At 63.2% G+C, this 130112-nt stretch overlaps 14 protein-coding genes across 15 annotated transcripts; 11 read left to right on the top strand and 3 right to left on the bottom strand.

The window, feature by feature from the left end:
* The first annotated feature begins 6 nt into the window (after positions 1-6).
* Positions 7-10605, top strand: LOC118244673 (spectrin beta chain, erythrocytic). Its single transcript, XM_050711289.1, has 28 exons — positions 7-70; positions 165-256; positions 335-415; positions 495-610; positions 766-878; positions 946-1133; positions 1207-1324; positions 1703-1861; positions 1936-2238; positions 2549-2699; positions 3207-4074; positions 4170-4307; positions 4377-5136; positions 5332-5534; positions 5613-5703; positions 5773-5919; positions 5997-6260; positions 6347-6553; positions 6628-6717; positions 6807-7076; positions 7985-8115; positions 8348-8552; positions 8640-9259; positions 9348-9486; positions 9567-9651; positions 9751-9947; positions 10046-10143; positions 10282-10605. Exons 2-28 carry the CDS (start codon positions 186-188, stop codon positions 10376-10378), a joined length of 5910 nt encoding a protein of 1969 aa, XP_050567246.1. The 5' UTR covers positions 7-70; positions 165-185; the 3' UTR covers positions 10379-10605.
* Positions 10606-14083: 3478 nt separating this feature from the next.
* Positions 14084-21518, bottom strand: LOC118244679 (pleckstrin homology domain-containing family G member 3). Its single transcript, XM_050711291.1, has 18 exons — positions 21472-21518; positions 19655-19930; positions 19476-19576; positions 19320-19389; positions 19194-19240; positions 18951-19101; positions 18213-18347; positions 17947-18129; positions 17784-17876; positions 17626-17712; positions 17474-17507; positions 17287-17382; positions 17126-17200; positions 16986-17024; positions 16868-16875; positions 16599-16796; positions 15448-16441; positions 14084-15364 (listed from the first exon to the last, which is right to left on the bottom strand). Exons 2-18 carry the CDS (start codon positions 19919-19921, stop codon positions 14748-14750), a joined length of 3195 nt encoding a protein of 1064 aa, XP_050567248.1. The 5' UTR covers positions 19922-19930; positions 21472-21518; the 3' UTR covers positions 14084-14747.
* Positions 21519-21917: 399 nt separating this feature from the next.
* On the top strand, positions 21918-48672 carry NUP160 (nucleoporin 160). The gene is made up of 35 exons (XM_035539803.1): positions 21918-22176; positions 22511-22721; positions 24237-24459; positions 24674-24752; positions 25534-25648; positions 26351-26509; positions 27490-27567; positions 27782-27879; positions 28720-28804; positions 29273-29341; positions 30075-30158; positions 30565-30735; positions 30857-30956; positions 32599-32764; positions 33390-33505; positions 33609-33769; positions 34927-35060; positions 35365-35435; positions 36848-37007; positions 37522-37591; positions 40589-40687; positions 40958-41077; positions 41914-42009; positions 42111-42205; positions 42935-43031; positions 43109-43214; positions 43313-43473; positions 44168-44228; positions 45005-45115; positions 46064-46187; positions 46967-47068; positions 47376-47517; positions 47731-47856; positions 48010-48114; positions 48205-48672. The coding sequence occupies exons 1-35, from the start codon at positions 21974-21976 to the stop codon at positions 48289-48291; spliced, it is 4185 nt and encodes a 1394-aa protein (XP_035395696.1). The 5' UTR covers positions 21918-21973; the 3' UTR covers positions 48292-48672.
* Positions 48673-49866: 1194 nt separating this feature from the next.
* On the top strand, positions 49867-61248 carry FNBP4 (formin binding protein 4). Its single transcript, XM_050711293.1, has 16 exons — positions 49867-49996; positions 50174-50254; positions 51207-51343; positions 51481-51667; positions 51803-51953; positions 52033-52147; positions 52237-52578; positions 52933-53143; positions 55059-55177; positions 57496-57600; positions 57905-58038; positions 59002-59180; positions 59555-59895; positions 60064-60594; positions 60691-60848; positions 61062-61248. Exons 1-16 carry the CDS (start codon positions 49867-49869, stop codon positions 61150-61152), a joined length of 3012 nt encoding a protein of 1003 aa, XP_050567250.1. The 3' UTR covers positions 61153-61248.
* A 338-nt stretch (positions 61249-61586) lies between these two features.
* AGBL2 (AGBL carboxypeptidase 2) lies at positions 61587-65201 on the top strand. Its single transcript, XM_035539182.1, has 12 exons — positions 61587-61616; positions 61713-61870; positions 62186-62331; positions 62418-62525; positions 62604-62754; positions 62838-63605; positions 63672-63834; positions 63914-64040; positions 64168-64265; positions 64345-64442; positions 64516-64732; positions 64842-65201. The coding sequence occupies exons 1-12, from the start codon at positions 61587-61589 to the stop codon at positions 65199-65201; spliced, it is 2424 nt and encodes an 807-aa protein (XP_035395075.1).
* Positions 65202-65389: 188 nt separating this feature from the next.
* MTCH2 (mitochondrial carrier 2) lies at positions 65390-68730 on the top strand. Its single transcript, XM_035539850.2, has 13 exons — positions 65390-65566; positions 65710-65794; positions 65883-65989; positions 66071-66097; positions 66387-66440; positions 66528-66585; positions 66725-66776; positions 66859-66918; positions 67373-67466; positions 67561-67605; positions 67715-67782; positions 68122-68197; positions 68329-68730. The coding sequence occupies exons 1-13, from the start codon at positions 65480-65482 to the stop codon at positions 68413-68415; spliced, it is 900 nt and encodes a 299-aa protein (XP_035395743.1). The 5' UTR covers positions 65390-65479; the 3' UTR covers positions 68416-68730.
* An 840-nt stretch (positions 68731-69570) lies between these two features.
* Positions 69571-71363, top strand: NUDT8 (nudix hydrolase 8). The gene is made up of 4 exons (XM_035539871.2): positions 69571-69825; positions 69927-70059; positions 70702-70779; positions 70882-71363. The coding sequence occupies exons 1-4, from the start codon at positions 69596-69598 to the stop codon at positions 71125-71127; spliced, it is 687 nt and encodes a 228-aa protein (XP_035395764.2). The 5' UTR covers positions 69571-69595; the 3' UTR covers positions 71128-71363.
* Positions 71364-71614: 251 nt separating this feature from the next.
* NDUFV1 (NADH:ubiquinone oxidoreductase core subunit V1) lies at positions 71615-74366 on the bottom strand. Its single transcript, XM_035539831.2, has 10 exons — positions 74218-74366; positions 74017-74099; positions 73451-73621; positions 73198-73381; positions 72931-73120; positions 72533-72745; positions 72291-72457; positions 72141-72222; positions 71917-72062; positions 71615-71818 (listed from the first exon to the last, which is right to left on the bottom strand). The coding sequence occupies exons 1-10, from the start codon at positions 74269-74271 to the stop codon at positions 71735-71737; spliced, it is 1374 nt and encodes a 457-aa protein (XP_035395724.1). The 5' UTR covers positions 74272-74366; the 3' UTR covers positions 71615-71734.
* Positions 74367-75431: 1065 nt separating this feature from the next.
* CABP2 (calcium binding protein 2) lies at positions 75432-77353 on the top strand. Its single transcript, XM_035539857.2, has 7 exons — positions 75432-75473; positions 75584-75739; positions 75948-75978; positions 76136-76270; positions 76372-76481; positions 76576-76723; positions 77152-77353. The coding sequence occupies exons 1-7, from the start codon at positions 75432-75434 to the stop codon at positions 77175-77177; spliced, it is 648 nt and encodes a 215-aa protein (XP_035395750.1). The 3' UTR covers positions 77178-77353.
* A 492-nt stretch (positions 77354-77845) lies between these two features.
* On the top strand, positions 77846-78636 carry CDK2AP2 (cyclin dependent kinase 2 associated protein 2). Its single transcript, XM_050710866.1, is given in 5 exon segments — positions 77846-77878; positions 77880-77919; positions 78016-78119; positions 78215-78349; positions 78445-78636. Coding segments are annotated over 5 exon segments (504 nt in total).
* Positions 78637-79483: 847 nt separating this feature from the next.
* On the top strand, positions 79484-89344 carry PITPNM1 (phosphatidylinositol transfer protein membrane associated 1). The gene is given in 29 exon segments (XM_050711290.1): positions 79484-79561; positions 80142-80244; positions 80247-80298; positions 80300-80356; positions 80436-80485; positions 80488-80556; positions 82402-82623; positions 82725-82798; positions 82800-82870; positions 82872-83041; positions 83182-83277; positions 83425-83532; positions 83624-83685; positions 83770-84014; positions 84223-84349; positions 84351-84413; positions 84516-84623; positions 84711-84850; positions 85095-85273; positions 85679-85849; positions 85939-86088; positions 86242-86390; positions 86464-86574; positions 86839-86955; positions 87184-87332; positions 87462-87611; positions 87872-88055; positions 88298-88426; positions 88516-89344. Coding segments are annotated over 29 exon segments (3651 nt in total). The 3' UTR covers positions 88783-89344.
* Positions 89345-90124: 780 nt separating this feature from the next.
* Positions 90125-92502, bottom strand: AIP (aryl hydrocarbon receptor interacting protein). 2 transcript variants are annotated; one of them, XM_035539842.2, is made up of 7 exons: positions 92345-92499; positions 92009-92188; positions 91584-91772; positions 91249-91425; positions 91027-91168; positions 90677-90923; positions 90125-90601 (listed from the first exon to the last, which is right to left on the bottom strand). In XM_035539842.2, exons 1-6 carry the CDS (start codon positions 92441-92443, stop codon positions 90718-90720), a joined length of 993 nt encoding a protein of 330 aa, XP_035395735.1. In that variant the 5' UTR covers positions 92444-92499; the 3' UTR covers positions 90125-90601; positions 90677-90717. The 2 variants fall into 2 exon arrangements, with proteins under 2 accessions (XP_035395735.1, XP_035395734.1); XM_035539841.2 differs by having other exon boundaries at positions 90125-90923; positions 92345-92502.
* Positions 92503-93636: 1134 nt separating this feature from the next.
* On the top strand, positions 93637-97532 carry LOC118244294 (scavenger receptor cysteine-rich type 1 protein M130-like). Its single transcript, XM_050711295.1, has 12 exons — positions 93637-93688; positions 93813-94130; positions 94206-94520; positions 94598-94900; positions 95001-95321; positions 95399-95713; positions 95784-96092; positions 96194-96538; positions 96651-96797; positions 96876-96971; positions 97050-97136; positions 97282-97532. Exons 1-12 carry the CDS (start codon positions 93637-93639, stop codon positions 97443-97445), a joined length of 2772 nt encoding a protein of 923 aa, XP_050567252.1. The 3' UTR covers positions 97446-97532.
* An 8387-nt stretch (positions 97533-105919) lies between these two features.
* LOC118244293 (antigen WC1.1-like) lies at positions 105920-122000 on the top strand. Its single transcript, XM_050710865.1, is given in 26 exon segments — positions 105920-105971; positions 106096-106416; positions 106490-106804; positions 106882-107184; positions 107285-107449; positions 107452-107604; positions 107682-107996; positions 108067-108375; positions 108477-108821; positions 108934-109080; positions 109159-109254; positions 109333-109492; positions 109539-109724; positions 118190-118242; positions 118367-118687; positions 118761-119075; positions 119153-119455; positions 119556-119876; positions 119954-120268; positions 120339-120647; positions 120749-121093; positions 121206-121352; positions 121431-121495; positions 121497-121527; positions 121606-121692; positions 121837-122000. Coding segments are annotated over 26 exon segments (5643 nt in total).
* The last annotated feature ends 8112 nt before the right edge of the window (positions 122001-130112 follow it).

Genomic DNA, 130112 nt, shown 5'->3' with positions numbered 1-130112 from the left:
CCACGACATCGTGGATGGCAACCACCGCCTCATCCTCGGCCTCATCTGGACCATCATCCTCCGCTTCCAGGTGGGCTGGGCGGCACCCATGGGCTCGACACCCAAACGGGAGCTGTCCTCCACCGCCGTCCTCTGACAGCCCGGGCTGTCCTTCTGTCCCCCAGGTCCAGGATGTCATCAAGGAGATGAAGGAAGGCCCGGAGACGCGCTCCCCCCGGGACGCGCTGCTGCTCTGGTGCCAGATGAAGACAGCGGGGTAGGTGGTGGGACCCTCATCCCCCTCCCTGGGGTCCAGGGGTGCGCAGAGGCTGACGGTGAGGTGTCCCCATTGCAGCTACCCCCACGTGAACATCACCAACTTCACCTCCAGCTGGAAGGACGGGCTGGCCTTCAACGCCCTCATCCACAAGCACAGGTATGCGGCGCGGTGGCCAGCACTGGGGCAGCAGTGGCACGGCAGCGTCACCATGTCCCATGTCCTCCTCTGTCCCCAGGCCCGAGCTGTTTGAGTTCAAAACCCTGACCAAGTCCAACGCCCGGCACAACCTGGAGCATGCGTTCAGCGTGGCAGAGCGGCATCTGGGCATCACCCCCCTCCTCGACCCTGAAGGTGAGGCCGCTGCCAACCCCCTGCCTCAGTTTCCCCCCTGGGATGTGCCCATGGAAGGACAGAGGTGTCCTACTCTGGGTGGGACAAGGACATGGGTGGCACCCCAGGGTGCTGCAGCAGCTGGGTCGGGGCTGACGCCTCTCTCGTGCTTGCAGATGTGTTCACGGAGAACCCTGATGAGAAGTCCATCATCACCTACGTGGTGGCCTTCTACCACTACTTCTCCGAGATGAAGAAGCTGGAGGTGAAGGGCAGGCGGCTGGGCAAGGTGAGGACGATGTTGGGGCTGGGGGAGCTGCCGGGGTGCCCTGCGCTCACCGCCAGCCCCGCCGCAGGTCATCGAGCACGCCAAGGAGACGGAGCGGATGATCGAGGGCTACGGGGGGCTGGCCTCCGACCTGCTCACCTGGATCGAGCAGACCATCATCTCCCTCAACAGCCGCAGCTTCGCCAACTCGCTGGCCGGGGTGCAGCACCAGCTGCAAGCCTTCAGCACCTACCGCACGGTGGAGAAGCCCCCTAAGTAAGCGTCCCCCCGGCTCCCCGCCCGCAGCGAGCGCCCATGGGTGCCCCGGGCTGAGCTCTCTGCGGGTCAGGTTTCAGGAGAAGGGCAACCTGGAGGTGCTGCTCTTCACCATCCAGTCACGGATGCGAGCCAACAACCAGCGCGTCTACACCCCACATGAGGGGCGCCTGGTCTGCGACATCAACCGGGTATGGGGACCCTCCGGCTGTGCCCCATGGGGGGACATGTGGCTGCTCCCGGGATGCCTGAGGACTTGGGGGCAGCTTTTCCACCAGTACCCCAGGGGCTTTTCCCCTTAGGTTGTCCTGGGGCAGGTTGGGTCCGTCTTGGGGCAGGTTGGGTCCGTCTTGGGGCAGGTTGGGTCCGTCTTGGGGCAGGTTGGGTCCGTCTTGGGGCAGGTTGAGTCCATCTTGGGGCAGGTTGGGTCCATCCCATCCCAGGGCATGTTGGGGTTCTCCATCGATGCTCCCCCACCCTTGGAGCACATTGGGGTTCACCAGCAGAGCGAGATGGCACCGGTGGGATGTGGCACGTGTCCCACCCCATCCGGCGCTGCCTTTTGCCAGGCATGGGAGCAGCTGGAGAAAGCGGAGCACGAGCGGGAGCTGGCGCTGCGCAACGAGCTCATCCGGCAGGAGAAGCTGGAGCAGCTGGCACGGCGCTTCGACCTGAAGGCGGCCATGCGGGAGGCCTGGCTGAGTGAGAACCAGCGCCTGGTGGCACAGGTGGGCTGCGGGGCACCCACCGCGGGGACGGGGACACCCTGAAATTGCCTCACCACCAGCTTGGCTCCTGGCAGGATAACTTCGGCCAGGACCTGCCAGCGGTGGAGGCGGCCAAGAAGAAGCACGAGGCCATCGAGACGGACACGGCCGCCTACAAGGAGCGGGTGCAGGCCATCGAGGCGGTGGCGAAGGAGCTGGAGGCAGAGGGCTACCACGACATCAGGCGCATCAAGGGGCGCAAGGACAACATCCTGCGGCTCTGGGAGCAGCTCCAGGAGCTGCTGCGTGCCCGGCGTCAGCGCCTCGAGATGAACCTCACCCTGCAGCACCTCTTCCAGGAGATGCTGCACAGCATCGACTGGATGGACGAGGTCAAGGTGAGCTGCAGATGCGGGAGGTTTGGCATCACCGTGGGCTGATGCCACCATGGGTTGGGTGCTTTGGTCCCACCAGGCAGGGGGTCAGCGGGACTTCTTGGGGAGGCAGAAGATCGTTATGGGGTGTTTGGGAGCTGGAGAGGGATGATGTGGCCACCGTCACCACGTTATGCTGGGACGTGATGAATGCAATGCCCAGGAGATGCAATGCCCTGGTGCATGCATTGCTCAGGCGATGACAGAGCTGGCACCGGTGCTGGGTGCCCACCACCTGCTCGGAGCCTGCAGGTGACACCTGGGTCTTCCGCAGGCGCAGCTGGCATCGCCTGAATCCGGGAAGCACCTCCTGGAGGTGGAGGAGCTGCTGGAGACCCACCGGCTGCTGGAAGGTGACATGGCTCTGCAGGCGGAGAAAGTGCGGGCTGTCAGCGCTGCTGCCCTCCGCTTCGCCGACGCTGAGGGTAGGTGTGCTGCTCCAACGGGCCGGGGGTGCTCCAGGGGTTGGGTGCTCCAGGGGGGATGCACTGGGGTTGGATGCTCCAGGAGTCTCCAAGGGGTTGGGGTCTCCGAGGGGTTGGGGGCACTCCAGGGGTCAGGGTCTCCAAGGGTTCCCAAAGATAGGTCGCTCTAAGGGTAGGGTTGCTCCAAGGGTTGGGTGCTTCAGGGGTCTCCGAGGGGCTTGGGGCACTCCAGTGGTTGGGGACTCCAAGGGTCTCCAAGGATAGGGTTGCTACAAGGGTAGGGTCACTCCAAGGGCCCCCAAGGAGTTGGAGGCTCCAAGTGTCTGCAAAGGTAGAGCCACTCCAGGGTTGGGTACCCCAAGGATCTCCAAGGGTTGGGCTGCTCCAAGGGCTGTGCTGCTTCGAGGCTCTCCAAAAGAAGGATCGCTCCAAGGGTAGGGTCACTCCAGGAAGCCACAATGCATCCCAGGACCCCTCTGATGCCCACCCCCATGTCTCCCTGGCCAGGCTACCGCCCCTGCGACCCCAAAGTGATCCGGGACCGCGTGAGCCACCTGGAGCTGTGCCGGCGGGAGCTGCAGGCACTGGCGGCGAGGCGCAAAGCCCTGCTGGAGCGATCCCGGGCGCTCTGGCAGTGCCTGCGGGAGCTGGACGAGGCAGAGGACTGGATCAAGGAGCAGGAGCAGATCTGCTCGGCGCTGGATTACGGCAAGGACCTGGCGGGTGTGCTGCTGCTGCAGCGCCGCCACGCTGCCTTGGAGGCCGAGCTGGAGGCCCGGGGTGCCCGGCTGGAGCGGGCGCTGGTGGCGGCCGAGCGGCTGGCGGCTGCAGGGCGCGAGGCCAGGCAGCTGCGGGACCGGGCGGCCGCCGTCCGGGCGCTCTGGGGCCAGCTGCAGGAGCTGGTGGCTTTCCGCCGACGCGGGCTGCGGGACGCCGAGGGCTTCTTCCAGTTCCAGGCGGAGGCCGAGGAGCTGGCGGAGGCGCTGGCGGATGCCCGGCGGCGGGCAGCCAGCGAGGAGCTGGGCCACGATGAAGCCCGCACCCAGGCGCTGCTGCGGGAGCACCAGGAGCTGCTGGAGGAGCTGGTGGCCGCCCGGCAGCTCCTGGAGCGCTTGGGCCACCAAGCGGAGGGCTTCCCCCCAGAGCTGCAGGCTGGCCCCGAGGCGCAGAGCCGGCTGGCAGCACTGCGGGCGCTGCACGCCGAGGTGGTTGGGCTGGCCGAGCTGCGTGGCCGCCGGCTGCAGGATGCCCTGGACCTCTACACTGTTTTTGGGGAGAGCGAAGCCTGCCATCTCTGGATGGCCTCCAAGGAGCGGTGGCTGGAGAAGCTGGAGGTGCCCGATGCGCTGGAGGACCTGGACGTGGTGCAGCACAGGTAGGGAGGTGCCACCACCTGTTGCCGCGAGCTCTGGCCCGTTCTCAGCCTGTTGCCACGAGGTCTGGCCCGTTCTCAGCCTGGACACCCCGCAGGCTGGACGGGCTGGAGCAGGAGATGGCCGGCGTGGCTCCCCAAATCGACGCCGTCAACCGCGCAGCCGACGGTCTGCTGGAGAGCGGGCACCCACGCAGCCCCCAGGTGCGGCAGTGCCAGCAGCAGCTCAACGAGAGGTATGTCCCTGAGTGGCGGGGGGGCCGTGCCCCGACGTGCCCCCCGCCCTGACCCCCGTGGCTGTGCAGGTGGGGCCGTTTTCGGGAGCTGGTGTCCCGGCGGCGCGCGGCGGTGGGCTCGGCTCTCAGCCTGCTCAACTACCGGCTGGAGTGCGAGGAGACCCGCTCCTGGCTGCTGGGCAAGACGCAGGTGGTAGAGTCCACACGGGACCTCGGCCGCGACCTGGCCGGCGTCCTGGCCACCCAGCGCAAGCTGTACGGCATCGAGCGTGAGCTGGCGGCCGCCGAGAGCCGCCTGGCCACCCTGCGCCCCCAGGCTGGCCGCCTGGCCAAGGAGCGCCCCGAACTGGCCGAGGACGTGGCGGGGCGACTGGCGGCGGCTCAAGATGCCATGGACGGGCTGCAGGATGCCCTGCGGGACCGGGCGGCCACGCTGGGGGAAGCCGGGCAGCTGCAGAGCTTCCTGCAGGACCTGGATGACTTCCAAGCGTGGCTCTTCGGGGCGCAGAAAGCCGTGGCAGCCACTGACGAGGTGCCGGTGTCGGTGGCCGAGGCGGAGGAGCTGCTGCAGCGGCACGCAGCCGCCCGTCAGGACGCCGAGGGGCACGCGGCTGCCTTTGAGGCGCTGGTGGATGCAGGCGAGCGGGTGACGAGGGGCCAGGAGGACCCCGAGTACGAGCAGCTGCGGGAGCGGCTGCGGGGCGTGGAGGCGGGCTGGGGCGCACTGCGCAAGATGTGGGATGCCCGGCAGCGCTTCCTCGCCCAGTGCCTGGGCTTCCAGGAGTTCCTGCGTGACGCCAAGCAGGCGGAGATCCTCCTCACCAACCAGGTGGGTGCGCGGACGTGGCCACTGGTGGGGGAGAGGACCTGGGGCGTGGTGGTGCCATGTGGGGAAGGCTCCCACATTCTGTGAGAGACCCTGACAGGGTGGGTCCATCAAGCAAACCAGGCACAGCACCCATCCCCGTGGTAGGAGAGGGCTGGTAGCTTCCAAGAAAGGGTGCTGAGCCCCCGTGCCCCACAGGAGTACACGCTGGCCCACCTGGAGCTGCCCACCACGCTGGAGGGCTCGGTGGCCGCCCTGCGCCGCTTTGAGGACTTCCACGCCAGCATGGAGAGCAGTGCTGAGAAGGTCCCCAGCGTGGTGGCCAGCGGCACCAAGCTGGTGGCTGAGGGCAACATCTTCTCCGAGAAGATCACCGAGAAGTGCCAGGCCCTCCAGGAGCGGTGAGCTGGGTGAGGGGCTCCGTGGGCACCCCCGTGGGTGGGGTGGCAGGGGGGTGATGCTGACTGTCCCCCCACCAGGCACCAAGCGATCGTGGACAAGGCTCAGGAGGCAGCGGGCTTGCTGCAGGACAACCACGAGCTGCAGAGCTTCCTGCAGAGCTGCCGAGAGGTAGGCGAACGGCACAGCCAGCGGCACCGCGGGGTGCCCTGGGCCGAGCCGTGACGCCCTCGCCCGCAGCTCGCCGCCTGGGTGGAGGAGAAGATGCTGACGGCGCAGGACGCGTCCTACGGGGAAGCCCGTGGTCTCCACGGCAAGTGGCAGAAGCACCAGGCATTCATGGCCGAGCTGGCGGCCAACCGGGGCTGGATGGAGAAGATCGAAGAGGTGGGTCCTGGCGAGGGAGGACAGCTGTCCCCCAGTGTGGGGACACGGCTGCCGCTGACCGCGCCGACGTGCCACAGGAGGGGACGGAGCTGGCGAGCCGCAAGCCGCAGTACGGCGCCGTGGTGGGACGGCGCCTGGGCGAGCTGCGGGCGCTGTGGGACGGGCTGCACGCCGCCGCAGAGGAGAAGGGCCGGCAGCTCTTCGAGGCCAACCGCGCCGAGCTGTGCGCCCAGAGCTACGGCGACCTGGAGCGCTGGCTGGGGCAGGCAGAGGGCGAGCTGCGCGCCGCCGAGCGGGCCGAGGACCTCACCAGTGCCAACCTGCTGCTCAAGAGGCTGACGGTGGGCAGCGGGCGTGCAGTCGGGGGGGCGTCATAAAATGGTGTTGTGGGCGGTGTGGTTGGGTCCTCACGGCTCTCCCCCTCCAGCGGCTGGAGGAGCAAGTGGGAGCGCGGCAGAAGGAGCTGGCGGAACTGGCGGCCCCGCTTGCTGGGGCTGCGCCGGAGCCTGACGGGCAGGAGCAGAGGCTCCAGCAGCGCTTCCTCGAGCTGCTGGAGCCACTGGGGAGGAGGAGGAGGGAGCTGGAGACCTCCAAGGCCATGTACCAGCTGGCGCGTGACCTGGAGGACGAGACGGTGAGCACCACAGCGGCAGTGGGGGCTGCGGTGCCGGGGGGTGCGGGACACTCAGTGGGTGCTGTCGCCTGCAGCTGTGGGTGCAGGAGAGGATGCCACGGGCCAGGTCGATGGACCACGGCACTGACCTGCAGAGTGCGCAGCGCCTGGCCAAGAGGAACGAGGTGAGTCCGTGCCATGGCGGCACCCACCGCCCCACCTGGGGATGCCGGGTGCCGCCTCCCCTCATCCTGATCCCCTGGCCCCGTGGCAGACCCTGCAGAAGGAGCTGCAGGGCCATGCCCCCCGGCTGGCTGAGGTGCTGGCACGCTGTGAGGCGGTGGCCGAAGGACCGTGCCCGGAGCTGGCGGAGCGGGCACAGGAGCTGAGGGTGCTGTGGGAAGCTCTGCGGGAGGAGGTGGCCGCGCGGCAGCGGAGGTTGCAGGAGGCCAGCGAGGCCCAGCAGTACTACCTGGATGCCGGCGAGGCCGAGGCGTGGGTCAGCGAGCAGGAGCTCTTCATGGGGGATGAGGAGAAGCCGAAGGTGAGGGCGACACCGCGTTGTGTGCCCGTGTCTCTCATGGCCTCTGTGCTGTGCCGTGTCCTGCCGTGCCATCCTGTGCCATTACACGCCATTCCATGCCAAGCCTTGCTGTGCCATTACACACCATCTCACGGCATCCAATGCTGTGCCATTGCATGATATGTGTCACATCCCATGTTACTACATGCCATCCTGTGCCACGTTGTGCCATGCCGTTACATGCCATCCATCCCGTGCCATGTTGTGCCATCCTGCGCCATGCCATGCCATTGCACACTGTCCCATCCCATGCCATCCCGTGCCATGTTGTGCCATGCTCTGCCTGTGCACGCCATCTCATGGTATGTCACACTGTGCCATTGCATGCCATCCATCCAAAGCTGTTTCATGCAGGCTATTGCGTGCATCCATGCAGTGCCGTTACATGGCATACTGTGCCATGCCATTACACATTGTCCCGTGCCACACCATGCCATTACAGCTCATCCCATGCCATTACAAGTCCTCTCATGCCATCCAAAGTCATCCCATGCCATGCCATGCTCTGCCATACAGTCCATCCCATGTTGTGGCACCCAACGCTATGCCTTTGCGATGCCATCTCACGGTGTACCACGGCATCCTGTGCCATGCCATTCCACACCATCCTGTCCCCTACCATTATGTGCCATCCTGTGCCATTCCCCACCATCCTATCTCACACCTTTACACACTATCCCATGCCATTGCACACCCTCCTATGTCATGCCATGCCATTGCACACCACGCTATGCTGAGCTCACCGCTGCTCCCTGCTGCAACGGAGGGAGGCAGGACGCCCTTGCAGGGTGGGCAGTGGGGCTGGACCCCAATCCCTGTTCTGCGGCCGTGCCTCGCGCTGATGTTTGGTGGTGCCGTCCCTGCTGCAGGACGAGGAAAGTGGGTTGGTGATGCTGAAGAGACACGTGCGGCAGCAGCGCTCCATTGAGGACTACGGCCAAACCATCAAGGAGCTGGCGGGGAGGGCGCAGCAGCTGCTCTCCACCGGCCACCCCGAGGGGTAAGTGCCACCGTGCGTATCCCAACCCTGGGGCAGCCCCATGCCTGCAGTGCCCGGGTGGGTGGAACGGCGGTTTGGTGGCATTCGCTGCCCCGCATGGCATTGCCCGGCAGTGGTGGAGGGACATGCGGAGCGCATCTATGGGGGGTTCTCCCCAAAACCCCCCCAAGGCATGGCAAAACCGTCGGGTTTGGGTACGAACTGGGGTGTCTGTGTGCCCGGGGCCGCGCAGGGAGCAGATCATCCGGCTGCAGGGCCAGGTGGACAAGCACTACGCGGGGCTGAAGGAGGCGGCCGAGGAGCGCCGGCGGCGCCTGGAGAACATGTGCCACCTCTTCCAGCTGAAGCGCGAGGTGGAGGACCTGGAGCAGTGGATCGCAGAGCGCGACGTGGCCGCCTCCTCCCAGGAGATGGGGCAGGACCTGGACCATGTCACGGTGAGCCCGCTGGCACGGGCCTAACGGTGACGGTGATGTTGGGGTGTTTTTGGGTGGCGTGAACAGGTCTCTTCCTCCCCACCCCAGCTGCTGCGGGAGAAGTTTCGGGAGTTTGCGCGGGAAACGGGCAGCGTGGGGCAGGAGCGCGTGGACCGGGTCAACCTGGCCATCGAGGACCTCATCGACGCGGGGCACACCGAGGCCGCCACCATGGCCGAGTGGAAGGACGGGCTGAACGAGAGCTGGGCCGACCTCCTGGAGCTCATCGACACCCGCATGCAGCTGCTGGCCGCCTCCCACGACCTGCACAAGTACTTCTATGACGGCGCTGAGCTGCTGGCCCTCATCGCCGCCCGCCACCAGGAGCTGCCCCAGGACCTGGGCGACGACTCGGGCTCGGTGGAGGCTTTCCACCGCATGCACAGCGCCTTCGAGCGCGACCTCCAGCTGCTGGAGACGCAGGTGCAGCAGTTTCGGGAGGTGGCGGCGCGGCTGCAGACCGCCTACGCCGGCGAGAAGGCGGCCAGCATCCAGCAGCTGGAGCAGGAGGTGGCGCGGGCGCTGCGAGCGCTGCTGGAGGCGTGCAGCGGGCGCCGGGCGCGCCTGGTGGACACGGCCGACAAGTTCCGCTTCTTCAGCATGGCGCGCGACCTGCTCTCCTGGATGGAGAGCACCACGCGGCAGATCCAGACGCAGGAGAAGCCCAGGTAGGAGCGGAAGGGTCAGGGCGCCGTGCCTCTGCCCGCCGGCACGGCGCTCAGCCCCGTGTCTCCACTCCCCCGCCTCTGCCCCCAGGGACGTTTCCTCGGTGGAGCTGCTCATGACGTACCACCAGAGCATCCGCGCCGAGATGGACGCACGCAGTAAGAGCTTCGCCGCCTGCATTGAGCTGGGCAAGAAGCTGCTGCAGCGCAAGCACCAGGAGTCACCTGAGGTGGGGACAGCCCCTGGATGGAAGGGGAGGGTGGGCGGTGGGGATGGACCCCCCCCCCCGGTGACAGCTGCCCCTTGCAGATCAAGGCGAAGCTGATGGAGCTGCTGGACAAGAGGAAGGTCATGATGGAGCTGTGGCACCAGCGCTGGGACCGGCTGCGGCTGTGTAAGTGTGATGATGGCCGGGTTGGGGAGCGGGGGGGGTGTCTGGGGCTGGTGGGACCCCCCAGGCGGCTGCTGAGCGCTCTGCCCCCGCTGCCCGCAGTGCTGGAGGTGTGCCAGTTCTCCAGGGACGCCTCGGTGGCCGAGTCGTGGCTGGTGGCGCAGGAGCCCTACCTGGCCAGCAGCGACTACGGGCAGACGGTGGACGGGGTGGAGAAGCTGCTTAAGCGGCACGAAGCCTTCGAGAAGTCCACGGCCACCTGGGAGGAACGCATCGCCGCCCTGAGGAAGCTGACGACGGTGAGGAAAGCTCAGGTGGCACCGTGGGTGGTGGTGGGGGGACGCGGCTGGGTGTCCCCCCCCCCCCCCCCCAACACCTGCATCCCCTTCCCCGGCAGCTGGAGCTCCTGGGCGGGCGGACGCTGCGGGAGGAGGAGGTGACGCATGATGCCGCTCCCGAATATCGCCTGGATCTGGATGTTGAGCTGGAGGCAGGGTAAGGGGTGGGGGCACCGTGTCCCCAGGTGGCCGCCTGCAGGCAGAGTTTCCCCCCGGGCTGCCCCCGGCGGCGATTTTGGGGGCGCCCCGATGCCCACCTCCGTCCTTCAGGATGCTGAGCACCTCCCTCCCGCAGGTTGGAGGAAGAGGATGAGAAGAGGAAGGGGGTGACGCCGCAGGACACCTCTCCGCCTGCCACCGATGGGCTCCAACCGGTCAGTTCTGGCTTTTAGCTTTCTCCTTCCCCGGCACCAGGAATGTCCCCCCCGCATGGCCCCGCCGCGCCGACCGCTGCCCCTGGACGCGCCCGCGCCGACAGCTCCCGGCCCCGCTCCCTTCGCTCTCCCTCCCGTCCCGCATCGGGGACGGCCGCGACCCCGCACCTCCAGCCCTCGAGTTGTTCCTCGCGCTGAGTTGAATAAATGTTGAATGACCCCCGAAACTCCGGGCGGGCCCAAGGGCAGCGCCTTCCCCTGTGCCACGGCGCGTGTCCCCGTGGCGGCCGGCGGCTGGGAGCCCCGGGGTGAGGCTGGGGACAGCGGAGGCTGGCACCTGCGGGTGCGGGAGGCAGAGACGGAGCCGGCCACCCTGAATGAGGCAGGTCCCCAGCGCCGTTTGTCCCAGGAGGCACCTGCAAGTCACAGGGACGCCGCACGGCCACCGCCACCTGGCACCCGGCTGTCCCAGCGCTGGGAGCGGAGCTGGCTCTGTCCTGGCACGGAGGGGACAGCCAGCTCCTTGGGGACACGGGGACACAGCAGTGGTGCTGCTGGATGGACGGATGTGCCTGTATCAGCTCTCTGGCTCGTGTCCCCAGGGGCATCGCTGCCCCCATGGGGATGCCACCCTGCGAGGCATCGTCACCCCAAGGGGCATCACTGGTCTGCAAGGCGTTGTCACCCTGTGGGGTATCGTCACCCCAAGGGGCATCGCTGATCTGCAAGGCGAGGCACCGTCACCCTGTGGTGCACCATCACCCCCTGGGGGTGTCACCGTGCGAGGCATCGTCATTCTATGGGGCATCACCACCCGATGGGACATTGCCACCCTGTGGAGGTGTCATCCTGCAAGGCGTCGTCGCCCCTGGGGTATTGCTACCCTCCAAGGCATTGTCACCCTATGGGGCATCGTCACCCCCTGGGGGTCACCCTGCAAGACATCGTCACCCCACAGGGTATTGCCCCTCTCTGGCATCATCACCTCGTGCTCGCTGCCACCCTCTGTGCTCCTCCTGCCTGCCTGGGGACAGGATTTGCTTTCTGGTTGTTCTACCTGCTCGGGGACAGCACCCCCTTCTGTCTCTCCTGCCTGCTTGGGGACATCTTCTGGCTCCTTGGGGACAAGATCGCTTTTCTGGGGACAGGATCCCCAACTTTCTGCTGGGGGACAAGATCACTTCTGCTGCTCGGGGACATGGGCATCTTCCGGCTCCTTGGGGACAGGGTCCCCCTCTGCCTGCTTGGGGACAAGACTGCTTTCTGCCAGCTTGGGAACACAATCCTCCTCTGCCTGCCTCCTTGGGGACACGGTCACCTTCTGGCAGCGTGGGGACAGCCTCCTTCCTCCTGTCCACCTCGGTGGGGCACACCGCAGGAGCTCCACGTGGCCCCAGCTCGTTTCTGCTACCGCCACCATGGGGCTGGGACCGTCCCCACACGAGGGACGAGGGGGCTGTGGCATCACCGCGTTCTGCACCCAACCATGCCCCTGCCCAAAGCCTCACCCCGGGCATCCCATCTGCCGCACACCGCTGTCCCTGAGCCCTGTTTTGGGGGACATTCAGGGGTCCCCACACCATGCTGAGCCCCGGCTGCTGCTCCCAGCAGCTCCCAGTGGCCACCAGCTTCTCTGTGCAGCGCCGCTGTCACCAAGCACCGGGGAGCGACTGCTCCTGGCATTGGCGCTTGGGTTCTGTGTGTCCCCCACGGGGGGACACCACCGGTGCCACCATGCCCGGGGGCAGCACAGAGGGGAGGGGAGGGCACCCCGGGGACGTGGCTTGGCGAAGCGGGGAGGTGACAGCGGGTGACACCCATGGGGACGGGCTGTGACGTGGCTGTTGCTTCGCGGCAGCCGGCCCAGGGCGAGGAGGAGCCGGCAACAGTGCCACGGGAGGAGGTGGCCACGCTGCCCGCCCAGCCGGCCCGTGTCCAGCTTGAGGGCTACCTGGGACGCAAGCACGACCTGGAGGCAGCCACCAAGCGCGCGTCCAACAGGTAGGCACGGTGTGGCGGCCACCCCCGGCGGGCAGGGGGCACGGTGGCAGCCCGGCGGTGACGGGGCTGCCCGCAGGTCGTGGAGCACGCGGTACTGCGTGCTGCGGGGCGGCGAGCTCGCCTTCTTCAAGGACGCCAAGAGCCGGGCGCTGGGGGTGCCCTGCCAGGGCGAAGAGCCCCTGGGGCTGCGCGACGCACGCTGCCAGGTGGCCGCTGGCTACAAGAAGAAGAAGCACGTCTTCACGCTCAGGTACGGCGTGGGTGCAGCGCTGGTACAGCATGGGTACGGCGCAGCACGGTACGGGTACAGTGTGGGTACAGCGTGGGTACGGCGCAGCATGGCACGGGTACGGCATGGTATGGGTATGGGTATGGCACAGCTTGGGGCGGCGGGTGTCTCACCGCCCTGTGCTCTGACCCCAGGCTCAGCAATGGCAGCGAGTGGCTCTTCCACGGCAAGGATGAGGTGAGGGGTGCCCTGGGGGCCATAGGGTGGCCAGGGGGATGCAGGGTGGCCAGGGGACATGGGGGTGGCCAAAGGCACCCAAGGGGATGGAGGATGGCCAGTGGAGCTCAGGGAAGAAGGGGTGACCAGGGGCCACGGTGGTGGCCAGGGAAAGTGGTGGTGGCCAGAGGTCCCCAAGGGGAACGCTGGGGTGGCCAGAGGTGCCCAAGAGGACAGAAGATGGTTAGTGGTACCCAGAGTGATGTTGGGTGGCCAGAGGTGCCCAGCGGGGACACGGGCAGCCATGGGATGTTGGGATGGCCAGTGGTGCTCAGGGAGATGCAGGGTGGCCAGGGGGACATTGGGGCTGCCAGGGGTGGCCAGGAGCCACGGGGGTGGCCAGAGGTGCCGGACGGGACAAAGGATGACCAGCGGTGCTCAGAGGGATGCAGGGTGCCCAAGGGGACATGGGGTGGCCAGAGGTGCCCAGGGGGCCACCGTGGGTCTGGTGCTCCCGGGACGAGCTGTGGGGCACCCGGCAAGGGCCAGGGGGTGCCGACCGCCCCATGCCCCCCCCCCAGGAGGAGATGCAGACGTGGCTGCAGGGGCTGCACGCGGCCATCACCTCCTGCCAGACCCTGCCGGCCAAGGCGCGCAGCCTGCCCCCACCTCGCGCCCCCCCTGAGCCCGGCCCGCCCCGGCGGGACAAGGAGAAGCGCTTCAGCTTCTTCCCCAAGAAGAAATAAATCGGGGGGGGGGGGGGCAGCACTGCACCCACACCGCGGCACGCGCATATGTGTGTATATATATATATGTATATGTATATATATATATGTTTATATTTATATATATACATATGTTTCCATGCTTAAGGGCATGCACGCACCCCGGTGTCGGTGCACGGACGTCTATGCACACGCACACGCGTGTGCACGTGCCCCCCCCGTGGCACACACCTGCGTGCATGTTTGCACACGCGTGGCCCCGCATGCATGCACGTGCACCCACCCCACGCGGGTGCATCCCGGCTGCCCCCCCCACCCCCTTTTCTAAGCCATAAGCCCCCCACCAGCGTGTCCCCCCCCTCCCGGCCCTACGGGCACCAACCAAAGAGCGCGCCCCCCACCCCCCCACGCTTGTCCCCTTGCTGCGGGTGGGGGTCCCGGTGCTGTTGGGGCCCCCCCTGCACCCCCACGGCTGGACCGAGCGTCCCTGGGGGGGGAGCGCACGGGTGGGTGGGCGGAGAGGAAATTTGGGTTCGGTTTGGGTTTTTCTTTTTGTAATAAAGATGTCAAAGCAAGGCGGGCCCGGGGCTGTGCACTGGGGGGGCCCTTCTGGCAGGCAGGGTGGGGGCCAGGGGGAGTCCCATCTCCTGGTGGTCCACGGGGTCGCCCTTCTCCTGGGCGTGAAAGGTGGTTGTGGGGTCCTGCTTCTTCCGGGTGACCTGGAGGGTCCATGGGGTGCCCCTTCTTCTTGGGGTCCAGAGTTGCCCATCTCCTGGTGGCCTGGGGGTGCTCCATCTCCTGGGCCAGCTGGGCTCCATCGGGTGCACAACTCCTTGGGGACCATGGGGGGGCTCTTTCCTTCAGGTGAGCTGTGAGTCCACGGGGTGCCCCTTGTCCTGGGTGAGCTGGGGGGGTCCGTGAGGTGCCCCATCTCCTGGTGGTCCACGGGGTGCCCCATCTCCTGGTGGTCCATGGGGTGCCCCATCTTCTGGGGATCCATGGGGTGCCCCATCTCCTGGGGATCCATGGCGTGTCCCTTCTCCTGGTGGTCCATGCGGTGCCCCATCTCTCAGTAGCCCACAGGGTGCTCCATCTCTCAGTAGTCCACAGCAGTCCATCTCCTGGGGATCCATGGTGCGTCCCTTCTTCCAGTAGTCCATGGGGTGCCCCATCTCCTGGGGATCCACAGGGCGCCCCATCTCCCGGCTGCCCCCCCCTAGCTGGCGGCGTCGAGGGTCTGAAACTTCTGCCGCAGGTCCCTGACAAGGCCGTGCCTGGGGGGCTCGGGGGGCTCACCCTGCCCGGGGGGGCAGCGCCGCCGGTACTCCTCGGAAGCCTGGTAGGCTTTGCAGCGCTCCACCACCGCCTTCAGGCAGATCTTCTCGCGGGTGGTGGGCGAGCGGATCTGCACGTAGGCGGGGGGCTCGGTGGCAGCAGGGGGGGGCAGCCTCTCCAGCACCACCACCCGCTGCCCCCCGGGACCCAGGGGCGCCTGCGCCGTCACCCACAGCCCCCCGGGCTGCTGGTGGTGATGGTAGCCACCACCACCGCGCCGTGGGTCGGGGGTCCCCACGCCCGCCTCAGCGCTGCGGCTGCGGCCCCCGCCCCGCTCCTTGGCCGCCGGCCGCCCCCCACGTCCCGGCCCCTCGGGCGCCGAGCGGCTGCGGGTCACCGGCGGTGGCCGCGGGGCGCCGAAACGGGCACGCAGCTCCCGCACGTCCGGCCAGGAGAAGGGCTCGGTGCCGCCACTGCTGGGGCTGGGCGGGCTGCGGGGGGCACTGGCCACGGTGGGGGCGACAGCATCCCCTGGGGACACGGGCGGCTTCGGCAAACCTGGAGGGAAAGAAAGCGGGGTGAGAGCGGGGCGGTGGCGGGGGGATGGTGCCTGTGGTCCCCCCCACCCCACCGTGTCCCACCTGGGGTGCTGGTGTGGGTGGCACTGTCCCCCAGCGGCACGCCGGCGCGGCGGCGGCGGCTCTTGATGCGCAGGCTGTACTGGCGGGCCAGCTGGTACACCCTGGTGGCGGGGCGCCCGGGGGGGCTCCCAAGAGCCAGCACCCCCGGGGGGTCCCCGGTGCCAACGTCCCCCTCCTCCAGAATGAGCAGCGGCTCGGCAGGAGGCTCCAGCCCGTTCTCCTGGCACGCAGGGGATGCTCCATCCACCGCCGGCACAGGCTCCAGAGGCGTTTTGGGGCTCACCGGCTCCGGAGGCGTTTTGGGGCTCACTGGCTCTGGGGGTGTTTTAGGGCTCACCGGCTCCGGGGGTGTTTTGGGGCTTCCTGGCTCCGGGGGGGGCCAGCTGTTGATTCTGGAGACCGAGGTCCTCACCAACCCCTTGGGGATGTAGGAGAGGCTCTCGCGGCGCTTGATGCTGAAGCCGGCGTCCTGGTGCTCGGCGTTGTCGTAGTAGCTCCGGATCTTGCGCAGCAGCAGCAGGTCCTGGGTGGAGAGAAGCGAGCGGCGCCGGGGGCCGGGGGGGGGCTCCGGGGACGGCGGGGGGCTGCGTGGCGCCCCGCTTTCTGTGGGGGGGCCGTCGAGGCTGAGGGTGCTGCCGCTGCGCCCCTCCAGCGCCAGGCTGCCGCGGCGCGACAGGCTGCTGCCGAAGCGCTCGGCGATGACGCTGGCCTGGTCCAGCACCGAGGGGGGCAGGATGCTGCCCTCCCCATGGCCTTCCTCCTCCTCCTCCTCCTCGCTGCTCAACGCCCGCGGGTCCTCCCCGGTGCCCGCCTCCGGGTGCTGCTCGGGGTCACCCTCCCCATCAGGCAGCCCCGGTGGGGGGGTTCCCGGTGGGGAGGGGGGCGCCGGGGTCTCCAGCCCCTCGCCGAGCTCCCCGGTGCGCAGCGGGGACACCGGTGACGCCGGGGTGGCGGTGACCTCGCGGCGCCACTCGCAGCTCCCTGCCGGGGTCCCCTGGCGAGAGCAAAGTTTGGGGGGCCGTGCCCCCACCCTCTCAGCACAGCAGAACTTGAGTTGGTGTGCGGTGCCCTACGGCACTTATGGGGTGTCCCACAAGTGACGCGGGGTGCCACAGGTAGCAGGGGAGGGGGTGGGGGTCCAGTGCGGGTACCTGCTCCTCCTGGGGCTCCTCCGTCACGTCCCCATCCTTGTCCCCATCCCCATCCTGCTCCTCCTGGCTGTCCTTGCCCAAAGCCTCCTCTTCCTCCTCCTCCTCCTCCTCCTCCACGACGCCCCCAGCTGCAGCCCAGGCCCTGGGGGGCTGTGGGGGCTCCCCCGCCTCCAGGAGGGTCCCCTCGCTGCCTGCATGCTGGGGGGGGACACGAGGGCTCAGCGCCTCCATGGGGGGCAGCCCCACACCACCCCATGCCCTGGCCTTACCTTGAGCCCTGCCAGCCACGTGTGTTGGGGGGGAGAAGAGCAGAGGTGAGCGGGGGGGGGGGGGGGGCAGCACCCCAAAATTGCCCCCCCCACCCAATGCCAACCCCCAGCCGCTCACCGTGCTCACCCAGCTGCCGCAGGATCTGCTTGGTGGGCTCTGTGGGGAGACACATGGGGGTGTCACAGCAGGGTGGTGGCATCATCCCCGTGTCCCCCCCCGCCCAAAAAATATACCCCAAACCCGGTCCCCATCCGCACCCGACTGCCGGCGCCCCGCGTGCCCCCACAGCCGGTCCGGCAGCGTCTCGGCACGGTCGCGGCGCTGGAAAGGCTCTGCGGGGCGGCGTGGGGGGGGACACAGGCGTCAGTGCAGCACCGTCCCCGCAGGGGGGACACGGTGTCACGTGGGGGGGGCTCACCCGACTGTCGGCGGCCGTGGCGCGGCTGGTCCAGCGGCTGGCAGGAGCGGCTCCTGTGCAGGCGCTCGGGGCTGTAGCGGGGCAGGCGCGGGGGGTCTGCGGGCACAGGGGGGTGACAAGGGGGTGCAGGGACGAGGGAGGGGGGCGCAGGGATGCGGAACGGGGGTGCAGGGACGGGGGCACTCACGGAACAAGTCCATCTCCAGGATGGCTTCCTTGGCCTGGCGCAGAGAGAGGCGGTTGGTGACCGGGGAGAGGTGGTGGTCCCAAGGGGGTGTCACCCCCCCACCCGAAAATAAAATTAAAAAAGGTGGGGGGACAACGCCGGGGTGTCCTCACCTTCTGGGGGACGATGGCGTGGTGGTTCTCCAGGATGAGCCGCTTGATGTGGTGGGTCCAGACACGCTTCTCCTCCACACTCTTGGCCTAAGGGGGAGGTGTGGTGGTGGTGGGAGCGGGCGGGGGTCCCCCATGCCCCCCACCCCGCAGCACCCTACCTGCAGGCCGTACTGCTGCTTGATGTGCTTGTAGTGAGCCACGCTGAAGCAGAGCGAGTCCCGCGTGCTCTCGATCAGCATCAGCGAGGAGCACTGCGCGGAGACGCCGTCAGCCCTGCGGTGCCCCCCTGGGACCCCCCCTCCCACCGGGGCGAGCACCCACCGGGATGTGGTTCTTGTAGACGTAGTGGTCCCCGCGGCGCTTGGTGATGAGGAGGAGCTTGTCGAAGAGGAAGACGGCGCGCTCGCTGCGCGCCCGCTGCACGCGGAAGGTGCCTTCCAGCACCAGCTCCCCGTAGCTGGTCAGGTCCGGCCCCTTCCACTGCAGCAGCAGCGACTGGATCTCCTGCGAGGGACGCGGGGACGGCAGCGTCACCGCAGCTGCTGCCCGGCCCCGCCACTGCCTTCCCCCCCCAGCCCCGTGCCCACCTGCTGGCGGATGGCATGCTCGTGCTTGCGCTTCATGTCGTTGATGTACCAGGCTACGCAGGTCATGGTGTCGATGGCCTCCACCACCACCTCGTAGTCGTCCCCCGACTTGCGCTCAAAGTGCTTGGCGATCTCCTGCGGGCACGGGGAGCACGCCGTGGCACCGAGACGCGCCGTGCCATGAGCTCCCACCGTGCCAGGTGCACGGGCTGTGCCATCAAAGCGTGCCATGCTGGGTGCCCGGGCTGTGCCACGGATACGCGCTGTGCCGGGTACCCGTGCCGTGCCATGCCCCGCGCTGTGCCAAGTGCCCACACCATGCCACGAGCTCCCACCACGCTGGGTGCCCAGGTTGTGCCATGGAGATGTGCCATACCAGGTGCCTGTGCCATGCCATGCCTCACACTGTGCTAAGCACCTGTGCCGTGCCATGAGCTCCCACCGCACTGGGTGCCTGGGCTGTGCCATCAAAACGTGCTGTACTGGGTGCCCGTACCACGTGGCCTGTGCCACAGATACGTGCCGTGCCAGATACCTGCACCGTGCCATGCCCCGCGCTGTGCCAAGTGACAGTGCCGTGAGCTCCCACCACGCTGGGTGCCTGGGCTGTGCCATGGATGTGTGCCACGGCGGGTACCCGTGCTGTGCCCCACTCTGTGCCACGCAGTCCCAACCACGCTGGGTATACGTGCCGTGCTGTGTGCCCGTGCCACGCCGTGCCACGCCATGCCGGCTCACCTGGAGCAGCAGGTGGTACTTGAGGATCCTCTGGACGGGCTTCAGCAGGTAGGCGCCCAGCGGCAGCGCGTGCCGCATCTGCTCCTGGCACTCGCGGAAGAACCGGGCCTGCTGCTTGCTCCTCATGCACTCGCTCAGCGCCGCCACCGAGCTGGGGGGGGGCACAGCACCAGGGGGTGCTCAGCCCTACGGCGCCCAGCCCCACAGCACCCCGTAGCGCCCAGCCCCATGGCGCCTGCTCACTTGGGGTAGTTGTTGCAGTACTGGGTGTAGATGTCGAACTCCTGGCTCTGCGGGTGGTGGGGGCACGGTGAGAGCCTGGCACAGCCCCTGCCGCATGCCCCCCGCCCCGGCGCCACGTCCTCTTACCCGCGTCACGAAGCAGACGGCCACGGCCACCGGGTCGCAGGCGCAGCTCTCCAGGCTCTGCAGCAGGTTGCTGGGCAGAAGGGACGGACGGGGGTTGACCAGAGCCCCCCCGCCACATCACGGGGAGGGGACAGTGCCGCCACGGGTGCCGCTCACCTGCTAAGCTCGTAGATGTCCTCGATGTTCCCAAAAAGCGCGCTGACCTGCTCCGGCCGCAGCGGTGGCTCCTCGGCGTCGATGATCTTCCCCAGGTAGCCCTGTGCGTGCACGCAGCGGCTGCTCAGCACCACCCGAGGGTCCGAGCCCCCGCCGCCACGTCCCTGTGGTGCCCTCACCTCCACGATGCCGCGCAGGTCGCGGGCGTAGGTGCGCTCCGACTCCACGATCTCCAGCAGCACGCGCTGCAGGTACGAGGGCTCCTCACCCGGGGGCCGCACGCCCTGCGGACCCGGCCGCCCCCCCGGGGCCGCGTTGTTGTTGCTGTTGCCCAGCCAGGGCTCCTCGCCGTCGCACGCCGCCTCCTCCTCCTCCTCCTCCATGCCGCGGGCGGGACCCGGCACCTCGCCGAGGGCAGGGCGCTGCGGGCAGGCGGGCACTGGCATCCCCGGGGTCTGGGGGCGAGCGGCGCCGTCAGGGGGTGCGGCGGAGACACCGGGGTGACCCGGTGGCCCAACGGTGCCGTCGGGCGCCTCGCCAGGGAGCTCGGTGCCGGGTCACCCTGCCCGCACCGGCTGCTCTCCCACCGCGGCCCCGGTGCCACCGAGCCGTCCGGGGGCACCGCGGCAGCGGGGCAGGAAGCGTGCCGAAACGGCGAGGGCCGCAGCTCCCGGCGGAAGGACGGTGCCGGCGGACGGCGGGCGACCTTGAGCCGGGCCACGTGCCGGTGGCGGGGCCACCCGGACCCCCCCTGCCCCGCTCCCGGTAGCGGCGTGGGGGGGGAACGGGACCCGAACCGGTCCAGCCGGTTCCCTCCGGCTCCTCCCGCGCCCGCCGTGCCGCATGGCCGCATCCTGCCGCCGCCGCCCTCCACGGGCAAACGGGGAGCCCCCCAAAACCCAGCACCGTGCCCTCCGCACCCCCCCGGGGCAGCTGGCACGGCCACGGGGCAGCCGTCGCTCGAGGCAGATTTGGGGTTCGGGGCCCCCCCAAGCCCACCAAATGCCCCACGGCCGCCCCACGCCGCCGTGGGTCCCAGCCCCACAGCCACCATCGCCCACCCCCGGCCGCCCTAATCCGCTCAGCGCCGGGATTACGGCACGGCACGGGGCCAGCGTCACAGGGGGGTCATCCTGCCCCCCCCTCCCCGGTGTTGCCAAAGCCTCGGCGCTGAGATTAACCCCGACCTTAGTGGGGGCTGCGCCCCGCAACCCACGGGGCTGAGCTGGGTACCCCCAGCCGGGCCCCAAAACGCCGGTTCCCAAATGTCCCCCAGTGCCCGCCGGGAGGGGGAAACTGAGGCAGGGGGAAAATCCTGCGTGGGAGCCAGGCACGGCCCACGGCGCGTTCCCAGGCCTGTGGCCGGCCGGAGGCGGGAGAACCCGCCGGAGCCATATAAGGGCAGGCGCTTTCACCATTTCCAGGCTTTTTCCAGGATTCCGCCGGCCCCACAGACGCGGGGCACCGGCGGGGCCGCACAGCGGGTCCCCATCCCCGCGGGACTCCCCGTCACCCCCAGCCCCACAGGGACCCGCAGATCCCTCTCCCATGGGACCCACAGCACCGGGCACCCCACGACCCACGGTCCCCAGCCCCACGGGACCCCACAGCTCCTGCCCCACGGGGACCCACGGCGCCGGGCACCCTGGGGTCCACAATCCCCAGCCCCACGGGGACCCACGGTGCCTGGGACCCATGGACCCCAACCCCACGGGGACCCACGGTACTGGGCACCCCAAAGACCCACAGACCCCAACCCCACGGGGACTCACGGTGCTGGGCACCCCGAGGACCCACGGACCCCAGCCCCACGGGGACCCACAGCACCGGGCACCCCGGAACCCAGGCACCGCAGCCCCACGGGGCGAGGACCCCAAGACCCCAAGACCCCAGCACCCCAGGACCCCAAGACCCCAGCACCCCAAGACCCCAGGCCCCCATCCCACCGCCCCCACGGGGAACCCCGGCCCCGCGCCCCCCGGCCGCACTCACTCACCGCGCTCCGCCGCCGCCGCCCCGTCCCGGCCGTGCCCGCAGGAAGCGGCGGGCGAGCGCCGGGGGCGGGGACAGCAGCAGCGCCCCGCCCGGCCCCGGCACCCCGGGGTGCGGCACCCGCCGGGGTGGGGGGGGGGAATGGGGGGGCGCGGACACGCGTGGGGGCAGCGCCAAGGGGGGGGGGGGGGGGCGCGCGCGGGGAGGGGGCGAGGGGGCGGGGCCTCCGCGGCGGGGGCCACGCCCACTCCGCGATCTGCCACGCCCGCTCATCCTCAAAGCCACGCCCATTCCCTCGAAACCACGCCCGTTTCCTCAAAGCCACGCCCACTCCTCCAAACGCCACGCCCACTCCCCCCTCTCAGCTCCCTGTCTCGCGCCACGCCCCCTCCCTCTCGCCCCGCCCCCTCCACGCAGGCCACGCCCCCCCTCCACACAAGCCCCGCCCCCCATCCTCCATTTCCCGTGGTGCCCCGCGCGGCCCGGGCGGGAAGGCGGCTGACAAGATGGCGGCGGGGCTGGCGGAGCGCAGCTGCCTGGAGCTGGGCCCCGCGGCCCGGGCCCCGCCGAGGCGGCTGCGGGAGGTGGCGTTCAGCCCCCCCGGCACCTCGCCGCTACCCCTGGGGCGTTACGGGGACAGCGCCGGGGGGTTCTGCTACCGGGAGTGCGCGCAGCTGGGCGCCGCCACCAGGAACCGCTTCGTCAGGTGGTGAGTGAGGGGGGGGAGTCTGTTGCTAAGGGGGGGGGGGGGGCGTGAGGGGATGGGGGGGCTTTGGGGCAGGTAGGGTCGGGGTTTGGGGCACGTAGGGTCGGAGGGGGGCATGGAGGGGGCTGTGGGGCAGGTAGGGTCGGGAGGGGCATGGAGGGGGCTTTGGGGCAGGTAGGGTCAGAGGGGGGGGCATGTGAGGGGCTTTGGGGCAGGTAGGGTCAGAGGGGGGCCCGGGCCGCGGGGCCCAGCTCCAGAGGCCTGCCCCCGGCTCCCCCCCAGTCCCTACCTGCCCTTAGCTCGGTCCTCCCCTCACCCCAAACCTCCTTTCCCTCAGGACAACATCAGGGGACACGCTGGAGCTGGTGGAGGAGTCCCTGGACAACGAGCTGCTGAACAACGCCGTGAGGCTGTGCATCCAGGGCTGCCCGCTGCTGCCGGGAGGCGTGCACATCTGCGAGGTGCAGAGCCACCTGGTCGTGCTGTTGGTCACCGTCCAGAGCGTGCACCGGGTGGTGTTGCCCCATCCAGCTTGCTCGTATCGCAGCGTGAGTACTCGGTGGCGCACGTGGTTGTCCCACACCTGAGCGTGGCTTAGAGAGCTTAGCACGTTGCTTAAACACGCTGCAGAAATAGAAGTTGTCTTCCCTGTAGCTCATCCAGTGCTGCGTTTTGGATTTGTGACCAAAGCAGCGTTGATAACACGCTGATGTTCTAGCTTTCACTGAAAAGTGTTTGCACAGCTCTGAGGCTGCCCCTTGTGCTCGCTCTGCCCCTGCAGTGAGTGGGCTAGGGGTGGGCAGAGCCGGGATGTCCTGTGCTGTCCTTGATAATGAAAACAGAGGAGGGGGCTTGGGGAAGTCATGCATTGCTCAGAGACTGGCTGCGCAGCTGTCTGCTTGTAGGGGGTGCTGAGTGGTTGCCTTTGCATCACTTCTATTGATTTCTTTCTGAGTGGGGTTTGTACCGCGGGCTGGAACCACCACATGTTCCTAGAGGTGGAGAGCTGGAGCCTGTCAAAGTCTCTTGACTTCGTGGGGGGGAAACCCTGTGGTTTAATTTCTTACTCAAATGATATCCAAGTTTTGTTTTTTTTTTTTTTTTCAGTTAAATTGCTTTACAAGTGTCAGAAATGACCAAAGTGCTCTAATTACTGGCCAGATACAGCAGTGCGTTGATCAACGCGTGGCAGCTCTGTGCACGGAAATGAGAACTGCTGGAAAAGCAGCCTGATAGGAAAAGCCAGCTGTCGGCCTCCCTCTTTGCTCAGAACCGAATTTGCCCGGGCTGTGGGCGAGGCAGCGGCCGTGGGAATCGCTGGTGGTGTTTCCCCCAGACCAGGGCGTGTTTGGGATGCCTGACGAAGGCTTGGGTTTCGATGACCGTCAGCCTGGCCCCTCGAAATGAGGCTCTGAGGGTGGAAGCAGCTCCGCTGGCGATGCTTGGGCCTGGCGTTGTGATACTGGGGGCAAAGTACTGCTGGAGACAGGGGCTGAGCGCTACAGGGGGAGGTCTGGCTGTGCTTGCAACTTGCCCTGTGTCTGCAGCGAGGCACGGAACCTCCTGGTGTGGAAGATGAATCCTGTGCAAAACTTACGTTGGCTTTACCCATTGCTGTAACTTTTGACCTCATGTCTCCTGGTGCATCTTGTCCGGCCCCTTTCTTCTGGAGCACCCGGCCGTTGCTCTCAGAGTTCAGAGCAGCTTCTCCAAGCGACAGCGCTGTGCTGCTGCGGAGCTGCTCTGGTGGGGGGGCTCATTGTGGGGCTTGCAGCTGTCTGCTCGGGGCAGCTGCCGGACCGTGGGCTCCTTTGGGGACGTTACAGCATGCGAGGAGGGAGACAGTGACCGCTCTGCTGGGAAATCACGTGTTCTAAGACCCGATCTGCTCTCAGAGAGCAGCTGTCATGGGTTAAAAAGAATGAAAACGAGTGGCAGGGTGCGAAAAATCTTTTCCGTCATGTAGCAGCGCTGCAGTTTTTGCTCTGCCAGTGCCGGTTTGTTTCCTCTGTGGCTTCTGTTTGTGTTCAAGGCTTATTCTGTTTTCTGTTTCCCTTCTTCAGGAGCTGATAATGGAGAGCCAGATTCAGTCCGTGTTTACAGATATCGGCAAAATCAACTTCAGAGACCCTGCCAATTACTACCTGATCCCCAGCGTGCCAGGCCTGGCGTCCAACTCGGTCGCCTCAGCGGCCTGGCTGAGCAGCGAGGGGGAGGCTCTGTTTGCGCTCCCCTCTGCGGCAGGGGGCATCTTCGTCATCAAGCTGCCCCCTCACGACCTGCCGGGTAAGGATGGGGGCACGCTGCACGGCGTCCCCTCTTCCAGCTCCCTTGGTTTGATTTTTGTCACATGTGTCGTACGGCTTCTCTGCACACCCACGTACGCACATGCAGCAGCTCTTCTGCATCGTGCCTGTGAAACCCCTCCCTGCCGGCAGCAAATATTTTGTCGACAAGCACTCGGCGTGTTCGTTTTTCAACGTTGCTTTTATTTTGCAAGGAACGGTTTCGGTGGTGGAATTGAAACAGAGCTCGGTGGTGCAGCGCTTCCTTACCGGTTGGATGCCAACTGCCATCAGGTTGGTGTTTGGCGACAAACAGGTGGAGCTAGCTTTGTTTTTTTTTAATTCCCTCACGTAGGGGGAGGTATTGTTTCTGGTTGAAGTCAAAGGCGGGTAAGTCAGCATCTGTAAACGCTATCGGAAAAGTTAAGTGGGTCACAGGACCTGTCGCAGTGCCGAAGCTGGGACTCGAAGGCTGGATTAGCTCATCTTAATGGGGGCCTGCTGATTCTTTGCGTCTGTGTCTATGAGCATGTTATATCGAGTAATTGGCCTCCGAGGATTTGCCCAGGATGTGGCTCGCAGCCAGCGCGGATTAAGGATTACAGCAGTTGGACGTTCTCGTCCTTGCTCCGAAATGTCAGGCCCGTTGCTGTCAGCAGAGGTTATGTGTGGACGACACAGGCGCTCTGTGTGCAGACTGGGCTCCTGGGGTTGCACGACCAAACCGGAGGCCCCGTTACCAGGAAGCGGTGATGTGATGACCATCGGGGCGTGTTGCTTGGCGCTGGCCGTGCCCCTGCTTCCATCTGGATCCTTCACCTGCGTTCTGCAGGCAGGGGCTGGGGGAGACGCGGCAGCTGTGCTGAAGAGGGTGAAGAAGTGGGCGTTAGCGGTGTGGGGGCCCCTCTGTGCTGGACCACGTGGTCCTGAAAGGCTGCTCCTTTATGGTTTCAGACAGCCGGCTTCTTGTTTTCTTAACCTTGGATTAAGCACTGTGATAGAAACCCTGTGTCCTGGGTCTGTGCACTAGTCTTGGCTTCCTTTTAACCTGCTGCAATAACACCTGTGCTTTCAGAGGTGACTGCGGCCCGTCAGACCTGCCCATCAGCCTCTCTGTGCACTGCCTGGATCACGATGCCTTTCTTTTTGCTCTCTGCCAGGACCACAAGCTTAGGATGTGGTCCTACAAGGTGAGTGAGGTCTGGGCTCAGGGGGCAGCGTCTCCCTTCGCTGCTTGGGTCACGTTTTGAGGCTGGAGAAGCGAAGACTGGGTTCTTGGCACGTATCTCCTGTTAAACTGGGTTTGGGTGAACTTCCGCAGGGCGGGAAGTTTTGTCAAATTTGTCACAGCGTGTGTTTGTAGCCGCACCTTGGAGGCAGCTGGGTTTTCTCTACGGCCAGGCCTTGTCTGTAGCGTAACAGGTAGCATTGGGTTATTTCCAAACCTAGTGGAGTGTTCGGGAAGGCAGGTGGGAGCTCTTCAAGGTAAGAGGCAGCACACCAAATGTGTTTTCTGCTGCTTTCGTGGTAACGAGAGCGTCTTTGTAACGTGGCTCCTTTTCAACAAGAAGTTAATAAAAGCCTCCGCTCGCTGCGTGCGGCTTGCTCCAAATGTCGGTGCCAGAGCTAATGGAGCAGCACAACTGCTTTCACGGCCCATCTGCGCTGGAATGTGTGCGTGTTGAGGGCGGGGAGGAGGCTGCGTGGTACACGGGCTTTGAAAGCCTGGGTGCTCTGTGGGAGAGCACAGGTGAGGTGGGGAGAGCGGTTCCAGTACGCGTGCGGGTGCTTTGTGCACGCCCCGTGGGGGTGGATTTGTGCGGGCTTTGGCCACGCTGCTCCTGGAGGGGTGCAGTGGGTTTACGCGGCAAGGTTTCCCCTGTTTCCTGCAGGATCAAATGTGCCTGATGGTTGCGGATCTCCTGGAGTTCATGCCGGTCAGCAGGGACCTGCGGCTTGCGGCCGGCACCGGGCACCGACTGCGGCTCGCCTTCTCCCAGTCCCTGGGGCTTTACCTCGGCGTGTACATGCACGCGCCCAAGCGAGGGCAGGTATGGAGCAACGGGGCTTCCTCGCTGCGAGTGCATCTTGGTGTGTGCTAAGAGTACATCAGTCCTCCGTGGAGCTGAGTTTGTGCGTGAAACAAAACATACAGAAAGGTTTCCTGTCCACCTTGATGGGGAGGCGGCGGCACTTTGAGTAAACATTTTTTTGTCCTCAAAGTACTGCAAGGCACGTGTGCCCTCGCCCTGGGAGTGGAATTCCCTGTGGGTTTAAGCTGATGTGCGAGTGCTGGTCTGCTCATTCACCTCCTGTGTTTTGGGGATGCTACCGGAACAGATGTGCCGTGGGAAAGGTCTGAAAGGAGCTAAAAGCATGGAAACGCTGATAGCGCGCGTGTGTCGGGCTCCTGGGAGTGGACAAACGCATCTCTGCGCGTTGCCAAACGTTGATTTCTGTAGAACTCCCGCTTCGTGCGGTAAATAATAAATTTAGCAGGACAGGAATGACCTCACTCGTCTGTGGGACAGCTTGCCCTTTTGCTTCTCTGGGGTATTTGAGTGCAGAGCTGTACTCTGTGTGCACTGTGACTTGTGCTGTCCCCCCAGTGCTCTGCCTGCTCCTGTAGGAACGTGCAGAGCTTGGTTTGCAGCAGCTGCCCTGAGGATTCAAAGTTTTTTCCATCTCCTTTCTTGCCCACATCGTGTTGTCACAAGCAGGAACCAGCAGTGTTGTTATTGTTTTTCTAGTCTAGTCTTTCAAAAGACAACTAAAAATCCTTCAAGTTCGGGCAGATGAGGCTGTCCTTGCCGGCAAGGCTGAAGTCAGGGACGTCAGCGCACGGCGCAGAGCATCGGCTCGGTCAGGCCAGCGCCTGGCGTGCTCTGCTTGGCCCTCGGCCAGGCAGCTGCGGCACCAGGGCCCTGGGGATGGTGGCATCAGGCAAGGAGCGGGACAGGAGAGGCGAGCTTTTTCCCTGCCACGTGCTGGTTATTGGTCGGGCAAATGGCTTACGAGATGTGTTTTGTAGTTCTGTGTCTTCCAGCTGGTGAGCACCGAGAGCAACCGCTACAGCCTTGACCACATATCCTCGCTGTTCTCCTCCCAGGTGAGTGCTGGGGCTGGGCTTTCCCCAGAAGTACCAAGATAAGGGGGAGGATTCCTCACCGAAAAGTAAGAGGCCTGGATTTAGCTGTGAATAAAGAATTCTCTCCAAAGTATGGCTAACTGATAGGAGGGAATGTTTTGCTATTTTTAACTACGTGCGTCTCTGCCGTACGCGCGTGTACGATAAGAAAGTAAACCTGCACTCCCTCTCCTAGGAGACTCTTGTTGACTTTGCCTTAACCTCGGCTGAGATCTGGGCGCTGTGGCACAATGAGGAGAACCAGACCGTTGTGAAATACATCAACTTTGAGCAGTGAGTTTCTGCCCTGAAATGCAGGTGGGGAGAGCCTCGCGGGGGGGGCTGCTGGAGCAGCCCCAGGCACTGCTCGTTAAAAGCCCCCATCTAGCACCTCGACTCTTCTCCTGCCTGTCTCTGCTGACCGGAGGGTGAGGAGATGCAGCGGCACCCAGTTCTTCCTATTGCAGCGTGTCACATGCACAGCTGTGTCTTCCTGCAGCGCAGATTACAGGGATTTATTTTTTTTTTGTCCTGCTTTATCATAAAGCTACAGCTCAGCTGCAGGAATGTGAAAAATGTAGAAAGCTGGGCAGTAGGCTTGCTGTGAGCGTCTGAGGGAGGGCTGCACTTTACCAACAGCTCCTTCCAGCAGAACTGGCTGCTCTCTTTGAAGAAAGATCGTGTTTTGAGAAGATCAGCGATGTGAAAACATTGGCCTTATTTTTATAAAGCTGAGAGGGTTGGTTTGATGCGTATCCGTGCCAGGGAGTTAAAGTTAAATACTGGGTAAAAAATGCTGAGCGTTCGGGTTTTGGCAGGAGAATCTACTGGTTAGTCTGAGAGTTGTGTAGTGAGCAGGTGCAAAGGAGAGAACATCAGTGTACATGAAGGAGCCCAGCCTGTACTGTTAGCTCAGGGCTGGGGATGCCACCGTGGAGCTCTGCTGGCTAAATCTGTCGCTTGTCAGAGCTCCTCTTTCACCAAACTCGAGGTTGCTGCAAAGTCTGTGATGGCTGGTGGAAGAGACAGGTTGGGTTCGGGGTGATGGCTCCCGGAGGCGCTCCGCTGGAGTGTTGCAATGCAAAGCTGATCCTGTTTTTGTAATAAAGCTGATCCTGTTTTTGTAATTCTTAGAAATGTTGCGGGCCAGTGGAACCAGGTCTTCGTGCAGCCTCTGCCTGAGGAGGAGGTGACAGTTCGACATGATCAGGACCCCAGGGTGAGCTGGATATAAAAGAGCAACAGGAACTAATGAGGCTTCTCTGCCCAGAAGGAGAACATTAAGGCAGCTCAAGTGTACAATTTGTATTGTAACACTTAGAAAATGACTCCAAGTTGAAGAGGACAAGCCTGAGGCTCTTAACACAGCATTAAGGCACTAAGCCTGGCTATGAAGCCAGAAGGCGAGAGAAGGGAAAAACTTCAAGTCAGTCAGGAGGGAGCCTTGAGACACGATGTGTGAATAAACAAGGTCTGGAGCATGTGGGGAGCTGTGTGCAGCCACAGGAACTGCAAATGGGGTGGAAGGGGAGGGGTTGGAGCAGGGCGTGAGTGGGGGTGAACTGAAGCTAGAAAAAAAACAGATCCAGGGGATGAGCTTGTGAATGAGAGGAAGAACCAGAAGCAGTATCTTAAATGCTCTCCTCCCGACACATGTTTCAGTAAATCTGTCTTGTTCTCTTGACAGGAAACCTACCTAGAGTATCTCTTCATGCCTGGCCGTTTCACAAACGCAGCTATCCAGAAGGCTTTACAGGTTAGTGAGGGAGCGTTTATGTGGTGCTCTCTCTGTTCAGCTTCTCATTAACTCACAGATTCTTTGTGAGCTTGGCACTCTTGGCTGGCATCAGTTTGCGTGCGGCAGTCTGTGGATCTGTCAGGAGTCACTGAAGCAAGTCAGTGGCTGTTGTGCCGTACTTCAGCCAGCGCGCACTGGCAGCGGGAGGCAGAACCTGGCTTCCAGTAGCTGTTGTCCTTGGAGAGCTCAGCAGGTTGCTGAGCTTGCTGCCTGCTGCTTTAGCCAGGTGAACGGAGGCTCTCGTCCCTCTGTAGCACTGTTCCTCAGGATATATCTGCTCAGCTCTGGCACCTCTGGGACTGAAGGGCAGAGCAAGGTGACACAGTGGTGCCTTTTCAGGAAAACCAGAACAGCCAAACTTTTGCTACTCTTTCAGTTTCTCTGAGCTGCGACTTTATGAGGCCTATGGCAAGGTATAAGAGAGCTGGGGTGATGGTGTGCAGCGCTCCCCTTTGTCCCAGTGCTCTGCCTGCCAGGAGGACAGGCTCTTCCTCTGGTTCCACGGGAAGAGTGAAGCTGGCTGTACCTCCATGTGCCCTGCATTTAGCAGCCAGCCAAGCTTTTCCATACTTTGATCCTACAGATCACTGGATGGTGCTGTCGTGATTGTTCTGTGTTGCTGAATGCTGCTTGAACCTTGGAGAGGCAGCTCTCCTGGCTTAAAGTAAAAGTTTGCTGTGTTGCTTTGCAGATCTTTTCTCAAGGAACTGAGAGACACATGGACCTGACGTGGGACGAGTTAAAAAAAGAGGTTACCTTAGCTGTGGAAAACGAGGTGAGTTTTTTTTTTTCCCCATGATATTTTGTTCTTAACATCCATTTTATGTAGTATTGTGATGGTGCAGTGAAGTTAGGTTAGGTGCAGGGTGACCCCAGGCTGTGTTTTGTTCTTTGTCTCTCAAAAGAAGTTAAGTGAGGTTTTATTTTTTAAATAAAATCCTCTTTTCCTGCCTGTCTCTTTCATTCACCTTTCGTTTTTGGAGTCCTTTGTGGGAAGAAAAATATATTTTCCTCTGTAAGGAGGTGGGGAAGGGAAGAGAACTGCAACGGATCTTCACAGATCCTTAACATTGTAGTTGTGTGACACTGGTCACAGGGGACAAAACAGCGGTCCAAGCAGTACAGGTTTTTCTCTCGTGCACTGCCTGTTTTCATCTGAAGTCCTGTTTTGGTCCTGCTAGTTCCAGGGCAGCGTGACAGAATATGAGTGCTCCCCGGAGGAGTTCTGGCAGCTGCAGGTGGAGTTCTGGTCCAAGTTCTATGCCTGCTGCCTTCAGTACCAGGAAGCGCTCTCGCGGCCCCTGGCCCTGCACTTGAACCCCTACACCAGCATGGTGTGCCTGCTGAAGAAGGTGAGGCCGGGCAGCGGCGGATCTGGGCTCTTTGTCCCGTTGGCCTGCAGATCTCTGGGGACTTCTGACCGAGAGGTGGATTTGGGGAGCTGAAAGAAGAGCTTTCTCTCTGCCTTTCTAGGGGTCCCTGTCTTTCCTTGTGCCCTGCTCCTTGGTGGACCACCTCTATCTCCTCTCGAACGAGCACCTGCTGATGGAGGACGATGCTGCCATCCTTGATGGTAAGTGAGCAGACAGCTCTTGCGTTGGGGGAGGCTGCAACGCTGCATTTCAGGGAAATCTGTGGCAGAGGGACGCAGGGGTTTCTGTAGTGGCCTGCTGAAGTGCTCCTCACTCCATGATTATCTGTATTTGGATAGTTTTCTAATTTTGGCACTTGTAGGGAGCTGTATCTTGTGAAACCTGCTGTGGTGCCCAGAGCAGGAACTAAAAAATCATGTCGAGGCTGCAAATCTGACATGAGTCACTTCAGGTGACTTACTGAGGAAGAATCCTAGATTTCAGGCCACATGTTGCTCGGTGACAGTGGCGTGATCCTTTGCCCTTGGGCTATTCCAAACTGCCTGGGTAGTTTGGCACTGGTGCCTTCTTCGTGCCCCCTCTCCGTGGGACAGGCCTGGCAGGTCCTTCAGCCCTGCTGGGGAGCCTGGCATTCAGAAGCACGTTTGTCCCCTGCGTTGCTGCATCAGTCTCTAAAAGCTGCCAGGTGAATTCAAGTCCAGGCCAGGAGGGCAGTTCCATCAAAAATCCTTCGTATTTTTATATCGCATTAGCGGGTGACCCCCCGATATGAATCCTTAGCTCTGTCTCAGTCAGATGCTTCTTCAGCTCTGCCATCCCCACCAGACTTGCTCTGGTCAGTGTGAGCCCTTCTGTTTGGTAGAATTCCCCAGTCTCTGTGTCTTGCTGGTGGAACAAACTCCTTGAAAAGATGACAGATGGGAAGGAAACCTGTAGTACTCTACACACTCTGGTGCCCTGGGCTCAGTTGCTCAGTTCTGCATACTTAGTTCTTATTGAAATGTTTTCAGGTGAGCCGTGGAGAGGGACTGGGCAGTTTCTTTTCTCCTGGAAGTAAATGCTAGGGAGAGCAAAATTTGTCATCAGTATTGTCAACACAGTGCCCTCTATGCTTTGCTGCCCGTGGAATGACGTTTCACAAGAAAAAAGGCAGTGGAAAATGTTACTTAAGTTCCATTTTCATGCTTGAGTGACTTTTTTGTAATTATTTTTATAAGAATCATCATCATCCACTTGGTTGAGCTATTTCTGGCTCTGATGGAAGGAAAGCTGGAGGCCTGGGCTGGTTCTGGGAAGCCAGCAGTGCCTGCCCTGTTCCAAACTTCTCAAAAAAGTTACTTGATCTTTAAAAACACATACACAAACGATTGCGTTGCAAAGCAGGGATTTTTTTTTTTCTGTAAACCCCCAGCCATGAATTTTCAGAACGCTTCTAAGAATGTGAAAATCCTCTCTCAGCTGCGAAAGGGTAACTGCTGCAGCAGGAGTGGCTCCTGCTTGGCACGTACACCAGGGCTGAGCTATTCGAGCCCTCTTTGTGCAGTGCAAGAGCAGAGAAATGCTAATTTGTTTCCTTTCAACCTGTAGCTGGAGAAAATTCTTTGGGAATGTGATGGCTTAATTGCTGCATCAATTTTGTTTATTTTCCGAATAGTAAAGCCCAAATCTTTCCCTTGTCGACTGCCAAGTTTTTAGGGGGTCAGGGTCAGTTTGACGTGGGGCTGAGACCACTCTGCTGCTGGTGGTTTGCCAATGATGGTCTGAACTAAGTGGTTTTGAATGGTCCTCCCATCTTTGCTTTGAAATCTCTTGTAAATATACAGTTAGATTCTTTCATTGCAGATTTGGAGATGTCTCGTGATGTTGTCTGTCTTGTCCAGTGCCTTCGACTGATCGGAGAATCAATTTCCATGGAAATGGCATTCATAATGGAAATGGCTTGCTCCCGCCTCCAGCCTCCAGAAAAGGCTGCAGAGCAGATCCTGGAGGACTTGATAGCTAATGACACGTAAGGAGACATTTCTGCAGAAGCTCCCCGGCAGGCAGGCAGGGATGGCTGAGCAGGGATTGCCTGGAGATGTCCTTGATTGGCGTCAAAGCGCATTCGGAATGTGCAGGCTCTCCCAGTGCTGCAGGAGACTTTTCCAGCCCCCCTCAGAGGTGGGGGGCATGAGTATTGGTCCCATTAGCAGGGATTTCCACCCTGTTCTCTCCCGCCCTTCCCCCCACCGTTGCCTGGGGCCCTCCTGACCAGAAATTTTGGCAACTGTGAGGTGAGGCAGGGCAGAAGAGGAACAAGTTCTCGTTAGGTGATTGTTGCGGTGTGGAAAGCAAGAGCCTGCAGACAGCAGGTAAAGGTCAGAGCTGTGGTCAAGCCATGTGGTTACTGTGCTATCCTCCTGAAATCATTCCCCGTGGAATGCCAGCTATCTGGCTGCTATTTCCTGGTGCCCGGGGGAGTGGAATAAATAGACCGGTCCCTGCAGGCACTGTCATAAAGCTGAGCCAGAAGGATTCCCTTCAGGAATGTCCAAGCTGATCAGATACGCTCCCTTCCAGAGAGGATCAGTAAGGGTGGAAAGGGAGCCCTCTTGAGTTTAAGCCTCATCTTGTCATTTTTTTTTCTTTTTCAGGGACAATGTGATGGAGGATATACACAGCAAACTGCAGGAGATCAGGAACCCGATCCATGCCATCGGAGTGCTCATCCGAGAAATGGACTACGAGACAGACGCTGACATGGAAAGAGGTGAAAGCTCTACAGCAGTGCACTTGGGCTGGGAGAGCAGCCTCTCAGCGAGTGTTCCTGTCGGTCTAGTTCCTCCCCTTATCGCAGTGACTTTACCTTTCAGCTCATCCTCTAAATATGCGCATGAACCTCACCCAGCTGTACGGCAGCGGTATGGCTGTCAGCGTGGTTTGCTGGGGGGTATGTAAGATTGCCACGATCCGTTTCCTGATCTGTCGGGACCTGTTGATCCTCCAACAGCTGTTGCTGCGGCTCGGAGATCCTGTGAGTACAGCCCTCGAAGCTACTGAGTACGCTCTTTGAACTTTGGTTCTGGGTTCCGCTGGTGCCAGACTGCGAGCTTTTCCCACAAAGCACTGATGGCTGTTTGAACTAGCCCGGGGCGTGGGCAAGCCCTGTTCTATCCTGCAGCCGCTCCTGTCATCCTAAGCAAAGCAGCGGTGCGCTGCTCACACCCAAACTCCCTGTTTCCATGCTGAGCGTCCAGGAAGCAGGAAGCAAATATCTCTGAGGGAGGAGGGCATCGTTTCCAGACTCCCGTCTGAAATGGGGTTGCCTGAGCACGTACAGCTCCCATCTAGTCCCCATCCCTCCCACACCACTGCGCGCCCGGCACGCACAGCTGACAATCGCAGCCTTGTTCTCTGGCAGTGCAGCGCACGGCTCCGTTGCCTCACAGCAGCAGCGGTTACCCAGAGGCCGTGGCTTTGCCTTCCGTGTGAGGCTGCTCCAGCCAGCGCCAGCAGCCGCTGCGATGGCAGCTGTGTTTGTGGGGCAGAGCGCTCCGGGTCGATGCCGCGGCTGTGCGGCCCCACGAGCCGTGGCGCTGATGGTTTGAGGGGAGCAGGTCCCAAGGCAAGGGCAGGGGTGTTTAAAGCAGCATAATTTGCTTGGAGATGCTACTGCAGTAGTTTCCTCAGTGAAAAGAAATCCCCTTCTTCCTGGGTAAGGTCGCCCTGGTGGCATTTAAAGCACGTGGCAAGGTGCCCTTCTGGAGCCAGGCTCTGACAGACCGTAAGGCACGTGACTGCTGCTTGCTTGATGCAGGAGCTGCTGCCTTGCCACCTTGGCGCGTTTGTCCCCTTCACAAGCGTGGATTGCTTTTTCTTCTGTGTCATCCGACCGCACCGCTCTCAGCTGAGGTGTAAAAAGGGATGCAGTCCCTGCACATCGCTGCAGCAAAGTTGTGATTTCACTCTGACTCACTGCAGCAGTGCCAGGCACCTTGCTGCTGCTGTCCCTGCTATCAGCAGGTGCCGCCAGATGAGGGAAGCGGTCGGTCTGTTTGCACGTAGCTCCGCCTGCCCGACTTTCCCCATGGGACCTGGGCCAACAAAACATTTACTTCGCCCCCTTGGTACCAAAGTGCCTGGGTTATTGCTTGGCCTCTCGGTGTGCCAGCCTCTGTGGTTTGCTTGCAGATGGTGTTGGGAGGGGGACAGCTGTTCCAGTCGCAGCAGGACCTGCTGCACCGCACCTCCCCTCTGCTGCTGTCGTACTACCTGATCAGATGGGCCAGCCAGTGCCTGGCGTCGGACGTCCCTGTTGACACGCTGTAAGTCTCTACCTTGCCCTTTCTGACTTTGCAGGTTGCTGCGAAATCCACCTGAAATGCCCTTCCCAGTACAAGGCGGTGGTGGTTGCTGTGGGAATATCACTCTCGGAGTCAGTTTGTGCTAGGTTTTTTTTTTCTGTTTGGAGCTGACTCTTCGCCTTGTGCTAATTCTGTCGTGTGAGGTCTCGCTGTTCTGAGCGCTGTTGCCTTTTTCAGCAGTAGGAGTGATTCGAGTTGAACAATGAGTACAATTAAAGCAGGAGGCGTTTTGTTGTCTCTTCACTGATGGCTTTTTCTTCTCTAGGGAATCTAATCTGCAGCATCTCTCTGTGCTGGAGTTAGCAGACACTACTGCTCTAACAACCCATAAACTAGGTAAGATGTCCACAGTTTGCCAGCTCTTGGGTTCTGTTATTTATACTACTTAAACTCCTTCCCTGTCAACCAAGGGAAATGGTTAATGCAGTGAGCTAATGGATCGCATGTTTGAACAACCCCAGCTCATGTGGAGCTATTTGTCTTGCTGTCCACTAACAACAACATCAGAGTGTCTTGCAACGTTGGAATGAGTGTAGTGGGTCACACTAGGTCTGTCCTGCTTGCTAGCCTTTATCGAGCAGGAGCAGCAGCTTAAGGAAGGCAGAGAGTACAGAAACGCGTCCCCCAACGTGCCTGTGCTTCCAACGGTTTGCAGTTCAGAAGGTTCTGATGTGAGTGGTGCTCATTGCCACTAGCTCAAATGGGAAACTGCAGCAGATAATTAGTTCATGTTGTAAAAGTCTTGCTGCAAATCATGTTACACTTCCAGCTACCGGTTTGGGGGAAGGGGAGGGGGGTGGAAATCCTACTGGGGGAGAATATAAAGGAACTTAATTAAGGGATACGTACCTTGAAATAGTTACAGAGAGCAGAGATGAGCAGGGCAGGGAGGAGGAGAAGGCACAGGTAAGAGCCTGCTGTAGCTAATTTGTGTGGCACTTCAAGCCTGAGACCTGTCAGGGAGCTGAAAAAGTAAGTGGGAAGCTCAGCGGTGGTAGCAGCGGTGTGCAGGGCTGCGAGTCTGGGGAGAATTCCCTCTGCTTGCTGCCAGGCCTGGGGGATCTGTGCTCTTTCTGTCTTCGGGGTCTGAACTCTCCGTGAGTGTCCTGGTTCAGGAGGCAGTTGCCTTGACGTAAATGTCAGCGCATGAAAGCAAAATTGAAAACATCCTTTGTGTGCCAGTGTCGTGGGTTATTTCTTGGCCCATTCATGAGGAAAGTCCTGTTTGGCCGCTGTGCTGCAGGAAAAATATGTGAAACGTGGGGAAGATAGAAAGGAGGTGGCAGCTTGGGAAGAGGCGTTGAAAACAGTTAGCTAATGAGAGATTGCACTGCTTAGGGGACTGGAATGAGGAGGGAGGCATTTGAAGAGAGCCAGATAGCAAAATCAGCACTCCCTCAGCCCTGCTCTGCAAAACATTCACTCATGTTAGAGAGCCGCACGCAGATGGATTGCAAATGGAACAACTGGAGAGAGAGAGCGCGCAGCTCTTTTTCATGTTATAATTGAGCTGTGGTTAATAAACACTGCAGTATGCGGCTCTTTGATCTCCTGCTGCTCCCTCTGACTTAACCAGACGTCAGGAGAAATCCAAAACCAACACGTTTGGGTGCTGAGCATGCTTACTGTTTAGCTCTGGCTCAATCTGCGACGCTCGCACCGATGAGTCCAGCGTGGCAGCTTGGTGCAGAAAGCCTGGGGCGTCTGCTGCAGGCCCTGTTCTCCGTGCTTCTTAACTTGTGTTTTAGTATCCAGCCCTCAGACAATCGTGGAGCTCTTCTTTCGGGAAGTGGCCAGAAAGCACATCGTATCCCGACTCTTCCTGCAACCCAACACCTCATTGGCTGAAACAAGCTTGAACTGGCCCCATCTCATCACGGCGATAGTGGCCGACTTTCTGCCGCTCCTGTATCCTTGGCCCCGAACCCGCCGTGAGGTGCGTGCTCTCACTGGGCTGCAACCCAGCGATCAGGGGCTGTGCGCTGCCCAGCTTCTTGTTCCCAAAGTTTCCCACGCCCAAACTTCGAAGGCAGGTCTCCTGAACAAGCGACCGTTGTTAGTGTGTTAGTGTTAATGGGATTTGTGGGGGTTCCAAGATTTCACAGAATCCATCCCGTTTAGGTGCACAACGAAGGATTTGAGTTTTTGACTTTAAGCCCCTGAGCTCTGGAAAGTTGACTTGGCGAGGTGCGATGCTGGGAGATCTGGAAGGGTAACGCGATTTGGGCAGTTGTGGATTAGATGTACTAACGGCTTTGTTCTAATGTGGATAAATCTTATTACAGAATAATGACTTGTAGAAAGAGCAGCTTAATAGTCTCTCCTTCCCCCCACAAACTGAACGAGAGCGTGTGCAGAGTTTCAGACCAGCGCTCTGAGCTCTCCGAAACAGCTCGTCCTCTGTTCCTTAACCTCGGCTCAGATGGCCCAGCAATCCTGGCTTCCTCTTCCCGGAGTGCCTGATGGGGAGCTGTCAGTACACCCAGCTGCAGGTGAGTGCCTCGTGCTGCCTCTCTGTCCACGCTTCTACAGCGAAGCACCACGAAATGCCAAGCACCCCGCTTTGTGCTGCCCGGCCAGGAGGGCCCTGCTGGGCCAGGAGGGGCTGGCCAGGCAAGTGCCCCAGAGTCAGCAAGAGCCTGAAAAGAGCAGCCCTTGCTTGGCTGCTTCCCTTCCACGCAGAGGTGCTTGTGTCGGCTGCAGCTTTTGAGTCTTGCCTGCCAGCAGTCGCTTCGGGAGAACTATTTGCATGTCTCCACTTGGACCCTGGCATGGCTCTCCTCCTCGCCAGACTCACCGGGGTGCAGCGTTTCAGCAGGGTTGCAAAACCAGTGCTGCTTTTGCCTTCAGGAGCTGAAAGAGGAAGAGCAGGAGGGAGTGCAATAGTCTCTTTCCACACGTGGGTTTTTTTTTCAGTAGCAGGTCTGTGCTTTGGCCAATGCAGAGGTGTAATGCAGCGTGATCTCTGGGCGCAGCTGCCTTACCCCCTGTTTAGAAAGCTACCCAAAGCATCACCTGTCCAGTCGCTGGATCTTGTTCTGCTTTCCCATGGTAGCTGCCCCCTGAGCTCACACACAAACTGACCTCCCCAAGCACTCTGCTCCCATGACTCCCCTTTGGAGGTGCAGGGCTGGAAGTTTGCCCTGCAAATGAAGTGGGCTGCAAGGAACAATTCTGGGCAGTTGTCAGATCTGCATCTGAAACTCTCTGTGTCAGCCCGGTGAACAAATTGTAAGGTAGCAAATAACTTCCATCTTTCTTGCCCATCCATCGTGTTTCTTTTAGTGGCCATCTCAACCTCTGCAAAGGGCTTTTTATGAAATGCTTCATACCTGGAAAACGCAGCAGTGTTTGTCTTGGATTTATTCAAGATGGTTGCCTCATGCGTTTCCGCTTTCATTTGTTTTCAAGCAAATCCAGGCACAAGCTCTCAGGATTGCTGCGTGTCCTTTTCATGGGGGAGCGCAGCCTCCCAGGGCTTGTCTGACAGCAGGATGCTGTGGGCAGGTCGCATCCTTGTGGAGCTTGTTTGACTCTCGCAGCGAGCCTGTAACCTAATAGCTCGTTAGCTGCTGATAAGCCCGCAGCCTCTTCTGCGGTACCGTGGCAAACACATTGCCCCTAGGACAGGGGATGCAGAAGGCTGGCTGCAACCTAGCAGCAGAAATACAGCTTCAGGAGGCCTCATCCGTTTCTTAAACGTCCTCACTAGTAAAATATGGTGTAGGTAACGTCCATCCCTCACCAGCCATGCTCTCTGTGTCCTGGCAGCAGTGCCCAGTGAGCTGCTTTTTTTTTCAGGTGTCTTCGCAGACTGCTGTATTTCAGGGGTTGTTTCTTGCACCACAGAATCACAGTGTTAGGGATTGGAAGGGACCTTGAAAGATCAGCAAGTCCAATCCCCCAAGCAGTTCCCTGTCCTTCTGGAACTGAGAACACAGTCTCCTCCCGTGCTCTCCAGGGGCATGGTAGCTGCAGCTGCTCGTGCTCTACTTCTGAACTGCGTGATTTCTTGGCTGCAGCGCCACGTGACACGCTTCATTCCCCTACTGACGGCAGTCCTCAAGGCATTCAGGACTAGGCAGGGTGTTACTAATGAGATGTTTTTTCCTATGTTTAGCAGAACTTTTATTCTCCCAGTCCCTTACACCTGGGGGCTGAGCTGCTTTCCTTTGTGTTCTTCTCGCTGCTGAGAAGAATGTCAAATCCGCAGAGCTTTTGAGCCAGGAAATGCCAGCATGGTTCAGGCAGCATCGCTCTGCCTCCTGGCATATGTGCTCTCGTGGCGTGAGCACGCTTTGAATTTCCTTCCATTGCTTTCGCCTCGCTTGCGTCCCGCCTCGAGGAGATATGAGAGACTTGTCTCTGCAGGAGCAGGCTCTTCCTCCTCCCCGCTGCCTTCTGTTACGCTTACTGATCCCAGTCGGTCACGTAAACGTGGATTAAGTGCGTTGACCTCAGTGAGCTAACACCAGCTTTGCCTGTGAGTGCGCACGCGGTGACCCAAATAGAGGTGGTCGCTGGAAGCACCCTGCGAGTAACAGGCGCGCGCAGAGAAGGGCTAGTGACCAGAACGCTGCCCTGGGCCGAGGGCCAAACCCATCCTTGGTGCTTATTGTGTATAACAAGCTGTCAAGTGAGTCCAGGGTGGGATTTATCTGTTGTAGCTGGCTAATCTGAGCAGGGAATCCGGGCTTGGAGGATGCGTTACCATGTGGCTTTTCGCAGACCTGAGCCTGGGGTAGGCGAGTATCCGCTGGTGGCAGTGTGTGCAAACACTGAGGTGGGATGGCAAAACCTGGGCTCTGCTGCCCGGCCCTCGCTCCTCCACGTCCCTCCTGCTGCGTCCCAGAGCCCTGCCTGTGGGCCTGGCACATCTGAGCGTGTGGAACAAACGCAGTTCTCCCAGGCATGAGGGATGCTGGCTCTTGAGTCTCCATCACGTGTCCTAGCCCCTTCCTGATAGGTGACGAGGTTTTGCAGCCTTTATTTTATCCTGACAAAGCAGCCACAGGGCCAGGGTGAGTCGTATCGCCCTGTTGTATCGGCCAGCGTCTGTGGTGTGGCTTTATTTGTAGTGTGTCCTCGGTGCCATCAGCACTCTAACCAGTGCCTGTCAGCTTGTGGCCTGTGGTCTCCCTCAGCTGCTCTCCCTCTCCTGCCCTGCTCCACAAACACCGTTCTTTTCACACCTGCTGTGCCTGTTCTCCTGGTGCCTTCACACACACCTGCGTGCTCCCCTTCATGCTCTGTGCACACCAGTGCAATGCTTCCCTGCAGCAAGTTTGTCGAGAGCATTGTGTGCGACCCTGGGGATGTTGGGCGCTGTTTGAGGCGTTTCTTACAGGCACCGGAGCTGTTCGCTGCCGGCTGTTTCCTGGGAGGCCATGGGGATGTCTCCCTCTCCCTGCACTGAAGGGAACTATGAGACTGGGAAAACAAAACTGCAAAAGGTGGTGGCTGAAACTCCTCTTCCTCCTTTCCTGCAGGAGTACATCCGCCTGCTGCAGCCGTGGTGCCACGTGAACATGGGCTCCTGCTGCTTCATGATGGGCAGGTGCTACCTCGTCATGGGCGAGGGCCACAAGGTGAGGCGCTTGTCTCCTCCCAGCACTGGGGGTCTGAGACCTCCTCCTGTGATGGGGGCAGGAAACATCAATCTCGAGCTCTGCCTCCTTTGGGCAAAGAGCAGGACTGGAGGGGGACAGTGGGATCTGCTCTCGGGGCAGCCCTCGCTAGCGTGGGGCCAGCAGCTCTCGTGGGCTGGTGCTGGAACAGGCAGCGCTGTCTCTCCGGTACGGCAGGCTGGGCCAGTCCCCCAGGGGGCACGCACGAGCTGCTTTCTGGTGTGCTTCCAGGCTCTGGACTGCTTCTGCCAAGCTGCCTCAGAGGTGGGAAGAGAAGAGTTCTTGGACAGGCTGATCCAGCCCGAGGAGGGCGAGATGGTCTCCACGCCGCGCCTGCAGTACTACAACAAGGTACGGCTGAGCCGATCCGGCGTGCGTGTCGAGCACATCAAAACCGAGTCATTCCACACCAGTGCTGTTTGCAGAGGGGCTTCCTGCTCAGCTTTTGGGGAAGGGACTTCAGACTCGGAAAACGTTGTCTTTTTTGGGGGAAATGTCAGTGCAGTCCGTTTAGTTCCTTTGGGGGGTGATGATGAGGTGACTACAACACAAAAGCTAGGTACTTTCCACCTATTAATTTCCTAGCAGCAGAGGACTGTGAGATCCAGCTGCTGGAAGCAGAAGCCAGACGTGTCCAGGCTAGATGTAAGATGCTGCTTAAGGGAAGGTTATTAAGCTTTGAGACGAGTTAAAATTAACGTCCTTACATTGAGATAGGATCTTTCTTCTCACGTAATACTGTAGTTCAGGCAGGCTGCAAGCTTGGACCTAGACTCTTTGTAAGGGATTCTCTGACTTTAAAGCTCAGAAAGCCTGAGAATTGTCCAGTGCCCTTGGAGAGGGAACTTCTGTCTTGTACAGCTGTGTGCATGCTTGGGGACAGAACTGTTTACCTCTCTGTCGCAAGGGTTTACTGTAACCACAGGGGTTCGCGTTTCAGGAAAGTCACGCTCCAGCAGAGGTGAATCCTCCAGAAAGGCCACGGCCTGGACCTGTTGTGCTGGATTGGTTCAGACCTCTGCAGCTTACCAAAATGTTTTGGTTTTTTTCGTCGAACCACTTAGAAATATTGGCAAAAATCTCTTGGCTGTTTTTATGGTTAGTGGGGTAGGAGTAGTTCTTAAAAACCTCCCCAACCTGACCCCTGTGGTAGTACCGCAGCCCACGTAGAGCCTTGTTGTCTCCAGGTTCTGCGCTTGCTGGACATGGTTGGCCTGCCGGAGCTGGTCATCCAGCTGGCTTCCCTGGCTATCATGGAGTCGGCAGATGACTGGAGAAGCCAGGTATGGGTTACTTCTTTGGCATCAAGATGTTTCTTCAGAGAGCTTACACGGGAATTTCTTCCTAGTTTTATAACTTGAAACGTGCTCTGTGGTGTTTTCAGGCTACCTTGAGGACTTGCATCTTCAAACACCACTTGGATTTAGGACACAACAGTGAAGCATATGTAGCCTTAACGCAGAACCCAGATCCAAGCAGGTAGGCGACAGTTTTGTGCCTTTATGCTCGCTTGTCTTGGAGGTCCATGTAGGTGCCTGCCTCTTTCAATTTTTCTGTTAAACCAAAAGGAAGAGGACACTTCTGCTTCAGCTTGTGTAAAGGTGTGTTTAAAACGGCATGCTTCGTTTTTGTAAGGACAGTTGTTATCGGCAGTATCTCAAAAGTGGAAACTGAAAGAAAAACTCTTCCCTTGATTCAGGGAGTAAACAAAAGAAAAATAGGCTAAAGGATTGCTTGCAGCACTATATTTTGAAAAGCTTTAGGAGTCCGATCAATTTAGTTTAATAAAGGGAAGACTTGGGATTTAGTTTTGGCTTCTACCTACTGGGTAGAGGAAGCTTCAGAGTAGCAGAGAAGGATGTGATGAGTAGGAACGGCTGGAAGCTGGAGTCACGGACATTCAGGGAAGAAGTAGGGATGAGTTCTGGTGTAGAGGCGGCAGAAAACCTTACCAAATAGAGCTGAGGCAGGGAGACTGCCCTCCTGAGCGACCCAGGCAGAGAGGGGGCTCTCTGCTGTCCAGGATCTTTGTTACCAATATGGGGAAAGCCTGAAGGGACCTCTTTATTCTAAGCCTGCAGAACCCACAGTGTTCACCACAAAGCAGCGTATTCGTGGCTTAAAACCTGCATCCTGGAGGTGGGTTTGTTCGTGTCCCTCTTGGCCCGCTCTTCCAGAAGGGTTGTGTTGTGTTTTTCCTCTCCGCAGGCAGCTGGACTGTCTGCGCCAGCTAGTGGTGGTTCTCTGTGAGCGCTCCCAGCTCCAGGACCTGGTGGAGTTCCCCTATGTGAACCTCCATAACGAGGTAATTAATTAGCCTGCGCTGGGAGGAGGGGGGCGCAGCTCTTCTGAAGAGGATTTTTGAGCTTCTCTGTGTCGCAGGTCGTGGGGATCATCGAGTCCCACGCTCGAGCAGTGGACCTGATGACCCACAATTACTATGAGCTGCTCTACGCTTTCCACATCTACCGCCACAACTACCGCAAGGGTAAGGCTCAGGGCGGCTCGGGATGCTCCTTGCCCTGCCCTGTGGGACCAGCAGGGACGGGCGGTGGAGCTGAGTGCCCCCCCGCCTTGTCTCTGCAGCTGGAACGGTGATGTTCGAATATGGCATGCGCCTGGGCCGGGAGGTGCGGACGCTCCGGGGGCTCCAGAAGCAGGGGAACTGTTTCCTCGCTGCCATTAACTGCTTACGGTTGATCCGCCCGGAGTACGCCTGGATAGTGCAGCCAGCTTCTGGAGCTGTGGTAGGAAACGCTGAGCTTGCTACCAAACCTCTGAGCTTTTGGCTGTAGGGACGCTTAGAGCTGTTCTTCCGGGAAGGTGCTTCCAAAATCCTTTCCAATGCAATGAGCAGAGGTGTTTGGTCTTCTCCCACCTTGTTGACCAGCCTGCTCAGCACACACATCAGTCCTATCCATCACGCTTGTGTCACTGCCCCTTTCTGGAGCCAAGACAACTTTGGGTGCACACAGGAAACTGCTGGTGGATTGCTCAGTGTCAGACTTGCAAGGCCATGCTTTCACATGTCCCACACCATTCCTAATGTGGAGAGGGGCATGAGGGGAATTCAGTTCTAGGAGAAACATGCCTGTAAAAGGTGCAAAAAGTATTTCTACCCCCCTGCAAGTTCCACAAAATTGAAGGTGGCACTTTTTCTTGAGGACAAATCAGACCTTGACCAGTCAAAAGGAGAATTACTGGAACACGCTTTGTGTTTCAAATCTGTTTGTGGAGAGGTAACCACAGCCTGATCGTCTAACGCTGTGCTGTGTTTGATAGCCAGAGATAAACAAACGTAACCTGAACTGCCCAGCAGTTGCACGGCTTTTCTGATTCAAATCAAGGCTTGAAAGGAGAGCTGAGGGCTGGAGTGTGTCAGGTGTTTTGTCCTTTAGAAGCCAGCTGGGTATCAGCCTTCTTTCTGCTTTTTCCTGCAAGTATGAGCGTCCTGGAGCATCTCCGAAGAGAAGCCACGATGGGGAGTACACGGCTGTTCCCAGTAAGTGCCCAGTGCTGGTGTGTCCTTGTATCTTGTGGTCCTCCAGTTTTTCCCCTTGCTTTGGGGCTCTGCTGCTCCCCTGTGAGCTGAGAGGAGGCTCATGGCTGCTCGTGGCAGCTCATCTCTGGCAGATCAATAATTTGGGGGATTGTAAGCAAGTTCACTCTGCCAGTGCTGGGGCCTCGCAGTTACAGTGTGCTGCTGTGGCTGTGCAGTGGCTCTTCCCCGAGGAATTTGTGCCCCCTTTTCTGTGGTTTGGTATATGGTCAGTGGAAATAACTTCTAATTAAAAAAGAACAAACCAACCTCACCTTTGTGAGGCAATTAGTTGTTCCCTATACCTCTTGTTTGTGTTTCTAGGAGCCCTGCTGGTGTAGCTCATCTCTGCTGGCAAGGCCTCTGCCCTGCGTGGTCAGGGCTCCTAACCCTCAGCATTACTCTAGAATAGTTTAAGGTCAGGTATTTTTAAAAACACTTTTACTTCTGAATGAGCTCCTTTGTAGCACGTGCCGGGCAGGCAGAGGAGCAGCTGTTTCCACGCACAAGGTGACTTGGGAAGCTGTATCTGTAATAGGAGCAGGAGGTCTGGGACAAGAGGTGCACAGTTTGAGGCAGCAAGGAAGGGCAGCAAAACCTGATCCCTCCTTTGGTACTTTCTGTGCTATGGCTCCTCTGAGGACGGCAGAGAGGTGGAAACGGTTCTGCACCTTGCCAAAGGAGCTTTTTTTTTGTTGTAGTTGTCAATGCTGAGGGCCCTTCATGTCCATCTGTTACAGCAACGCGCCAAATCGAGATCCTGGAGCTAGAGGATTTGGAAAAGGAGTGCGTGCTGGCCCGGATCCGGCTGACGCTGGTGCAGCATGACCTGTCAACAGCTGCTGTGGCAGGTAAGAGGGATGCAGAGCAGCCACCTTGCTCTCCCCCGAGGTGTTAGAGCGCTCTGTCATAGCTTGGGTGAGTAAGGAGCAATAAGTTCTGACCCAGAGACAAAACCAGGAGCTGACAGGTTCTGTGCAGTTCGCCTCCAGGTGTGAAACATTGCCTCCAGCCTCCAAGTGCAGCAGCTTTGGAGAGGCAGATGGGGAGAACCAGTTCAGAGTTTTCTGTGGTTTTTGGCTTTGCCACACTGCAGTGTGAGGGGGTGGGTGACTGAGTTGGGTCAGTGGCATCCTCTTCTCTTGCTGGAAACTGCCTGTAAATCAAGTGGGATTAGAAAGTCCTGGAAGAAACACTTCTGGCAAGACTTAAATTACTGCCCTGGACAATACGGCATCACCATACACAGCTTACCAAAGGTTTTCCTTGTTGAGGAGCAGAAACCTGCAAGTCTCCTGTTTTTCGCCCTGACCCTCTAAGTACGCCCTGCTCCTCTTTGGTACAAGCTATGCAATACATGCACAGTTTTCCCATGTAAATATCAGGAGGAGATTTAATTCCCAGTAAGGGAGTGTGAGAGGACCGAAAAGCTGGTTTGGGGACAAACCGCTCAGCAGGGGGAGCCAAGCATCCCGGGTTCATCTTGCCTCTTGCCCCTTGTGCTGGCAGAGCTGAGCTGGTGCCTTGTTTGCTGGGATACAGCTCTGCTGTGACAGGGCTGTCCCCTCCCTGCTTGCCCCAACAGTGGCAGCATTTGACTATGGGCTCTGTGTTGCTGCTTGTGCCTGCTTGCTCTCCAGCCGATGCAGAAACGGGTCCCTGTGTCGTTGCACTCTAATGGGGAGTGTTGCTGCTTTGAGTGGACCTCCCAAGGATGGCTCCTGAGGCTGAAAAAGCCTCGGGCCCTGCGATGAGAGTTGCTGCTGCAGTGTCTTTCACCTGGTCGTGCTTTCCCACAGGCAGCTCCACGCCCGAGGAAATGGTTGCTCTCCTGGTCCGGGCTGGCCTCTTTGACACCGCCATCACCCTGTGCCAAACGTTCAAGCTGCCGCTGACGCCCGTCTTTGAGGGGCTCACTTTCAAGTACGTAGCGGGGTTCTGCCGCCTGCAGGGGCGAGGCGAGGCCCCGTGCTGTGTTTTTGGGGTGCACCTCGCTGCTGCCCCAACTTGTCTGCTCGCCATGGCTGCTAAAGCTGCGCAACAGCAGCTGCTACTGTAGTGGTTTTGGGGTGGATCTCTCCTCTTCACACCTGAAAAGGAGAAGTAAGGAACCCCCCTGAGCAGTAGTGATGAGGTTTCTCCTCTCTGAGGAGAGGGCTGACACTTGGTAGTCGCAGGTGGTCCCACCCAGGCACAGCCAGCAGCTGGAGACCTTTCTGGTGAGCTGGCTCCTGCTGATGCTCAGTGAGCTGCTTGCAGGAGATTTGTTCAAGCTGTGTTGAGCAGCTCTCAAACAGCGGTTGGCAGAGCACGGGCTCTTCTCTGTGCTAGCTGCTTGTTCTCCTGCTCGTCCCCAGCCCCAGGATTCCTCTCCACTGCTGTTCCACACTCACAGAAGCTGCGTTACGCCTACGGAGCTCCTGGGGAGCTCTGCCACAAGATCTTCCTCTGGCTGGATGCACAGAGAGCTTTCCTTACCCAAGCTCAGGCCGCATAGAGCTTGCTAGCATCAGTTATTAATTCCTCCTGGGCACTTAGAGCAGCTTAGGAATCACTCGAGCAGCTCTTTCCCTGCCAAGCCTGTGAATTTGTAGCTGTTGCTTCGGAATGGTCCTCTGAGGGGCGGCATCGATACAGGCAGCTGGGGCAAGGCCGGGCAACGGGGCCGAAGGCAGCCACGTCTGCACTGCTCTGTCTTCCAGGTGCATCAAGCTGCAGCTGGGAGGGGAGGCAGCGCAGACAGAAGCTTGGGACTGGCTAGCAGCAAACCAGCTCTCTGCACTGGTTACCACCAAGGAGTCCAGGTAAGCCCTTGTCTTTGGTGGAGGGGAGCGGAGCCACTCTCTGTGCAGAGGCAAAGTCTTGCAGGAGCCCCGAGGGTCGCTGGCTCGTAAATCCCTGTGTGGTGGCTGCCTTAGAGCAGACGCACGGGCCTGGGGCGGCCAGAAGGCTGTGCTTTGTGCTCTCCTCAGCACAGCACAACCCGCTTTGCCAGGACACAAGGGCGGGCGTTGAACCTGGGCAGCAGGACGGGTCCCCCGGGACACACGGCGGCACTGCAGGCAGTCGCAGCTGCTGGCAGGGCTGCTGAGGGGAAATACTGCCTTGCAGTGCCACAGATGAAGCCTGGCGGCTGCTGTCGTCCTATTTGGAGCGTTACCCATCGCAGAACAGCCTGTACCATCGCTGCGTCATCAACAAGCTCCTGGCACACGGGATACCTCTGCCCAACTGGCTCATTAACAGCTACAAGGTGAGACCAGGGCAAGCGTCACCCCCTGGCACGGCTTGCGTGCTGGCTTGGACCAAAAAAGCACCCAGGCAGGCACCTCCTGAAGGAGACGCAAGCTTCAGGAACGCGTCTCTCATGCTTTGTGCCTACTCCTGAGGCTTGGATCAGGTTCCTTGGCCCTGGGGTGGCTCTGCCCAAAGCAGCTGGGCTGACCCCGGCTCTCTTTGCTTGCAGAAAGTGGATGCTGCTGAGCTGCTGCGCCTCTACCTCAACTACGACCTGCTGGAGGAGGCTGCGGATTTGGTCCTGGAGTATGTAGATGCTGTGCTGGGCAAGGGTCACCAGTACTTTGGAATTGAGGTGAGCAGCCTGGGGTGGGCTGGACTGGGCTGGTCCGTGGGCATCTCTACAGAGCCCTTCCAGCAGGACCAGTAGGTGTCAAAGTGTTCCTCCTCGCCGTGGGGAGCGGCGCTTCCCCTGTCAGCACGGCACAAGGTTTCCTCTCCCCTCCAGCACCCGCTGTCAGCCATGGCCCCCATGGTGTGGCTCCCCTACACCGCCATCGACCAGCTGCTCCAGGCCCTGCAGGAGAGCACCACCAACCACTACAACGTCGTGGTAGGTGGGGGGAGGATGAGGGGGGGCTCCCCACGGGGCAGCCCCGCTGCCTCCTCTTCCTTCTCTGACCGCCCCCTGCCCCTCGCCCAGCTCTACGAGAAGCTGCACGACAAGCTGGAGGACTACCACCAGAAGGTCAGCATGGCCTCCCGGGACCGCCTGTACCGGCACAACTAGCGGCAGCCCCCTCACCCCACGGCCGGGGAGCGGATCCCAGCCCCGGAACAGCTCGTGCTCGAGGTGACGGGGCTGTGTGAGCTGATGCAAGTCCCACCCTGCGCTCGCTCAGCCAGCGGTGCTATTTTTACTTGTTTTTTTTTTTCCATGAGGGTCCAGTTCAGGGCAGTGCAGTGTCACGTCGTTGTCCCTGCACCCTTGGGCAGCACCCAGCCTGTGCCACTGCCCTCGCCTGTCGTTTTTTTTTTTTTTTTTACAGAGCCCTAGCCACAGGGCAGCTCCCCTCTTGCCATGTACGTACGATACGTGGAAGGTCTCGGCGTTTCTCTTATTTATTGTTGTCATTTTGGAAGAACTTTAATAAAAGCGAAGCGTTGTTAAGGCCTGCGTGGGGATGGGTGCTTCCAGGGGTGCCTCCCAGAGCCCAGCAGAGATCAAAGAAGATGTGGGGCTGCAGAACAGCTGTAGGGTGCTGCTATGGGGCCAGGCGGGCCCAGCACTGCTTTGCTCTAGGGCAGGACAGAGCTACGGGCCTGCGGGGCAGGATGGAGCAGCACTGCCCTGTAACGTAAGCCTGGGGGGCAGGTGCTGCTAACCAGCAGCACCCACTATAGGGCAGAACAGAGTTACAGCCCTAAGGGCATGTGGGGGGGTAGGATGGGGCTGTAGGGCAGGGCTTGCAGCCTTGATGGGTGATGTGGTACTGTAGGGCAGGACCCTTTCCCAGAGGAGCAGGACCCAGCTATGGGGGGCAGCACCCTGCTTATGGGGCACGATTGAGCTATGGCGGTTTACACTATGGGGCAGGATCAAGCTGTAACCCCCCTATGGGGCTGAACTAGCTATAGGGTTGGACTCACTCTAGGGGGCTAGACTTGTTATAGGACCATACTCGCTATAGGGGGCTGTACTCACTATCGGGGGCTGGAGCCACACCTGCTACAGGGCCATACTCACTGTAGGGGGCCGTACTCACTGTAGGGGACTGTATTTGCTATAGGGAGCCATACTCACTGTAGGGGACTGTGCTTGCTATAGGGAGCCATACTTGCTTTAGGACCATACTCACTCTAGGGAACCATACTTGCCATAAGGAGCCATACTCCCTATAGCGGACCCTACTTGCTATAGGGAGCCATACTCACTATAGGGCCATACCCGCTATAGGAAGCCATACTCACTATAGGGCCATACCCGCTATAGGGAGCCATACTCACTATAGGGCCATACCCGCTATAGGGAGCCATACTCACTATAGGGCCATACCCGCTATAGGGAGCCATACTCACTATAGGGCCATACCCGCTATAGGGAGCCATACCCGCTATAGGGAGCCATACTCACTATAGGGCCATACCCGCTATAGGGAGCCATACTCACTATAGGGCCATACCCGCTATAGGAAGCTATATTCACTATAGGGCCATACCCGCTATAGGGAGCCATATTCACTATAGGGCCATACCCCCTGTAGGACCGCCCCCTCCGGGCGTGTCCCCCCCCAGCCCCCCCCTGGACGCGGTGACGCAGCACGCCTCCTCCTTCCCCTCCCTCCCTCCCTCGCTCGCCGCCGCCATGGGCAAGAAGTCCCGCAGCGCGCCGTGCCGCCGGCCCATCCTGCAGCTCTCCCCGCCCGCCCCCCGACGGGAGGACGCGGGGCCGGCGCCGCAGCCCCCCGAGGGCGCGGAGTCGGGCTCGGAGCCGGGTAAACCCCCCCCCCCTTACCCCCCTACAGGCAGAAGGGCGACGCCTTTGCGCGGGGGGGGGGGGGGGGGGGTGCGGGACGGACCGTTCCGGTTCGGTCCCGTACCCCGCCCCCCCCCCCCCCCGGTCCTCCGGGGCTTTGTCCGCGACCCCCCTTTGTGCTCCTTCCCCCCCGCAGACGAGCCCGAGGCGGGGCCGGAGCCGCCCCGCAGCGCCCCCAACCCGCCGCCCCCCGCGCCCGCCGCCGTCAAGCCCACAGGTAAGGGGGGGGGGGGACCCCAAAAATTCACCCTGCTGACCCCCCGGAGACACACCGCGACCTTTTGTTTTTTTAACGTTATCCCCCCTCTGTTTTCCTTATACGACAGCGTGGTTGTATAAATTAACTTTTTTTAATAATTATTTTTCCTTTGTTTATGTATTTTTAACCCGCTCTTTTTCTTTATATAATAGGGTGGTTGCATAACTTAACTTTTTAACTCATTATTTTTGCATTAAATATATATTTTTTAACCCCCCTTTTTTCTTTATACAACAGGGTGGTTGTATAAATTGACTTTTTCTACTAATTATTTTTTCATCGATTATGTTTCTTAACTCCCTCTTTTTCTTTATATGAGGTGGTTGCATAAATTAATTTTTTGCATAAATTATTTTTTAAATAATTTTCTTTCATTATTTACATTTTTTTTAATATAGGTAGCATAATCTCACCCTTTAAGCCCCTTTTATCTGGGGCAGCGCAACGTTTCTCTTACCCCCCAGATGTCTTTTTTTTTGGAGGGGAGCAGGGTTATTGCCCCCCGACCCCCTTCACTGATTTTTGGGGTGCCCTCCCACCCCCCCAGTGATGCACGGCTGATCCTCCTCAGCAGTTTGGGGTGGCAGATGCTGTTTTTCCACCCATTATTTTGGTTTGTATTTGTTTTTTTTGTGTGTACACGTACGCGTTTTTTGTTTCCTTTTTTTTTTTTTTGTAAGACATTTTTTCCCTCTTCCTTCAATTTTTTGGGGGTGGGTTGATGCCCCCTCGGTTTGCGGGTGGGATACGATGCCCCCCACATCGAGGGTCGCTCTTTGCTCCTCGTTTCTCCTGGCTGCTCCCCCAGCAGCTGTGGGGTGTCCCCGCGGCCATCCCGGGAGGGATCGGGGGCGCTCCTCTCGTGGGTTCCCCGTTCCCCCCTGGCTGAGGGTCTCCTCTCCCCGGCCAGGCGGCCTGTGCCTGCTCGGCGCCTACGCAGACAGCGACGATGAGGAGGGCGAAGCCACCGAGAAGTCGGCGCGCTCCGGGGACGCGAACGGAAACAACTCAGCCGACATCGACAGCACGCTGGCAAACTTCCTGGCGGTGAGCAGGGGGCGCCGGGGGCTTCTCCTCCCCAAGAGGGAGCTGCGGCGAGGAGAGGGTGGCTCTTGGATGTGACGCTCCTGCTCCGCTCTCTCTCGCCCGGGGCTTTGACTCGCCTCGCGACCTTGTTTTTAAAGGAGATCGACGCCATCACGGCCCCCCCGCAGCCCGCAGAGCCCGCCGCCGCGCCGCCCCCCACGCCTCCCCGCCCCGAGCCGAAGGAGCCGAGCGCTGGGCAGCCCGCCGGCACCGCCAGCGCCAACGGCACAGACGCGGCGCCGGCCCCCGAGTGGCAGTATGACACCCAGTGCTCGCTGGCGGGAGGTGAGTGCTCGCCGCCGGGGCTCTGCCTGCACGGGGAACCCGGGGAGGTGGCGGAAATAGTGGGGGGGTGACCGAAGGGTGGGTGTATGGTGGGGTGTCCTGCGAGCGACCAACTCGTTCTCACCCCCCCAACAGTGGGGGAACTGGAGATGGGCGACTGGCAGGAGGTGTGGGACGAGAACACGGGCTGCTACTACTACTGGAACACGCAGAGCAACGAGGTGACCTGGGAGCTGCCGCAGTACCTGGCGGCGCAGGTTCAGGGCCTGCAGCACTACCAGCACAGGTGAGGGCGAGCTCAGCTGCACGGCAGGAGCGGAGCTGCGTCCCCACGCCGGCCCCTTACTGCTCCTCTTCCTCCTCAGCGCTGCAGCAGCGGGTGCCAACGGGAGCTTCGCGGCGTCTGCGGAGCTGTACCCGCAGGAGAAAGGGGCCACAGCGGGTGGCCGCGGGGCCGGCCTGGCCAAGCCGGTGAAGAAGGTGAGTGGGGCGAGCTGAGCACCGGGGGCTCGGGCCAGGGGCGCGCGGAGTCGCTGCCTGCAGGCTGATGTGGCTCTTGGTCCCCTCAGGAGGTGAACGAAGGTGTGCAGGCGCTCTCCAATAGCGAGGAGGAGAAGAAAGGGGTGGCCGCGGCCCTCCTGGCGCCGCTCCTGCCAGATGTGGTGAAGGAGGAAGAGGAGCGCTGGCGGAGGAAGGTGATCTGCAAAGAGGAAGTCGAGCCGCCCCCGGAAGAGGAGGCGAAAGCGGAGGAGGCGGCAGCTGCTGCTCCTGAAGAGCCCGAAGCTGGCAGGGACCCCCTGGAGGACACGCTGCAGGAGGAGCTGTGCAGCGTGGTGCAATCGGGGGAGAGCGGGGAGGAAGAGGAGGAGCAAGACACACTCGAACTGGAGATGGTGCTGGAGAGAAAGAAGGTACGGGAAGTTCTTTGTCACGTGAATAAGGCTGCAGGTGCAGCCAAGCAGAGGCTAGAAACAAACCAGGAGCAGCAGACGCTCGTGTCCCTCCCCGAGCCCTTTGGGAGGGGACCTGGCACATCCCGCGCTGCTCCCGGTCGGGCTCCTTGCAGAGCTGGGAGCTGATGGGCTGTGGTTGCGTGCAGCTGCTCCCCTGGCAGTCCCAGAGCTGTTGCTCTGTGTTCGCTGCCGTTAACGCCACATCCTGATTAGAGCAGCCGTTTCCCTTTCGCGCACAACTTGTACCCGTGGTCGTCCTTCTGGGGCGGTTCAGGCCCCTGCAGCGCAGCTCACCGGCTCGTGTCTCCGCAGGCAGAGCTGCGTGCCTTGGAGGAAGGAGACGGCAGCGTTTCAGGCTCCAGCCCGCTCTCTGACGGGAGCCAGTCGGCCTCGCAGGATGCGACCCGCAGGCTGGCCTCCAAGCGAGGGAAATGGAAACTGTTTGTGGGAGCTGCCAGCCCCGAATCCACTAGTCGAGGCTCCAGCAAAACGGGCCGGGAGAGCCCGGAGGCGGGAGAAGCAGGTAATTCGAAAGGCTCCCTTCGGCAGAGGGAGGCGCGGGTGTTTGGAAAGGCCGCAGCCCTCTCCCACCGGGGCATCTTCCCCCCGAAGATGCGGCTCGCCCGGAGCCCGCGAAGCCCCGCGCGGTGGGTAGCGAAGCCGGGAGGCGAGGTACGTGCGTGGGGCAGGAGGGCCCGGCCGTGGGGTGAGAGTCCCGCAGGCACAGGGACAACGTGGTGCTCTGCCTAATCCTCTCCTTTATTCTATAGCTAAAATACTTAGCAGAACACCGATACTGAGCACGTTATTGGAAAAGAGAAAGCAAAAGTATGGGGAGCGGTGGCTTCATGCCCTGCTGCCTTCTGCTTTCCTCCAGATGCTATAAACCCTAACTGTGCTATGTCGGGAGCTGTTACCTCCTCTGTAAGCTCTGTGTGCATCGCTGGGGAACAGTCGACATGTTTCAGGCAGCTGAGGTGTCCCCTGAGAGCCGTCCGGCTCCGCACGTGGTGCATAGAAACCTATGGCAGGACCTCGCTGCGAGATCCCCCTCGTTCCTACGAGGCTGTTTTAGGGGAGGTGCGTTGGGTTTACCAGCGTCACCTGAGCAGCGACCACCCCACACCCCGCACCTTACTGAATGCCTGCGGAGCTGCTCGTGTGCCCCTGAGCTCTCCGCTTCCCGTGCGGCGGTGAGAGGCCTTTCAGAGACCTCTGCCCAGTGGGCGTTGCAGAGCACCACGTAGATTTATTGCCTTGGGGAAATAGCACGGTCATGGCTGCTGCGGCGCATGCTCAGCTGGCTGTGGTGGCTGGAGGCTCCCCGGCTCTCCCCAAAATGCTATGGGAGAACAAATAGCGTGTGCCTGGCTGCCGGCCCCTCCTGGGAGTGCAGCTTCAGGCCAGCACCTGCCTGCCTCGTAACGGAGCAGCGCATCCCCTCTTGAACACAAAACGTGACGAATGAGAGCCACCAGCTTTTCCCAGGGAAAACTGGGCGTGGAAGTGCCCTGTGCCTGTAGCAGGCTGCGTCCTGCTGCAGTGGGAGGCAGCGTGAGCCTAGTTAGGGGCTGCTGCGACCCTGACACGTGTGTGCCTCATGCAGAGGTGTGATCAGGAGTCACACTGTGGAGCTTGCATGAAATCGGTGATGGTGTGTGTCCGAGTGGCCCCCGGGGGGTGGTTTTGCCACAGGGGTTTTGCCATGGAGCTTTTCCCCGTCCCTCGTGGGCTCGTGAACAGAATGTGCCTGGGACCCGGCTGTCATGCAGCAGTGCTGTTTTCCCACTTGGCATCCCAAGGAAATGTGAAGCTGTTACTCCAAAGCAACCTGCGTAATGCGTGCCTGCGCCCTGTACTGGGATGCAGCGAGGGGACCGAGCGCCAGGGATCGATCGCTGCTTTAACCTGAGGGCTTTCGGTCGGAGTCCCCAGCAAGGCCCCCGCCAGCACTCGGGCAGTTACTGAGTTGTTGGCGTCCTGTGATGTTGCCCAAACAGGACATTATGGTCAAAAAGCAGCTTTTTGGGAGCTCTCTGGTCTTTTTGACAGTTGCCTCAACCTGCTTAATACGTGACACCTCTTGCTGACAAATTATTAAGCTGCAGGAGTTCCGTGATTGCCTGCCCAGCGGCTGGCTCTCTCTGCACTTCCTTCAACCTCTGCTGCAGGCTCTCTGTTGCTCTTCCTGTCCTTGTGTCCTAGCAGCTGTAATTCACCGATTCCTGTTCTTCTGGAAGAACCATGGCCATCCGACATAGAGGGTCTGCAGCCCTTTCTGCTTTTGGTTTCAGGCTTTTTTTCCTAGGAAGGAGGCCGCCGGCTCCGGTCCTGCCCTCCCAGCAGCGGGCTTTGGCTCTGGCAGCGGCGCGTGGAGCCCGGGCAGCGCCGCGGTGGTGGCAGGACGCGAGGTTCACCTCTCGTTTCTTCTCCTGCAGCCGCGGGCACGGAAGCACCCGATGTGCATTCAGACAAAGAGGCAGAGTCTGAGGAGCCCCAGGAGAAAGCCAAAGCACAAGGGGCACCAAAAATAGAAGAGGAGGAGCAGGACCTAAAGGTAATGCAGGTGTGCACGCGTGAGATCGCGTTCCGGCACGTGGCAGGGACAGTGGCAGGGCGCTCACCCAGGCCGGGAGTGGCTGGCGGCTCCCCCCAGTGCTGGCTGTGCCGCGGGGCTGTTGGGTGCCTTGGCCCCCCCAGGCAGTTGGTGCTGGGGCTTTGGCCCTTTTTGGGGAAGGTGGGGGCAGTTTGATGCCTCAGATCCCGGGCTGCAGGAACAGCTCGCCCCATGAAAGGGCGGCTGTGCAGGATTGGGCCAGCATCTCTGTAGCCCTGTATCCTGTCTCCAGCAGGAGCCAGCAGCAAAGGCTTGAGAGAGCCTCTTAAAAGAAGAAAAGGGGGGTGGGGGCACAAAGAATGGCCCCTGGGTCTTGTCATGAGAGAGAGCAAACGCTTTTGTCTTGACTTGTTGATACTAACGCCGTTACCGTCCTGCCTCCAGGCCGAAGACTCCTCGTCCGTAACCTCTGTGTCCGGAGGCTGCCAGTGTTCAGGTTCTGCCCTGTACCTGGCGTTACTTTATGAAGCAGCAATTGGCTGTTAGGTGCAAACTGGGGAAGCTCTGGGTGTTTCTGCACCATCGTTCTGATATTTTCTCTTCAGGGGCTCAGTTTGCTTTTCTGACTGCGGCTGAACAATTCCCAGAGCTCCTTCCTGAGCCGCATCAGTTGCACGCAGAGCTGCAGGTGCTGGGTGATGGTTACGCAGAGTGTCTGGGGAGATCTTTGTCAGTCCTAACCCGTCCCCTTCACTCCCCAGCCGCTCATTACTGTGAGATCTGCGGCGTTAAATTTGACTCCCGAGTGATTTCGCTTCGTTTGCAAACTTTGTTGCCTCTTTTTGCCGTGTCCTTTATGGATGCCATTTCTTTATAGATGTCCTTTATGGATGGGGAATTGCCAGCTCGTGGTAGAACCCCAGTGGAAACCTTCTGCAGAGAAACCTCGTACTTAGTCCTTATTTCCCCTCATTTAATCACTTTTACAGTGTGAAAGGGCTTTACCATCCTAGTGACAGATTTAGCCTCTGTCCTGTAAAAAAAAACAACTCTTAACGAGTTTTGAGATGTGATGTTCTCTGCACAGAACCAGCGAGCCTCCTCTAGCGTAGCATATCTATGAGGCTTTTGTGGTTTTTTAATTTATTTCAAAAAAAAAAAAAAAGAAAAAGCCTGCAGCGAGGATCACGCACGCTGGCTGCTGTGTCCCTGCCAGCTGCCGAAAGCCTTTCAAACCGTCACAGTTGCTGTCACCTTTTCTTCTGGTGCTGGAGGTGCTCTGTGTGACGGACAGTATGCTGTAGCGTGGTGGTTTCACGTGCAGGAGCCCTCTAGCGCTGTTGGAGGAATGCCGTCTCCTCGGGTAATTTGTACCGCTCGCTTCGTCGGTTCGGGGTCATCTCTCTTCTGCCAGCCTCTAGTTTGTAGCAGATCCTCCGCTGCGGAGCCGCCCTCAGATGCAGGACCTTCCTGGCTTCTCGTAGGGATGTCGGTGCGGGAATTCATTTCCCTGCCTCAGGCTCCTCTAGCACAGCTCGTCTGCCCGGCCCGGCCCTGTCCCTGGGGACAGGCGCCACATTGTTGGCTTTGGAGACCTTCCAAAGCCTCTGCTGAAAAACGACGGAAAACAAAAATTGTTTCAGAGCCCTCCTTGAAGCAATCAGTCCCAATGTCCCTCGGAGGCATCTCTGCTGCCCGCGATTGCTTCCTGGCTTGTTACTTGCACTCAGCCCCTTCTCCTCGGTCACGTCCCAGTGCTGCGCCCGTCGCGGAGTTCCTACTCCTGCAGGGTGCTGGGGTTGAGCCACCGGTCACTGCAGGCTGGTCTGGATCTTAACACAGGCCCTGCCTCAGCTCCTGAGTAAATGCAGAGCGGGCACCTCTCTCCGCACTTCCAGCTAGTTCCATGGGAAGTTGCGATTTACAAAGGCTGAGGATACGTCCCGGCCCATATCCTTTGGGAAGCAGTTGAAGTACTTCTATTGAATGTCTTGTGCCATGGCAGTAGCTCTGCCGTGACTCCAAAGCCAGAGCGCACCGAGCCGTTGGCTGGTTTGGAGCTGGGGGCCGCGATGCAGAAAGGGGCTTGCTGAGAGGGGCCACCCTGCGCAGATCCCATCCCAGGGGGCACGGGAGGGAGCGGGCTTGAAGGAAGGGGGTGGCCAGCGCCGGTTCCAGGGGTACTTCAACGCCCATCCGTGACAAAGGACCGCAGAGTCTCCCCGGAACGTCCTCGAGCCACGGGGCTGCAGCGGGTGCAGCAGCCTTGTGACGCCACCCGAGCGCGGCTCTTGACTCTTCCCCTTTCTCCCTGGCAGTTTCAGATCGGAGAGCTGGCAAACACTCTGACTAGTAAATTGGAGTTCCTGGGCATCAACAGACAATCTATCTCCAACTTCCACATGTTGCTGTTGCAGACAGAGGTAACCAAGCCTTCGCCCCTCGCTCCGGCCTTCCGTCCCGAAGCGGATCAGATACTGTCCGCCGCTCGAGCGCCGAGGGCCGGTGCTGCGTGAAGCTCGTGGCGGTGCCGCGCGCCCGCCCGCCCGCCTCCTGCGCCGCAGGGCCCTTCCTCCGCGGGGGGCGAGCATGGCTTTGCGCGGAGGCGGTCTCTTCCTCCTGGCCCCCCGAGTCCCGTGCCGTAAGGGAGCCTCCTGGACCTCGAGTCCTGTCCCGAGGGCCGCTTGCAGCCCCCCTCAACGGCTTCCCCCGGTTCTTGCCCTCTAGACCCGCATTGCAGACTGGCGAGAAGGTGCTCTCAATGGAAACTACCTCAAACGCAAACTTCAAGACGCAGCCGAACAGCTAAAACAATACGAAATAAACGCCACCCCTAAAGGCTGGTCCTGCCACTGGGACAGGTACGCGCTCTCCTACCTTTCTCACCTTTCATCTTTGACATCTCAGACATGATTTGTGACCATCACCACCTGAAACGACGTGGCGCCGTCCCTCTCGGAGACTCCGTTAGCGGTGCTGGGCAGGCAGAGCAACTTCCGGCACTTACAGAGTTGGGGCCAGCCGCCAAATTGGAGAATGCAAAGCGAGAGCTCAGTGCTTTGAGACGGAGCCGATTCACTGATTGGACAGAGCTGGTTTTCACTCTCGCGAGTGTAAAGCGCTGCGGAGGGCGGGCCTGGGGGGTCGCGCATGCGAGAGCTCTGTGAACTTTGCAGGATCTCTGGATCACCTCTTCTGACCAACAGCTCTGACAAAGGACAAACTTCAACTCATCGACGGAATGAAGAACAAGATTTCTGTCTCCTGCCAGCAGGTCAGACCCAAACATTTCTTTTTCTATTTGGCTTTCTTGATTAATTTTCCTTTATTTGAAATCTTTGCTCTTTTGTTTTTCAGCTCCCAGATCCGCTCCCTCTCTCTAGCATTCACTGTATGTTTGACACCAAGAGTATCATAAAAGCGACCTCCACGCACCGTGGGCTAGGGGGGCAGCCGCTTCTCTCACTGGGCTGTTCCCCGGTGCCCCTTCTTGGAGGGCGACTTTGAGCCAAGGCAGTGGCTGAAAGTCCCGGTGCTAGCCCGACCTCGCTCTGCTGCACGCTGGCCTGCTTTCTCAGCCCTCCCCTCCCCGGAGCGGGGGGCTCAGCGGTGTTCACGCAGCCAGCGGTGCAAGTAGCTTTGAGCGAGCCGGCTCGGGCCTCTCCTGCCTCTGTCCTCAAAGTTGTTTGTTGTGTTTGAGAGTGGCAGCCCAGCTGCAGAGGGTCTTCCCTGCGAGAGCACACTGCTGTCGTGGGCAGGCCCGCCTCGGAGTGTCGCTACACGGGGAGGGAAAGTAAAGACTCGTTTTCTTTCTTGTGATTTAGGGAGCATAGACGCTATTTCTATGTTAACGAGCACTCAGGAGAGTCGCAGTGGGAGTTCCCCGACGGGGAGGACGAAGACGAAGGACAGCAGACCACCGACAGAAAAGCCGACGGTCCTCCTAAACCACCTCCAAAAGAGAAAGGAGAGCGCGCCGGAGATGCCACCGAGCGCTCCGCAGGTACAGCACGGGGGCAGGAGGAGAAGGAGGGGGGGTGCTGGGTTTTGTGCTCCCCAGGAGCAGGTTCCCATCCATGCAGACACGCGGCCACGTGGCGTGGGTCCTGCCGCACTGGCGGGAGGCTACCACCTCCCTCGCCGGGCGCCTCGCTCGCGGTAGCTTTAGCGGAGCCGGGGCAGGCACTGCTCCTGCGTCTGAGCCGTCCCCGTCGGTTGTAGCCATCCCAGCGGAGCCGGGGAAGGCGGGGTGCTGCGGGGTCAAGCTCGTAGCCTGGCCTCCGCCTCCCCGTTCTGCGGCAGGGCCTTGGAAGGAGGCAGCACGCGCCCGTGCTGGCAGCAGGAGCGGCAGCGCGGTCAGTAGCGTGGGTTTTCAAGCCTGTGTCAATATGTATTCTTCAGGCTCCCTTTGTAAAGAATCCTTCTCAGGCCAAGTTCCCGCTACGTCTCTCATGCCGCTCACTCCATTTTGGACTCTGCTTCAGTCCTCTGTCCCGGTCCTCCAACCTCCCTTGCCTTTGGAAATGCCTCCGCCGCCTCCGCCTCCACCAGATTCGCCCCCACCGCCGCCGCCACCACCCCCGCCGCCGCCTGGAGAAGACGGCGAGATCCAGGAAGTGGAGATGGAAGACGAGGGGGGCGAGGAGCCGCCTGCCCCAGGAACAGAAGAAGACGCTCCCCTGAAGCCTCTCCTGCGCCCGGCCGTCAGCAGCAGCCAGGTGAGCAGCGGCGCAGGCAGCCGTGCGGCACGCGTGCCATGTTGGCGTTCGATCCCCAAGCACTTGAGGGCTGAGGGTGGTGGTGAAAGGGGAGCGAGGGGTGAATGCCAGCCCCGTTGGGCTGCGTCCCTCCTGTCTGGGCTCTCACCTCGTCGCTCTCCGTTGCAGGGAGCCGCTGAACCCAGCCCTGCCCCGCTGCTCTCCGCCAAGCCTCAGAAGCGGAAAGCTGCCGAGATGAACCCGGGGCTGATGCAGCGAACAGCCACCATCGGCAGCTGCCCCGTCATCTACAGCCAGCCCCTCATGGCCGCCGGCAAGTACCAGCCTTCGGCCGTGCCCCTCGCCTCCCTGAGGCCACGCCAGCGGCTGCAGGGCGAGATCCAAGGCCGCGCCAACCTCCGCCTCGCGCCGGGCCACGCCGGCCCCCAGCCCGCCGGCCTGGCCATGCAGCCCGGCTACTTGGGCGTGACGGCGCCCGCGGCGCCTTCCGTCATGAGCTACTCGGAGTGTGCCGTGCCTGCCAGCCTCGCCGCTGCCCCCGCCGTGCCGCTGGCCCCGGCGCGCGGATCCCTGCCTGCCACCAGTGCTGCCGAGCAGCCGCCTCCCCCCCCACCGCCCCAGACGCCCCCACCTCCCACCCCCAAGGCGCCGCCGCCGCCCGAGAAGCCCGAGAAGCCGAGGAAGGGGCGGAAGGACAAGGTAGGAGGATGTTCCTTCGCCCTTCCCTCGCCGGCTTGCCTGCTCCCTCTCCCTTCTTGCCCACCCTCACCACGGACCGTTGAATTTCCTACGCAGGGCAAGAAGGGCAAGACGAAAATGCCGTCTTTGGTGAAGAAGTGGCAGAGCATCCAGCGGGAGCTGGATGAGGAGGAGAACTCCAGCTCCAGCGAGGAGGACCGGGAGACGACGGCACAGAGGCGCATCGAGGAGTGGAAGCAGCAGCAGCTGCTCAGGTACGGGCTGGGGAGGCTGTCCCAGAGCCGGCAGCACTTTGTGATGGCGTGCTGCTTGGCTGCTCGCGTGGAGAGGCGTTTATTTGCCCCCCCCCGCCCCCCCCTTAAAGGGAGTGGGATTTGGGGTCTCTGGCTGGGAGTATGAGGGGACGGGGTGCTGGGGAGCGTCCCCGTGCACTGCCCGTGCGCTGACACCCCTCTTTGTCCCCGCAGTGGCATGGCGGAGAGGAACGCCAACTTCGAGGCGCTGCCAGAGGACTGGCGAGCGCGGCTGAAGCGGAGGAAAACCGCATCGAGCACATGAGGCGCGCGCGTGGCGCTGTTTTGTTTTTTTTTTTTTTTTTTTTACAGTTGTACAGTTTAGAGCCCTTTACGACTCAAATCGTTGTCCAATAAATTGTAGCAGTTTGGGACGTGCTCTGTCTGCTTGAAGGGGGGCTGTCCCTGCCCCACGGCAGGAGGGTGGTTTGGGTCTCGCCTGCTTGGGTGGCATTGGTTTGGGGTGTCGTTGCAGGCTGGGGCCAGAGCATCGCCCACACTTCGGGGACGGGGGGAACCTTGCCATGGCCCGGCTCCCCTGGGTGTCTGCCAGGGATAACAAAATCCCTCTGGCTCCTTTCCCAGCTCCGCTCTGGGACCGCCCCGTCCCTCCCTGCTGCCACTGGTCGCTCAGCGACCGCGTCGCAGGCCCCGTTGCATTGCCAGGGCCGGGAGGAGGCTCGGGCACGGCTCGTGGCCATGGAGCCCTCAGGGTACCCCACTGCGCAGGTTGGGGGCTGGGATTCGGGGGAGGAGGGCTGGTGGCTGCAGCCCCTGGGGGTGGGGGGGTCCCTGAGCAGAGCCTGACGGTGCTGCCCTGCCCAGGTGGTCCCCGAGCCCTATGACAGCTTCATGCGCTGCCACCTGCGCTACTACGGCTACTTCCGAGGTGAGCCCGGGGCTGTCCCCCCCCCTTGTCCCTCTGGGGTGCAGGACCCCTCGTTTGGGCTCCAGCAACGCTCTTCCCCAAGGCCAGAAGACGGGTGGGAAGCAGAGCCCCGTGGCCCCAGGAGGACGCTCCGAGTGCCACCACACCGAGGCGTCTGGCCTGGGCAGCACCGGCCCTGGCTGCCAGCAGCGCGTGGGGAAGGAGCTGAGCCGTGAGTGAAGCCCCCCGGCACCGGGCTGTGGGGCTGCGTCACCCCTGCTGGGGTCCTTGTCCCTGCCTGGGGGTGCCGGGTGGTTTGGGGGGTGACACCAGGAGCGTTGTCCCCAACCCTTCCAGCCTGTGCTCCCTGCGCTCCGCCAGTGCCGTGCCGTGGGGCCGGGAGCCCCCCAGCCCCTCCTGCAGCCCCCAGGGCGCTGGAGCCGGTCCGCTCGCGGGGCCGTGGGTTCCCCGGGGAGCCGCGGGCTCTCTTCGCCCTCCCCTCGGCGCGAGGACCCCTGCCTGCTCCCCGGTGGCCCATCGAGTGCGAAGTCATCAAGGAGGCCATCGAGCACATCGGTGAGGCAGCGCTCCGGCCTCTCCAGCCCTCATCCCCGCGTCCAACCCCTGCGGTGACGGCGGGGCACATCTGTCCCCCCCCCCAGAGTGGGTTCCCCCTGAACCCGAGCCCTTCTGCCAGCCCTCGAGCCACGAGCAGGCGCCGGCGGGCAGCAGTGAGGAGCAGGGCACTGTCGTCTACCACCTCAGCCCAGGTAGCGCCCATGGGTGCCGCCCGCACCCTCCCCGTCCCCACGCCGTCCCCTCAGGTGCTGAACCCCGCTGTCCCCCAGTGCCCCCAGGTTCCTGCTTCACCCGTGCTCGAGCCGGGGGGGCCCCGGGTCCCCTCTCTTCACCGGCGGCCACCCTGGAGGGCCCCCAGGACACCACGCTGCTGTTCGAGTCGCGCTTTGAGAGCGGCAACCTCCAGAAAGCCGTCAAGGCGTAAGAGCAGGGATGGGGCGGGGACAGCCGGAGGGACGCGGCGGCAGGGCCGGGTGCCGGAGTGTGGCCCTTCCCCCCGGCAGGGGCCCCTACGAGTACGTGCTGACGCTGCGGCCGGACTTGTACACCGCCAAGCACACCCAGTGGTTTTATTTCCGCGTGCAAAACACCCGGAGAGACGCTGTCTACCGCTTCACCATCGCCAACCTGGCGAAGCCCAAGAGCCTCTATGGCGAGGGCATGCGGCCGCTGCTCTACTCGCAGCAGGACGCCCGGAGCCGTGGCATCGGCTGGCGCCGCGTCGGGGCTGAAGTCCGCTACTACCGGGGGGGCGGCGGGGAGGAGCCGGCCACCTTCTGCCTCTCCTGGAGCATGCGCTTCCCCCACGACGGTGACACCTGCTACTTGGCCCACTCCTACCCCTACACCTACTCGGACCTGCAGCGGTACCTGCGGGCGGTGGTGGGCGACCCGGTGCGCTCGCGGTACTGCGCGGTGCGGGCGCTGTGCCGCAGCTTGGCCGGCAACACCGTCTACCTGCTGACCATCACCGGCCCGGCCGGCGGCGCGGGCAAGCGGGCGGTGGTGCTGAGCGCCCGCGCGCACCCCGGCGAGAGCGGCGGCTCCTGGGCCATGCGGGGCTTCCTCGACTTCGTCCTCAGCGCCGCCCCCGACGCCCGGCTCCTGCGCCGGCTCTTTGTCTTCAAGGTGGTGCCCATGCTCAACCCCGACGGGGTGGTGGTGGGCAACTCCCGCTGCTCCCTGGCTGGCCGTGACCCCAACAGAGCCTACGGGACGGGGTGCCGGGGCTCCTTCCCCGCCATCTGGCACCTGCGGGCCATGGTGGAGAGGTGAGGCTGGCGCACGGGGAGCCGGGGGTCTGGTGCCAGCGGCCGTATCCTGACGGGAGCCCGCAGGCTGCTGGCGGAGCGGGAGGTGGTGCTGTACTGCGACTTCCACGGGCACAGCCGCAAGAACAACGTCTTCATGTACGGCTGCGACGGCGGCCGGGCCGGTGCAGCACCGCGGCTGCGGGAGCGCATCTTCCCCCTGATGCTGAGCAAGAACGCGCCTGACAAGGTGGGCTCTGCCATCCGCACCTACCTTTGGTGATGTCCAACACGTCCCCCCGCTGCACTGGCCCTGGCGTCGGCCCCAGTTCTCCTTCCCCAGCTGCAAGTTCAAGGTGCAGAAGAGCAAAGAGGGGACGGGCAGGGTCGTCATGTGGCGGATGGGCGTCACCAACAGCTACACCATGGAGGCGGCCTTCGGCGGCTCCACGCTGGGTGAGTGGCCGCGCGGAGGCGCTGGGGACGGTGTCGTGCTGGGGAATGGGATTTCAGCCCCAAGGACGGGCTCTGGGTCCTGGCTCAGGAAGCCGCTGCTCGTTTTCTTGTCCCGTGTCTCCTCCAGGCGGGAGAAACTCACACTTCACCGTGGAGGACCTCAAATCGCTGGGCTACCACCTCTGCGACACCCTGCTTGACTTCTGCGACCCCGACCCTGCCAAGGTGGGTGGGTGGGTGGGTGCCCATGGCCGGCGGCACGCCCCGCGGTGGTGGCAGCAGTAACGTTGGTTCTGTCCCGCAGTTCCAGCGGTGCCTGGCAGAGGTGGACGCGCTGCTGCGGCAGCGGCTGGGCTCCGGCGAGAGCTGGAGCGATGTCCCCACCTCAGACCTCGAGTCCAGGTACGTCCCGGTGACACTGCCCCCGGGGCCGGCGGGGCCGGCGGTGGCTGCAGCCGTCCTCTCCCTCGTGCAGCACCAGCGGCTCTGACAGCTCTGTGTCTGAGGGACCCCTGGCACGGCCCGGGAGCCCCCGGGGACGGGAGGGACGAGGCACCCGGGAGGACATTCTGGTGCCGCTGCGCCATCCAGGCCGGCTGGAGCCGAGGAGGAGGAAGCGGCTGCGGAGCCGCAGAGCGAGGAACGCCCTGCGGCGGCCAAACGCCGTCCACCAGAGCCACGCCGGTGTCCCAGTGAGCGTGGTTCACCCCTCCCCCGCCCCGTGTCTGCATCCTCACGCTGCTCCCAGCTCGGGTGGCAGCGCCTGGGGCTGCATTGAGCCCCTCCTTTGCGCTCCCCCAGGTGCCACCATGGTCCCTCAGGCCCCGGGGACAACCACAGGTCCCCAACACCACCGGGGGAGGCCGCGGGGTGCCGGAGGAGCCCGAGCAGCCGCCTGGAGCCATCCCCCGTCAGCCCGACCCCACCGCAGCGGGAAGGGGCTCCCACGGCCGTGCCGCTGCGGGGGACGCCCGGCTGCAGGGGGGCACGAGGGCTACGGGGCCCCGCCGCACGCTGCAGCCTGCCCGTGCCGCCGCCGCCACCACCGCTTCCTCGCGGGGCACGGACGTGGCACTGCCCACACCGGGGGCCGCCGCCGGTGGTCGTGGGGGGCGGCCGGGCCCCGCCAGCCCCCGCTGCTACGCCTGCGCCCGGCGTTAACGGGGCCGCGTCCCCCGCTGCCTGCCGGGCTCCCCCTTCCCCTGCGGGCCCCCGGGGGCCGCCGCCACCGCCCGGTGGCGCCTCAGGGCCCGTCGCCGTGGCAACGCCTCAGGCCTCGAAGGCCCCGCCGGTGGCGCAGGCCGCGTTGCCATGGCGACCCGGGCGGAAGCGGGCGGCGGGCGCGGCGGAAGTACCGGGGGCGGAAGCGGAAGCGACGACCGTGTCCTTCTGGGCCGGGGCGCCAGGGCGGCAGCAGCAGCAGCAGGAGCAGCAGCAGCATGGCGGACGCGGCCTCGCAGGTGCTGCTGGGCTCGGGGCTGACGGTGCTGTCGCAGCCCCTCATGTACGTGAAGGTGCTGGTGCAGGTAAGGGGCGGCGCTACCGGGACCGGGGGGACGCGGCGGCGGCGGTGGTGGTGGTGGTGCCGGTACCGGGGGGTCTCGGTGCCGGGCCCGGGCCCCCGCGGGCTGCCCGGGACGGCGGGGACGGGCCGCGCCTCTCCCCGCAGGTGGGTTACGAGCCGCTGCCGCCCACGCTGGGCCGGAACATCTTCGGCCGCCAGGTCTACCAGCTGCCGGGACTCTTCGCATACGGTGAGTGAGCGTCCCCGGGAGCCCCGTGCCCGGTGCCGCGGGCGTTCCCCGGGGGGGCCCGGCGCGGCCTGACCCGCGTCTCCCCCAGCCAAGCACATCGTGAAGGTCGACGGGAGAGCGGGACTCTTCAAAGGCCTCACCCCCCGGCTCTGCTCCAGCGCCATCGGCACCGTGGTGCACAGCAAAGTGCTGCAGGTACCGTGCCCCGCGCACCGGCCCCGGCAGGGCTGCAGCTGCCGGCTCCCACCTGCTGACCGTGTGCCCTTCTTTCCGCAGCGGTACCAGGCTGCCAAGCAGGCTGAGGTACGTTGGAGGCGGCTTTGGTGGCGAATCCCTTCCTCCCCTCCTCCTCCCCTTCTGTCCCCAGCAGCTGCTCCTGCCAGGCAAGGCCGTGCCCTGTGGGTGCGGGGATTAACAGCAGCAGCCCGGCATGGAGCTGGCTCTTGGTGCCGCCCCAGCGAGGCGCCAGAGGAGGAGCAGGCTGCTGTGCGAGCTGGTGGGGCTGGTGCTGGGGGGCTGCGCAGCTGTGCCTGGGGAGGACAGGGTGAATTTCAGGGGCTGTACCCTGCCTGATGCCTCTGCCCGTCTCCAGCCAGGAGCCAGCAAGCAGGAGCCTGTGTCCTCGCTGGAGCAGGTCCTCAAGGAGGTGAGGAGCGCAGGAAGAGCAGGGTGCTGGGCTGGGCAGCTCTCTCATGCCCTTCCTCCCCTCGCTGACAGCCCCTTTCTCCTCCAGACTTCCCGAGAGATGGTTGCTCGCTCCGCCGCGACCCTCATCACCCACCCATTCCACGGTAGGTACCCCCGCACGGCCGCCTCTAGCTGCTGCTCCTCCCCACGGACAGCCCGAGTGCCGGGTGCTGTGGTGTCCCCACCGCCCTGGAGCGTCCCTTTGTCCCCTGCTGACCCTGCGTCGCCTGGCTCTGCCCGCAGTGATCACCCTGCGATGCATGGTGCAGTTCATCGGCAGGGAGACCAAGTACAGGTACGGGGCGCAGGGGTAGCTGTGGGGTGCCGTGTCCCTGCGTGGCGTGACCGGTGCTCTCTCCTCTTCCCCCCCGGCCCAGCGGGACACTAAGCGCCTTCACCACGATTTACCGAGAAGAAGGCATCCTGGGATTCTTCGCGTGAGTGCTGTTGATGTTGAATTTTTTGGGGGCAGCGGGATATCACCCCAAAACCCACAAGCCTCACTCGTTGCTCGGATGTTGCTTCTTGCTTTGTCCGTCCTCCCATCTTCTTACCCGCTGGTACTAGGCCCTAATTTTGGTGCGCGGTGCCCGTTGTGCCCTCCTTCCTGGGCAGCGCCTGTGAGCCTCTGGCACCAGCCCTGTGTTGCGTGGCTGCTGCCCCGTGCCTGGGGACATGAAAACTGTAATCCTCCTCCCACAGCCGGCAGCTCGGCGTGCTCTGAGTCACCACAGCCCTTTCCTCCTGGCCATGCGTTCCTCCAGCCAACACAGGCCGTTTTTTCCAAGCCTCTGTGCTCCCAAGGCACGGAGCTGCCCGGCTTCACCCGGCCGTTGGGCGGAGGGCTGCCACCTCCTGTTCCTAAACCTGCCGCCTCTTCTCCTCTTCCAGCGGCCTCATCCCCCGGCTCCTCGGAGACATCCTGTCGCTCTGGCTCTGCAACATGCTGGCCTACCTCATCAACACGTACGCGCTGGAGAACGGGGTACGGGCTCTGCGCTGTGCAGGGGCAGCTGGGCTGAGGGATGCGCAGGTCCCTGCTCCGCATGGGGGCTGAAGCTGCCTTCCTCCTCCCCCAGGTCTCCATGGCAGAGATGAAGAGCTACTCGCAGGCAGTCACCGGAGTAAGTACAGCCCCGGCGTGTGTGTTTGCACGCCCACGTGCGTGATACTGTCACCCGGGAGGGTCTCTGGGGGGCCGGAGCTGCTGACCAGCCCTGCTCTCCCCTGCAGTTCTTCGCCAGCATGCTGACGTACCCCTTCGTGCTGGTCTCCAACCTGATGGCCGTCAATAACTGCGGGTGAGCGTGCGGCCACCACCTCCCTCGCCTCCTGCGCTCCCCCCCGAGGGCGCGAGAGTGCCCGGAGAGGTTAGCGAGAGCGATCCACGCGGGATCAGTCCCCAGAGCTGCCTTTCCAAAGCTCCGAGTGGTAAAGGAGGGTTTCAAACCCATCGTGGCCGTGGGTTCGATCCCTCGCTGCCTCGGGGGGCTCAGAGGGAGCCGGGCACGCCTGAGCCCAGCCCCGGGGGGCACTGCACAGGGGTTCAGCCCGGCGCAGGGCTGCAGAGCGACGGGTCTTACCTTGCCTGCTCGGCCCTGGGTGGAAATAACCCCGTGGTGCTCTCCTCCCCTCGCCAGGCTGGCTGGGGGCCTCCTCCCCTACGCGCCCACCTACTCCTCCTGGCTGGACTGCTGGAGCCAGCTGCACAAGGAGGTGAGTGGCTGGGGCTGCCGCGCCGCCTGGCCGCGACCACAGGCTTGGGGGGAGCCCCGTGGCTCTCCGGGGCCGTGATGGGGCTGGGGGCAGCCCGGCCTCACCCTGCACTAACCTCTGTCCCCTTCCAGGGCAACATGAGCCGAGGGAACAGCCTGTTTTTCCGCAAGGTGCCCGCAGGGAAGCGATACGTGTGGGAGGAGAGGAGGTTCCGCTGAAGCCGAGAGCGGAGTCGCGAAGCTGAGGCCGAGCTCTGGAGGCAAAGAATTATGAGAGAGTTGTGATTTCTATACAGTTTTTTTTAAAAATCATTTAATCCTGAGAGACAAAGGTGGCCGTGTGAGAGTGTCTGTCGTGGGGCCGGGGGCTTCCTGCAGGAGAACCTGTGCTGCCCCAGCCCATCCCAGTTGATCCCAGCTGATCCCCAGCACCCTTTCCCCGACCCAGCCGCCGGAGCCGTGTCCCCGCTTTGTTTCAGCAGCGGAAATCCCACCGCAAGATAATGGCACCCGGAAACATGACCCTGCTCAGTATCCGTGTGCTTGTGTTAACGAGCGGCCGTGCCAACCTCTCGGGCAGCGGGGAAGCGACGGCCCAGGGTGGCGGCAGGGCCCCCCCCGTGCGAACACACCTAGTGTCTGGCTTGCACACCTGCTGGCAGGGTTGCACGCCCAGCGGGCGTGTTCCCCAGGTGGAAGGAGGCTTGCACGCGCCGTGATGAGGCGTTGTGGCAGCAGGGAGGCTTGCACACCTGTTGGGAGGGTTGCACGCCCAGTGGTGGGGTTACATGCCCATGGGGAATGGTGCAGACCTAGCACGAGGGTCGCACACCTACTGCGGACATTACACACTTGGCAAGAGTGTAACAAACCCCGTGACTGGGTTGCACGTCCACGGGGAGCATTGCAAACCCCTGTGACCACGCTGCATACAGAGCAGGAGCGTTGCACGCCTGGTGACCGGGTTGCGCACCTGCTGGGAGCATTGCACGCCCAATGACCGGATTACACGCAGAGCAGGCAGCTTTGCTCACCCAGCAGGAGCCCTGCGTGCCCTTTGACCACATTGCACGCTCAGCAGGAGCGTTGCACGCCCGCTGGGAGCACTGAACGCCTCATGGCCGGGCTGCACGCCCCGTGACCGGGTTGCACACCCAGCAGAAAGTTTCGAACACCCCCCCTGGGACCGCTGCACGCCCCGTGACCGGGTTGCACACCCAGCAGGACCATCGCACGCCCACGGGGAGCCCCGCACGCCCCGTGCTCTCTCTTCTCTCGCGCTCCTCCCGCGGTGCGGCGCTCCCGGGAGCCCCGGGGGGGTGTGTGGGGGGGGGGGGCCGGGCCGGTGCCGGTCGCCCTCCCCTCGCCTCCTTTCCCCTCCCCTTCCCCCGGCGGCGCCATGGCGGGGCCGGGTTGGGGCCGCGTCCCCCCGCGCCGCGGGTACCTGAGCGGCGGCACCGAGCGGCGCTGCCGGGAGCTGCTGGCGGCGGCGGGGGGCGGCGGGGCGGCGGCGGCGGCGGCGGCGGGGGCGGCGGTGCTGGTGCCGCTGTGCTCGGTGCGCGGCCGCCCCTCGCTGCTCTACACCCTGCGCTGCCGCCGCCTGCCCGGGCCGCACAGCGGCGACGTGAGGTGAGCTGGGGGGGGGGGGGATGATTTCGGTACCCCCCCCTCCCCGGTTCCTCCCGTTCACCCCCCGGTCCTCCCGTCCTCCCCCTCTCCGCTCCTCGCAGCTTCCCCGGGGGGAAACGGGAGGCGTCGGACGGCGACGCGGTGGCCACGGCGCTGCGGGAGACGCGGGAGGAGCTGGGGCTGGAGCTGGGCGAGGGCAGCGTCTGGGGCATGCTGAGAAGTCTGCCCGACCGGGTACCGGGCACCGGGGGGTGGCGGGGGGGGGAGCTGGGGACATGGGGACGGGGACACCGGGGTCGGGGGAGGGGGTTTGGGGGAAAGGGGAGAGGGACAGAGGGGGCACGGGGGGCTGGGAGATGGCCTGGGGGGGTGCCTGGGGACATGGGGACACGGTGACAGGGACGTGGGGATAGGGGGACGTGGGGTTGGGGGGCTGGGAGATGGGGCGGGGGGCACTGGGGACGCTGGGGGTGTCTGGGGACACGGTGACAGGGATGTGGGGATAAGGGGACATGGGGCTGGGGGGCTGGGAGATGGGGCGGGGGGCACTGGGTGGGGGGGTCTGGAGATGCGGTGACAGGGACGTGGGGATGAGGACAGGGAGCTGGGGGGCTGGGAAATGGGGCAGGGGGCACTGGGGACACGGGGACTAGGACACCAGGGTCAGGGGTGAGGTGGTGGGGAATACGGGGACGGGTTGTCTGCGGACACAGTGGCAGGGATGTGGTGGACAGGGGTGGTTGCCATGTGGGCCATGGGGCAAAAAAAGGGGGACGTGGGGCATGTGGGTGTCTGGGGGGGCTCCAGGCGACCGGGAATGAGCTTTGGCATTTGCCACCCCCCCGCCCCGTCCCTCTGCCGCCCGCTCCCTTCCAGCAAGGGATGCTGGTGGTCCCCGTCGTGGCCAACCTGGGCCCCCTGGAGAACCTGAAGCTGTCCCCAAACCCTGAGGAGGTGGGTGACCCCGCACCGGGGTGGGGGGTGGGGGGGGGGGGGTCACAGACACTCCGGACCCCCCTTCCATCCCCATCCCCGCGCGTGTCCCCATCCCGGCAGGTGGCGGAGACCTTCACGCTGCCGCTGGCTCACCTGCTGCGGGAGGAGAACCAGGGCTACACCCATTTCCGCACCGGCGGCCGCTACGGCTACACCCTGCCCGTCTTCCTCCACGGCCCCCACCGCGTCTGGGGGCTCACGGCCATCATCACCGAGCTGACGCTGGAGCTGCTGGCGCCCGAGCGCTACCGCAGGAAGACCCACGTGCCCGGCCGCCACCTCGCCGCCCCGCCGCGCAGGGCCTGACCCCACCCACCCCTTCCCAATTTTTGGGAGGAGACGGGGTGCCGCCTGCCCTTCGCAGGACGCCGGGGGTGCTGCCCCTTGGTCCGGTTTGTTGTTTTTTTTTGGGCGCGTGGGGCTCAGCCCCGCCACGCGCTCGCAGAGAGGCGGCAGCCCCGGGGCTGTCACCCACTCCATGCTGCTGCCCAGCCTGTGATGACACTGTGATTGTAGTAAAAAGCCATGTTTTAAACCACTTACACCACAGCCTCCAGCTTGCTGGTGCAGGTAAGAGCCCTCCCTGGTGCCAGGGAGCTGCTTGGCTCAGGGGCCCAGGGAGAGGAGGGGAAGCGGGGGCTTGTGGAGAGCCAGGACCTCCCCCAGGGGGCTTCCCAGCCCTTGGCCAAGCCTGGCCACATCCCCCATCGATCTCCCTTTTCCAGGGAGCCCCTGCTCCTGATTTTCAGACCGCAGCCTCCTCTTGTGCCCCCCCCAAAGCAGAGAGAGGAGCCTGCGAGCACAGCAGCGTTTATTAAGGAGCCCCCAACAGCGGCGAGAAGCCCCTCGCCCCCACGAAGCCCCCCCGGGCTGGGAAGCGCACTGCCACCCCCTGTCCTCCACCGCTGCCTCCTCATGCTGAGGCCGCTCGAGCTTTGGCCTCCCCGAAGCGCCGCATCCTGTCCTCCAGCTCCGGGCGAAAGTGGCGGATTAGGCCCTGGGGAGAGCAGACGAGGCGGAGTTAACGGGGCAGGGCAGCAGCCACCGCCAAACCCCCCCCCCCCAAAATCCCGCTCGCGGCCCCCCAGCCCGCACCTGCACGGGCCAGGCGGCGCCGTCGCCCAGGGCGCAGATGGTGTGGCCCTCGATCTGCTTGCTGATCTCCCACAGCGCGTCGATCTCGGCCACCTGCGCGTCACCCCGCACGAAGCGCGCCATCACTTTGTTCATCCAGTCGACGCCTGCGGGGGGAGGAAGGCGGTGAGGGCCCCGCGGTGCCGGCTGCTGCCCCCCCGTCCGTCCCGGCCCCATGCGCTCACCTTCCCGGCACGGGGTGCACTGCCCGCAGCTCTCGTGCTTGTAGAACTCGATGAGGCGAGCGATGGCTTTGACGATGTCGGTCTGGGGAGGAAGGGGACAGTGAGGGCCCGGCGGGGGCAGGCGGGCAGCGGGGAGGGCTCATCCCTTACCGATTTATCCATGACTATGACAGCGGCCGTGCCGAGCCCGCTCTGCGCCTGCACCAGGGAATCGAAGTCCATCAGCACGGTCTCGCACACCGACTTGGGGAGCAGTGGGGTGGAGGAGCCCCCCGGGATGACGGCCAGAAGGTTGTCCCAACCCCCGCGGACACCCCCTGCCAGAGAGGGGGGTTCAGGCTCAGCCGGGCCCGACGGGGACGTCCCGCTCGGAGGAGGGCCGCGGCACTTACCGGCGTGCTTCTCGATCAGCTCCTTCAGCGGCACCGACATCTCCTCCTCCACCGTGCAGGGGTGGTTGACGTGGCCGGAGATGTTGAAGAGCTTCGTCCCCGAGTTGCGCTCGCGCCCGAAGCTGGCGAACCAGGCGCCGCCGCGCCGGCAGATGGTGGGGGACACGGCCACCGTCTCCACGTTGGCCACCGTGGTGGGACAGCCGAAGACGCCTGGAAGCGGTCAGGGTTGAGTGGCTGGGCGGTGCCAGAGCGCAACCGCGTCCCTACGGCAGGACGGCAGCCGGGCGTTGCCCAGGATCGCTGCATCCTGCTCGAGAGGGGCCGCTTGGTGGGGAACTGGGGTTTGTGCTGCCATGACTGGCACACGGGGAGCTGAGAGCAGCTCGGGGACGTACCCACGTCAGCAGGGAAGGGCGGCTTCAGGCGGGGCTTGCCCTGCTTGCCCTCGATGGACTCGATCAGCGCCGTCTCCTCCCCGCAGATGTAAGCCCCGGCGCCCCTCACCACAAAGACATCGAAGGCGTACCCCGAGCCGCAGGCGTCCTTCCCCAGCAGCCCGGCCTCGTACGCCTCCCTGATGGCCACCTGCGGAGGGGACAGCGGGTGGGCGGGGGGGGGGGGGCACATCACCGGCAGTGCCCCGCCAGGCCCCCGCCGCTCACCTGCAGGTTGGAGGCCTCGTTGTAGAACTCGCCGCGGATGTAGATGTAGGCGGCGCGGGCGCCCATGGAGCGGCCGGCCACCAGGCAGCCCTCCACCAGCTTGTGGGGGTCGTGGCGCATGATCTCCCGGTCCTTGCAGGTGCCCGGCTCCCCCTCGTCCGCGTTCACCACCAGATACTTGGGCCTGCCGGGAAGCGCCGTCAGCCCCCCGGTACCGGCGCTCCGGGCGCGCGGCACCGGCGCCGGCCCCCACCTGCCGTCCGGGGGCTTGTTCATGAAGCTCCACTTGAGGCCGGTGGGGAAACCGGCGCCGCCGCGGCCCCGCAGCCCCGACGCCTTGATCTCGCCGAGGATCCAGTCGACGCCCTTCAGCAGGATCTCCTTCGTCTTGTACCAGTCGCCGCGCCGCAGCGCGCCCTTCAGCCTGCCGGCAGCACCGGGGGGGGGGGGGGGGGGGGCAGTAGCACCGGGAGGGACCAGAACCCCCCAGCACCCCCCGGAGTCCCCCCAGCACCTTGCAGTCACCCCCAGCACCCCCACCCAGCACCCGCTGGGCCCCATCCAGCACCCAGAGACCCCCTCCCAGCACCTCCAACCCCCCACCCGGCACCCCCAAGCTCCCTCCCCAGCCCCCCCAGCGCCCCATCCAGCACCCCTGGGACCCTCCAAGCACCCCTCGGACCCCCCCCCCCCAGCACCCCCCAAGCCCCTTCCCCAGCACCCCCAAACCCTCCGAGCACCCCTCGGAGCCCCCCCAGGCCCCATCCAGCACCCCCCAAGCCCCCTCCCCAGCACCCCCCGAGCCCCCCCGTCCCCCACCGCCAGTCGTGCCGCCCGTAGAGGTTGGTGAAGATGCGGTCCTCATCCCGCAGCGAGCCGAACTGCGTCTTCTTGGGCGCCGTCTGCGGGGAGACCGGGCTCAGCACCGGCACCGGGCCCGGTACCGGCACCGGGCCCGGTACCAGTAACAGTACCGGTGCGGGTCCGGGTCCGGGCCCGGGTCCCGGTGCCGGCACTCACCGAGAAGGCGGCGGCGTGGAGGCGGCGCAGCGCCTGCAGCTGCCGGGCGGCCATGGCGGGGCTCGCCGCGGCCCCGCTCCCACCGTCACCTTCAGGCGCCCCCCGCCGGTGCGCGCTGCAGTGACGTCAGCGGCGGGCGCCGGTGCGCGCGGCGGTGACGTCACGGACCGGGACCGGGGCGGGGGGCGCGGGGGCTGCACCGGGGCCGGCACCGGGACCGCTCCCCGCTCCCGGCCCCGCGCCGCCGCCCGGCGGCGGGGCTGTGCCCGCGATGTCTCCGCGCTCGGAGCCCCCCCGGCCCCCCCCGTTAACGCCGCCGGTTCCTCCCCGTTAACCCCCCCCCCCCCGGTGCGCTCCCGCCTCGCTCCCCGCGGCCTCGCTCCCCGGTGCGGCCGGCGCGGGTCGGGTGTCCCGTGGCGGATCCGGTTTCCCGCTGCGATCTCACCCCGGCAGCGGGGGATCGGATTCGGGGCCGGCGGCGGGGGCGGCGACGGGTGGGGGGGGGGACACACACCAGCACCGGGCACCGGCACCGGGCACCGGCACCATGTTCCTCTTCTTCCGCGGGCCGCCCCGCCGCGCCCCCGGCAGCCCCCTGCCCGCAGCCGCCCGGGGGCCGCCCCGCCGGGCCCCCCCGGAGCCGAAGCGCGGTGCCCGCAGCCCCCCCCCCCCGCCAGGCCCCCCGGTCCCGGGGGCGGAGGAGCCCCGGGACCGGGGGCCCGGGCCGCTGCCGTGCGAGCACCGAGGAGCCGGGACCCGAGGTGCCCCCCGCCGGCGGGCAGGTAACCGGCGGCGTGCTGGGGGGGACGGGGGAGAATGGATGACGATTTGGGGGGTTATTTTAATTAATTTTATTATTTCGGGGGAGGAGGGTGGCGGTGGCACCGCTCGGTGTCCCCGTTCGGTGTGTGTGTCCCCCCCCCCCCCCAGCCCGGGGACAGCTGGGTGGCTCCCCCACATCTGGAGCAGCGCGGCCGAGCGGGGAATAATCCGGGGGATTATGTGTGTGTGCGGGCGCGTGCGGCGCCCCCCCCCCCCCCCCCGCCTCGCCCTGCATATCCCGAGATATTCAATAAAAACCGCAAATCCCCACGCAGCCGCTGTTACTATAAAAAAACCCCGTCCTGGCGCGCCCGGGCCGGAGTCGGTGGCCCCCAGGACTGCGCCAGGCGGCCCCCCCGGGGGGGCCAGGTATGCCCGGGCACCCCCCAGCCATGGGCAACTGCACCAAGACCCCTGAGCGGAGGCTCTCCAAGGTAAGGCTGGCCCCGGGGGGGTGGCGGGCAGAGGGGGGGGACACGGGGTGTGGGTTATCGGGGGGGGGTGCTGGGCTCTGCCTCCCGCTACCGGCCGGCTCTGCCCGCAGGACGGGAGGCAGCGCTGCGGCCCCCCCGGCCCCCAAGAGGCCGAGGAGGCGGCGGAGGCCGCGCAGTCGCCGCCGCTGCAGAACTACTCGGTGCTGCACGGGCTGGTGGGGCCGGCGTGCATCTTCCTCCGCCAGAGCATCGCCATCACCCAGCTGGTACGTGCTGGTCGCGGCCCCCCCCCCCCCGGAGGCACGTCCCAGGCTCCTCGGGTCAAGGCAGTGCCGCGGCGGTGCCTCGTGACCCCCCCTTCCCGGCCAAAGCTGTGGCACACGGCTCCCGCGGGGTCACCCGCGGCCACCTCGCTGCCCGCCAGGTGGGGGTTTGGGGTGGGGGCCGTCCCTCCAGCCCGCTTTCTCTTCCCAGGACCGAGAGCTGCGGCCGGAGGAGATCGAAGGTAAAGCGTGGGGACGCTGCCCGCAGCTGGAGTCTCCCCTGTCACCAACTTGTCACCCGTTCCCCTCCACCCATCCCTCCCCGTGTCCGGGGAGGGGAAGGGGGGGCGGCAGAAGGGGTATCCCCCGGTGCCACCCGCGTCCCCGCGCTGTCCCCAGAGCTGAAGCAAGCCTTCCGGGAGTTCGACAAGGACCGGGATGGCTACATCAGCTACAAGGACCTGGGCGAGTGCATGCGGACCATGGGCTACATGCCCACCGAGATGGAGCTCATCGAGCTGTCCCAGCAGATCAGTAGGTGTTGGGGCGCGGGGAGGGGGGACACCTGCACGTCCCCTCGGTGGTGGCCCCGGAGCTGCGCCTCACACTCCGGCCACACTTCCCTCCTCCCGCAGCGGGCGGCAAGGTGGACTTCGACGACTTCGTGGAGCTGATGGGCCCCAAGATGCTGGCGGAGACAGCGGACATGATCGGCATCAAGGAGCTGCGCGACGCCTTCCGCGAGGTGAGGGGGGGGCCGGGGGGCTGCTGGGATGGGCTGCTGGGGGGGGGGGGGGGGGGGAAACACCGTCTTATCACCCCCCGCCTGCTCCCGGCAGTTCGACACCAACGGGGACGGGCAGATCAGCATGGCGGAGCTGCGGGAGGCCATGCGCAAGCTGCTGGGGCAGCAGCTCAACCCCCGGGAGGTGGACGAGATCCTCAAGGACGTGGATCTCAACGGGGACGGCCTGGTGGACTTCGAAGGTAACGAGGCTGGGGGGTGCCGGTTGTGGTACTGCTTTATTACCCCTTAATTAACCCCCCCCCCCCCCCAGTTCCATTACCCTTTAATTAACCCTTCCCCAGTTGTGTTATCCCTTTATTAGCCCCCCCCCCCGGTTCCATTACCCCTTTATTAACCCCCCCCCGGTTCTGTTACCCCTTTTATTGCCCCCTCCCGGTTCTGTTACCCCTTTTATTGCCCCCCCGGTTCCATTACCCCTTTTATTGCCCCCCCCCCGGTTCCATTACCCCTTTTATTGCCCCCCCCGGTTCCGTTACCCCTTTTATTGCCCCCCCCAGGTTCCGTTACCCCTTTTATTGCCCCCACCCCGGTTCTGTTACCCCTTTATTACCCCCCCACCCGGTGTATTACCGCCCTTCTCCCGTTAACACCCCGCTTCCCCCGGCAGAGTTTGTGCGGATGATGTCGCGCTGAGGGCGGCCCGTGCCAGCCGGGACAGGAGCCCCCCCGCCGTGCCTTACCGAGACCAGAGGGCCCCGGCACCGCCGCCCCCTCCACCCCGCCACCGGGAGGGGTCCCGGGGCCCGTCCGCTCCCCTCCCTCCCGGGCCCGTCCCCACGCTGCCCCCTGCGGCCTCCCGGGGGCGGCGGGGCCGGGTTGGGGCAGCCCCCCGGTGCGTGCGGGGGTCCCGGTGGCAATGAAGCCGTGTGCCGGGCGCCGCTGTCCCGCGCCTCCTTCCTACCGGGGGGCGGTCACCGGAAAGGGGGGGGGGGGGGGGGGGGGGGAGAAAATGGCGGCCGCGGCGGAGGGCGGGCCGACGCCGCGCGTCTCCATGGTAACAGGGAGGGGGGGTGGTGCGCTGACGTCAGCGCGGCGCGCGGCCTGCGACGTCATCGGCGCGAGCGGTCGGCGCCGGGAGGGGTGGGGGCCTGGCGAGCGGCGGCGGCCGGGCCGCGCTCTCCGCGGCGGGGCCGGGGGGCGGGGCCGTGCCGGGCCGGCGGCCAATCAGCGCGGGCGGGTCCGCGCGGGCCGGCCAATCGGCTGCGGGGGGGCCGCCGCGCCCCGCCCCGCCCCGCGCCCGCCGCCGCCGCCGCCGCCGCCGCCGCTCGCCAGGGAGCCGCTCGCGGCGCGGGCCCGCGGGGATGTCCTACAAGCCCATCGCGCCCCGCCCCCGCCAGCGCCAGCCCCGCCCCGGGGCCCGCGGCGCCGCCCGCCGGTGAGAGGGGGTGTTGAGGCGGGGGGGGGGGGGAGGGGGCTCCGGTAACGCCGTGCTAACCCCGCGCCCCCCCCCCCCCCCCTCCGCTCCCCGTAGCCACCAGCGTCCCCTCGCCGTCCGGCTCCGCGCCCGGCGCCGCCGCCGCCCCGTTCCGGCCGCTCTTCAACGACTTCGGGCCGCCCTCCATGGGCTACGTGCAGGTGAGGCGGCGGGGGGGAGGGGGGCGGCGGCGGGGCCGGTAACGGGGGGGGGGGGGGGCGGTGCTGAGCCCGTCCGTTTAACTCCCACCCCGCAGGCCATGAAGCCCCCCCGGTGCCCCGGGCTCGCAGAGCACCTACACCGACCTGCTGTCCGTCATCGAGGAGATGGGCAAGGAGATCCGGCCCACCCTACGCCGGCAGCAAGAGCGCCATGGAGCGGCTCAAGCGGGGTACGGCACCGGCACCGGGGGGATTGGGGGGGGATGCTCCCGGTGCCACCGGGGCTCACGACCCCCCCCCCCCCCCCCGTTCGTCCCCCCCGCAGGCATCATCCACGCGCGGGCGCTGGTGCGGGAGTGCCTGGCCGAGAACAGAGCGCAACGCCCGCAACGTGACGGCCGCCTCCGGTGTCCCCCTCCCTTCCCCTCCCCCCCACCGGTCGCCGGAGCCCCGGCCGGTGCCCCCCCCCCCCCATCCCAACCCTTTCGTACGGGGCCGCCCCCGGGGCTCCCCCTGACCCCCCTCCCTCCCCGGTTCCCTTTGCAGCCGGCGGGTTTTTATAAATAAAGGACGTGCTCGGACACGGCGCCTGGAGGGGGGGGGGGGCGAGACCTGCTGTGACCCTAAACCTAATAAAATCACCCCAAAACCCCGAATTCCCCCCCAACCCCCCCTAAACTTCTCCAATCCCCCCCAACTCCCCAATCCTCCCCCTCCAAACCCTAAATCCCACCCCACAACTCCCCAAATCCCCCCAACTGTCCCCAAATCCCCCCAGAACCCCTGAAATCCCCCCTCAAACCCCCCCAAAACTCCCCAAATCCCCCCAAAACTGCCCAAGTCCCCCCCAGAACTCCCCAACTCCCCTCAAACTCTCCAAAACTCCCCAAATCCCCCCAAAACTCCTCAGCCCCAACCCCCCCCCCCCCCCTTCCGCCGTTTGAACGCCCCGGCCCCGCCGCCCGCGCAGCCCCCGTGCAGCGGCGCCGCCGCCGCCTGCCCGCTCTGACGTCACGCTCCCCCCCCCCGTCTGACGTCAGCGAGCACCCCCCTTCGGGAGCGCGCCGTGACGTCACGAGGCGCGGGGCCGGCGCGGAGCGGGGCGCAGGTTCGGCGGGGGGCGGCGGAGGGGGCCGAGCGCGGCCGGAGGAGCCGAAGGTTGCCGAGGGGGAGCCGAGCGCGGCCGGAGGGAGCCGAGCGCGGGGCGGGCCGAGCCGAGCGCAGCCGAACGGGGCGGGCGGGGGGCGCGTTGCCATGGCAGCGGGGCGGGCCTGGCGGCGCTGCGGCGGGCGCCGTGCGGGCCGGGGCCGGGGGGGCCGGGGCCGGTCTGACGGCGGTGCCCGCAGGCGCTGCCCCCCGCCGCCATGCTCATCAAGGAGTACCACATCCTGCTGCCCATGAGCCTGGAGGAGTACCAGGTGGCTCAGCTCTACATGATCCAGGTGCGGCCGGGCCCGGGGGGGGGGGGGGGGCGCCGGGACTGTGCGGGGACACCGGACAGTGACGAGATGGGGGCCCGGGAGGGGCCGAGGGGTCACCGGGACCGTGTGGGGACACGGGGACAGTGCCAAGATGGGGGCTGGGGGGACACCAGGAACCGTTGTTAGGGGGAACACCGGGACAACGCCGGAGATTGGGCTCTGGGGCTGGGCACCGGGGCTGCGTGTGGACACCTGGGACAGTGCCGATGATGGGGGTTCCGGGGTGCTGAGCGGGAGGTGCTGAGGGGTGCGAATGGTTGCGGCGGACTGTGTCTGGGCGCTGAGGAACAGGGGGCTAAGGATGGGGGTTCTGGGAAGGGCGGTGTGGAATCGGGGGAGTCTCTGGGCAAGGGGCTGCCCCCGGGGGGGTTTTTGGGGTGCGGGGCCAAGCAGGGGGGGTCCCAGGAGCAGCTGTGGGCTGAGGGGTTTGTGTTGGGGAAGGATGCGGGGGCCTGCATGCCGGTGAGGTGCTGGGTTTGGGGACACGGGGTGCTGCGTGGTGGGTTTTGGGGTATAGGTCTCATCCAGCCTCGCCCCGCAGAAGAAGAGCCGGGAGGAATCTGAGCGGTTGAGGCAGCGGGTGGTGGAGATCCTGGCCAACCGTCCCTACAGCGATGGCCCCGGCGGCAGCGGCCAGTACCACCACAGATCTACCACGTGGGCTCGCACATCCCCAGCTGGTTCGGTCGCTGCTGCCCAAGCTGCGCTGCAGGTGGAGGAGGAGTCCTGGAACGCCTATCCCTACACCCGCACTAGGTGGGACCCCGGGGCGGGGACACGGGCTGGGCTTTGGGGCCGCCTGCCGGGCTCAGCCCTGTCCCCGCACCTCCCACAGGTACACCTGCCCCTTTGTGGAGAAGTCTCCCATCGAGATTGAGACGTATTACGGCCAGATGCGGGCCAGCAGACCAATGTCTTCAACCTGAGCGCAGCTGAGAAGAGGCAGAGGATTTTGGGTGCGTAAGGCAGGGGTGCCATCACCACAGCCCAGCAGGATCCAACGCCTGCCGGGGTCCCTGTGCAGCTCTCCAGGGGCTGGCTGCACCGCAGAGCCCGAGGGGCCTCAGCCTTTCACCAGGCAGCCCAGCGAGAGGCTCAGCGCCTGCAACGCAATGGGTTTTGCTCCCTCCTCTGGCCCTTGTGTTATGGGAGCGACCTGGGGGGGGAACCCTGGAAGGAGAAAGGCACCTGTGCCCCGAGCACCCTGCCCAGTCTGGTGGCAGCACGTTAAGCGAGAGTCTGCGTTAAAAACATTCTGGGGGATGATTTCATTTCCTGCCCCCTCGCCTTGCCTGTGTGTTGTTTGCAGCTCTCCCCAGTGCCAGGCTTGCTCCCCCGTCCCCCGTCCCAGCCTGTCCCACGTGGTCTGGCACAGCTTCGCCCCTCTGGTAGTGCGAGTGGGAACCTGCACCGGGCTCTGGCAGGGCATTTTGGATCTGCTGGAGGGGGGGGAGCTTGGGAAAGCGTTTTGTCCCCATTTTCCCCCTCGCTGCCCTGCTTCTCCTGCCTCCCCAGAGCTTTGCTTGGCATTGCTCTCCGGTCCCAGCCCCTCTGCGCCTGGCTGAGGGCAGAGCTGGGGGTCCAGGGCAGATTCACCCCCCCGCCCCGGGGGGAGGTTTGTCCCCGGCTGCTGCCTGCTCCTGTTCCCGGCGGTGTCGGTGCGGTCGTTTTAAGGCACTGGAGTGCAGCGCGTCACGCTCTGCTCTTAAAATGGAGGCCTAAAATAGGCACTCGGAGGAAATGATTCATCTGACCTATTTCTCTCATTGGTTCTTGCAGCACTGGGGATGTCCGGCTGGGACGCTGGCGGTGCGGGCCTGGGGGGGACAAATTTTGTCCCTGCCACCACCAAGCAGCAACCGGGGCCGAGGGGACAGCGGGCAGGGCACGGCCCCTGCTTGATTTCTCCCCCGGACCCAGTCCCGTGAGCTTCCAGCCCCTCCTCAAGGAGCACGGGGCCGCCGCTGACCCCGGGAGGGATTTTCTTTTGCCAGCTCTCGCTCCCACCCCCGGTGTCCTTGTAGCGCCTCGGATGTAAAAATCCCCTCTCACGTTTCAAAGGGCGGCTGGCAGCAGAGCGAATGCCAGGGCTGTCGGGGCCGAGCTGGCCGCCTTGTCCTGTGAACCGCACCGATAGCAGCGTCCTCACGGGTTTTCTCCCAGCAAACAGACCCGCGGGGTTGTTGCGGGAACAACGCGGGAATAACGCCGTCCCCGCGCCACGATCCGAGCTGCCCCACGAGCTCGCTGGGCGCTGCTTTAAGGGCTGGTGCTGGCCCTGCTGCCACGGCACAGGGGGTGTCAGCGGGACGAAACAGATCCGGGGTTGCGAGGTTTTGCTTTGCTCCTCGCCCCGTTCCTGGGGGAGGCAGCGAGCGGGGCTCCCCGCTGCACCACGCCGCCTGGTTTGGCCTCAATCTCAGCCCCCACGTCCCCGGGGTTACCCGCGCCTTCTCCCAGCTGCCAGATCTCCTCGCTAATGCGCCTAAGTGTGTCAGCCCAGCTCGGAGCGCCCAGCCCCGTCGCGGCTGCCTGCGCCTCTTGCAGCCGCTCCTCGGGGCGCTGGATCCGGCCCTGGCGTGGGGACAGCCGCTCGAGTGCACCCAAAGGTGCTGTTGAGGTTACAGCCACAGGGATGGTGCTCGCTGGCGCTGCCAGCTGTGAGCGCACGGCGCGTGGAAATAATTTGCACCGGGTGCCCCCGGTCCTATTTTTGTGCGTTTTTCTCCGCTTTCCTCCCCTTTTCTTGCTCCTCTGAGCCTTGAGGGGTAACGAGTGCTGCTCTCCTTCCTCTCCCTCAGACACCATTGACATCGTGCGTGACCCCATCTCCCCCGGGGAGTACAAGCCCGAGGAGGACCCCAAGCTCTACCACTCGTCCAAGACGGGCCGGGGGCCGCTGGGGGACGACTGGCTGGAGGCGGCCGCCGGCGGGCCCCTGATGTGCGCCTACAAGCTCTGCAAGGTGGAGTTCCGCTACTGGGGGATGCAGTCCAAGATCGAGCAGTTCATCCACGACGTCGGTGAGCGCGGGGCGGCGGCACCGCCCTGCCCGCGGGGGCAGCGGGTTTGGGACGTGGGCGCCGGGGCCACGCCGCGCTCGCTCCCCGCTCCCCCGTCGCAGGCTTGCGCAAGGTGATGCTGCGCGCCCACCGCCAGGCCTGGTGCTGGCAGGACGAGTGGACGGACCTGACCATGGAGGGACATCCGGCAGCTGGAGGAGGAGACGGCGCGGATGCTGGCGCAGAAGATGGCCAAGGTGCGGCGAGGCCGAGGAGCCCCCCGCCGCCGGCCCCAGCCCCGAGGGGCGGCCGGAGCCGGGAGCTGCCGGCGGGCAGGAGGGTGCCGAGGCACCGGGCACGTCTGATGCCTCCCCCGACGATACCTTTGCCAAGCAGTGGTCCACGTCTTCCCGCTCTTCCTATTCTTCCCAGCACGGAGGTGAGAGAACGGGTCCTGTGTTGGGTGAGTAGGACTCCAGCCTCCTGCGGCTCGGGGTGCGGGAGCAGCAGGGACCTGTGGGGCAGGAGTGGGGGCTCGCTGCCCTGGGGCTCTGAGCCCTGACCCTGTGCTGGTGGCAGGGGGGGTGTCTCCTCAGAGCCTGTCCGAGTGGCGGATGCAGAACATTGCCCGTGACTCCGAGAACAGCTCCGAGGAGGAGTTTTTCGACGCCCACGGTATGGCGGAGCAGCCCCACGACTTTGGGTTCTGGTGGTGGGGAGCCTGAGCAGGGGCTGCTCTGGGTTTGCCCCACGGGGGTCAGCAGGACGCCAGGGTGCGGGCTGCCCTTCGCCCACCCCCCGGCCCCATCCCTGCCACCACAGAGGACCTGTCTGACAGCGACGAAGTCTTTGCGAAGGAGATGACCAAGTGGAGCTCCAACGACTTCTTGGACACGCTGGAGCGGCCGGCAGAGCTGGACGAGGCTCTGGGTGAGCAGGGTGGGCACAGCCTGCCCCAAACCTGGGGGCTGGCCCCCGCGTGGATGCCCTGCCTCAGCTCACCCGAGCCACGTGCTCACAGGGGACGGACCCAGCGCTGCCAAGGCAGACGGCGAAGGGCTGGCGGCGGCTGGTTTCTCTGAGGTGTGTGCAGCCTCATCCTGTCCCTTGCGCCCCCCTGCTGGGACCCCGGCGTGGGTGCAGACAGGAGCCCTCTCCTTCCTGCAGGGCGTCTCGGCCGAGAGCGCGGCGCAGGCGTGCCGGATCCACGCGCTCTTCCTCATCCTCCACAGCGGCAACATCCTGGACCAGGGGGTGGGCGAGCCGGGCTCCAAGCAGGCGGACGTGCAGACGCTGGCGGCCACCTTCGACGCCGTCACCCGCGTCCACTTCCCCGAGGCGCTGGGGCACGTGGCGCTGCGCCTGGTGCCCTGCCCGCCCATCTGCGCCGCTGCCTACGCCCTCGTCTCCAAGTGAGGATGGCGGCACGGCGTGCCGGGGCTGTGGGGTGAGAGGGGGCTTTCCCCACGCAAACTGCTCCCGGGAGGGGACGTGGGGAGGTGGCGGGCTCAGGGAGGGGGCTCTTCTTCTCTTGGTGTGGTATCTGGAGAAGCGAGCATCGTGCGATGGCTTGGGGATGCCGGGGCAGCCCTGCTCACCCGCTCTCCGTGCGCCTTTCAGGCTCAGCCCCTACAGCCACGACCGGGACAGCCTGTCCAGCAGCCAGGACCACATCCCGCTGGCAGCCCTCCCGTTGCTGGCCACCTCCTCGGGGAGCTACCAGCACGCCGTGGGCACCGTCATCACCCCGCGCCAACCAGGCGTACAGCACCTTCCTGCACTCCGGCGAGGGCGCCGGCTTCTGTGGCCAGGTGAGAGGGGCGGGGAGCTCGGGGCAAGCTTCACCCTGGGTTCCAGCTGGGACTTGGCTCCCACCGGGGACGTTTTCAGCCCGGACAGCGTGCCGTCCGCAGGTGGTGCTGCTCGGGGACTGCGTTGGAGGCATCCTGGGCTTCGATGCGCTGTGCCAGAGCCGGGCGGGCGCAGGGGGCAGCCGGAGCAGCAGCCGCCGTGGCAGCCTGGTGGGTGCCCGTGTCTTCGAGCCATCGGTGTCGGCAGTGGCTCAGCAGCTGCCAGCCACTCGCTGATGTTTTTCTCTCCTCCTGCAGAGCACGGAGCCCATCTCCCCCGAGCTGTGTGGCGGCAGGGACCCGCTGGCCGACGGGGCGGATGGAGCAGCAGGGTCAGGCCAGGCCAGCCCCGAGCCGGGTGTGCAGGGGGACAGCCAGCATCCCGGCTCCTCGTGCAGGTGAGAGCAAGGGGGACAGTCAGCAGCGCCACCCCCTGTCCCCGTGGGAGTGCTAGTGGCCTCCTGGCAAATCTTACACTCTATGCAAAGGGTGAATTTTTGATCTGCACCAGCCCGGGAGGGAGCATGGTGTAGGTGCAGTGCCCTGCTGTAGCTCCCCTGCTTCCAGCAGCTCCTCTGGGCTAGCGGGGCTGCAGTGGGTGCAGCGCTGGCTTTCCCATGCCCACTGGCTCTGCTGTTGCAGCCTGCAGCCCAGTGAGGCCCCGCTGGAGGCAGAGGCACCGCGAGGCAATTCTGCAGCGCCGGATGGGGCGGAGGGCGCCAGCACCCGCCTTGACTTTAAGGTATCCGGCTTCTTCCTCTTCGGCTCCCCGCTGGGGCTGGTGCTCGCGCTGCGCAAGACCGTCATGCCCGCTCTGGACGGTGAGGACCCCCTCTGGCTGCGGTGTGAGCCCCCAGGCCTCCCTGCGGGGCTTGAGCCCTTCTCCTGAGTTGTGTTCCCCCCTTGCCCCGTACGAGTCTGAATCCCCCAGACCTCCTGAAACAGCTCTGCTTAGGTTTGGGCCCCTTGCACGCCCTGGCTCTGGGGGTCTTGGTGTTGGCACGTGCCTGATTGTCCCCCTTCCTGCCCCGTGCCAGCCCAGCCTGTCCCACGGCATCACAGGCTGTCACCGGCATCCTGGGTTTGTCTCCCTAGCCTTTCCTGCCTCTGCGTACTGCTTTCTCCTCCCCGGGTGCCGCACTCCCCCGTGTCTCCCAGCCCTCCTACCCCATCCCTGCCGCGCTCCTGGCAGCCCTGACCCCCCCCCCCCTCTCTCTCTGCCCCAGTGGCCCAGCTGCGTCCCGCCTGCGAGCAGATCTACAACCTCTTCCACGCGGCCGACCCCTGCGCCTCCCGCCTGGAGCCCCTCCTGGCCAAAGCCTTCCACGCCGTGCCGCCGCTCAGCGTGCCCCGCTACCAGAAGTACCCGTTGGGCGACGGCACCTCCTCCCTGCTGGGTGAGCGGCCCCGCTGCCGGTCCGGTCCCGGGTTCTTGAGGGGGGTCGCCAGGGGGGCTCTGGGTGGCCTGACTCGGTGCTGCCCGCAGCGGAGGCCCTGCAGATGCACTCTGCCCTCTTCCTGCCCGAGGTGGACCTGGCCGCTCCCCCGACTCCCACCGGCAGCTTCGGGGGCTTCTGGAGGGGCAGCGAGCCTGGAGAGCCCCCCACGCCCGCCAGCACCAGTGAAGTTGTCAAGAGTGAGTGTCATCCCCTGCCCACCCCATCCCAGCACCTCGGCTGGGCACGAGGCACCAGGATGTCCAGAGGTCCTGTGCGGGGCGTGAAGTGGGGACGGGGAGCAGGGTGTGGGATAAGGCCCAGGGACGGATTCATGTGAGCTCTCCTGGCAGTCCTGGAGCGCTGGTGGGGCCCAAAGCGCATCGACTACTCGCTGTACTGCCCCGACGCGCTGACCGCCTTCCCCACCATCACCCTGCCCCACCTCTTCCACGCCAGCTACTGGGAGTCCTCTGACGTGGTGGCCTTCATCCTGCGCCAGGTACGGCAGGGGCAGCGGGGCGGGCGGCCCGGCTCACCCGCCGGAGGCTGAGCTGTGCCGTGCCACCCGGCAGGTGATGGAGAAGGAGGGCCCGCAGCCGGCGGAGAGCGAGGAGAGCTCTATCTACAGCCCCGCCATCCCCCGGGAGAAGTGGCAGCGTAAGCGCACCCAAGTGAAGATCCGGGTACGTACCCCATGGCCAGCTGCTGGTTTCGGGGCTGCAGCTGCCGGGAGCCCGACCCTTTGCCAGGGCAGCCTCGGGATCAAGCTCGGGTGGCCAGGCAAATCCCAGTCCCTGTGGTGATGCGGCTGGGAAGGTTTGCTGCGGCCTGCTGCGAGGGTGCCACGCTGGTCCCGCAGCCTGGCGGGGGCTGCGTGCCACCTCGGGGGCTCTCGGGTGCCATGCGCAGCCCCAGCGCTGGCTGCTGAGCCCCGCGCGTCCCTGCAGAACGTGACAGCCAACCACCGGGCCAGCGACATCATCGTGTGCGAGGGCAAAGCGCAGGTCCTCAGCGGGCGCTTCATGTACGGCCCCCTGGACGTGGTGACCCTGACTGGGGAGAAGGTACTGCTGGGGCTTGCGGGTGCTGCCGGGGCATCCCTGGCGGTGCAACGAGAGGGCAGAGATGTTTTGGGGGTGGACACGGGGCCGATGTCACCTGCAGCCAAGGGGCGGGGGAAGGGCTGGGGACCAGGATCTTGTAGGATATGGTGGGAGAGGATCGTAATGACCTGTGGGTTAGGGAAACAGCAGCTAGCAGGCTCTGTGCTCAGCCCTTTTCCCCTCCCTCAGGTGGATATCTACATCATGACGCAGCCGCTCTCGGGGAAGTGGCTGTACTACGGCACCGAGGTGACGAGCGGCAGCGGGCGCCTGACCTTCACCATCCCTCCGGACAAGGCCCTGGCCATCGGCATCTACCCCGTGCGCATGGTGGTCAGGTGAGGTGCGGCTGCCTGCTGCTGGCAGGGACGCCTCGGCCACCTTCTTCTCCAGCTCGCTGGGCAGAAATCTGGGGGCTGAGGGAGGTGACAGAGCTGGCTCTGAGCCTCCTTGCTGTCCTGTCCCAGGGGCGACCACAGCTACGCAGAGGCGTACCTCACGGTGGTGGCACGGGGCACCGAGTCGGTGGTGTTCAGCATCGACGGCTCCTTCACTGCCAGCGTCTCCATCATGGGCAGCGACCCAAAAGTGCGGGCGGGTGCTGTTGATGTCGTACGGTAGGTGCTCTTGTTGTGAGGGTAACCGGCCTTTTGTGGTGTGGTGACAAACTGATCAGGGCGGCGAGGGCATCAGAGCCATCCCGGGGATGTGATAGGTGTGATAGGCCACAGCTCTGCCAGCGTTGCTGAAATCCCCACAGAGGACAAGGTTTTGGAGCCAGCGCCCATGCCTGCTCTGTCGGGAGCTGCCTGGTGGCTTCCCACCAGCGGGACTGTCCTCGGGGTGGGCTCCCGGCAGCAAGGTGTGTACCCCCCAGGCACTGGCAGGACTCGGGCTACATGATCATCTACGTGACGGGGCGCCCCGACATGCAGAAGCACCGCGTGGTGGCCTGGCTCTCGCAGCACAACTTCCCTCACGGCGCCGTCTCCTTCTGCGACGGCCTCACCCATGACCCCCTGAGGCAGAAAGCAGCCTTCCTGCAGAGCCTGCGCACCGAGGTGGGCGAGGGGTGGCGGTGGGGGGTAGGGTGGGCTGAGCTGTAATCCCTGGCCCTCTCCATCCTTGGAGGAGCCACGTGTGGAGATGCTTGGAGCTGGACCAGTAGCACTGGTACCAGGACCGTGATCCGGGGCGTAGTGACCCAGCGCCCTGGGGGTTGGCCACGGTCAGGGCACACGTGGCTGCCCCCGGGGCTGTGGGAAGGGTCTGTCCCTGCCTTACCCCTCCTCTCCGTGGGCAGGCAGAGATCACCATTGTCGCCGGCTACGGCTCCACCAAGGACGTCTCCGTCTACAGCTCCCTGGGGCTGGCACCGTCGCACATCTACATCGTGGGCCGGGCCGTCAAGAAGTTTCACAACCAGTGCCAGGTACAGGGGCAGGGCTGGGGGTGAGCTGGGGCTGTGGGATACGTGCGCTGCTCCTGCCGGGGTCTCAGGCTGTCCTTGTTGTCCCGCAGTTCCTGTCTGAGGGCTACGTAGCCCACCTGGCCCAGCTGGAGGCGGCAGCCCTGGCCCATTCCCCCAAAGGACCCCCCCGGCCCGTGCTGGGCAAAGGCACCTACGGCTGCCCGGCGCCCGTCGACTTCCTCCGCAAGCAGAGCCAGCTCCTGCGCTCGCGGGGCTCCAGCCAGGCGGAGCGGGACGGGGGCCCCCCGCCCGCGCCCCCCAGCCTGCCCCGTGCCAAGCCCCGCAGCGTCAGCCTCAAGCTGGAGGGTGAGGAGTGAGCGCGGCGCGGCCCCCGTCGTCTTCCCCCCTCCCCGGACACAGCCTTGATTTCCCAGCCAGGAGTGCCTGGGGCTGGAGCACACGGCGGGCCCTGAGCCGAGAGGAAGGAGAGGAGGGCGCCGCGCCCCAAAACCGCGGGGCCCTGCGAGACCGCTCCGAGCTGCTCCAGGGGCAGGAGTGACCCCCCGTCAGGGCTGAGCCCCCCCTGGTACCACCTGCAGCCCCCCAGCTCTGCCTCCACCCTGCTGCCCCATCGCGTGGGCCCCCCCTGTCCCTTTTGTGGGGCAGTGCCCTTTGGGGTTAGCCTCCCAGCCAGCTCTGGGGGGCTGGAATGGTGCCCCCCGGGCTCTCTTTCACCTTTCCCTGCCAGGGGTGGGTGGTGACGTGGGGGTTGTGGTTGCGCCCTGCGGGCAGCAGCCCCCTCCCTGCGACCGCGTATTTATTTCCGTTCGGTGTTGCAAGTTGTTGGGGGTAGGGGGAAGGGCTGGGATTAAAAACAAACAGACAAAAAAACGGTTCCTCTGTTACAGTTCATTTCGTTGTGAATAAAGCGATGTAAAGCAGAGCTGCTGCATGTCTGCTCTGTGCCAGCACGGGGGCTACGCCTTCCCTCCCCCCCCCCCCTTCAGCCAAACCCTGGCCCCAGGGAGCCACCGAGCCAGGGCCTCACGTGGTGCCACACGCGGAGCAGGCACGGCAGGCAGGTGGCCGCAGGGGCCGGGCCGTAAGCCATTTAGGACACGTCACAGGGGACTGACTTTGTGTCCCTGCCAGGAAACGCAGCCCGGGGCTGGGGGGGGGGCTGTCCTGGTGCCCCCGGCTCCGTGCTGTGGCTCAGAGGCCGCCGCAGCAGGCAGCACGTGGCTGAGCAGCAGAGGCAGGCGAGCACTGAGGAGCAGGGCAGAGGACACGCGTCCTTGAGACTCAAGGGTGAGCACCAGGGCCGCTGCCTGCACGCCGAGCTCTCGGCAGCGAAGGGAAGGGGCTGGCCTGGTGGTTTTACACCAACGGGCCGTACCCCTCAGTGTAGCACCTGCTTGTGCAAGCTCCTGACTGACACGAAGCCATGCAGCCCTAGACACGTTAGCAGCTACAGTACACGAATGACGTGGAGCACTTACCAAACCAAGGAACAGCTCAGTTTTGCAGTGAGTCTGCAGGACCCCAGGGCCGAGGTTTGCCAGGCTCGCTCTCGTGCTCCTGCCCTGCCTGCCACGTTGTTTCACTTGAGCTATCACTAACAGCAATTTTCTAAGTGGCCAGATGTCTGTGATGAGTTTTACTTTTGTTTATCTTAGTATTGCGTGACCACAGCTTTATATAGATAGCAGTAACAAGCAGTCAGTTTAGATAAAATATTTATGACTGACGTGGTGACGTAGCACAGGAAATGCAGACTCGGGACGATAGCAGCAGCCTTGAGCAGTGACGATGCAGGATGTGGTGTGCAGTACAGGCACGAAGGGGAAAGAGAGGGGGCCCAGGCTTGGCACTGGTGACCCCACGGCCCTGAACAGCTCAGCCAGACCCATGCAGAACGGCGTAGCCCAACGTAAAAGATAAAAATCAATGAACGAATAAAAGAAACGTGGAAGAAAGCAGCGGGCTTGAGCTTGTTTCACCCCGTGTAGTCCTTCGCAGCACTTGGGGCTGCCCGGCACCGTGACGACGAGCACAGTCTAGTGACCGGTTGGGAGATGCACGCTTATATTGCGATTCAACTGTATGTGGCGATTGCTATACTCTTGAGTAATACTGCGACTTAAGCGTGCTGCTGTATCACCGTGCTGTGTCGAAATCCCGTGCAGCTTCCCATGACTTCAAATAAGTAAACTTTGTATTAAACATTAATAAACATCGATAAAACATTCCACATGGGGAATATCTAAAAACCTGGTCCGAGAGCGTCGCGCTCTCACATGCGGCCATGGGCTCTACTGCGAGAAGATGTCCTTGAAGCGGATCTTGTCCTCCGCGTCCTTCTCGCGCAGGCGTGCTTCCAGGCTCCGCAGCTCCCTAGAGACGACAGGGCGCAGCGACGGGTCGAGTGCCAGCACCTTGGCGAAGTCAGCCCGTGCCTCTGCCACGTTCCACACTGCCGCGTGGGCCTTGCCCCGCTTGAAGTAGGCCTTGACGTTGTCTGCGGGGAGAGCTGTTGGCTGGGGAGCGTGGGGGCATCCCCAGCAACCCCTCGCTCTGCCAGCACTCGTCACAGCCGGCCGGGCCGGCCCGCGGCTCCTTACCCTCGTACTTGTTGAGGATGGAGGAGCAGTGATCCAGCACCTCGTAGTACTCCTCACACTGCAGCTTGCACTGGCAGTAGTTTAACAGTAGTGGTGTGATCTTCTGGTCGAGCTCGATCCAGTCCGGAGAGCCAGGCTGTTCCTGAAGGATGAAAAGGAGGGGGGAGAATCCTGCACAGCGGGAGGGATGGGGGGGCCCCGAGAGGGGCCGGGAAGCCCCACCTTCATCTGCAGGTTCTTGAGGCAGGCAATGGCATCGTAGTATTTGGCCGCTGCCTCCTGCACCTTGCCCTGCCGGTACAGCTCGTTGCCCTCCTTGTGGATCAGGGGTACGGCCTGCAGCTTCTCCTCGTCCGTCATGGCCCACGGGTCCTGCTGGTAGGAGCCGGGCTCCTCCACCTGCCGGCACCCCCCTGTCACACGGGCGGCGGCTGCCCCCAGGAGAGGGGCAGCCCCAGCACCCTCACCCCCAGAACCCCCCAAGGGGGCAGGGGTGCACGCAAGCGCTTCCCTCGCCCCGCACCGAGCGCGCGCGCGCCCGCCGAGCGCGTCCTCACCTTGAGCACCTCGATGTCGAAGATGAGGGGCTGGGGGTTCTTCTGCAGCTCGTCCAGGTCGGGGTAGCCGAGCGAGTAGTGGTCGTGCAGCTGGGCGACGCTGCAGCAGTGCCGCTGCCCCTCCAGCGGGTCCTTCCCCGCCGCGATGTTGCGCAGGCTCTTGGCCACCAGCGGGTACAGCACCACGTGCTGGGGGGGGGGGGGCATTGGGACCTCGCACCCAGGGGGGTGCAACCACCCCCGGGCTGGCCCCGCCCCTCAACAAGCCACGCCCCCCTCCGTGATAAACCACGCCCCTTACCGCCAGGCCAAGCACCTACACGGCAAAGCCCCGCCCCCACGAACAAACCACGCCCCTCCCGCCAAAAAGCCCCGCCCCCCCACCCTGGAAACCACGCCCCCCGCCGGGAAAAGCCCCGCCCCACCTTGGCGTCGCAGCGGAAGCGGGCGCGCTCGCCGGGCCGCATGGTGCGCAGCGCCGCCTCCCAGACGGGCAGCTTGAACTTCTTGCCGGCGATCAGCTCCATCGGCTTCCCGCGGGCGCGGCTGTCGTCCAGCGGCGCCTCGTCCCCCCCGCACCGCAGGGTGCGGTAGTGGAAGGTGGCCTGCGGGCGGGACGCGCCGTCGCCATGGCAACCGCGCCTCCCTCCTCCGCGCATGCGCCACGCCCCCCCCCGCCCCTCCGGTCACCGTCCCCGGTCCCGGTCCCGGTCCCGGTCCTCTCCCCCCCCCCCCCGCCCCCCCGGCGGTCCCGGCCGCACCTTGGTGCCGTCGCGGAAGTCGGGCAGCGGCCCGGTGCCCTCCCGCAGCACCTCCTTGTGCACGCCGTCCGCCCGCAGCCGCTCCGCCAGCTGCGCCATCGCCCCGCCGCCTCCGCCCGGCTCCTTCCGGGGGAGCGGGAAGGGACGCACGGGGAGAGGGGGGCGGCGGCGGCGCCCCCTGGCGGCCGGAGGGCGCAGTGCGGGGGGGGGAGCGGCCGGGCCTCCTGCGGAGGGGCTGCGTGCAGGGAACCGCCTGCTGCTGCCGCCGCTCCTGGGGCTGACCGCCCCACCAGGGGGTTGGGGGCTGAAGCCCGGCCCGGGGCTTTCTGAGCAGCCCGGAGCCACAGCCCCTTGGCAGAGCCCGGCCCTGCAGCCGTGGACCCAGGAGGCCCCAGTCCCCAGCGAGCCGTGGCGCCACGCGCTCCTCCTGCAGCGGGGCTGTGCCAGAAGGGCAATGCCCTGTGTCCCGGCCCTGCGTACTGGCAGGCTTTGCTTTTGAGAGGCGCCTGCACATCCAGCACACAAGTAGCACGTGGACTTCCGCATCCACTGGTGGAGCTCAGTCCCCAAGAAGCCGTGCAGGTCCCTAGGGCTCATCCTCGGCTCCGAGCCCCGTTGGTAGCATCCCTGCTGCTGCACAAAGCCACGATGCTATTGCCAGCAGCGCAGGTGGCCCGGCAGCTGCGTGCGGTCGGTGCCGACTCAGTGTCCCTGGCAGGGGAAAAACGCCCCCCTCCTGCCGGCACTGTTGAGAAGTCGAGGGGCCATGGGTACGCACCTGCAGTGAGTGCCTGCGCCACCAGCCGCTGCAAGGGGCTGGAGATGTCCCTCCTGCACGTGTCAAGGCCAGCACAGGGACCTGATTCTCCCTGGTGATCCCCGGGCTTGTTGAAGGTGGGCAAGGCCACCCCCAACAAAGGCTGAGTACTGGGGTGCTGAGGGAGACCCAGATCTGGGGAAACCCTTGTCCCCGTGGGGACCTGCTCTCCTCAGGCACAGCCCCAACCCCAGCTCAGGGGGACACGGGTGCCAGGCAGGCTGGCTCCCCTCGGGGACATTTGGGTGCTGAGCCCCAGTGGGGAGGCGGGGGGGTGCGTGACGCCAGAAGCAGAGCCGAGTCTCATATTTGGGCACGGAGCAGGTTATTGGAGGCTGGGCCCCGGCAGGCAGCAGATAACCCTCCTGATAGCGGCTCACAAGGTGCCTCCGCCGCCCCCATTGGCTCCTGCCAGCGGGGGCTGCCTATATATCCCCCTCCCCGCTGCGGGGCTGCGTCGGGCACTGGGGGCAGGATGGTGCCTGCCAGGGCACTGGGGCTGCTCCTCTGCGTGCAGCTCTGCGGGGGTGAGTGGTGGGGCTGGCCGTGGGGCAGGGGCTGGCCGTGGGGCAGTGGGCAAGCGGTGGGGCAGGGAGCAGCCGTGGGGCAGGCACCCCCCGGGCTCAGCAAGGTCCCTGGGGTTGCCCGCAGGCAGCGGGGAGCTGCGGCTGGTGGATGGCGGCGGGCGCTGCGCCGGCCGGGTGGAGGTGAAGCACGAGGGCGAGTGGGGCTCCGTCTGCAGCTACGACTTCGACTGGGACCACCGGGGCGCTGGCGTGGTGTGCCGGCAGCTGGGCTGCGGTGCGGTGGCCCAGGCATCCCCGTACGCCCCGTTTGGGCAGGGCAAGGGACGCATCTGGCTGCATCCATTTTGTCGAGGCGGAGAAGCCACCTTGCAGGAGTGCCTCCACTTTGGCTGGGGCCAGCCGTTCTGTGGCCACGAGTGGGACGTGGGGGTGACCTGCACAGGTGAGGCGGGGTGGTGGTGCTGGGGATGCCGTGCCAGGACCCCCAGGACTGGACTGAGGTTGGTGCCCGGTACAGAGGCGCTGGAGCTGCGGCTGGTGGCTGGCCGGGGACCCTGTGAGGGGAGAGTTGAGGTGAAGCTGCGGGGACGCTGGGGCACGGTGGTGGACGACTCCTGGGACATGGAGGATGCTGAGGTGGTGTGCCAGCAGATGGGCTGCGGCTCGGCTGCTAGCGCCTCCCAAGGTTCCCAATTTGGTCAAGGAGACGGTCCCATCAGCTTAGCCTTTATCAACTGTGACGGGAATGAGAAGGCCCTCTGGGACTGCAAGATTCGGGGTTGGGGACCCTATACCAGCCCAATTAAATACGAGAGCACTGTGGTCTGCCAAGGTGAGAGCTGGGGACATGCGGTGCTGCAGGGAGCCCCATCGTCCGCATCCCCCTCAGGAGCCCTCCTCTCCCGGCAGGGTTCTCCCATCTGGCTGGAGGGGACGGCGCCTGCTCGGGGCGGCTGGAGGTGCGGCAGGGCCGGGCCTGGGCCACCGTCTGCCACGGCCACGTGGACCTCAAGGCCGCCCAGGTGGTCTGCAGGGAGCTGGGCTGCGGCACGGCAGTGGCCGTCCCCGGTGCCGGCCATTTTGGGGCAGCAACGGGGCCGCTCTGGGACGGCGCCTTTGAGTGTAACGGCAGCGAGCCACTCCTCGCCAACTGCGCCCGGAGGCCAGCCCACGGCCAGTCCTGTGCTGGCCCCGCTTCTATCGTCTGCTCACGTAAGTGCTGGGGCTGGGGGGCTGGGGCGGACCCTTGCAGAGTGGGGTGCCCAGTGGGTCCCTGCTGTGCTGCCCCCCCAGCACCCTCTCTCCGCCGCAGCCTACACCGGTTTCCGTTTGGCGGATGGCGGCTCGGGCTGCGCCGGGCGGGTGGAGGTGGAGGAGCAGGGGACATGGGGACCCCTGTGTGCCACCGCCTGGACCCTGCCTGATGCCCACGTCCTGTGCCGCCACCTGGGCTGCGGCCCTGCCGCCTCCCTGCCCCCAGGAGGCCATTTCGGGACGGGCATGGCGACGGGGCCGCTGCGGCGCGATGCCCTGAGCTGCAGCGGGAGCGAGCGGCACCCGGGCGAGTGTCCCGTGGTGGTGCTGGGGGAGCCCGCCTGCCCCCCTGGCCATGCCGCCGCCGTCAACTGCTCAGGTAGGTGCAGGGGACGCAGGGACCCGTGGCAGGCGGGGAGCAGTGCCCGTCCCCACGGCATGGCCGGGCTCTTGCAGGCGCCGCTGAGCCCCTGCGGCTGCTGGACGGGGAGAGCCGGTGCGACGGGCGGCTGGAGGTGGCCACAAGCCCCGGGGACTGGGCCCGTGTGACTGCAGGGCTGTGGGACGACCGAGCTGCCTCCGTGGCTTGCCGGCAGCTGGGCTGCGGTGTGCCAGAGAAGGTCTACGCTGTGCCGGCCGCCAGCTTGGGCCCTGTGGAGCTGCAGGAGCTGCGGTGTGCTGGCACCGAGGAACGCCTGGCGCAGTGCAACGCCTCGGGGCCTGCCGCAGCGCCCAGCCACAGCCCCACAGAGGCGGCCGTTGCCTGCTCAGGTGAGTGCGCCGGGAAGGGCCGCGGGTGCCCAGCGGGTGCCCCCAGCCCCATCCTGGCCCTCCCGTGCAGGCAGCCGGCGGCTGAGGCTGGCGGGCGGCCCCAGGCGCTGCGCCGGCAGGGTGGAGGTGTACACCGAGGGCACCTGGGGCACCGTCTGCCAGGACGCCTGGGGCCTGCCAGATGCCGACGTCGTGTGCCGCCAGCTGGGGTGCGGACGGGCCCTGGAGGCGCCCGGCTCTGAGCGCTTCGGGCCCGGCGTGGGGACGCTGTGGCCGGGTGCCGGGGGCTGCTCGGGGACGGAGGCGGCTCTCTGGGACTGCCCAGCCCCAGCACGGCGTGGCTGCCGCCGGGGCGGTGGTGCCGGTGCCGTGTGCTCAGGTGAGCACTGTGATCCCTGAGCTGGGGAGCAGTCCCCACTGCCCGTGGGGTGCGCGCTGCCCCGCGAGGTGCCGTGACCCCGCTGTCCCCTGTTGTTGCAGGGCTGCTGCGTCTGGCGGGGGGCAGCAGCAGCTGCAGCGGGCACCTGGAGGTGCTGCGCGAGGGGACGTGGGGCCGCGTGTGCGCCAACGACACCAGCCCCGCCACAGCTGCCGTTGTCTGCCGCCAGCTGGGCTGTGGCACCGGGGGGAGGCTGGAGGCCGTCCCCGCACAGGGCTCTGTCCCCGCCTGGCTGGGCTGGGTGCAGTGCCAGGAGGGGGCCTCCTCGCTCTGGCGCTGCCCCTCGGCGCCCTGGCACCTGCAGTCCTGCGGCCCTGCTGGGGTCACCCACATCGCCTGTGACGAGGACACCGAGGGCACGAGCGGGGCCACCACAACTGCAGGTAGCAGCTGCCGGCACGGGGATGCTTGCACAGGTGGCTCTGCCCGTGCCCACTGCCCCCTGCCCCTGCTGCCGTGTGGATCCCGGCCTCACACTGCCCCTCGCCATCCCTGCAGGTGTCACCAGCAGCGTTGCCCCACTGACAGCAGTGTCGGGGAGCGTGCCGGTGCCCACGGTCCTGTGCGTGCTCCTGGGGACGTTGCTGGGCCTGGCCCTGGCAGCCCTGGCTGTGCAGGCACACCGCGCACGGGTGCAACGCCGAGGTGGGCGCCGCTTTGGGAGTCTCCATGGGGCTGTGGGGAACAGTGGATCATGCCGTTGCAACGTGTACTTCCTTACAGACCCCGTCAAAGCCACGGACGCCGGCTCTGAGGCCGTGTATGAGGAGCTGGATTACAGCCTGATGCCCGAGTACCAGGAGGTGCCCAGCCACACAGGTGGGAGCACGGTCGTCCCTGGGGCCTGGGGCTGTCCAACCCCTGGCCAAGCACTCAGTGCCCCATTCTCCACCGCAGGCTCCCTATCCAAGGGCTCAGGCATGAAGCTGCAAGATGAGAACTGGGATAGTAACAAAGAGGAGAGCAACCCCGGGGAGGCCCCAGGTAGGGGAAGGGGTATTCAACAGGGACTGGAAGGCACAGGGGACCTAAGGAGAAGGGTCATGGCTGAGAAGTGGTGCTGGGGAGCTGAGGGGATGTGGCCCTTGCGGCTGCGTCCTCAGTCCTGGTCCCTCCATGCCTGGTGCAGCCCTCCAGGCCCAGCCCAGGCACGGCCTCCTGGATGGCTACGACGATGCTGTGGCTGTGCCAGAGAAGCCCCCCGCTCCCCACGGCGGGGACGCCCCGGCGCAGTCCCACGGGGACACGGGCTATGACGACATTGACATCAGCTCTCTGGGGACAGCGCCGTGAGGAGACTCTGGGGACATGGCTTCAAGAGGGGGCTCCAGCCCCAGGAAGGGGTGACCGTGCCCATGGGGGGGCACCCGTCCCTGCCGAGCCCTCAGCACGCTGCAGAAACGGCTCCATCAGCCCGCCCGCACCCGTTGCCCAAGGTCACGCCAGGGTCCTTGTGAAGTTTTTCAGCATGGCCTTTCCCTGCACAGCGCTCTTTCCGATTAAAGCCCCCAAGTGCTTGGAACCTCGCTCCCAGCACCAGCGCCTCTGTCTCTCCTGGGTCCATCGTCTGTCCCTCGGGGCCACGGGGCAGAGCTGGGCCCGCAGGCACGTCCCCATGGCTCTGGGCATGCAGGAAGGATGGGGAAGAGCCCAGGGCCTGGCCCCGGGGCCTTCCTTTGGCCCCAGAGCTGCACGCTCTCCCCGCCAGGAGAACAGGCTGAGGGAAGGGCACAGCAAGTCCCAGGGACACTTCCCCTGCCCCAGCACCCCCAGCCCGGGGGGCAGTGAGCGGATCGCGTGCACCCTCAGCAAGCTGGCAGAGGACACCAAGGTGGGCAGGAGTGTTGATGAGCCTGAGGGCAGGAAGGCTCTGCAGAGGGACCTGGATAGGCTGGACCGATGGGCCTAGGCCAACTGTACGAGGTTCAACAAGGCCAATGCCACGTCCTGCACTTGGGGCACAACAACCCCATGCAAGGCTGCAGGCTGGGGGCAGAGTGGCTGGAAAGCTGCCCGGTGGGAAGGGAGCTGGGGGGATTGGTGGGCAGGCGGCTGAACAGGAGCCAGCGGCGTGCTGACGTGGCCAAGAGGGCCAACAGCCTCCTGGCTAGTATCAGAACTGGTGTGGCAAGCGGGGCGAGGGAAATGATTGTCCCCCTGTACTCAGCCCTGTTGAGGCCACACCTTGAGTACTGCGTTCAACTCCAGGGCCCCCACTACAAGAAGGACACGGACCAGTCCAGAGGAGGCCATGAGGGTGATCAAAGGGCTGGGGCAGCTCTCCTCTGCAGACAGGCTGAGGGAGTTGGGGTTGTTCATCCTGGAGAAGAGAAGGCTCCGGGGAGACCTTCCAGTGGCTTTCCACTACTTAAAGGGGACTACAGGAAAGCTGGGGAGGGACTCTTCATCAGAGACTCTGCATCATGGCCTCTCATCCCTGCAGGGAGGCAACCGCACCTCCCACTTGAGTGTTATCAGCAAACTTGCTGAGGATGCATTCCATTCCTGCATCCGGATCATGGAGAAAAATGTTCCCCAGAGATGGTTAAGGGTGTGGAGGGGAAGACGTGTGAGGAGCAGCTCAAGTCCCTTGGTTTGTTCAGCGCAGAGCGGAGCAGGCTGAGGGGAGGCCTCATGGCGGCCTGCAGCTCCCTCACGAGGGGAGCGGAGGGGCAGGCGCTGAGCTCTGCTCTCTGGGGACAGCGACAGGACCCGAGGGAACGGCATGGAGCTGGGACAGGGGAGGGTCAGGCTGGGGGTTAGGGAAAGGTTCTTTACCGGGAGGGTGGTTGGGCACTGGGACAGGCTCCCCAGGGACATGGTCACAGCACCGAGCCTGCCGGAGTTCAAGAAGCCTTTGGACAACATTCTCAGACACATGGTCTGATTTTTGGGTGGTCCTTTGAGGACCCAGGAGTTGGACTCGATGATCTTTGTGGGTCCCTTCCAACTCGGCACATTCCATGATTCTGTGATTCTTCCTCCTGTTCCTGTGATGGCCCTGCTTTGGAGTAGCCTGCCTCACTGCCTCATCCTCTTCGTCCTCCTCCTCCTTCTCAGTAGGAGTTTCTGCCCTTACTAAACGAGGTGACTTTGGCATCCATTGTTTCGTCTTGTGGACAGAGGTGACTGAGAGCGGCATGGGTTGGTTCTCTGGCCCAGCCGCAGGGCCTGTCGCAGGGGCTGGCATGGCTGCATGTTGTAGTGATTTCTGTCTCTTTGGAATTGCCAGGGTGATGGCCCACCTTTCTCAAACATTTAACTAGGTTTTTAGGATTCTGCGCCCGTTCAGGGCAGACGTTCCAAAGCATTGGAGGTGCTTATGGAAGAACTTCTTTACTGAAAGGGTTGTGAGGCATTGGAATGGGCTGCCCAGGGAAGTGGTTGAGTCACCATCCCTGGAGGCCTTTAAAAGACGTTTAGATGTAGAGCTTAGTGATATGGTTTAGTGGAGGACTTGTTAGTATTAGGTCAGAGGTTGGACTAGGTGATCTTGGAGGTCTCTTCCAACCTAGATGATTCTGTGATTCTGTGATTCTGTGATGTATGTATATGTGTATGTATGCAGATATATAGCCAGTGATATAGCACCTGTCAGGCTGAAGTTAACACACGTGAAGATATAAGAGCATGTCATAAAAAGATTGATTTTTTTTTTACACTAGGCTTTCTGATATGCCTACGGGAGTATTGCCAAAGGAATTTTCCCAAAGGAAAACAACTGCCATTTCTCAAAAACTGAAGAAGAAGGAATATTAATTATGTTAATTAAACTGAAATACATTTTACATTTTCAAATATTTATATCTGAAGACAGTGGCAGAGAGGGCCGGGTCCTGCTGTGATGGTTTTACCCTGCTACGCAGCTGAGCTCCACCAAAACCGCTCTCTCACTCGCCCTCCTTGATGACAATAGGGGAGATAATATGATGGAAAGGGCTCAAGGGTTGAGTTAAAGACAGGGAGATTGCTCACCAGTTACGGCACGGGAAATACAGATCAGCGTAGAGAGATCAATATAATTTCTTTCCTATCATTAGCAGACTAGAAGAGTGAGGAACTAAAAGCGTGCTAAAAACACCTTCCCCCATCCACCCTCTTCTACGTCCCCCCCCGAGCAGCGCAGGGGAACAGGCAATGGGGGCTGCGGTCAGTCCCTGATGCTTCGTCTCCACCACTCCTTCACGGTCACTCTCTGCCCCTGCTCCACGTGGGGTCCCTCCCACGGGATGCCGTCCTTCCCGAACTGAGCCTGCGGGGGTTGCGCACAGGCAGCAGCTCCTCAAGAACTGCTCCCACACGGCTCCGTACCACGGGGTCCATCCGTCAGGAGCAAACTGCTCCAGCACGGGTCCCCCACGGGCGGCAGCTCCCCCCAGACCCCTGCTCCTGCGTGGGCTCCTCTCCACGGGCTGCAGCTCCGGCCCGGGGCCTGCTCCTGTGGGGGCTCTCCATGGGCTGCAGCCTCAGACACAGACACAGACTTCTAGGTTGGAAGAGACCTCAAGATCATCGAGTCCAACCTCCGACCTAACACTAAGTACTCCACTAAACCATATCGCTAAGCTCTACATCTAAACGTCTTTTCAAGACCTCCAGGGATGGTGACTCCACCACCTCCCTGGGCAGCCCGTTCCAATGCTTAATAACCCTTTCGGTAAAGAAGTACTTCCTAACATCGAACCTAAACCTCCCCTGTTGCAACTTTCGCCCATTCCCCCTCGTCCTGTCACCAGGCACGTGGGAGAACATACCAACCCCCACCTCTCTACAGCCTCCTTTAAGGTAACTGTAGAGAGCGATAAGGTCGCCCCTGAGCCTCCTCTTCTCCAGGCTGAACAAGCCCAGCTCCCTCAGCCGCTCCTCGTAAGACTTGTTCTCCAGACCCCTCACCAGCTTGGTCGTCCTTCTCTGGACTCTCTCGAGCACCTCCATGTTCTTCCTGTAGCGAGGGGCCCAAAACTGAACACAGTACTCGAGGTGTGGCCTCACCAGAGCCGAAAAAGGCCACATCCAGGCCTCCTCCAGGCCACATCCACCTGCTCCAGCGGGGGCTCCTCCACGGGCTGCAGCGTGGAGATCTGCTCCCTGTGGGACCCATGGGCTGCAGGGGGACAGCCTGCTCCACCAGGGGCCTCTCCACAGGCCGCAGGGGAACTGCTGCTGGATCGGGGAACGTCCTGGATCGGGGCCCCCAGCACAAGAAAGATGTGGACCTGTTGGAGCGAGTCCAGGGGAGGGCTGCAAAGGTGATCAGAGGGCTGGAGCAGCTCTCCTATGAAGAAAGGCTGAGAGAGCTGGGGCTGTTCAGCCTGGAGAAGAGAAGGCTCCGGGGAGACCTCCTTGCGGCCCTTCAATACTTAAAGGGGTCTTATAAAAAGGATGGAGGAGGACTCTTTACTCAGCTAGGCAATGCCAGGAACCAGTGGGAATGGCTTTAAACTAAAAGAGGATAGATTTAGATTAGACATTAGAAGGAACTTCTTCCTTGGAAGGGTAGGGAGGCACTGGAACAGGTCAAGAGTTGCCAGGAGAAGTTGTGGATACCCCATCCCTGGAGGTGTTCAAGGCCAGGCTGGAGGGGGCCTTGGCCAGCCTGACGTAGTTGGTGGCATCCCTACCTATGGCAGGGGGTTGGAGTTCCAACCCAAGCTAGTCTTTGATTCTCCCCAGCACCCAGAGCAGAGCTCACACGCAAACAGGGCCTGGAGGCGAGGGAACCGCAGGACGGGAGCAGCAAAGGGGCTGGCTCTTACCCCATCTGCAAGGGCCCTGATGGCCCCGCTCTGCTTCATCGTGTCCCTGCAGCTGGCAGCCTGCGTGCCTGTGCTGCACATGGGCTCTTCTCTTGTGTTCATGGAGAGGGAGTGAGAGCGAGCACAAGAGAGCTCTCAGACCCCTCCTGTGTCTGCAGGAGCAGAGCACAACAGCGAAGGCAGGTCCTGCGCGCCTCCTGCGTGCACAGGGAGGTCTTTGGGACTGCCGAGAACGGCCCGACAGGAGGCCGGGAAGGAGCCCCCTGCACGGGCTGGCAGCTTGTAGCATTCATGAGCTGCTGCCTTGAGGATGGTTGCTCTGCTGCTGCTGGAGCATTGCAGGCTTCTGCAGAGGAGTCAGTAAGAGAAAACAGGAGTCCCTGCCCCAGCGACCGCAGGTACAAGCTACATCAAATAGCTGCAGTTAATCTGTTTAAGCACTGAATTCACTCTGGGGACGCACACTGCCTATCAGATCATATGCCCTGATACGGAAAGCAGCCTTCGAAAATGCTCTTCACAGCTCTGCTTTTCTCATTAGTGCACTGCGAGTAGTTTCTGAAAGCAAAACCTGTCCCAGCAAAATAGGCAACAGCATTCGCCTGTCCTTGTCCTTCCTGGACCAGACAGCAACCTGCTAAACCTCAGGATACGTGGTGGTTAAGAAGCTAGTAGTGAGCTGTTTCTTTATGGGTTTTGCTTGTTCCTTTCCTCAGATGGTGGTTGTGATTGGTAATTTCCAGCACAGCTGCTTGAGTTGGCGCAGGTTGCTGTCGTTTAACCCAGCAGGCAGCTGAGTACCACAGAGCCACCCTCCCCTGCCCAAGTGGGAAGGGGAAGAGAACTCAGAAAAAAAAAGAAAAGAAGGTTAAACTCATGGGTTACTGTCATGAGACAGTTAAATAGGACAGGAAGTGAAGGGAAAATAATAATGATGATAACGAGAAATAAATACATATATAGACTTGAAACAAGTGGTACACATTGCAATTGCTCACCATGCTCTGACCGATGCCCAGCCTGTCCCTAGGCAGCAGTCCCCCCAGGCCAACCCTCTCCATTTTTATTGTTCAGCATGATGCCACATAGGATGCAGTGTCCCTTTGGCCAGTTTGGCTCACCCGATGTGTTTGGGAGAAGAGCCGGACCCCCACCTCCCTACAACGTCCTTTAAGGTATTTCAAGAGCATGATAAGATCACCCCTGAGCCTCCTTTTATCCAGGCTAAATTATCCCACTCAGCCGCTTCTCATAAAACTTGTTCTCTAGACACTTCAACAGCTTCGCTGCCCTTCTCTGGACGTGCTCCAACACCTGCCTGTCCTTCTTGTAGTGAGGGGCACAAAACTGAACACAGTTTTTGAGTTCCAGCCCCGCCATGGCCGAATAGAGGGGGACGATCACTTCCCTTTTTTTTTTCTTTTTTTTTTCTTTTTTTTTTCTTTTTTCCCTGAGCTCAAGCCCCAGCTCTCTGTTCAGTCAGGCCCATCCTATTCCCTGCAGGCTCATCTTTCGGCACATGGGGAGAGCCTGCTCCTGCGCCTTTAGGACTCCCTTCTCAAAGAGTGTCCAGCCTTCCTGGACTCCTTTCCCTTCAGGACTGCCTCCCAAGGGACTCCGCCAACCAGTCTCCGGAGCAGGCCGAAGTCTGCCCTCCTGAAGTCCAAGGTGGCAGTTCTGCTAACCCCTCTCCTTACTTGCCCCAGAATCAAAAATTCTGAATTCCTGATCACTAGGGCCAAGATAGCCTCCAGCCTTCACATCTCCCACAAGCCCTCCGCTGTTGACAAGGAAGAGGCCCAGCAGGGCGCCTTCCCTACTTGGCTCCCTCTGCAGCTGCATCAGGAAGTTCTCTTCCATGCACTCCAGGAAGCTCCCTGACTGCTTCCTGCCCGCTGTCTTATATTTCCAGCAGATGCCTGCTAAGTCCAAGTCCCCCCAGAGATCAAGGTCTAGCTCTCGGGAGTCTTCTCCCACCTGCTGAGAGAATATTTCACCGTCCCCTTCGTCCTGGTTGGGCAGTGTGTAACAGCTGGGGGCTCCAGCAGCGGCCTCCCAGAACCGAGCAGAGGGAAGGAGCACCTCTGTGGAGCTGCTGGCACCCCTGTGCCTGAGGCAGCCAAGAATGCCGGTAGCAGCAAGGGCACGCAGCTGCCCTGTGCCCCGCTCAGTGTCCACCAGGAGCCCTGGTCCCTTCCTGCCGAGCTGCTTTCCAGCTGGGTGCCCGCAGCAGGTCCCGGTGCTGGGGCTGCTCTTCCCCAGGGGCAGGGCTCCTGCTGAGGGTGCGCTCTCGCTGTCGTCCAGGCCCTGTGGGAAGATGCCCAAGAGGAGCGCAGCCCGTGCTGGGCCCCGGGCTCCTCCACTCGGCCAGAGCCTAGCCTCCCCATCACAGCAGTTGGTGGGCTACCCCTCTGCAGGCCCAGCTGCAGGAAGGTCGCGGGCACAGCTCTGCGGCCGCCTGCGGTGTGCAGGGAAGGGAGCAGCAGGGGCAAGGGCGGGCAGGCAGAAGAGGGCACGAAAGGGCCAGTGGTGTGTGGAGCGGGGCCGGGCAGCGCTGCTTGGGCCGAGGCCTGCGCCTGCTCGCCGCAGCCTGTCCTATCTTCCTGCCCTGCCTGCCCACTGGAGCTGGAGCTTCCCGGGGCAGAAAGCGAGAGAGGGAAGAGCTGGGGGGGAGAGCAGCACTGCTCTGGCACCCCGAGGACGTCCCCTGGGCCTGGTCCCCAGGCTGGGGTGGCCGCTTCCCACTCTGCTCCTGGGGCTGACCTCCCCACCAGGGGGTTTGGGGCTGGGCACCCAGCTTGCCGGCATGGCAAGGTCCTGTGGGCTGAAGCCCAGCCTGGGGCTTTCTGAGCAGCCCGGAGTCACAGCCCCTTGGCAGAGCCCGGCCCTGCAGCCGTGGACCCAGGAGGCCCCAGTCCCCAGCGAGCCGTGCCGCCACGCGCTCCTCCTGCAGCGGGGCTGTGCCAGAAGGGCAATGCCCTGTGTCCCGGCCCTGCGTACTGGCAGGCTTTGCTTTTGAGAGGCGCCTGCGCATCCGGCACACACTTCCTCCTGCCCCAGCACCGGGCTGCACACAGGGACAGGGGCAGGGAGGGCTGTGCCCCTGCTCCTGGCCCCTTCTACAGCTGGGGGCTTCTGTGCTGGCCCCCCAGCAGCTGGACCCCCCTGCACCAAGCTGCGCTCTGTGGCTGTCCCTGTGCCTGCTGCTAGGGTCAGGCTGCCTCCTCCTCCTCCTCCTCCTCCTCCTCCTCCTCCCACTTTGGGGCTCCTTCTTTCTGCCCCCAGCGCAAGTAGCACATGGACTGTTTGTTATCAATGCTGAAGCTCAGTCCCCAAGAAGCCGTGCAGGTCCCTAGGGCTCATCCTCGGCTCCGAGCCCCGTTGGTAGCATCCCTGCTGCTGCACAAAGCCACGATGCTATTGCCAGCAGCACAGGTGGCCCAGCAGCTGCGTGCGGTCGGTGCTGAAGCCGGGTCCCTAAGGAGGGGAAACCGTCCCCCTTGTGCCCTGTGCCACCATCCGCTGCAAGGGGCTGGAGAAGTCCCTCCTGGACGTGTCAAGGTCAGCACAGGGAACAGATTCTCCCCGGTGACCCCCAGGCGTGTTCCAGGTGGGTCAAGCCACCCCCCCGACAAAGTCTGGGCACTGAGGTGCTGAGGGAGGACCTCATTCTGGGGATAAGCCTGTCACCTTGGCGAACTGCTCTCCTCGGGCACAGCCCCAACCCCAGCTCAGGGGGACACGGGTGCCAGGCAGGCTGGCTCCCCTCGGGGACATTTGGGTGCTGAGCCCCAGTGGGGAGGCGGGGGGGTGCGTGACGCCAGAAGCAGAGCCGAGTCTCATATTTGGGCACGGAGCAGGTTATTGGAGGCTGGGCCCCGGCAGGCAGCAGATAACCCTCCTGATAGCGGCTCACAAGGTGCCTCCGCCGCCCCCATTGGCTCCTGCCAGCGGGGGCTGCCTATATATCCCCCTCCCCGCTGCGGGGCTGCGTCGGGCACTGGGGGCAGGATGGTGCCTGCCAGGGCACTGGGGCTGCTCCTCTGCGTGCAGCTCTGCGGGGGTGAGTGGTGGGGCTGGCCGTGGGGCAGGGGCTGGCCGTGGGGCAGTGGGCAAGCGGTGGGGCAGGGAGCAGCTGTGGGGCAGGCACCCCCCGGGCTCAGCAAGGTCCCTGGGGTTGCCCGCAGGCAGCGGGGAGCTGCGGCTGGTGGATGGCGGCGGGCGCTGCGCCGGCCGGGTGGAGGTGAAGCACGAGGGCGAGTGGGGCTCCGTCTGCAGCTACGACTTCGACTGGGACCACCGGGGCGCTGGCGTGGTGTGCCGGCAGCTGGGCTGCGGTGCGGTGGCCCGGGCATCCCCGTACGCCCCGTTTGGGCAGGGCAAGGGACGCATCTGGCTGCACCCTATCTTCTGCCTTGGGACAGAAGCCACCTTGGAAGAATGCCCGAACTTCGGCTGGGGCCAGCACTTCTGTGGCCACGAGTGGGACGTGGGGGTGACCTGCACAGGTGAGGTGGGGTGGTGCTGGGGAAGCTGTGCCAGGACCCCCCAGGACTGGACTGAGGTTGGTGCCTGGTACAGAGGCTGTGGAGCTGCGGCTGGCGGCTGGCAGGGGACCCTGTGAGGGGAGAGTGGAGGTGAAGCTGCGGGGACGCTGGGGCACGGTGGCAGATGATGCCTGGGACATGGAGGACGCCGAGGTGGTTTGCCAGCAGATGGGCTGCGGCTCGGCTCTTGGTGCCTACCACAGCTCCCTCTTTGGCCAAGCAGAAGGTTCTGTCAGCTTGGCGGTTGTTGACTGCCATGGGGCTGAGAAGGCCCTCTGGGACTGCAAGATTCAAGGCTGGGGACCCTACAATGCCCCTCATGACTATGACACTGCCGTAGTCTGCCAAGGTGAGAGCTGGGGACATGCGGTGCTGCAGGGAGCCCCATCGTCCGCATCCCCCCCAGGAGCCCTCCTCTCCCGGCAGGGTTCTCCCGTCTGGCTGGAGGGGACGGCGCCTGCTCGGGGCGGCTGGAGGTGCGGCAGGGCCGGGCCTGGGCCACCGTCTGCCACGGCCACGTGGACCTCAAGGCCGCCCAGGTGGTCTGCAGGGAGCTGGGCTGCGGCACGGCAGTGGCCGTCCCCGGTGCCGGCCATTTTGGGGCAGCAACGGGGCCGCTCTGGGACGGCGCCTTTGAGTGCAACGGCAGCGAGCCACTCCTCGCCAACTGCGCCCGGAGGCCAGCCCACGGCCAGTCCTGTGCTGGCCCCGCTTCTATCGTCTGCTCACGTAAGTGCTGGGGCTGGGGGGCTGGGGCGGACCCTTGCAGAGTGGGGTGCCCAGTGGGTCCCTGCTGTGCTGCCCCCCCAGCGCCCTCTCTCCGCCACAGCCTACACCGGTTTCCGTTTGGCGGATGGCGGCTCGGGCTGCGTCGGGCGGGTGGAGGTGGAGGCGCAGGGGACATGGGGACCCCTGTGTGCCACCGCCTGGACCCTGCCTGATGCCCACGTCCTGTGCCGCCACCTGGGCTGCGGCCCCGCTGCCTCCCTGCCCCAGGAGGCCATTTCGGGACGGGCACGGCGACGGGGCCGCTGCGGCGCGATGCCCTGAGCTGCAGCGGGAGCGAGCGGCACCTGGGCGAGTGCCCCGTGGTGGTGCTGGGGGAGCCCGCCTGCCCCCCTGGCCATGCCGCCGCCGTCAACTGCTCAGGTAGGTGCAGGGGACGCAGGGACCCGTGGCAGGCGGGGAGCAGTGCCCGTCCCCACGGCATGGCCGGGCTCTCGCAGGCGCCGCTGAGCCCCTGCGGCTGCTGGACGGGGAGAGCCGGTGCGACGGGCGGCTGGAGGTGGCCACAAGCCCCGGGGACTGGGCCCGTGTGACTGCGGGGCTGTGGGACGACCGAGCTGCCTCCGTGGCTTGCCGGCAGCTGGGCTGCGGTGTGCCAGAGAAGGTCTACGCTGTGCCGGCCGCCAGCTTGGGCCCTGTGGAGCTGCAGGAGCTGCGGTGTGCTGGCACCGAGGAGCGCCTGGCGCAGTGCAACGCCTCGGGGCCTGCCGCAGCGCCCAGCCACAGCCCCACAGAGGCGGCCGTTGCCTGCTCAGGTGAGTGCGCCGGGAAGGGCCGCGGGTGCCCAGCGGGTGCCCCCAGCCCCATCCTGGCCCTCCCGTGCAGGCAGCCGGCGGCTGAGGCTGGCGGGCGGCCCCGGGCGCTGCGCCGGCAGGGTGGAGGTGTACACCGAGGGCACCTGGGGCACCGTCTGCCAGGACGCCTGGGGCCTGCCAGATGCCGACGTCGTGTGCCGCCAGCTGGGGTGCGGACGGGCCCTGGAGGCGCCCGGCTCTGAGCGCTTCGGGCCCGGCGTGGGGACGCTGTGGCCGGGTGCCGGGGGCTGCTCGGGGACGGAGGCGGCTCTCTGGGACTGCCCAGCCCCAGAACGGCGTGGCTGCCGCCGGGGCGGTGGTGCCGGTGCCGTGTGCTCAGGTGAGCACTGTGATCCCTGAGCTGGGGAGCAGTCCCCACTGCCCGTGGGGTGCGCGCTGCCCCGCGAGGTGCCGTGACCCCGCTGTCCCCTGTTGTTGCAGGGCTGCTGCGTCTGATGGGGGGCAGCAGCAGCTGCAGCGGGCACCTGGAGGTGCTGCGCGAGGGGACGTGGGGCCGCGTGTGCGCCAACGACACCAGCCCCGCCACAGCTGCCGTTGTCTGCCGCCAGCTGGGCTGTGGCACCGGGGGGAGGCTGGAGGCCGTCCCCACACAGGGCTCTGTCCCCGCCTGGCTGGGCTGGGTGCAGTGCCAGGAGGGGGCCCCCTCGCTCTGGCGCTGCCCCTCGGCGCCCTGGCACCTGCAGTCCTGCGGCCCTGCTGGGGTCACCCACATCGCCTGTGACGAGGACACCGAGGGCACGAGCGGGGCCACCACAACTGCAGGTAGCAGCTGCCGGCACGGGGATGCTTGCACAGGTGGCTCTGCCCGTGCCCACTGCCCCCTGCCCCTGCTGCCGTGTGGATCCCGGCCTCACACTGCCCCTCGCCATCCCTGCAGGTGTCACCAGCAGCGTTGCCCCACTGACAGCAGTGTCGGGGAGCGTGCCGGTGCCCACGGTCCTGTGCGTGCTCCTGGGGACGTTGCTGGGCCTGGCCCTGGCAGCCCTGGCTGTGCAGGCACACCGCGCACGGGTGCAACGCCGAGGTGGGCGCCGCTTTGAGAGTCTCCATGGGGCTGTGGGGAACAGTGGATCATGCCGTTGCAACGTGTACTTCCTTACAGACCCCGTCAAAGCCACGGACGCCGGCTCTGAGGCCGTGTATGAGGAGCTGGATTACAGCCTGATGCCCGAGTACCAGGAGGTGGCCAGCCACACAGGTGGGAGCACGGTCGTCCCTGGGGCCTGGGGCTGTCCAACCCCTGGCCAAGCACTCAGTGCCCCATTCTGCACCGCAGGCTCCCTATCCAAGGGCTCAGGCATGAAGCTGCAAGATGAGAACTGGGATAGTAACAAAGAGGAGAGCAACCCCGGGGAGGCCCCAGGTAGGGGAAGGGGTATTCAACAGGGACTGGAAGGCACAGGGGACCTAAGGAGAAGGGTCATGGCTGAGAAGTGGTGCTGGGGAGCTGAGGGGATGTGGCCCTTGCGGCTGCGTCCTCAGCCCCGGTCCCTCCATGCCTGGTGCAGCCCTCCAGGCCCAGCCCAGGCACGGCCTCCTGGATGGCTACGACGATGCTGCGGCTGTGCCGGAGGAGCCCCCTGCTCCCCACGGCGGGGACGCCCCGGCGCAGTCCCACGGGGACAATGGCTATGACGACATTGACATCAGCACTCTGGAGACAGCGCCGTGAGGAGACTCTGGGGACATGGCTTCAAGAGGGGGCTCCGGCCCCAGGGAGGGGTGGCCGTGCCCATGGGGGGGCACCCGTCCCTGCCCAGCCCTCAGCACGCTGCAGAAATGGCTCCATCAGCCCGCCCGCACCCGTTGCCCAAGGTCACGCCAGGGTCCTTGTGAAGTTTTTCAGCATGGCCTTTCCCTGCACAGCGCTCTTTCCGATTAAAGCCCCCAAGTGCTTGGAACCTCGCTCCCAGCACCAGCGCCTCTGTCTCTCCTGGGTCCATCGTCTGTCCCTCGGGGCCACGGGGCAGAGCTGGGCCCGCAGGCACGTCCCCATGGCTCTGGGCATGCAGGAAGGATGGGGAAGAGCCCAGGGCCTGGCCCCGGGGCCTTCCTTTGGCCCCAGAGCTGCATGCTCTCCCCGCCAGGAGAACAGGCTGAGGGAAGGGCACAGCAAGTCCCAGGGACACTTCCCCTGCCCCAGCACCCCCAGCCCGGGGGGCAGTGAGCGGATCGCGTGCACCCTCAGCAAGCCAGCAGAGGACACCAAGGTGGGCAGGAGTGTTGATGTGCCTGAGGGCAGGAAGGCTCTGCAGAGGGACCTGGATAGGCTGGACCGATGGGCCTAGGCCAACTGTACGAGGTTCAACAAGGCCAATGCCACGTCCTGCACTTGGGGCACAACAACCCCATGCAAGGCTGCAGGCTGGGGGCAGAGTGGCTGGAAAGCTGCCCGGTGGGAAGGGAGCTGGGGGGGATTGGTGGGCAGGCGGCTGAACAGGAGCCAGCAGTGTGCTGACGTGGCCAAAACCCTCCTGGCTAGTATCAGAACTGGTGTGGCAAGCGGGGCGAGGGAAATGATTGTCCCCCTGTACTCAGCCCTGTTGAGGCCACACCTTGAGTACTGCGTTCAACTCTAGGGCCCCCACTACAAGAAGGACACGGACCAGTCCAGAGGAGGCCATGAGGGTGATCAAAGGGCTGGAGCAGCTCTCCTCTGCAGACAGGCTGAGGGAGTTGGGGTTGTTCATCCTGGAGAAGAGAAGGCTCCGGGGAGACCTTCCAGTGGCTTTCCACTACTTAAAGGGGACTAGAGGAAAGCTGGGGAGGGACTCTTCATCAGAGACTCTGCATCATGGCCTCTCATCCCTGCAGGGAGGCAACCGCACCTCCCACTTGAGTGTTATCAGCAAACTTGCTGAGGATGCATTCCATTCCTGCATCCGGATCATGGAGAAAAATGTTCCCCAGAGATGGTTAAGGGTGTGGAGGGGAAGACGTGTGAGGAGCAGCTCAAGTCCCTTGGTTTGTTCAGCGCAGAGCAGAGCAGGCTGAGGGGACGCCTCATGGCGGCCTGCAGCTCCCTCACGAGGGGAGCAGAGGGGCAGGCGCTGAGCTCTGCTCTCTGGGGACAGCGACAGGACCCGAGGGAACGGCATGGAGCTGGGACAGGGGAGGGTCAGGCTGGGGGTTAGGGAAAGGTTCTTTACCGGGAGGGTGGTTGGGCACTGGGACAGGCTCCCCAGGGACATGGTCACAGCACCGAGCCTGCCGGAGTTCAAGAAGCCTTTGGACAACATTCTCAGACACATGGTCTGATTTTTGGGTGGTCCTTTGAGGACCCAGGAGTTGGACTCGATGATCTTTGTGGGTCCCTTCCAACTCGGCACATTCCATGATTCTGTGATTCTTCCTCCTGTTCCTGTGATGGCCCTGCTTTGGAGTAGCCTGCCTCACTGCCTCATCCTCTTCGTCCTCCTCCTTCTCAGTAGGAGTTTCTGCCCTTACTAAACGAGGTGACTTTGGCATCCATTGTTTCGTCTTGTGGACAGAGGTGACTGAGAGCGGCATGGGTTGGTTCTCTGGCCCAGCTGCGGGGCCTGTCGCAGGGGCTGGCATGGCTGCATGTTGTAGTGATTTCTGTCTCTTTGGAATTGCCCGGGTGATGGCCCACCTTTCTCAAACATTTAACTAGGTTTTTAGGATTCTGCACCCGTTCAGGGCAGACGTTCCAAAGCATTGGAGGTGCTTATGGAAGAACTTCTTTACTGAAAGGGTTGTGAGGCATTGGAATGGGCTGCCCAGGGAAGTGGTTGAGTCACCATCCCTGGAGGCCTTTAAAAGACGTTTAGATGTAGAGCTTAGTGATATGGTTTAGTGGAGGACTTGTTAGTATTAGGTCAGAGGTTGGACTAGGTGATCTTGGAGGTCTCTTCCAACCTAGATGATTCTGTGATTCTGTGATTCTGTGATGTATGTATATGTGTATGTATGCAGATATATAGCCAGTGATATAGCACCTGTCAGGCTGAAGTTAACACACGTGAAGATATAAGAGCATGTCATAAAAAGATTGATTTTTTTTTACACTAGGCTTTCTGATATGCCTACGGGAGTATTGCCAAAGGAATTTTCCCAAAGGAAAACAACTGCCATTTCTCAAAAACTGAAGAAGAAGGAATATTAATTATGTTAATTAAACTGAAATACATTTTACATTTTCAAATATTTATATCTGAAGACAGTGGCAGAGAGGGCCGGGTCCTGCTGTGATGGTTTTACCCTGCTACGCAGCTGAGCTCCACCAAAACCGCTCTCTCACTCGCCCTCCTTGATGACAATAGGGGAGATAATATGATGGAAAGGGCTCAAGGGTTGAGTTAAAGACAGGGAGATTGCTCACCAGTTACGGCACGGGCAATACAGATCAGCGTAGAGAGATCAATATAATTTCTTTCCTATCATTAGCAGACTAGAAGAGTGAGGAACTAAAAGCGTGCTAAAAACACCTTCCCCCATCCACCCTCAACTACGTCCCCCCCCCGAGCGGCGCAGGAGAACAGGCAATGGGGGCTGCGGTCAGTCCCTGATGCTTCGTCTCCACCACTCCTTCACGGTCACTCTCTGCCCCTGCTCCATGTGGGGTCCCTCCCACGGGATGCCGTCCTTCCCGAACTGAGCCTGCGGGGGCTGCCCACAGGCAGCAGCTCCTCAAGAACTGCTCCCACACGGCTCCGTACCACGGGGTCCATCCGTCAGGAGCAAACTGGTCCAGCACGGGTCCCCCACGGGCAGCAGCTCCCCCCAGACCCCTGCTCCTGCGTGGGCTCCTCTCCACGGGCTGCAGCTCCGGCCCGGGGCCTGCTCCTGTGGGGGCTCTCCATGGGCTGCAGCCTCAGACACAGACACAGACACAGACTTCTAGGTTGGAAGAGACCTCAAGATCATCGAGTCCAACCTCCGACCTAACACTAAGTACTCCACTAAACCATATCGCTAAGCTCTACATCTAAACGTCTTTTAAAGACCTCCAGGGATGGTGACTCCACCACCTCCCTGGGCAGCCCGTTCCAATGCTTAATAACCCTTTCGGTAAAGAAGTACTTCCTAACATCCAACCTAAACCTCCCCTGTTGCAACTTTCGCCCATTCCCCCTCGTCCTGTCACCAGGCACGTGGGAGAACATACCAACCCCCACCTCTCTACAGCCTCCTTTAAGGTAACTGTAGAGAGCGATAAGGTCGCCCCTGAGCCTCCTCTTCTCCAGGCTGAACAAGCCCAGCTCCCTCAGCCGCTCCTCGTAAGACTTGTTCTCCAGACCCCTCACCAGCTTGGTCGCCCTTCTCTGGACTCTCTCGAGCACCTCCATGTCCTTCCTGTAGCGAGGGGCCCAAAACTGAACACAGTACTCAGGGTGCGGCCTCACCAGAGCCGAAAAAGGCCACATCCAGGCCTCCTCCAGGCCACATCCACCTGCTCCAGCGGGGGCTCCTCCACGGGCTGCAGCGTGGAGATCTGCTCCCTGTGGGACCCATGGGCTGCAGGGGGACAGCCTGCTCCACCAGGGGCCTCTCCACAGGCCGCAGGGGAACTGCTGCTGGATCGGGGAACGTCCTGGATCGGGGCCCCCAGCACAAGAAAGATGTGGACCTGTTGGAGCGAGTCCAGGGGAGGGCTGCAAAGGTGATCAGAGGGCTGGAGCAGCTCTCCTATGAAGAAAGGCTGAGAGAGCTGGGGCTGTTCAGCCTGGAGAAGAGAAGGCTCCGGGGAGACCTCCTTGCGGCCCTTCAATACTTAAAGGGGTCTTATAAAAAGGATGGAGGAGGACTCTTTACTCAGCTAGGCAATGCCAGGAACCAGTGGGAATGGCTTTAAACTAAAAGAGGATAGATTTAGATTAGACATTAGAAGGAACTTCTTCCTTGGAAGGGTAGGGAGGCACTGGAACAGGTCAAGAGTTGCCAGGAGAAGTTGTGGATACCCCATCCCTGGAGGTGTTCAAGGCCAGGCTGGAGGGGGCCTTGGCCAACCTGACGTAGTTGGTGGCATCCCTACCTATGGCAGGGGGTTGGAGTTCCAACCCAAGCTAGTCTTTGATTCTCCCCAGCACCCAGAGCAGAGCTCACACGCAAACAGGGCCTGGAGGCGAGGGAACCGCAGGACGGGAGCAGCAAAGGGGCTGGCTCTTACCCCATCTGCAAGGGCCCTGATGGCCCCGCTCTGCTTCATCGTGTCCCTGCAGCTGGCAGCCTGCGTGCCTGTGCTGCACATGGGCTCTTCTCTTGTGTTCATGGAGAGAGAGTGAGAGCGAGCACAAGAGAGCTCTCAGACCCCTCCTGTGTCTGCAGGAGCAGAGCACAACAGCGAAGGCAGATCCTGCGCGCCTCCTGCGTGCACAGGGAGGTCTTTGGGACTGCCGAGAACGGCCCGACAGGAGGCCGGGAAGGAGCCCCCTGCACGGGCTGGCAGCTTGTAGCATTCATGAGCTGCTGCCTTGAGGATGGTTGCTCTGCTGCTGCTGGAGCATTGCAGGCTTCTGCAGAGGAGTCAGTAAGAGAAAACAGGAGTCCCTGCCCCAGCGACCGCAGGTACAAGCTACATCAAATAGCTGCAGTTAATCTGTTTAAGCACTGAATTCACTCTGGGGACGCACACTGCCTATCAGATCATATGCCCTGATACGGAAAGCAGCCTTCGAAAATGCTCTTCACAGCTCTGCTTTTCTCATTCGTGCACTGCGAGTAGTTTCTGAAAGCAAAACCTGTCCCAGCAAAATAGGCAACAGCATTCGCCTGTCCTTGTCCTTCCTGGACCAGACAGCAACCTGCTAAACCTCAGGATACGTGGTGGTTAAGAAGCTAGTAGTGAGCTGTTTCTTTATGGGTTTTGCTTGTTCCTTTCCTCAGATGATGGTTGTGATTGGTAATTTCCAGCACAGCTGCTTGAGTTGGCGCAGGTTGCTGTCGTTTAACCCAGCAGGCAGCTGAGTACCACAGAGCCACCCTCCCCTGCCCAAGTGGGAAGGGGAAGAGAACTCAGAAAAAAAAAGAAAAGAAGGTTAAACTCATGGGTTACTGTCATGAGACAGTTAAATAGGACAGGAAGTGAAGGGAAAATAATAATGATGATAACGAGAAATAAATACATATATAGACTTGAAACAAGTGGTACACATTGCAATTGCTCACCATGCTCTGACCGATGCCCAGCCTGTCCCTAGGCAGCAGTCCCCCCAGGCCAACCCTCTCCATTTTTATTGTTCAGCATGATGCCACATAGGATGCAGTGTCCCTTTGGCCAGTTTGGCTCACCCGATGTGTTTGGGAGAAGAGCCGGACCCCCACCTCCCTACAACGTCCTTTAAGGTATTTCAAGAGCATGATAAGATCACCCCTGAGCCTCCTTTTATCCAGGCTAAATTATCCCACTCAGCCGCTTCTCATAAAACTTGTTCTCTAGACACTTCAACAGCTTCGCTGCCCTTCTCTGGACGTGCTCCAACACCTGCCTGTCCTTCTTGTAGTGAGGGGCACAAAACTGAACACAGTTTTTGAGTTCCAGCCCCTCCATGGCCGAATAGAGGGGGACGATCACTTCCCTTTTTTTTTTCTTTTTTTTTCTTTTTTTTTTTTTTTTTTCCCTGAGCTCAAGCCCCAGCTCTCTGTTCAGTCAGGCCCATCCTATTCCCTGCAGGCTCATCTTTCGGCACATGGGGAGAGCCTGCTCCTGCGCCTTTAGGACTCCCTTCTCAAAGAGTGTCCAGCTTTCCTGGACTCCTTTCCCTTCAGGACTGCCTCCCAAGGGACTCCGCCAACCAGTCTCCGGAGCAGGCCGAAGTCTGCCCTCCTGAAGTCCAAGGTGGCAGTTCTGCTAACCCCCCTCCTTACTTGCCCCAGAATCAAAAATTCTGAATTCCTGATCACTAGGGCCAAGATAGCCTCCAGCCTTCACATCTCCCACAAGCCCTCCGCTGTTGACAAGGAAGAGGCCCAGCAGGGCGCCTTCCCTACTTGGCTCCCTCTGCAGCTGCATCAGGAAGTTCTCTTCCATGCACTCCAGGAAGCTCCCTGACTGCTTCCTGCCCGCTGTCTTATATTTCCAGCAGATGCCTGCTAAGTCCAAGTCCCCCCAGAGATCAAGGTCTAGCTCTCGGGAGTCTTCTCCCACCTGCTGAGAGAATATTTCACCGTCCCCTTCGTCCTGGTTGGGCAGTGTGTAACAGCTGGGGGCTCCAGCAGCGGCCTCCCAGAACCGAGCAGAGGGAAGGAGCACCTCTGTGGAGCTGCTGGCACCCCTGTGCCTGAGGCAGCCAAGAATGCCGGTAGCAGCAAGGGCACGCAGCTGCCCTGTGCCCCGCTCAGTGTCCACCAGGAGCCCTGGTCCCTTCCTGCCGAGCTGCTTTCCAGCTGGGTGCCCGCAGCAGGTCCCGGTGCTGGGGCTGCTCTTCCCCAGGGGCAGGGCTCCTGCTGAGGGTGCGCTCTCGCTGTCGTCCAGGCCCTGTGGGAAGATGCCCAAGAGGAGCGCAGCCCGTGCTGGGCCCCGGGCTCCTCCACTCGGCCAGAGCCGAGCCTCCCCATCACAGCAGTTGGTGGGCTACCCCTCTGCAGGCCCAGCTGCAGGAAGGTCGCGGGCACAGCTCTGCGGCCGCCTGCGGTGTGCAGGGGAAGGGAGCAGCAGGGGCAAGGGCGGGCAGGCAGAAGAGGGCACGAAAGGGCCAGTGGTGTGTGGAGCGGGGCCGGGCAGCGCTGCTCGGGCCGAGGCCTGCGCCTGCTCGCCGCAGCCTGTCCTATCTTCCTGCCCTGCCTGCCCACTGGAGCTGGAGCTTCCCGGGGCAGAAAGCGAGAGAGGGAAGAGCTGGGGGGGAGAGCAGCACTGCTCTGGCACCCCGAGGACGTCCCCTGGGCCTGGTCCCCAGGCTGGGGTGGCCGCTTCCCACTCTGCTCCTGGGGCTGACCTCCCCACCAGGGGGTTTGGGGCTGGGCGCCCAGCTTGCCGGCATGGCAAGGTCCTGTGGGCTGAAGCCCAGTCTGGGGCTTTCTGAGCAGCCCGGAGCCACAGCCCCTTGGCAGAGCCCGGCCCTGCAGCCGTGGACCCAGGAGGCCCCAGTCCCCAGCGAGCCGTGGCGCCACGCGCTCCTCCTGCAGCGGGGCTGTGCCAGAAGGGCAATGCCCTGTGTCCCGGCCCTGCGTACTGGCAGGCTTTGCTTTTGAGAGGCGCCTGCGCATCCGGCACACACTTCCTCCTGCCCCAGCACCGGGCTGCACACAGGGACAGGGGCAGGGAGGGCTGAGCCCGTGCTCCTGGCCCCTTCTACAGCTGGGGGCTTCTGTGCTGGCCCCCCAGCAGCTGGACCCCCCTGCACCAAGCTGCGCTCTGTGGCTGTCCCTGTGCCTGCTGCTTGGGTCAGGCTGCCTCCTCCTCCTCTTCCTCCTCCTCCTCCTACTTTGGGGCTTCTTTTTTTCTGACCCCAGTGAAAGTAGCACATGGACTGTCCCCATCCACTGCTGAAGCTCAGTCCCCAAGAAGCCGTGCAGGTCCCTAGGGCTCATCCTCGGCTCCGAGCCCCGTTGGTAGCATCCCTGCTGCTGCACGAAGCCACAATGCTATTGCCAGCAGCGCAGGTGGCCCAGCAGCTGCGTGCGGTCGGTGCTGAAGCCGGGTCCCTAAGGAGGGGAAACCGTCCCCCTCGTGCCCTGTGCCACCATCTGCTGCAAGGGGCTGGAGAAGTCCCTCCTGCACATGTCAAGGCCAGCACAGGGAACAGATTCTCCCTGGTGATCTCCGGGCTTGTTGAAGGTGGGCAAAGCCACCCCCAACAAAGGCTGAGTACTGGGGTGCTGAGGGAGACCCAGATCTGGGGAAACCCTTGTCCCCGTGGGGACCTGCTCTCCTCGGGCACAGCCCCAACCCCAGCTCAGGGGGACACGGGTGCCAGGCAGGCTGGCTCCCCTCGGGGACATTTGGGTGCTGAGCCCCAGTGGGGAGGCGGGGGGGTGCGTGACGCCAGAAGCAGAGCCGAGTCTCATATTTGGGCACGGAGCAGGTTATTGGAGGCTGGGCCCCGGCAGGCAGCAGATAACCCTCCTGATAGCGGCTCACAAGGTGCCTCCGCCGCCCCCATTGGCTCCTGCCAGCGGGGGCTGCCTATATATCCCCCTCCCCGCTGCGGGGCTGCGTCGGGCACTGGGGGCAGGATGGTGCCTGCCAGGGCACTGGGGCTGCTCCTCTGCGTGCAGCTCTGCGGGGGTGAGTGGTGGGGCTGGCCGTGGGGCAGGGGCTGGCCGTGGGGCAGTGGGCAAGTGGTGGGGCAGGGAGCAGCTGTGGGGCAGGCACCCCCCGAGCTCAGCAAGGTCCCTGGGGTTGCCCTCAGGCAGCGGGGAGCTGCGGCTGGTGGATGGCGGCGGGCGCTGCGCCGGCCGGGTGGAGGTGAAGCACGAGGGCGAGTGGGGCTCCGTCTGCAGCTACGACTTCGACTGGGACCACCGGGGCGCTGGCGTGGTGTGCCGGCAGCTGGGCTGCGGTGCGGTGGCCCGGGCATCCCCGTACGCCCCGTTTGGGCAGGGCAAGGGACGCATCTGGCTGCACCCTATCTTCTGCCTTGGGACAGAAGCCACCTTGGAAGAATGCCCGAACTTCGGCTGGGGCCAGCACTTCTGTGGCCACGAGTGGGACGTGGGGGTGACCTGCACAGGTGAGGTGGGGTGGTGCTGGGGAAGCTGTGCCAGGACCCCCCAGGACTGGACTGAGGTTGGTGCCTGGTACAGAGGCTGTGGAGCTGCGGCTGGCGGCTGGCAGGGGACCCTGTGAGGGGAGAGTGGAGGTGAAGCTGCGGGGGCGCTGGGGCACGGTGGCGGATAATGCCTGGGACATGGAGGACGCCGAGGTGGTGTGCCAGCAGATGGGCTGCGGCTCGGCTCTTGGTGCCTACCACAGCTCCCTCTTTGGCCAAGCAGAAGGTTCTATCAGCTTGGCGGTTGTTGACTGCCATGGGGCTGAGAAGGCCCTCTGGGACTGCAAGATTCAAGGCTGGGGACCCTACAATGCCCCTCATGACTATGACACTGCTGTAGTCTGCCAAGGTGAGAGCTGGGGACATGCGGTGCTGCAGGGAGCCCCATCGTCCGCATCCCCCCCAGGAGCCCTCCTCTCCCGGCAGGGTTCTCCCGTCTGGCTGGAGGGGACGGCGCCTGCTCGGGGCGGCTGGAGGTGCGGCAGGGCCGGGCCTGGGCCACCGTCTGCCACGGCCACGTGGACCTCAAGGCCGCCCAGGTGGTCTGCAGGGAGCTGGGCTGCGGCACGGCAGTGGCCGTCCCCGGTGCCGGCCATTTTGGGGCAGCAACGGGGCCGCTCTGGGACGGCGCCTTTGAGTGCAACGGCAGCGAGCCACTCCTCGCCAACTGCGCCCGGAGGCCAGCCCACGGCCAGTCCTGTGCTGGCCCCGCTTCTATCGTCTGCTCACGTAAGTGCTGGGGCTGGGGGGCTGGGGCGGACCCTTGCAGAGTGGGGTGCCCAGTGGGTCCCTGCTGTGCTGCCCCCCCAGCGCCCTCTCTCCGCCACAGCCTACACCGGTTTCCGTTTGGCGGATGGCGGCTCGGGCTGCGTCGGGCGGGTGGAGGTGGAGGCGCAGGGGACATGGGGACCCCTGTGTGCCACCGCCTGGACCCTGCCTGATGCCCACGTCCTGTGCCGCCACCTGGGCTGCGGCCCCGCTGCCTCCCTGCCCCCAGGAGGCCATTTCGGGACGGGCACGGCGACGGGGCCGCTGCGGCGCGATGCCCTGAGCTGCAGCGGGAGCGAGCGGCACCTGGGCGAGTGCCCCGTGGTGGTGCTGGGGGAGCCCGCCTGCCCCCCTGGCCATGCCGCCGCCGTCAACTGCTCAGGTAGGTGCAGGGGACGCAGGGACCCGTGGCAGGCGGGGAGCAGTGCCCGTCCCCACGGCATGGCCGGGCTCTCGCAGGCGCCGCTGAGCCCCTGCGGCTGCTGGACGGGGAGAGCCGGTGCGACGGGCGGCTGGAGGTGGCCACAAGCCCCGGGGACTGGGCCCGTGTGACTGCGGGGCTGTGGGACGACCGAGCTGCCTCCGTGGCTTGCCGGCAGCTGGGCTGCGGTGTGCCAGAGAAGGTCTACGCTGTGCCGGCCGCCAGCTTGGGCCCTGTGGAGCTGCAGGAGCTGCGGTGTGCTGGCACCGAGGAGCGCCTGGCGCAGTGCAACGCCTCGGGGCCTGCCGCAGCGCCCAGCCACAGCCCCACAGAGGCGGCCGTTGCCTGCTCAGGTGAGTGCGCCGGGAAGGGCCGCGGGTGCCCAGCGGGTGCCCCCAGCCCCATCCTGGCCCTCCCGTGCAGGCAGCCGGCGGCTGAGGCTGGCGGGCGGCCCCGGGCGCTGCGCCGGCAGGGTGGAGGTGTACACCGAGGGCACCTGGGGCACCGTCTGCCAGGACGCCTGGGGCCTGCCAGATGCCGACGTCGTGTGCCGCCAGCTGGGGTGCGGACGGGCCCTGGAGGCGCCCGGCTCTGAGCGCTTCGGGCCCGGCGTGGGGACGCTGTGGCCGGGTGCCGGGGGCTGCTCGGGGACGGAGGCGGCTCTCTGGGACTGCCCAGCCCCAGAACGGCGTGGCTGCCGCCGGGGCGGTGGTGCCGGTGCCGTGTGCTCAGGTGAGCACTGTGATCCCTGAGCTGGGGAGCAGTCCCCACTGCCCGTGGGGTGCGCGCTGCCCCGCGAGGTGCCGTGACCCCGCTGTCCCCTGTTGTTGCAGGGCTGCTGCGTCTGATGGGGGGCAGCAGCAGCTGCAGCGGGCACCTGGAGGTGCTGCGCGAGGGGACGTGGGGCCGCGTGTGCGCCAACGACACCAGCCCCGCCACAGCTGCCGTTGTCTGCCGCCAGCTGGGCTGTGGCACCGGGGGGAGGCTGGAGGCCGTCCCCACACAGGGCTCTGTCCCCGCCTGGCTGGGCTGGGTGCAGTGCCAGGAGGGGGCCCCCTCGCTCTGGCGCTGCCCCTCGGCGCCCTGGCACCTGCAGTCCTGCGGCCCTGCTGGGGTCACCCACATCGCCTGTGACGAGGACACCGAGGGCACGAGCGGGGCCACCACAACTGCAGGTAGCAGCTGCCGGCACGGGGATGCTTGCACAGGTGGCTCTGCCCGTGCCCACTGCCCCCTGCCCCTGCTGCCGTGTGGATCCCGGCCTCACACTGCCCCTCGCCATCCCTGCAGGTGTCACCAGCAGCGTTGCCCCACTGACAGCAGTGTCGGGGAGCGTGCCGGTGCCCACGGTCCTGTGCGTGCTCCTGGGGACGTTGCTGGGCCTGGCCCTGGCAGCCCTGGCTGTGCAGGCACACCGCGCACGGGTGCAACGCCGAGGTGGGCGCCGCTTTGAGAGTCTCCATGGGGCTGTGGGGAACAGTGGATCATGCCGTTGCAACGTGTACTTCCTTACAGACCCCGTCAAAGCCACGGACGCCGGCTCTGAGGCCGTGTATGAGGAGCTGGATTACAGCCTGATGCCCTGAGTACCAGGAGGTGGCCAGCCACACAGGTGGGAGCACGGTCGTCCCTGGGGCCTGGGGCTGTCCAACCCCTGGCCAAGCACTCAGTGCCCCATTCTGCACCGCAGGCTCCCTATCCAAGGGCTCAGGCATGAAGCTGCAAGATGAGAACTGGGATAGTAACAAAGAGGAGAGCAACCCCGGGGAGGCCCCAGGTAGGGGAAGGGGTATTCAACAGGGACTGGAAGGCACAGGGGACCTAAGGAGAAGGGTCATGGCTGAGAAGTGGTGCTGGGGAGCTGAGGGGATGTGGCCCTTGCGGCTGCGTCCTCAGCCCGGTCCCTCCATGCCTGGTGCAGCCCTCCAGGCCCAGCCCAGGCACGGCCTCCTGGATGGCTACGACGATGCTGCGGCTGTGCCGGAGGAGCCCCCTGCTCCCCACGGCGGGGACGCCCCGGCGCAGTCCCACGGGGACAATGGCTATGACGACATTGACATCAGCACTCTGGAGACAGCGCCGTGAGGAGACTCTGGGGACATGGCTTCAAGAGGGGGCTCCGGCCCCAGGGAGGGGTGGCCGTGCCCATGGGGGGGCACCCGTCCCTGCCCAGCCCTCAGCACGCTGCAGAAATGGCTCCATCAGCCCGCCCGCACCCGTTGCCCAAGGTCACGCCAGGGTCCTTGTGAAGTTTTTCAGCATGGCCTTTCCCTGCACAGCGCTCTTTCCGATTAAAGCCCCCAAGTGCTTGGAACCTCGCTCCCAGCACCAGCGCCTCTGTCTCTCCTGGGTCCATCGTCTGTCCCTCGGGGCCACGGGGCAGAGCTGGGCCCGCAGGCACGTCCCCATGGCTCTGGGCATGCAGGAAGGATGGGGAAGAGCCCAGGGCCTGGCCCCGGGGCCTTCCTTTGGCCCCAGAGCTGCATGCTCTCCCCGCCAGGAGAACAGGCTGAGGGAAGGGCACAGCAAGTCCCAGGGACACTTCCCCTGCCCCAGCACCCCCAGCCCGGGGGGCAGTGAGCGGATCGCGTGCACCCTCAGCAAGCCAGCAGAGGACACCAAGGTGGGCAGGAGTGTTGATGTGCCTGAGGGCAGGAAGGCTCTGCAGAGGGACCTGGATAGGCTGGACCGATGGGCCTAGGCCAACTGTACGAGGTTCAACAAGGCCAATGCCACGTCCTGCACTTGGGGCACAACAACCCCATGCAAGGCTGCAGGCTGGGGGCAGAGTGGCTGGAAAGCTGCCCGGTGGGAAGGGAGCTGGGGGGGATTGGTGGGCAGGCGGCTGAACAGGAGCCAGCAGTGTGCTGACGTGGCCAAAACCCTCCTGGCTAGTATCAGAACTGGTGTGGCAAGCGGGGCGAGGGAAATGATTGTCCCCCTGTACTCAGCCCTGTTGAGGCCACACCTTGAGTACTGCGTTCAACTCTAGGGCCCCCACTACAAGAAGGACACGGACCAGTCCAGAGGAGGCCATGAGGGTGATCAAAGGGCTGGAGCAGCTCTCCTCTGCAGACAGGCTGAGGGAGTTGGGGTTGTTCATCCTGGAGAAGAGAAGGCTCCGGGGAGACCTTCCAGTGGCTTTCCACTACTTAAAGGGGACTACAGGAAAGCTGGGGAGGGACTCTTCATCAGAGACTCTGCATCATGGCCTCTCATCCCTGCAGGGAGGCAACCGCACCTCCCACTTGAGTGTTATCAGCAAACTTGCTGAGGATGCATTCCATTCCTGCATCCGGATCATGGAGAAAAATGTTCCCCAGAGATGGTTAAGGGTGTGGAGGGGAAGACGTGTGAGGAGCAGCTCAAGTCCCTTGGTTTGTTCAGCGCAGAGCAGAGCAGGCTGAGGGGACGCCTCATGGCGGCCTGCAGCTCCCTCACGAGGGGAGCAGAGGGGCAGGCGCTGAGCTCTGCTCTCTGGGGACAGCGACAGGACCCGAGGGAACGGCATGGAGCTGGGACAGGGGAGGGTCAGGCTGGGGGTTAGGGAAAGGTTCTTTACCGGGAGGGTGGTTGGGCACTGGGACAGGCTCCCCAGGGACATGGTCACAGCACCGAGCCTGCCGGAGTTCAAGAAGCCTTTGGACAACATTCTCAGACACATGGTCTGATTTTTGGGTGGTCCTTTGAGGACCCAGGAGTTGGACTCGATGATCTTTGTGGGTCCCTTCCAACTCGGCACATTCCATGATTCTGTGATTCTTCCTCCTGTTCCTGTGATGGCCCTGCTTTGGAGTAGCCTGCCTCACTGCCTCATCCTCTTCGTCCTCCTCCTCCTTCTCAGTAGGAGTTTCTGCCCTTACTAAACGAGGTGACTTTGGCATCCATTGTTTCGTCTTGTGGACAGAGGTGACTGAGAGCGGCATGGGTTGGTTCTCTGGCCCAGCCGCAGGGCCTGTCGCAGGGGCTGGCATGGCTGCATGTTGTAGTGATTTCTGTCTCTTTGGAATTGCCAGGGTGATGGCCCACCTTTCTCAAACATTTAACTAGGTTTTTAGGATTCTGCGCCCGTTCAGGGCAGACGTTCCAAAGCATTGGAGGTGCTTATGGAAGAACTTCTTTACTGAAAGGGTTGTGAGGCATTGGAATGGGCTGCCCAGGGAAGTGGTTGAGTCACCATCCCTGGAGGCCTTTAAAAGACGTTTAGATGTAGAGCTTAGTGATATGGTTTAGTGGAGGACTTGTTAGTATTAGGTCAGAGGTTGGACTAGGTGATCTTGGAGGTCTCTTCCAACCTAGATGATTCTGTGATTCTGTGATTCTGTGATGTATGTATATGTGTATGTATGCAGATATATAGCCAGTGATATAGCACCTGTCAGGCTGAAGTTAACACACGTGAAGATATAAGAGCATGTCATAAAAAGATTGATTTTTTTTTTACACTAGGCTTTCTGATATGCCTACGGGAGTATTGCCAAAGGAATTTTCCCAAAGGAAAACAACTGCCATTTCTCAAAAACTGAAGAAGAAGGAATATTAATTATGTTAATTAAACTGAAATACATTTTACATTTTCAAATATTTATATCTGAAGACAGTGGCAGAGAGGGCCGGGTCCTGCTGTGATGGTTTTACCCTGCTACGCAGCTGAGCTCCACCAAAACCGCTCTCTCACTCGCCCTCCTTGATGACAATAGGGGAGATAATATGATGGAAAGGGCTCAAGGGTTGAGTTAAAGACAGGGAGATTGCTCACCAGTTACGGCACGGGCAATACAGATCAGCGTAGAGAGATCAATATAATTTCTTTCCTATCATTAGCAGACTAGAAGAGTGAGGAACTAAAAGCGTGCTAAAAACACCTTCCCCCATCCACCCTCTTCTACGTCCCCCCCCGAGCAGCGCAGGGGAACAGGCAATGGGGGCTGCGGTCAGTCCCTGATGCTTCGTCTCCACCACTCCTTCACGGTCACTCTCTGCCCCTGCTCCACGTGGGGTCCCTCCCACGGGATGCCGTCCTTCCCGAACTGAGCCTGCGGGGGCTTGCCCACAGGCAGCAGCTCCTCAAGAACTGCTCCCACACAGCTCCGTACCACGGGGTCCATCCGTCAGGAGCAAACTGCTCCAGCACGGGTCCCCCACGGGCGGCAGCTCCCCCCAGACCCCTGCTCCTGCGTGGGCTCCTCTCCACGGGCTGCAGCTCCGGCCCGGGGCCTGCTCCTGTGGGGGCTCTCCATGGGCTGCAGCCTCAGACACAGACACAGACACAGACTTCTAGGTTGGAAGAGACCTCAAGATCATCGAGTCCAACCTCCGACCTAACACTAAGTACTCCACTAAACCATATCGCTAAGCTCTACATCTAAACGTCTTTTCAAGACCTCCAGGGATGGTGACTCCACCACCTCCCTGGGCAGCCCGTTCCAATGCTTAATAACCCTTTCGGTAAAGAAGTACTTCCTAACATCGAACCTAAACCTCCCCTGTTGCAACTTTCGCCCATTCCCCCTCGTCCTGTCACCAGGCACGTGGGAGAACATACCAACCCCCACCTCTCTACAGCCTCCTTTAAGGTAACTGTAGAGAGCGATAAGGTCGCCCCTGAGCCTCCTCTTCTCCAGGCTGAACAAGCCCAGCTCCCTCAGCCGCTCCTCGTAAGACTTGTTCTCCAGACCCCTCACCAGCTTGGTCGCCCTTCTCTGGACTCTCTCGAGCACCTCCATGTCCTTCCTGTAGCGAGGGGCCCAAAACTGAACACAGTACTCAAGGTGCGGCCTCACCAGAGCCGAAAAAGGCCACATCCAGGCCTCCTCCAGGCCACATCCACCTGCTCCAGCGGAGGCTCCTCCACGGGCTGCAGCATGGAGATCTGCTCCGTGTGGGACCCATGGGCTGCAGGGGGACAGCCTGCTCCACCAGGGGCCTCTCCACAGGCCGCAGGGGAACTGCTGCTGGATCGGGGAACGTCCTGGATCGGGGCCCCCAGCACAAGAAAGATGTGGACCTGTTGGAGCGAGTCCAGGGGAGGGCTGCAAAGGTGATCAGAGGGCTGGAGCAGCTCTCCTATGAAGAAAGGCTGAGAGAGCTGGGGCTGTTCAGCCTGGAGAAGAGAAGGCTCCGGGGAGACCTCCTTGCGGCCCTTCAATACTTAAAGGGGTCTTATAAAAAGGATGGAGGAGGACTCTTTACTCAGCTAGGCAATGCCAGGAACCAGTGGGAATGGCTTTAAACTAAAAGAGGATAGATTTAGATTAGACATTAGAAGGAACTTCTTCCTTGGAAGGGTAGGGAGGCACTGGAACAGGTCAAGAGTTGCCAGGAGAAGTTGTGGATACCCCATCCCTGGAGGTGTTCAAGGCCAGGCTGGAGGGGGCCTTGGCCAACCTGACGTAGTTGGTGGCATCCCTACCTATGGCAGGGGGTTGGAGTTCCAACCCAAGCTAGTCTTTGATTCTCCCCAGCACCCAGAGCAGAGCTCACACGCAAACAGGGCCTGGAGGCGAGGGAACCGCAGGACGGGAGCAGCAAAGGGGCTGGCTCTTACCCCATCTGCAAGGGCCCTGATGGCCCCGCTCTGCTTCATCGTGTCCCTGCAGCTGGCAGCCTGCGTGCCTGTGCTGCACATGGGCTCTTCTCTTGTGTTCATGGAGAGAGAGTGAGAGCGAGCACAAGAGAGCTCTCAGACTCCTCCTGTGTCTGCAGGAGCAGAGCACAACAGCGAAGGCAGGTCCTGCGCGCCTCCTGCGTGCACAGGGAGGTCTTTGGGACTGCCGAGAACGGCCCGACAGGAGGCCGGGAAGGAGCCCCCTGCACGGGCTGGCAGCTTGTAGCATTCATGAGCTGCTGCCTTGAGGATGGTTGCTCTGCTGCTGCTGGAGCATTGCAGGCTTCTGCAGAGGAGTCAGTAAGAGAAAACAGGAGTCCCTGCCCCAGCGACCGCAGGTACAAGCTACATCAAATAGCTGCAGTTAATCTGTTTAAGCACTGAATTCACTCTGGGGACGCACACTGCCTATCAGATCATATGCCCTGATACGGAAAGCAGCCTTCGAAAATGCTCTTCACAGCTCTGCTTTTCTCATTAGTGCACTGCGAGTAGTTTCTGAAAGCAAAACCTGTCCCAGCAAAATAGGCAACAGCATTCGCCTGTCCTTGTCCTTCCTGGACCAGACAGCAACCTGCTAAACCTCAGGATACGTGGTGGTTAAGAAGCTAGTAGTGAGCTGTTTCTTTATGGGTTTTGCTTGTTCCTTTCCTCAGATGGTGGTTGTGATTGGTAATTTCCAGCACAGCTGCTTGAGTTGGCGCAGGTTGCTGTCGTTTAACCCAGCAGGCAGCTGAGTACCACAGAGCCACCCTCCCCTGCCCAAGTGGGAAGGGGAAGAGAACTCAGAAAAAAAAAGAAAAAAAGGTTAAACTCATGGGTTACTGTCATGAGACAGTTAAATAGGACAGGAAGTGAAGGGAAAATAATAATGATGATAACGAGAAATAAATACATATATAGACTTGAAACAAGTGGTACACATTGCAATTGCTCACCATGCTCTGACCGATGCCCAGCCTGTCCCTAGGCAGCAGTCCCCCCAGGCCAACCCTCTCCATTTTTATTGTTCAGCATGATGCCACATAGGATGCAGTGTCCCTTTGGCCAGTTTGGCTCACCCGATGTGTTTGGGAGAAGAGCCGGACCCCCACCTCCCTACAACGTCCTTTAAGGTATTTCAAGAGCATGATAAGATCACCCCTGAGCCTCCTTTTATCCAGGCTAAATTATCCCACTCAGCCGCTTCTCATAAAACTTGTTCTCTAGACACTTCAACAGCTTCGCTGCCCTTCTCTGGACGTGCTCCAACACCTGCCTGTCCTTCTTGTAGTGAGGGGCACAAAACTGAACACAGTTTTTGAGTTCCAGCCCCGCCATGGCCGAATAGAGGGGGACGATCACTTCCCTTTTTTTTTTTCTTTTTTTTTTTTCTTTTTTTTTTTCTTTTTTCCCTGAGCTCAAGCCCCAGCTCTCTGTTCAGTCAGGCCCATCCTATTCCCTGCAGGCTCATCTTTCGGCACATGGGGAGAGCCTGCTCCTGCGCCTTTAGGACTCCCTTCTCAAAGAGTGTCCAGCCTTCCTGGACTCCTTTCCCTTCAGGACTGCCTCCCAAGGGACTCCGCCAACCAGTCTCCGGAGCAGGCCGAAGTCTGCCCTCCTGAAGTCCAAGGTGGCAGTTCTGCTAACCCCTCTCCTTACTTGCCCCAGAATCAAAAATTCTGAATTCCTGATCACTAGGGCCAAGATAGCCTCCAGCCTTCACATCTCCCACAAGCCCTCCGCTGTTGACAAGGAAGAGGCCCAGCAGGGCGCCTTCCCTACTTGGCTCCCTCTGCAGCTGCATCAGGAAGTTCTCTTCCATGCACTCCAGGAAGCTCCCTGACTGCTTCCTGCCCGCTGTCTTATATTTCCAGCAGATGCCTGCTAAGTCCAAGTCCCCCCAGAGATCAAGGTCTAGCTCTCGGGAGTCTTCTCCCACCTGCTGAGAGAATATTTCACCGTCCCCTTCGTCCTGGTTGGGCAGTGTGTAACAGCTGGGGGCTCCAGCAGCGGCCTCCCAGAACCGAGCAGAGGGAAGGAGCACCTCTGTGGAGCTGCTGGCACCCCTGTGCCTGAGGCAGCCAAGAATGCCGGTAGCAGCAAGGGCACGCAGCTGCCCTGTGCCCCGCTCAGTGTCCACCAGGAGCCCTGGTCCCTTCCTGCCGAGCTGCTTTCCAGCTGGGTGCCCGCAGCAGGTCCCGGTGCTGGGGCTGCTCTTCCCCAGGGGCAGGGCTCCTGCTGAGGGTGCGCTCTCGCTGTCGTCCAGGCCCTGTGGGAAGATGCCCAAGAGGAGCGCAGCCCGTGCTGGGCCCCGGGCTCCTCCACTCGGCCAGAGCCGAGCCTCCCCATCACAGCAGTTGGTGGGCTACCCCTCTGCAGGCCCAGCTGCAGGAAGGTCGCGGGCAGAGCTCTGCGGCCGCCTGCGGTGTGCAGGGGAAGGGAGCAGCAGGGGCAAGGGCGGGCAGGCAGAAGAGGGCACGAAAGGGCCAGTGGTGTGTGGAGCGGGGCCGGGCAGCGCTGCTCGGGCCGAGGCCTGCGCCTGCTCGCCGCAGCCTGTCCTATCTTCCTGCCCTGCCTGCCCACTGGAGCTGGAGCTTCCCGGGGCAGAAAGCGAGAGAGGGAAGAGCTGGGGGGGAGAGCAGCACTGCTCTGGCACCCCGAGGACGTCCCCTGGGCCTGGTCCCCAGGCTGGGGTGGCCGCTTCCCACTCTGCTCCTGGGGCTGACCTCCCCACCAGGGGGTTTGGGGCTGGGCGCCCAGCTTGCCGGCATGGCAAGGTCCTGTGGGCTGAAGCCCAGCCTGGGGCTTTCTGAGCAGCCCGGAGCCACAGCCCCTTGGCAGAGCCCGGCCCTGCAGCCGTGGACCCAGGAGGCCCCAGTCCCCAGCGAGCCGTGGCGCCACGCGCTCCTCCTGCAGCGGGGCTGTGCCAGAAGGGCAATGCCCTGTGTCCCGGCCCTGCGTACTGGCAGGCTTTGCTTTTGAGAGGCGCCTGCGCATCCGGCACACACTTCCTCCTGCCCCAGCACCGGGCTGCACACAGGGACAGGGGCAGGGAGGGCTGTGCCCCTGCTCCTGGCCCCTTCTACAGCTGGGGGCTTCTGTGCTGGCCCCCCAGCAGCTGGACCCCCCTGCACCAAGCTGCGCTCTGTGGCTGTCCCTGTGCCTGCTGCTTGGGTCAGGCTGCCTCCTCCTCCTCCTCCTCCTCCTCCTACTTTGGGGCTCCTTTTTTTCTGACCCCAGTGAAAGTAGCACATGGACTGTCCCCATCCACTGCTGAAGCTCAGTCCCCAAGAAGCCGTGCAGGTCCCTAGGGCTCATCCTCGGCTCCGAGCCCCGTTGGTAGCATCCCTGCTGCTGCACAAAGCCACAATGCTATCGCCAGCAGCGCAGGTGGCCCAGCAGCTGCGTGCGGTCGGTGCTGAAGCCGGGTCCCTAAGGAGGGGAAACCGTCGCCCTTGTGCCCTGTGCCACCATCCGCTGCAAGGGGCTGGAGAAGTCCCTCCTGCACGTGTCAAGGTCAGCACAGGGAACAGATTCTCCCCGGTGACCCCCAGGCGTGTTCCAGGTGGATCAAGCCACCCCCCCGACAAAGTCTGGGCACTGAGGTG

The sequence above is a fragment of the Cygnus atratus genome, chromosome 5 (genome assembly GCF_013377495.2).
Source record: "Cygnus atratus isolate AKBS03 ecotype Queensland, Australia chromosome 5, CAtr_DNAZoo_HiC_assembly, whole genome shotgun sequence".
NCBI classification, from domain to species: domain Eukaryota; kingdom Metazoa; phylum Chordata; class Aves; order Anseriformes; family Anatidae; genus Cygnus; species Cygnus atratus.
The sequence above is the reverse complement of the archived record's forward strand: the minus strand, read 5'-3'. Positions and strand labels throughout refer to the sequence as shown.

Excerpts from the sequence above, each read along its gene's own strand:
- LOC118244673 (XM_050711289.1), top strand. The coding sequence starts at position 186 with ATGAAGGAAGGCCCGGAGACGCGCTCCCCCCGGGACGCGCTGCTGCTC. Across the intron at positions 7,077-7,984 it reads GGGATGAGGAGAAGCCGAAG|GACGAGGAAAGTGGGTTGGT; the intron begins GTGAGGGCGACA and ends TCCCTGCTGCAG. Across the intron at positions 9,260-9,347 it reads CAGACGCAGGAGAAGCCCAG|GGACGTTTCCTCGGTGGAGC; the intron begins GTAGGAGCGGAA and ends CTCTGCCCCCAG.
- LOC118244679 (XM_050711291.1), bottom strand. The coding sequence starts at position 19,921 with ATGCCAGTGCCCGCCTGCCCGCAGCGCCCTGCCCTCGGCGAGGTGCCG. Across the intron at positions 19,577-19,654 it reads ACCTGCGCGGCATCGTGGAG|GGCTACCTGGGGAAGATCAT; the intron begins GTGAGGGCACCA and ends GTGCACGCACAG. Across the intron at positions 15,365-15,447 it reads CACCCACACCAGCACCCCAG|GTTTGCCGAAGCCGCCCGTG; the intron begins GTGGGACACGGT and ends CTTTCCCTCCAG.
- NUP160 (XM_035539803.1), top strand. The coding sequence starts at position 21,974 with ATGGCGGCGGGGCTGGCGGAGCGCAGCTGCCTGGAGCTGGGCCCCGCG. Across the intron at positions 37,008-37,521 it reads GCCGACTTTCTGCCGCTCCT|ATGGCCCAGCAATCCTGGCT; the intron begins GTATCCTTGGCC and ends ACCTCGGCTCAG. Across the intron at positions 43,474-44,167 it reads AGCCAGCTTCTGGAGCTGTG|TATGAGCGTCCTGGAGCATC; the intron begins GTAGGAAACGCT and ends TTTTCCTGCAAG.
- FNBP4 (XM_050711293.1), top strand. The coding sequence starts at position 49,867 with ATGGGCAAGAAGTCCCGCAGCGCGCCGTGCCGCCGGCCCATCCTGCAG. Across the intron at positions 50,255-51,206 it reads CGCCGCCGTCAAGCCCACAG|GCGGCCTGTGCCTGCTCGGC; the intron begins GTAAGGGGGGGG and ends CTCCCCGGCCAG. Across the intron at positions 52,579-52,932 it reads TGGTGCTGGAGAGAAAGAAG|GCAGAGCTGCGTGCCTTGGA; the intron begins GTACGGGAAGTT and ends GTGTCTCCGCAG.
- AGBL2 (XM_035539182.1), top strand. The coding sequence starts at position 61,587 with ATGGAGCCCTCAGGGTACCCCACTGCGCAG. Across the intron at positions 64,041-64,167 it reads CTTCGGCGGCTCCACGCTGG|GCGGGAGAAACTCACACTTC; the intron begins GTGAGTGGCCGC and ends TGTCTCCTCCAG. Across the intron at positions 64,266-64,344 it reads GCGACCCCGACCCTGCCAAG|TTCCAGCGGTGCCTGGCAGA; the intron begins GTGGGTGGGTGG and ends TCTGTCCCGCAG.
- MTCH2 (XM_035539850.2), top strand. The coding sequence starts at position 65,480 with ATGGCGGACGCGGCCTCGCAGGTGCTGCTGGGCTCGGGGCTGACGGTG. Across the intron at positions 66,098-66,386 it reads AGGCTGCCAAGCAGGCTGAG|CCAGGAGCCAGCAAGCAGGA; the intron begins GTACGTTGGAGG and ends GCCCGTCTCCAG. Across the intron at positions 66,919-67,372 it reads GGCATCCTGGGATTCTTCGC|CGGCCTCATCCCCCGGCTCC; the intron begins GTGAGTGCTGTT and ends CTCCTCTTCCAG.
- NUDT8 (XM_035539871.2), top strand. The coding sequence starts at position 69,596 with ATGGCGGGGCCGGGTTGGGGCCGCGTCCCCCCGCGCCGCGGGTACCTG. Across the intron at positions 69,826-69,926 it reads CCGCACAGCGGCGACGTGAG|CTTCCCCGGGGGGAAACGGG; the intron begins GTGAGCTGGGGG and ends CGCTCCTCGCAG. Across the intron at positions 70,060-70,701 it reads TGAGAAGTCTGCCCGACCGG|CAAGGGATGCTGGTGGTCCC; the intron begins GTACCGGGCACC and ends GCTCCCTTCCAG.
- NDUFV1 (XM_035539831.2), bottom strand. The coding sequence starts at position 74,271 with ATGGCCGCCCGGCAGCTGCAGGCGCTGCGCCGCCTCCACGCCGCCGCC. Across the intron at positions 72,746-72,930 it reads GCCCTTCCCTGCTGACGTGG|GCGTCTTCGGCTGTCCCACC; the intron begins GTACGTCCCCGA and ends GACCGCTTCCAG. Across the intron at positions 72,063-72,140 it reads GTGCACCCCGTGCCGGGAAG|GCGTCGACTGGATGAACAAA; the intron begins GTGAGCGCATGG and ends CTCCCCCCGCAG.
- CABP2 (XM_035539857.2), top strand. The coding sequence starts at position 75,432 with ATGGGCAACTGCACCAAGACCCCTGAGCGGAGGCTCTCCAAG. Across the intron at positions 75,474-75,583 it reads CTGAGCGGAGGCTCTCCAAG|GACGGGAGGCAGCGCTGCGG; the intron begins GTAAGGCTGGCC and ends CTCTGCCCGCAG. Across the intron at positions 76,724-77,151 it reads CGGCCTGGTGGACTTCGAAG|AGTTTGTGCGGATGATGTCG; the intron begins GTAACGAGGCTG and ends TTCCCCCGGCAG.
- AIP (XM_035539841.2), bottom strand. The coding sequence starts at position 92,443 with ATGGCGCAGCTGGCGGAGCGGCTGCGGGCGGACGGCGTGCACAAGGAG. Across the intron at positions 91,773-92,008 it reads GCTTCCGCTGCGACGCCAAG|CACGTGGTGCTGTACCCGCT; the intron begins GTGGGGCGGGGC and ends CCCCCCCCCCAG. Across the intron at positions 90,924-91,026 it reads CATCCTCAACAAGTACGAGG|ACAACGTCAAGGCCTACTTC; the intron begins GTAAGGAGCCGC and ends CTCTCCCCGCAG.
- LOC118244294 (XM_050711295.1), top strand. The coding sequence starts at position 93,637 with ATGGTGCCTGCCAGGGCACTGGGGCTGCTCCTCTGCGTGCAGCTCTGC. Across the intron at positions 94,901-95,000 it reads CGCTTCTATCGTCTGCTCAC|CCTACACCGGTTTCCGTTTG; the intron begins GTAAGTGCTGGG and ends TCTCCGCCGCAG. Across the intron at positions 95,714-95,783 it reads GGCGGCCGTTGCCTGCTCAG|GCAGCCGGCGGCTGAGGCTG; the intron begins GTGAGTGCGCCG and ends CCTCCCGTGCAG.